This window comes from Mustela nivalis (assembly GCF_964662115.1).
Source record: "Mustela nivalis genome assembly, contig: HAP1_SCAFFOLD_1736, whole genome shotgun sequence".
Taxonomy (NCBI): domain Eukaryota; kingdom Metazoa; phylum Chordata; class Mammalia; order Carnivora; family Mustelidae; genus Mustela; species Mustela nivalis.
Window position 1 is genome coordinate 1 of NW_028134928.1, and position 103,003 is coordinate 103,003.

At 37.5% G+C, this 103,003-nt stretch overlaps 1 protein-coding gene across 1 annotated transcript; it reads left to right on the forward strand.

Moving 5' to 3' along the window:
- Nucleotides 1-24,717: 24,717 nt before the first annotated feature.
- LOC309858017 (A disintegrin and metalloproteinase with thrombospondin motifs 20-like) lies at nt 24,718-98,594 on the forward strand (the record flags this gene model as incomplete). Its single annotated transcript, XM_082750695.1, has 11 exons — nt 24,718-25,141; nt 25,692-26,050; nt 38,268-38,430; nt 58,805-59,064; nt 72,582-72,665; nt 73,186-73,310; nt 74,657-74,697; nt 92,929-93,034; nt 94,876-95,022; nt 96,901-97,042; nt 98,490-98,594. Coding segments are annotated over exons 1-11 (1,623 nt in total), but the record flags the coding sequence as incomplete, so codon positions are not given.
- Between the last annotated feature and the right edge of the window lie 4,409 nt (nt 98,595-103,003).

The following is a 103,003-nucleotide window of genomic DNA, read 5'->3' on the forward strand; positions in this document are numbered from 1 at the left end:
ATGCTCAGCCCACATTCAAATGGAGGGGATTACACAAGAACATAAACACCAGGAGGCTGGGATCCTTGGGGGTATTTTGTAGTTGCCCTGTGGAGGGTAATAAACCTCTGCTCGCAACTGGTTCACGTGTTAAGACAGATGACACCACACATGCACCAAGATGGCTTACAAATATTTATTACTCACATAGTAGGTCTTTCTAAAGAAAGTAGGGCAGGCCCAAAGCCAGTCTGGAATGTCTTGGAAGAAGAGAGAAGAAGACAGTGTCTTTGGTTTTTCTTGTGACGGAGAGTGGAACCTTAGTGAGGATTCCCACAGGAATGGATTTGGGATGGTTTGAACTTTTCCATGAGAACTAATGATAGAGCCAAGGCTTCTTACATCCTTGCCCTGTTATGGAGCAAAAGGGAAGGGAGGAGGTCAGGGCATGAGAGCTGTCAGGAATCAAATATTGAATGAAGTTGGAATCATTCTCCTTATCACAGGGGGCTGTTTTAGAGGCTGTCAATGAAATCCTTTGTGATATAGTTGCTTATTCACTTGTTGTCTTTTATAAAATAAAGAGTTATTTTATCTTTATGTTTTCATTACCTAGAGCAGTGCCTGACATATCATGGTCACAAGAAATGTTGGTTGAATGGGTAACTGGATGAGTGAATAGACTCTGATCATTGTTTATCCCCTGGATTTAGTGTTCTTTCAAGATTCAGAGCAAATATTATCTCCTCTCCAATGCCTTTCTTGATCCATTTCCCCTCCTCTCTGATAGAACTCACCACTCTCTTCTTTGTGTTCAGTTGCACTGGGTACAGAGTTCTGTCTTAGAACTGACAAAAATAGCACTTATTTCTTTACAGATTGTATTCTTTACTAGTCTGCTCACTGAAGCTCAGAACTTGCCTCATGATAAATGTTTGTATTTTCAGTATCTAGTATGGTATCACACACACATATTTAGTTAATGTCTCGCAGAGGATTCAATCAATTCTGTTATGGAAAAAGGAGTAGAGAAAGCTAAATATAGGAGGGATGTTTAATCTGGATCTTGAAGAATAAATAAAAGTTTGACAGGAGAGGATACAGGGGTGAGGAGGCTTTGAAGACAGAATATTCTAGACACAATAAGGAGCACCACAAAAACATCATGGTGCATTCAAATAATAATAAGATTCAGCTGGTTGGAGATGAGGCTTAAAAAGTCAGGTTCATATTCACCTTGTAAAACTTTGTAGGCTGGTAATTGAAGATTTAAAAAAAAAACTTGGGTGCTGTTATTAATGGAAGTAAATCTATTCTAGAGAAACAGTTCTGATGGCAGAATAGAATAGAGTTGAATAGGGAATGGATTGGAATCAAGCGGGGATGGGAAAGTGGTGGTTTGGGACCATAGGAATTCTATCTGGAAGAAACCAGAATATAGAGAGTAGGTAAGCATTAGCATTCTGAACACTGCTGAGAGGGGTCCAGAGCTCTGAGATTTGGGAAGCACGGAAACCTGAGAAAAGTCCACCGAGGGGGTGATGAGGATATGTAGACAATAGAGATAAAGACAGCAGATGAATAGACCAAAGAAAGAATTATCCATTATCTTAATAATTAATCAGTTGCTATCACTGATAAGGACTGTAGCCCACTTGGCATTTGGGAGACATATATTTTAATTTAAGATTAATGAAAGAAAAGAAAAAAAAAAGAAGAGAAAATCCATCATGTCTAAAGCAACACAATAGGTACAGAAAATAGCTTTTCCTATCTTTTTGGGACTAACTTTGTACAAGTATTTTATTTCCCCAATGCTACTTTTTATTTATTTTATTTTTTTTTTTTTTTAAAGATTTTATTTATTTATTTGACAGAGAGAAATCACAAGTAGGCAGAGAGGCAGGCAGAGAGAGAGAGGAGGAAGCAGGCTCCCTGCTGAGCAGAGAGCCCGATGCGGGACTCGATCCCAGGACCCTGAGATCATGACCTGAGCCGAAAGCAGCGGCTTAACCACTGAGCCACCCAGGCGCCCCCCCAATGCTACTTTTTAAAAAAATTCTGAAAGAATAGAAATTTTTCATGTGGCCTCTCTAAACTATTTTCTAATATGGAATTTCACAACTGAAGTTTTGCATTCAAAGAAGAACATTGGGGTTGGTACAGGCTAGACTATCTCCATGGGAAATTCTGGGGAAGGAAAAAAGACATGTTTCAAGGTCTTTGGTGTGCCTAGCTTAAGTTGGAATCTGAAGGCATTCTGGTTAGAATCCATACTCCTACATAGTAATGGTCACCCTTGGCTAGTGAGGCAGAAAACAGGCCATGGAACAGAGAGGGGCCCACTAGCTCTATTTTAAAATTTCGGTAGCCCTTCTAGAATTTTGCATGGAATTTGTTTTCCAAGGATTTTTAGAATTTTAGAGGCGACCAAACATTTTAGGGGGACTGCTCCCATAATACCAGTTGTGATTTTACTATAGGATGATTAATAAAAATGCAAAGTAACAAAATGGTTTTCTGAATTCCGTAAGCTCTTTACATGAGCTTGTATTTTACTCACAGCGATAGTACCTGCACACATTTGAAGACATTATATTACATGTGTTTGTGTGATAGTAGTATAGTATATACTGTAGTATATAGATAGTAGTGTATATTCCATTATACATTTGGTTTATCTGGCACCAAAGGGGTTTTTGACTCATAGGCTAGAAACTGATTTGGCTCAGCTTCCTTATTTTACAAATGAGGGGACAAGGGATTTGGAACAGGTCATTTACATGAATTGCTCAAGGTCACACAGATTCTAAGGATAAAGTAGAGCCCAGATCTGGCCTGTAGAACAATTAATACAACCCCCAAATAGCCAAAAGCATTAGACCTGCTAACCCATGATCAAATGATAATCCTCGTGCTAAACGAGGTGGTATATCAGTGCTATGCTCCAGAAGGTACTCCCAGACTTGAAATTTTCTGGCATCTTGGCATATCCTAGGAGGCCTTCTATTGCTACTGACAATTAATCATTATTTGATAGTCATTATTTGAAGCAAACAATAGAGTTTCCAGTCCGTGTGTGCTAGATTCTCTTTGCTAGCCCGCACGCCTACGCACTCAGTACTGTGGTTCAGTTTCTTTCCTATTAATTTTCTTTCTCTGAAAAGAAGATGCAAGTTGGAAAGATGCAAGGAGAATAAAAGCCAGAAAAGTGTGGCATGCAGGAAGAGGAACTAAGGGAGGGTCAGAAGGGTAGACGTTTGCGAGGCTGAACCTATGCGCGGATGACTCTATTTCACCAATCCAGACCAAAGAGTGTATTTGAAGTGGCATAATAATTAGACTCAAACGTTTACCCTCAGCGTGCCCTTCAAAGAAAAAGTTTGGGTTGAACCTTGGGGCAATTCATTTCAATGAATTTTAGACTTCTATAGAATACAGCTGCAGATGAGAAATCTCAAGAGAACTAGTTTTTTCCCCCTTTGAGAGCTAATACCACATATTTTCTGATTAATCACAGTGTGCATGAGAGCAACCTCCTTAAAATTTCCTATCAGTTTTAGTTATTCTTTGTGATTAGATGAGAACTTTCAAAAACTTCAGGATAAAATGATAATTAGGCCTTTTTCCTTGAACTTATATATTTTTTGATATTTTAAGATATACTGCCTGTAGACAGAAATTTTAACTTATCATACATAGATTCTAAATTTGGCATGCTGTTTGTCTCAAACAATGAAAACAAGGAAAAAGACAATCACACTGCAGAATTAAAATATAGACAGCTGTTGCCTTTTTCAAAATACATCAAGTATTTTTCTTTCCTTGATTTGTGGGTGAGTTTTACAGTTAATGTGAGTTTGATTCAGGTGAAATAAAAGTTTGGATACTATTCTTTGAGAACAAAGTTAACATATAATCTTATACATAACAGACTTTCTGTATTCTCAATCGAAAAGACCTTAAATATTTTCAAGGGAGATGGATTTAAACAAACAGCCATTTGCTGACACTTAAGATAAGCACTTTAGAAGTACATGAGAGAGTGTAATGTTATGTTCTGGCATGAAGCCAGAATGTTTTATTTTCTTACCAACATTTTATTTTCCTGAACTCTAAAAGAAGTGACAGGTTATTTTGTCTGTAATGGTGGTTATTTTCAACTTCAAAAACCTTTCTGTGATCTTAAAACCTTATAATTTGTTCACAGTTACAAGTTAATACAGGCACTGAGCAGCATCTGTATGTAATTTTAGCTGAGAGATATAGTGGGAACTTTTAGTCCTTCCAAACTTATTTTATTAGACATGCATTGTCTAGAACAAGTCTGCTGCATGCGTGGTACCTACCAAGTTAACTGAACTCCAATCTGTTGTTGGAAATGTGGACATTTATGCATCTTTTGGGGTCTGAGTGGTATCCCATGTCAGTCTTGTTCTCTGTTCCACGGAGAACCAGCAAGGAAGAGAGGAAGGAAGGAAATACTTGTACAAAACTTGGTGTGCCAGGTTCCGTAGTAGTGCTTTCTCATGTTATATCGCTTGAGTCTGAAGAACATCCCCCCTCTGCTTTGACATTACACCTCTTAGTTATTCCTTTGCTGGGTGTTGCCATGATAGTTCCTTTCCTAGGCAGTGACTGGCCCGCTGCAGCTTTTCTCCTCCTCCTCTCTCTTTCAGGAATTTCCCCACAGCATGATTGTGGCTTTCTAGAGATGTGGGACTTCATACAAACGAGTTTGAGGAGAAGAAAAATAAGCATGTGGGCAGGGCTTCTCCTCAGAACTCTTCAAATCACGGAGACTAGGACAGCCTTCACGTCAGAAATAAATCCTATTTATGCGTACTGTTAAAGTGAGGGGTAGAAAATTAGAAACAAACAAAGGAAGAGTGTCTCTGAAAGAGCATTTAATTTGTTTTTTTTTGTTGTTGTTGTTGATGTCGCAATTATTTAAAAAAATATATGGACTTATGAGGTATCAAACTTTGAAATGAAGTTAAAGTTGGAAAGTCTATCATTTCTGTGATCTTAGCCTAACTGTGGGCAATGTCAATTTAAAGATTTTAAGTTGAAGAAAAATGATGGGAATTTTATACATTTTCCAAAACTATCTGCCTTACTATATCCAGTCTTTATATTTGCAATTATACCTAACTGTGTGTGTGTGTGTGTGTGTGTGTGTGTGTGTGTGTGTGTGTAGGGGGGGATAAAAGCAAGTCTTACCTGGTACATTATTACACAGATGGATTAGCTACAACTTAAATGGAATGTCTTCTTTGTAGAAACCTTAAGGTGTGTCTGTCGCTGAAAAATAAAACCAGGGACTTGCTTAGTTATTTTCCATGTAAGGTTCTTGCCGACTGGCAATGGGGACAGAGACTGGGGTGCTTTGTGGTGGCAGCAGAGGGTTAGAAGTGAAAAATATATAACAGTGCCTCTGTTATCTGTTTCCAATTCTTGCAGCACAGTACTGGAATCCAGAAAATTTGCCGCCTTGAATAATTCAACTTTCAAATCTGTTGGTGTTTCATGACAATTTTGATTCACTTTTCTTTAACATTTGAGACTTAGCTCAGTTTTCAACCACAGTTTCTCCCTCTCTGCCTTATGTTCTTTGATTTTAAGAATCCGTGTGGTGATCGCCTTTAGAAATACTAAACAAGACCATCTAGTCAGAAACAGGATACACAGAGAAAGATATATGAGAAAAATAAAAAACAACTTCTAAAATAAGGAGAAGTCAGCCTGCATGTTACAAAGCTTTATGATTTTATAATGACTCTCTCACCCCATTCTAATGGGCTAAGGGAGCTTTGAGCTCACTTCTTGCCCAGAATCTCCTTTGTAGATAACAAGCTTGGCATGCTTTAAATATTTATGGAGGACTCCAGAGTGTTACAGAAAACAATGCAGCTCCTAGCACAGAGACTATGAAGCAAGAGTCTTCATTAGTGTCACACACGGTGACAGAGTTGAAACAAACAATCTCAAATAGGCAAGCCTGGTGAGGCTGAATCAGCTCCTTGTTGATCGACATTCACAGGTGTCTTCCCAGTATGTATTCTATTATGTGTGTTTGTGTTTTCTCTTGATTTGTGAAAATAATTTTTCTCTAAACAGCATGAAAATGCTAATAAAATTTAAACTGAAAAATGTAATTACTACTTTCCTCATGAAACTTTTGTGCTTTTTTCTCTCTGCTTCTCTCTGTCTTTCTCGTGCGTGAACACACACACACGTAACCCTAAACTGGTCTTTGCTGGCTTCCATTCTCTCCTTCAAACTGACTTTTCCCATGTGACCGTGAATGTGGCTGGTAACTTCAGCTCTTGGGCTGAAAACATGATAGTTTCATGACTCCAGGGAAAGACAGGCTTCCTCTCTTCTGCTTCTGTATGTAACACTTCTGTGGAATAATGCTGATTAACCAGGTTTGAGTCTTGTGCCAATCCTTTGCACAATCCCTGTTGCTAAAACAATGGGACTCTTTGAATGCTGAGCCTGGTTCATGTGCCTGTGACTGGCAGCCTTGCTGATGTCAAAAAGTTTAAGCAGGGGAGGACCAGTTTTGCAAAAGAAGAGGTTACATTTGCTGAAAGAAAGGAAAAGAGGCATGTTTAGCCGAGGAAGATATAGATGTCTATTATACAAAAGAAGATGGAAAAAACAATTAGGAATATAGTGAGAATTGCCAGACATGCAGTTTTGCAAGGACTGGTAATGAGAGACTCTACAGATGCCAGAGTGTTAATTATTTATTCAACAGGCATTTATTAAGTGTCTCTAACCCTCGACATGCAGTTTCTCCTGGGCTGGGATGTAGGAGTGATAAGGAGCCAAAAGGAAAATCCAAACCCCTTTCCCTGATGAAGTGACTTACATATGCTTCTTGTGGCTTTTTAGAGTGTTTTCCGGCAGCCCCAAGAGGTTGTTTCTATAGTTCCTAATTAATTCTGTGATTCATTCAAGGTCACTGCTCAGGCTGACACTTCATCACATCACAGGCACGTCTGTCTTGTTGATTTCACTTCCTCTGTGCCTGTGCACACACTGATTCCACATGCGTCCTTGTTGGGCCTCTCACCTCTCTTCTCAACTACAGGTGGACCCCAGGCAGTCATTTTCTTTTCTTTTCTTTTTTAAAGAGGGAGAGAGAGTGATGTGGGGGTTGGGGTAGAGGGAGAGGAAGAGAGAGAATCTTAAGCTGGCTCCATGCTGAGCCTGACACAGGGCTCGATCTCATAACCCCGAGATCATGACCTGAGCCAAAAATCAAGACTTGGACACTGAACCCGCTGAGCCACCCAGGCGTCCCCCCCAAACAGTTTTTTCCTGCTGGGTCTTCTTCCTCCATCAGACAACTTTCTCAAGGAGGGGTTAGGTAGATGACTCTCCTAGGCTAAAATCTGACTTACTTCAATGACATTTGCTTGGCCCATCAGAACTCTATGCAACCAACTTCTGCAAAATTCTGGAAATGCAAGCTGGCCGCTTCCACAACTGCCCTCTTTTCTCTACTCACTTAGCAGACAAAGGCAACTGTAGCCACGCACCACCTCCACGCTGCTCCAGGCGAGAGTCAGATTCATAGATTCTAAGCTCCGATCTCCAGGAATTCATTTAATGCCCTCAGGGGCTTTCATACTTCACTCTTGTATTAGCCTAGGATGAGCCAAGGAATTTATGCAGTTGAGGAAGCATCTAGTCGGGGAATGAGATGCCAATGGACTTTCCTATGAATATGGTACCCCACAATTCTATCTAAAGATTTCTCCTTGCCTTCTATCACTAGGGAATCGTCCTACAAATTGCCCTAGAAGGAATGTCTCTCTAATAAATCTCTAGCTTTATCTTCCATAGATTGTTCAAGAGGTGACAGTTTCTGGAACAGTTGGAAAACCTATCAGTAAGTCCTGTGATGATGGGACACCTGGGTGGCTCAGTTGGTTAAGCAGCTGCCTTCGGCTCAGGTCATGATCCCAGCGTCCGGGGTTCGAGTCCCACATTGGGCTCCTTGCTTGGCGGGGAGCCTGCCTCTCCCTCTGCCTCTGCCTGCCACTCTGCCTGTGCTCTCTCTCTCTCTCTCTCTCTCCCTCTCTCTCGCTGACAAATAAATAAATAAAATCTTAAAAAAAAAAATTCCCGTGATGATGTATCCTTTAGATCATAGACATGGCACTTTTTATCCATTAACCTCGGATCTGGGGCCTCAGCTGAAATTAAAACAACAACAACAACAACTAGAAAAGTCCTATTCAACATTCTTTTATATTTGTAAATGCAAATATAAAGGAGAAGGTTCTCAGCAGGAGTGTGGGCTGTGGATCTAGGAAGCCAAGATCCAAATACGGAGTCTGCCGCTTCCTAACTGCGTGAGAGGACCTCTCTGTACTTCATGTTTCCCAGCTGGAAAAGGCGGATGCTAATTGTACCCATATTCTGTGGTGTGATTCTGTGAGTGTTAGATGAATTAATAAATTTGAAGGGCTTAGATTAATGCTTTATCATAGTCATATTTAGCTACTGTCATTTTTATCTATTTTGAGGATTCTCTCAAAAGCTTGTTATAGTGGCCTTTGCTTCTTGCTCCTTTCATATCACAGTGAGGGCGAATAGTGAGGGGTATTAAGACAAAATTTTTCTCAAATATTTTAATTGAAAATATATTCTCTATGTAATCAATGAATTAAAATAGATTCAGTTTAGTCAGAAGCATTAAGAAGGACAGTGGGTCCAGTCACTTAACTGGATGAATTTTGTTCATTAAGTCAGTGGATTGCAGTTAAGTTTCAAATACTAGGAATTCATGTATCAGGACTTAAGAGTTTTCAAGAATAGATAAGAGATTGTTGGGCCAGGGATGAAGACACCTATGTTCAGTTTATGGTTTGACCATTAAGAAAGTTCATGAATACTCCCTTTATTCCCTGGGCCTCTGTATCCATATTGGGCAACCGAAGGCGTTGCGCTGGATGGGAGGACGGCTCGGGAAAGAGCATGGACTCTGGTGACAGAGAAATGGAGTTATATCAGCTCTGCCACTGATGTGATCTGCTATCTCCAGCTAGTTATTCCCTCTCTCCAAGAATCCTTCCCCCTTATGCAAACAGAGTACACAAATAGTACTTGCCTCCAAGGGTGGTTATGAGGATTAGAAAATTCATCTAAGCGCTGGTCCCTGAACGTGGCACATAGTAAGCACCCCAGAATATTACTGTTGATGTTAAATAACTACTCTCATTTCTTGTTTTATGACGAAGTTCATGGACCCTCAATGAAGACTGTTAAATTTGTACTTGGGCTCACTGCACTTCCTGAACTCAGCCCTCTGTTTGGCTACTAAGTCCTTCTGCTGCTTACCGGATATGTTAATGAACTACAACGATCTTTTCATAGGTGTAATTGGGTCTCTTTTAAATTCATATTCCTGGGGTGCCTGGGTGGCTCAGTGGGTTAAGCCTTTGTTTTCGGCTCAGGTCATGATCCCAGGTCCTCGGATCCAGCCCCACATCCGGCTCTCTGTTCCACGGGGAGCCTACTTCCTCCTCCCCCTCTGCCTGCCTCTCTGCCTACTTGTGATCTCTCTCTCTTTGTCAAATTAAAAATAAATAGATAAATAAAATCTTTTAAAAAATTCATATCCCTGTGAGAACATAACAAATTGAAAGTACATGTATGCCTTTCCACATGCAATTTGCCTGTAAGTAGTCTATGCTCTTCTTACTTTATACTTAGACTTTGTACTGCTTTCTTCTGGTTCTGAAGACAGGTGGGCGATGCCTTATTTTCATAGCGGATGAAGAAATCCATGTGTTTAGCACTGATTTCAATACATATTTATCAAAATGTATTAAGTTTGTGACATGGATGGCCCTGTTAGGTCCTTGGAACATAATGTAAAAAGATATGATTACTGCTTTCAGGAGGCTGACAATGATATTACCTAGAAATATGAGAAATCTTGGGTCCCCTTGGAAGTTTCAATATTCATGAATTTAAAATTATCTTAAAGCCTGGCAAAAGCTATGTGGTTTCCATTAAGTGGCATGATCTCAGGAATCCTTAGAAGCACCGTTTTATTTTTCTCAATATCTTTTTTTAATGAGGTGGTGGGGTACTGTTGAGGAAAATGGCCTAAACAGCAGTCTAGTACCACTTCAAACTTCTCCAACCTTAGGAGACTTCTCCATACTTCCGGGCCACCCTGTAACATTTCCCTCTCTATCTCCATCCGTGGCCTTAGCAGGACCAAGACCCTTCAAACCTTCTCAACTCACCCCAAACTTCTTACCCCTGTCCTGCCCTTCCTTTTTCGAAGGTAACTTAGTTACTTACATCACAGGGAAACTTGAAGTCTAAGCGTAGAATTCCCTCAATTGCCTGCCTCCACACTGATGTATTTATCGAATTCTAACCCACCCTCTTACCAGCTGGTTATGTCTTCCTTCCCTAGGCCAAACCATCCACCACTTCCCAGAATCCCATCTTGGGTCCCCTTTCTCCTCTCAGTCCTAACTACCTGCTCTCTACCGGCTTCATCCCTCCAGGTTTTAAATAGTCTCCTGACACTCTTAAATTTAAAAAGTTTAGAAAACGCAAGCCCTTCTTCAACCACATAGTTCTCAGAGACCATTCTCTCTTCATAATGCAGTGACTTGAAAGCATGTCTGAGGTCCCTGTCTGTGCCTCCTCAGCCTCTATTCCACTTTCATCTACTCCAGTTTCATACCAATGGCCCTAGCAAGGTCATCAATGATTTCCTTTTCATGAATGCCGATAACATATTTATCATTCCTCATTCTATTTGGCCCTCTCTCTTAGTTGACTACTCCCGTTCTTCTGGAAATGCTTGGGCTCATAAATCTCAATTTTCTGTCCTGATTCTTTAAAACACTTTCTTAAAATGAACCACCCTAAAACTTGTTTCCAATCCCAGTTGTAATAAACTAATCCCCGGAAGAGAGGATTTAAATAAGTTCACATGTGGGGCTTTGTAATAATAATTGAGACTCATGCCTACCAGTTCTCACTGATTGGTCATAGATGTGGTTTCCATGATGATTTCACACATAGCTCAGGGTCCCCACCCTGCTCCTCCTACCTTCATTGTAGCTTACATTAAATGAGACAAAGAGCTAATAAGAATTATTAATAAATATTTCAATGTTATAAATGCTGATACAGATCCTGGAATACCATTGTCAAAAATAGATAATTAGGGCGCCTGGGTAGCTTGGTCAGTTGTGTCCAATTCTTGATTTCAGCTCGGGTCATGATCTCAGAGTCATGAGATTGAGCTCTGCATCAGGCTTGGCACTAGGCATGGAGGCTGCTCACGATTCTCTCTCCCTCCCTCTCTGCCCCTCCCCCACTTTCACTCGGGCACGCACTCTCTCTCTGTTTCTGAAAAAAGAAAAAAGAACAAAGAAAATTAGCCTACCATTTCTTATTTTCTATTTCTTCAAGGAAATGAATATCCAGGTATTTTCAAAGTTCCAAGTCCATAGGGTGCAGCTTGGTGCGCTTGCTAGAATTTTTGTTTCCTTCAAGAAGAATGGACAAAGATGATGTTAAGGGATGATAACTTATTATTTGCATTTCAGCAATGTTTCTAATTTGGGTTCCACAATCTTTGCATATTCTTAGCATCATCTCATAGGGAAAAGAAACTTAGGGTAGGATTTATGTGTATTTCTCTAAAACCATGTGGGTGAAGAAAGATTCCTGAGAGTTTGCTTAATTAGCTACGTCAGACTGAAAATCATTTCATCTTCTAATCATATACGTTGAATAATTTTAGTCAAGCAGATTATGTGATTATAGAGATATAGATAATAGATTATGTTCATAGTTTCAAAAAAGTGTATAATATTAATTCAACAAAACTACATTTTGTTTTTACTATGTTATGTGAAAGGGGCCTGTGTTTTTCCTGAAAACAGATTGAAAATTTCTTACAGAATATTAGCAAAACATTTTAAGATCCTCAATAGAGGCCTTGAGGTATTTTAAGTTTTGAATATATTCACTACTCAGTTGAAATTAAGTATGCAAATTGGGCAATGAGTTAAAAAATATGTGGTAATACAGTGATAATGTGACTTACTGACATTGCTCATAATTGGGCTCTGAAATGTACACGTTTCCAACCATTTTTCCTGTACTTTTAAATAGAATTAGGAAAAAGCAAACAATTGGAAAACTCTATAGAATTATACTTTTTTCATAAGGTGTTTTTCTTACTTTAGCTTTCTGTAAAATTACATCCCTTGACATGAAATGTATTATTGGTCTCAGTTTGCTTGTGTGCATATACGAAGTCATGAAGACATTGTGTTTCTGTTAAGAGTTCATTTCAGTTTTCATCACCTTAATACTTTAAAAATTCTTTCTATCGGGGCACCTGGGTGGCTCAGTGGGTTAAGCCTCTGCCTTCAGTTCAGGTGATGCTCTCAGGGTCCTGGGATGGAGCCCCGCATTGGGCTCTCTCCTCAGCAGGGATCCTGCTTCCTTCTCTCTCTGTCTGCTGTTCTGCCTATTTGTGATCTCTCTCTCTCTGTCAAATAAATAAATAAAATCTTTAAAAAAATTCTTTCTATATTTATATGCGGTATGAAAGGATGGATCTGAATAAATTTTGTTTCTATAGAACATCTCAAAATAAACTGTGCAATGCATATTTTTCTCTCTACCCTGTTTATGGAACTTGGTTGACTACATGTAATTCCTCTGAGCTTCACTGGTCTCCTTTGGATGCCGGAATATTTGTTTCAGCTTTTGACTCCCAATATTATCTTGTTTCATTAAGAAATAAAAAATTTCTTCAAGTTTCTGTATTATATCCCAAAGTGCAACATCTATTTTTACCGCCTTCCCACTGTAATGAAGAGTCAGTATTTACGTTGACCTTCTTCCGCCTCACCGTTTCTTCTATTTTCAGGTGCATCTTGGCTATTTTATACTTTATCTTAAATTATAAAATTACAGACAAATAAAATGTTAGGCTTGTAAATGGTTACAGAAGCTATCCAGTACAGTCTTTGCAGTCACTAGGTAAGAAAACACTTTGAGACCTCAAGACTAAAGTATTTGACATACTTGTTCTTTGATGTGACAGTGTCCTTGAGAATCACTCTAAGCAGTCTGTAGTTCTAGAAAATACATAACTATATTTTTTTGAGAAATGAGGTAATATATATTGAAATGAAAAAGCCTGGATGAATTTTTTTGCTTGGTGTCATATTCTCCTGAGTGCAGACATTTACTTGGCTCTTTGCAGACACCACGAGTCTTATATTTAAACCACTCAGTCATCATCATGTTAGTCTGATGGCTTTCCAGGCACCTTCCCAGCTAAAACATTGCTGTATTATTAGCTCCTCCCATTGCTTCCAGAGGTTTGTAATTCAAACTGGACCTTGGAGAGAGCACTCTCTTCTTTAGCCCTGGGAGTGATGCCATCCTTTCCTTCATTGGAATGCTAAAGGCTCCTTGCCTTATTTTCACCTCATATTGGTGATATTCCATTTTTATTTGGCAGTCAATCATGTCAAAGGAGTCAGCTTCAAGACTAGCTCCTGTGTTTTCTGATCTATCATTTATTTTCTCCTGGCAAAAAACTATACTGGTTAAATGCCACAGTGTCTATTTTCAATTTAACACCTTCTTAAAAGAAAGTTATTTTTGTTTTTCCTAAGTATAGCATAACTTTGCTTTAACATAGAATTTAAAAAAATGGTAATAATTCTTTTGACCTTTTTTATCCCTAATAGATTCTAGAATTTTATCTTGTTAACAAAATGAAATGTAAAATATATTCCTTATTAAGTACTTGCCTAGAAGGAAACATTTTATTAATATGGATTTTAGACCATAAACGCTACGCTCTAGTTCCATCCATGTTGTCGCAAATGGCAAGATTTCATTTCTTTTGATGGCTGCATAGTATTCCATTGTGTATATATACCACATCTTCTTGATCCATTCATCTGTTGATGGGCATCTAGGTTCTTTCCATAGTTTGGCTATTGTGGACATTGCTGCTATAAACATTCGGGTGCACGTGCCCCTTTGGATCACTACGTTTGTATCTTTAGGGTAAATACCCAGTAGTGCAATTGCTGGGTCATAGGGCAGTTCTATTTTCAACATTTTGAGGAACCTCCATGCTGTTTTCCAGAGTGGCTGCACCAGCTTGCATTCCCACCAACAGTGTAGGAGGGTTCCCCTTTCTCCGCATCCTCGCCAGCATCTGTCATTTCCTGACTTGTTGATTTTAGCCATTCTGACTGGTGTGAGGTGATATCTCATTGTGGTTTTGATTTGTATTTCCCTGATGCCGAGTGATATGGAGCACTTTTTCATGTGTCTGTTGGCCATCTGGATGTCTTCTTTGCAGAAATGTCTGTTCATGTCCTCTGCCCATTTCTTGATTGGATTATTTGTTCTTTGGATGTTGAGTTTGCTAAGTTCTTTATAGATTCTGGACACTAGTCCTTTATCTGATATGTCGTTTGCAAATATCTTCTCCCAGTCTGTCAGTTGTCTTTTGATTTGTTAACTGTTTCCTTTGCTGTGCAAAAGCTTTTGATCTTGATAAAATCCCAATAGTTCATTTTTCCAAGATGATTCTTATTTAGAAACTAATCCTTTGATATATATGTATGACTTCCAAATAATTTTTTCTTGTTTTTATTTAAAATTTTTAAAAATTATGTTCAGTTAGCCACCATATAGTACATCACTAGTTGCTGATGTAGTGTTCAGTGATTCATTAGTTGCGTCTAGCACCCAGTGCTCATCATCACATGTGCCCTCCTTAATACCCATCACCCAGTGACCCCATCTCCCAACCCCTTCCCCTCTGAAACCCTGCAAATAATTTCTTCCACATTTTTTATTCTTCTAATAAATAACAAATAATAATAATAATAATGTCTTTTGATGAACAGAATTTCCTAATCTTACTACAATCCAGTTTATCATTTTTGGTTGACTTATATTCTTCTAAAGAAAGTTTTGCCTACTCCAAGGCCATAGATATGTTATCCTGTTTTCTTTAAAAACACAATTACTTTATCTTTTACATTTTGATTTTCAATCCATCTAGAACTGATTTTTAGGTATGTTGTAAGGTAGGAAATCACATTTTAATTATTCTTACTTATGGCATATGTGCTCATTGTAGAGAAACATGGAGAACAGACATTAGCTGTGATCTACTATCCAAGGATGCCATCACTGTTACTGTGATGCATCGTTTCACACACAGCTTTTGTTATTATTTATTAATTTCATTACTTTTTGGTACTATCATAAAACTTACTTTCAGCTATATATTCCTTTCATGTTTGTATTCCTTTCAGCTATATAAACTGAAAATAAGATGTCTAGTTCTTTTCATTGTAAATTTACTCTCACCACCCATGACGAAAAACAAAACAAATCACAAAAGTTTGTCCTTAGGATAATGTGAATATCTTTTTTTGTTTTCAGTTTCACATATTACAGATTCACTTCTCAAATGGACTTTGAATCTTCCTCCTCCTGTGACAAATTTTCCCATCAAGATAAGTTAAACATATTATCTTTAGTGTAATTTTAAGGCCTATAGGTTGTTTTCTAATTCTTTCATTTCTGTTAGTATCTTCATTAATTCCTTTATTCCACTATCTTTTACCAATATTTGAATTATTTGCTGAATTAATTTTTCATTCCTTTTAAAAAGTGATCTAAAATTTCTATCTCTATCCCATACGTTCAGATATATAGCTTTTTAGTATTGCTGACTTTCTAAACCAATTCTTCAACATGTTTCCACTTTTCTACTTGACCCAAGACTTTTAAAACTTTCTCTATAACAAACTTTGATTTTTCTGCTTTTTTTATTTTTTAGTTTTATTAAACTGTGATCAGAGAATGTTGTCTGACTACTTTTATTTTTTGGAATTTATGAATGTTACACATTTATACAAAAGGTATATTTTCAAGACAGAACTATTTTATTAGTTAAATTATATAGGTCTTCTGTTTTCTCACTTACATTCTTGCCCTTTTACTCTGTTGTGAACTGATAGATGTGAATTAAAAACTCTTACTATTAAAGAAGAAGTGGTATATATACACAATGGAATACTATGCAGCCATCAAAAGAAATGAAATCTTGCCATTTGCGACAACATGGATGGAACTAGAGCATATCATGCTTAGCGAAATAAGTCAAGCAGAGAAAGACAATTATCATATGATCTCCCTGATCTGAGGAAGTGGTGATGCAACATGGGTGCTTAAGTGGGTAGGAGAAGAATCAATGAAACAAGATGCAATTGGGAGGGAGACAAAACATAAGTGACTCTTAATCTCACAAAAGAAACTGAGGGTTGCTGGGGGGAGGGGGGTTAGGAGAAGGGGGGGTGGGGTTATGGACATTGGGGAGGGTATGTGCTTTGGTGAGTGCTGATTCACAGACCTGTACCCCTGGGGATAAAAATACATGTTTATAAAAAATAAAAAATTAAAAAAAAAAACAACTCTTACTACTGAACTGTTCTTTCCTGTCTTCTTAGAATACTCAGTTTGTGCTACATGAGGCACTTGCTGTGATATATAGTTATATATTTATAACTGCCATTTATTTCTTTTTCTTTTTCATTTTACTCTAAATATTTGCATTCCATTCTGTTATTCAACATTTATATCAGTCTTAGTTCTAAGTTAAAAGTCTTCAAAGCTCATTTTCCATTATTTTGCCATAATTCACCCATTCTTTGGCTGGCTGCATTTTGGTTACCAGAAAAATATTCTTTGAGTTCTTGCGTATTTAAAACAGTTTGTTTATAATATGTACTTAAAGGACAGCTTGGCTGGATACACTCCTTGTCTCAAATTTTCTTTCTTTGACTATACCTATCAAGAATTTCCTTTCTTTATCATTTGATGTAAAGTGTTGCAGTGGAGAAATGTAAATATAACCTACTTATTTTATGCCGATAAATAACATGTATTTTGCTTCACTGGGAAAAAAGTGGAAACAAAAGCTTCATTTTAAAGCACAATAGCTTTACTAGGAAATGTCTTGATGTTCACCATTCTCAGTCAATTCCTTGTACTCATTGTGTCTTTATAATACACAGATTTGAGTCTTTAATTTCAACAAAGTCACTCTTGAATTATGACTTTAAAACATGTTCTGTTTATTTGTTTGATTCTTTTTTCTTCACAGGCTATTCCAAATATGTGTATGTGGCTCTGTCATGCATATTGTTTCTACTTCTTTTTCTCCCCAATCCACCAAACGTTCTTTCCTCCCTCCCTTCCTTCCTTCCTTCCTTCCTTCCCTCTTTCCTCTCTTTATTTCCATTTCAATGTGGTCACTTTTCCCATTTTTTCCATATTCCCTACCCCTACACACGCACTGTCCATTCTCTCTAATGCTGTTTTCAATTTGGTTAAGATGCTTTTCCTCCTCTATTTCTTTTTCGGATTCTGCTAATCATACTTCATTTCTTCATTTGTCTTCCTGTATCTTCCCTGGGTTCCTATACTTCTGATTTAGGTCTGACTTCAGAAGTAATCTTTTCACTTTTTTAAAATAATTTATAACAAAATGGTCACACTTCTTATATGCTCCATTGCAAGATTTTTCTGGTGTGTTTTCTTCACCTGTAGATAAGTTTGATGCTCTTTCCCAATTTCTTTCTTATAATATACTGCATTTATTGTGTATAATCCTTTACAGAAAAAAACAACAACCCACCTCATCCTTGAATTCACTTTATTTTCCTGGACCTGCTATTTGTTGGTCTGAGATGTACAGAGTAGCCTTCTAGCTACTCTCTTTCTCTGCTGTCACAGAGACAGGATGCTTCCTATAGCTCTGGCTCCTCTTTGCTATTATTTGCGTAGCCTTCTTCCTCTGCTTCTCTGGACCAAACATGGCCCAGGAGGACTTCTGCTAATGGACCTGCTCATGTACACAACCTTTGATGTTCCACACAAGGACTACAGTTTTTACAAAACAGGGAAACCACTCACCTTCAAAAAGTTGGTTTTTTTCTTTTCCTGTGTTACTTGACATGTGTCCCTGCTGAGCTCTCTTGCTCCTTTCTGAATATTTTCTTTACTTCCTTTATGTGGCTTCTACCTTCCTTGATTATCATGATCAGTATATGATCTGGGAATTCTCTTTTCTTAAAAGAAATTTCCAGGAGGAAGTGGTAAACCATCTTGATGTGTGCAGCAATATTCACCTTTTAAGTTGATTTTCTCACTATACTCAAATAATATGAAATAGTTCAGCCTTAAAATTAGTGCACATACATGTGAAAAAAATTCCACAAGAATAGGGAAAGAATAACCCAATGGAGTTAGAAGTAACTCTGCCTCTGGCTCTTACAGGGATGGGATTCATGCCCATTTCCACTAACCAGACTGGAAAAGCTCTCTAATAATGAGCATTGGGTAAGGTACATAGAGCAGCCTTGCTTTGGTAGTGGGGAATAATTATGCTTAGACTGACATTGCTTCATTCTTGCTTAATAAATTTTTTAAAAAGAATTTATTTATTTATTTGACAGAGAGAGATCACAAGTAGGCAGAGAGGCAGGCAGAGAGAGAGAGAGGAGGAAGCAGGCTCACTGCTGAGCAGACAGCCCGATGTGGGACTCGATCCCAGGACTCTGGGATCATGACCTGAGCCGAAGGCAGTGGCTTAACCCAATGAGCCACCCAGGTGCCCCTTGCTTAATAAATTTTAAAAGAAAGAACAGGAAAGATCTATTTCTAAGAAATCTAACTGCATCTCAGCCCAAAACTCAAGAGGATTTGTAGGAACACAAATCTATCCAGCATCCACAAAGGTAAAATTCATCCAATCTAAAATTATTAGGCTTTAAAGCAGTAAAGTATGACCAATACTGAGGGGGAAAAAAATCAGTTAATCAAAACTGACCGAGAACTGAACTATATTTTATTTTATTTTATTTTTTTAAAGGTTTTATTTATTTATTTCACAGAGATCACAAGTAGGCAGAGAGACAGGCAAAGAGAGAGAGATAGAGAGAGAGAGAGGAAGAGGAAGCAGGCTCCCTGCAGAGCAGAGCCTGATGTGGGCAGGACCCTGGGATCATGACCTGAACTGAAGGTAGCAGCTTTAACCCACTGAACCACCCATGTGCCTCTGACCTATATTTAAAATAGACATCAAAAGAATGATTATAACTACATTCCATATGTTCAAAAATTAATTAGAAGCATGTAAGATAAAAAAATTCCCAAACTAAAGTTTTAGAGATAAAAATGACAGTGTGTGACATGAAAGATAATGCGAATACAATTAATTACAAATTATATATTGCAGTAGAAAAGAATAGTGAATTTGACGATGTCAGTAAAAATTATCCATTTGAGACACAGAAAGGAAGAAGAGAATTTAAAGCAATAACAGAGCTTCAGAGAGTTATGGGACAACTGTGTGCTGTCTCATGTATGCATAACTGGAGCCTTGAAGAAGAGAGGGAACAAAATCTTACATTTGAAAAATAAAAAAATACATAATTTTTATAAAAAATAATGTATTATATATTCACTAGCATATTTAAATAAAATCTGAAAAAAAGAAAAAATAATGACCCCAAATTTTCAAATTTGATGAGAATAATAAACTCATAGTCTCCCAAAACTCCATGGACTCCAAGCATAAGAAATATTTTAAAAAAACACACATTAAGATATACCATAAATAAATTAAATGAAACTAGTGTAGAAAATCTTAAAAGCAGTTATGACAAAAGATATCTTATATACAGAAGATGAAGACTGATTTCTTGTTATAAAAATGCAAAAGATAGTAGATCAACAGCTTTCAAAATGTAAAAGGAAAATAACCCTTTCAACCTAGAATTCTATACCCAGAAAAAATAGTTCAAAAATAAACTTAAAACAGGGAGGTGGGGGGGATGAGTAACTGAGTAATGGACATTAAGGAGGGCATGTGATATAATGAGCACTTGGTATTATGTAAAACTGATGAATCACTAAACTCTACCTCTGAAACTAATAACATACTATGCTAATTAATTGAATTTAAATTAGAAAAATACAAAAAAATTAAAAAGAAAAGAAGCATGGTTAAGAAAGAAAGAAAGAAAGGCAGACAGACAGACAGAAAAAACTCATCTCCAGTAGAACCTGCACTACAAGAAGTGTTAAAGAAAGCATTTCAGGCAGAACAAAAATGATACCAGATGGAAATAGCTGTTTAAACAAAAATAACATCAATGCAAAGTAGGATTTGTAATATATGTGGAAGTTGAATGTATGATGACAACAGCAGCACCAAAGTTGGGAGGGATGGAATTGAATTTGCATACTAGAAGGTAGTCAGAGATGAGTTAAAGATGTATGTTATAAATCCTAGATTAACCACCAAATAAGGAAAGAGTTATAGCTAACACAGATTAAGTGAGATGATAGAACACATTTAGTTAAACCAAAAGAAGGCAGATAAAAGAATAGAACAATTAGAAAATAAATAGCAGGATGACAGACTTAAATATAAATATGTTAATTATAATATTAAATTTAATGGTATAAATATCCTAATTAAAAGCAAATGGTAAGATTGTCTGGTACTTTGCCTATTCTTTTAGGTTATATACATTTTAGTATTAGTACTTATTTATATAATGAATAATAACTTTTTTTCTATTCTAAGAGGACAAATTTAGTGCTGGGGATACTGCTTCAAACAGCTTGTTTGTGGTCTCTCCTCACATGACTTTTACAATCTGGTGCTGAACGCAGGCTACATAAAAAATTAGAACAGAGTATAATAATTGCTTGGGCAGAGGAGCTTGATTCTTCTCTGCATACCTGGAAATAACAATGCTTTAAAAATTGACATAACGAGGGCCCCTGGATCGCTCAGTGGGTTAAGCCTCTGCCTTTGACTCGGGTTGTGGTCTCAGAGGCCTGGGATCGAGCCTGGATTCGGGCTCTCTGCTCAACAGGGAGCCTGCTTACCACCCCCCTCTCCACCCGCCCCGCCTGCCTCTCTTCCTACTTGTGATCTCTCTCTCTGTCAAATAAATAAAATCTTTTAAAAAATTGACATAATGACCATAGCTTGTACTGTTTTAATTATAATGATGGATAACTTCCCATACCTGCTACAATACATAGCATTTCTACTTAGCAACTGGCCATTTGTAATTAAGAATGGAGCAGCATCTGTGGGATTTCCTGCTAAACCCACTACTGTGCATTTATCATTTTCCAATTCTATCCCCCTATTAGGTCAGTGGCTCTCAAGTGAGGTCAATTTTGCTCCCAGGGGACATTTGACAATGTATGGAAATGTTTGGGGTTGTCACAACAGAGGTGGGGGACTATTGGCACTCAGTGAGTAGACACCAGGGATGCTGCTAAATATTCTATATTGAATAGGGCAACTCCCCTCCCCCTAAAACAAAGACCCACCTAGCTCCAAAACTGCTTCTGTTGAAAAAAACCTAAACTTGTACGACCAGTTCATCCCAGTTTGCCCAGGACTTCCCAAGTTTTAGCACAGAAAGTCTTGCTTCTCAGGAAACTCCCAGTCTCAGGTACACAGTGAAGACTGATTACCTACTTCCAACCTACCAGTATTAGAAAAGCACTTTCTATTCAATTAGCTGTTCCTTTTGGTATGAACATCAGTTCCATATTATAATGTAATAAAAATCATAATCAGCATGAACATGCCAAGTGTGTAACCTGTATTATCTCTTTTAATCACCATAACAGTTGCATGAGATTACTATTTTTACGTCTATTTTACAATTGGTTTATAGAGTTTAGGTAAATTGTTGAACTTTACACAGATGGTTGTGGTAGAATTAGTTATAAAAACAAGATCTATCTTGCTTATAGTAAGAATTTTTCTGCTTTGCAAGATTGAAAATATTTTCTCTACACTGTGCCAACCTCACAGCATAGCTTATATTCATAATGATGATTGTCACAATTACAAATCAAACAAAATTACATTTAATGTAACTATGGCTTTCATTTTCTGAGTTGCTGGTTACAATTGCAATACATCAGAATTGAGCTGGTATGAAAAGTATAATTTTCTTATAAAAACTATGGAATCTGAAACTACGGGGATTTGAGTCTAACCTGATATGTGACCTGGGTAAATTACTTAATTTCTGAGTTCTGTGGAGGGAATGTGTAAATTAAACAAGGCAATATTTCTAAAGTCCTTTGTATAGTACCTACATGTCAAAGAAATTCCGTAAGTGGTAGCTATAATTATCAATGTGAGGAAATTGTGTGATTGAAAAGACATAGATTAGTTGACTCATGGCATTTTCATTGGCAGAGAAGGGGGAAGGAAGAGAGACAATATGAATATCATAACAGTTAAGCCTAATATACTGAAAAGGCATTGAAACCAGAAAGGATTTGTGGAAACCCAGCTCAAATACTTAGATACTATATGAAAATGTAACATTTATCTTACACAAAATGAGAGAAATAATACTCTAGACTGGGCATAGTAAAGATTATAATACCAGGGCACCTGGGTGGCTCAGTGGGTTAAAGCCTCTACCTTCAGCTTAGGTCATGATCCCAGGGTCCTGGGATTGAGCCCCATATCGGGCTCTCTGCTCAACAGGGAGCCTGCTCCCCGCCCTCTCTCTGCCTACTTGTGCTCTCTCTCTCTCTCTCTCTGTGTCAAATAAATAAATGAAATTTTAAAAAAAGATTATAATACCATAGAATATGCACCTCATACAGCTTCCCATTTCTTTCTTTCTTTTTTTTTTTTTAAGATTTTATTTATTTATTTGACAGAGAGAAATCACAAGTAGACAGAGAGGCAGGCAGAGAGAGAGAGGGAAGCGGACTCCCTGCTGAGCAGAGAGCCCGACGCGGGACTCAATCCCAGGACCCTGAGATCATGACCCGAGCCGAAGGCAGCGGCTTAACCCACTGAGCCACCCAGGCGCCCCCATTTCTTTAATAAAAGGTGAAACAGTCCTATTTTTAAAACAGAATTTCCAAAAAACTAGAACAAGCTGAAAATCAAATATTCCACTGCAAAAACTACTTTGAGTGACAAATAGTAATGGAAATGAAGTATTTATTTTGCCTTCCTTGTGTAGATAGCCAGTTACACAGGTGCAGTTCTATTTTCTGTTATTTTTATGAAGGAAAGCATGGCTCCTGGTGTAACTTAGAGCTGCAATGTAATTAAAATGACTCTAAATTACAATGTACTCAAGTTAACCACTAAATAGACAGGTGTGGGTAAAGTCTGTTTTCATTTTGTTTAGAGGAACAGTATGGTTAACTAAGGGGGGAAATTAGATACCTATGATTCTGTGATGGGAGAAAGGACACTTGTGAGGAAGGGGTACAAAGAAAGAGGAGTGATTGGGGAAGAATTACCATCACTGAGCTGGGTAATTTCTAAAAGTAAAATTAAACTCTCCTTCCTCGAACAAGATTTGTTCACATCCATGGTGAACAACAATTGAACGAAATGCACGATACAAAAGTAAGGAGGCATGCCTTGAGAGGTCAGTTCAAAGCGAACAGAATTTTTATTGTTTAGAATTCAGAGGAGGAAGGGCAGTCAGGAACTAAATTGAGAGTCTATTCCTTTGTGCTTATGATGATTTACCTGTATATTCCTTTACTTTTTCTTTCACAGTTTTTCTCCCCCTTGGTTGGATTTCAAGACAATCTGATTTCTTCCTCGTCCTTTGTTTTCATACAATATGGAACCTGCAAGTCAAACAGGTGAATTTGAGAAATGAGAAAGTAGTTCTGGAATGACAACTGCTTTCTGCTGCTAATGAGGTTTATAGAATTTAACAGACACCAGGTGACATAATGGGACCCAGCGCTACAATCATTGTTGAGGATGACGTAGAGAATTGTGGATACATGGAGTCATTTGGATATCATAAAGAGACAATTGATACTGCAAAACTGCAGCAGAAAGTCTCATAAAATGACATGCAGATACAAGTTTTGTGGTGCTTGACGTTTCTATAATTTGGGGGTCCCTTTATATGAAAATAAGTACAAAGATGAATATTGGAAGGGAAAAAAATCACAAGTACGGGAACCGTGGAGACTGAGATCCTTTTCACCTCGAATTTCCTTAGACAACTGCCAGAAATTCAGCCCTAGAAGTGCTTGCTTGACTACAACCTCACATTCCCTTCCGCACCTACAATGCTCCTAAACTCCCAGCAACTCCTAGAACGCTCAGGGACCCTCGCCAATGAGACCTGGTCATTCAGCTTCATTGGAGTCATCCCCTGCCTACAGAAACTTCCCGCTGTAGCTTATTTTATCTTGCTTGATTGAGAAGTCTAAAATTACCGTGAAATATAAATAACAGAAACTTTCTAGCTGATGCTTTTCATTTCATTGTAAGAACTAACAACCTCACACACCTATCACCTGTCTGGACCTCGACCTCGCACAGCTTGTAGCAGTCTCGGGTTTTCCAGGTCCCGGAATGATGTCCCGCTGGCCCTCGGATTAGACACAGCACGCGGCTCTGCCAGCGCTGGAGCCCGCGGGGACCGCACTCCTCGGAGTTGGGGGCGGGCTGCACGCGGGAGGGCGAGCCCGGGCCGCGCCTCCTGCTGATTGGCCGGGTCCGGCCCCTAGAGGCGGGCTCTCCCCCGCGTTCGCCCGGCCTGGGGTGGCTATATTGGCACCGTTCCTGCTAGGTTGTGTTGCTTCCTCGCGTTGATCCGGACTTGGGGAGAAGGCGTCTGAGGACAGTGCGGGCGCAGGGAGCGGAGCGAGGCTGCCGAGAGCGAGCCGGGAGCTGTGGGGCTGCAGTGCGATGAAGCAGCGGCTCAGGGAGCGGAGGCTGGCGGTGTGGCGAGAGAGTCCGGCCCGGGGCCGGGACTGCTGCTCCGGAGGCTGCTGAGGCGCCGCGGCGGCCGGCGCAGAGCACGGCGGGCGAGAGGGAGGAGAGGCTGCGGAGCGCGGGGAAGCCGGGCTGGGCGGCCGGCGGCTCGGGTTGGCCTCCCCGGTTGGGATCCCCCGGGTGGAACCATGCGGGTGGCCAAGTGGCTGACGGGGCTGCTCTACCAGCTCTCGCTCTTCATCACCAGGTCTTGGGAAATTCACTTCCACCCCAGGCAAGGTAGGGTCACTGCGGGACGCCTCCAGCAGCGAGGTGGGGGCGAGGGGCCCGGGTGGGACAGGCGGGCGGAGTGGGGTGGGTGACTCAGCCCGGTTGTGAGGATCCTGGTCCTGCAGGGGCTCGCGGGACTCCGGGCTCAGCCAGCCCCATGCACCCCGAGAGGTTGCGGCCGCGCCGGGTTTCGAGGAATCGCGCGCGCGGAGTCGGGTCTCGCTCCCCGGACCACGCGGTGGGGGCGCGTGGGGGCAGAGAGGCGCGTGCGCCAGGACCGCACCGGTTGGCGGCTGGGAAGCAAAGAGGTTTGGGAGAAGGAGGTGGCTTGTTCTGGGCCGTGCGTGTCAGGGTCTTTGCTTGGGAAGGTTGGAGTAAGTCCGGGATGTGGGAAAGCCGAGCACGTGTGTGTGTATGTGTGTGCGCGCGCTCTCGCCAGCTTGTGTGCATTCGTCTCGCCTCCGGGTATATTGGGACCTGGGGCGTTTGGTTGAAGTTGGGGGTCGTGGAGTTGGAAACGCGTAGGGGGAGCTCAGTGGCCATGTTTCTCTGGTTGTAGAAGCCCTGGTAAGGACGCTGGTCTCCTACGAAGTGGTGACCCCCGCGCGGGTCAACGAGTTTGGCGAAGTGTTCCCTCAGAGCCACCACTTCAGCCGGAGGAAGCGCAGCTCGGAGGCTCTGGAGCCCGCGCCTTTCAGGACCCACTACCGGATCAGCGCCTACGGGCAGCTCTTCCAGCTGAACCTGAGCGCGGACGCGGCTTTCCTGGCGGCTGGCTACACCGAGGTGCACCTGGGAGCCCCGGCGCGCGGGGCGGAGCGCGGCGTGGTGCCTCCAGATCTCCGTCACTGCTTCTACCGAGGCCAGGTCAATGCTCGGGAGGATCACACAGCGGTCTTCAGCCTTTGTGGAGGACTGGTAAGTGCCCTCGGGCCCCTCGGCATTTTTCCTGGGATCCAGTTACAGGTTGTGTTAACGGAGTTGGCCAGTTGGGTTTTTCCAAGGTGATGGTTGGTGACCCCAGAGATGGGGCTGGGGTGGGGTTATCAGAGGGATTAATACCTCCATCAACCCAAGCTGGAGGCCACTCTTTCTTGCAATGGCGAGAGGGGTTTGGAGGATCCGTAGTCTACCTGCTGCAAAACTGACCCCTCTGTGCAAAGGCAGGGAGACTCCTGAAAATGTCAGATCTTGAGCGAGTGAATCAGGGAGTGGTCCTATGGGGCCTGTGCCACACGTGAAGTGCCTTTTTCAACAGGAGGTCAGTTGACTTCACTGACACACCAACTCCTGACCACTTAAGCAGACTCCCCTGAATTAAATCTGTTCCTTGAATTTAGAGTAAATGAATATACGTAAAACGAAAATCTCAAAAGGAAAAAGCTGGCTTTCTTGATAGTATGGGGATGGCCACAGAGACTGAATCGGCTCCTGTTCAAAAGGCACTATATCTGACAGTATCTGCGAGGACCTGGTGCCAGCAAGTGAGAAATGTTCATTGGAGTGACAGGAGTAAAAAATGGAGATTTTGTGTAGGGGTGGGGGTGGACCTTACTGTGGAGAGAGGAAATGAAATAAAATAGTGGGTTCTTTGTGTTTTGTTCATCTCCCTTGAAGGCAGAGGTTCTAATCTTTTTCCCCCTCCTTAACCATAAACTTCTTCAGTCTGGTGACACTTAAGACATATTTTAAATGTGTAAAATGTTAATTTGCTTCCTGTTAAGGACTAACAGTAATCAAAATGTTACAAATACTACAACTTAAGGTTTGATTACTTCATTAATGCACTAAGTGATCTGTTGGGGAGGAGTCTATTTACTGTGGTAGTGATAATGAGTATAAACTCTCCAGATAGCTATGTCAACTCTGATACAAAGGTATCTTACTTACTTACTTACTTACACAATGTCTGTGGTTTTTTACCTACAGTAATGATTAAAGGAAATCTTAAGTATCAGAAGTTAGTGAAAATAGGTCTAACACTTTGCCATCCAAGATTATGAAACCCGCAGTTTTAATAGTTAAATTAGATACTTCGTTAACTCCTGATTAAGGACCTGTTCAAGAAGAAACAACTAGGAGTTTGGTTACTGGGTTCTAACATTCAAATGAAATGCTTCCTCTAAGTTAACTGATGTAGGAACTGATGTAGGAGGTCTTCTTGGGTGTGAGTTTTGGGTCGTTACTAAATACATTTGGAAGGTCTTGCTTTTTTTTTTTTTTTTTTTTTCATGCTACTTTGAGCTATAGTTACATGGAATGCCTTGAACAATTTCCTTCCTCTCTGCTGTGTTATATGTAGAAAGTGTGCAACACCAGAATGGCAGAAACACTAGTATTTACACAGTCACTTATATCAAAGGAAAGAAAAATATTATTTTCTAGAACCTTTCAGAATGGTTAGCTCGTCTGGAAAAATCTAGATTTACTATCACAATTTGTCATGGTTAATGTTTTCTTGATTTAGTATTTCATGGCATGGAAAAACACTCCAGATGGAAAGCATTATTAGTGATATTTCTACTCATGTTGATGCATACTGCTGGTGTAGGTCAAATTATTCAGTGTCTCCTTTTTGAAATCAAGAAACAGTTGGAAATGGTTTTTAGGTCTTGACTGGAGTTTATCCTCACCTGTTACTGTGACAATTTGGATATAATTGTCTAAGGTATGCATTATTAATCTGACTCATGTATGTATTTTGCTTTTGAAAGATTTGTTGCCCTTATCAGACTGAACATCTTGAAAATTTATTTTATACCTATGTGTTTTAATTTCTTTGTAAGGCTGCATTGAGGACATCCATCATCGTAGAGATAGAAAATTTCCAGTAATACAACAATTACCAAGATCTAAGTATCTTTTAGTAGTGCGATCATGGCCAACCAGCAGTCTAAATTACTAATGAGATTAGTGACGTTTCTTTGACTTTCTCACTTTTGATATTTCCACCAGAACTGATATTAGCTATATGTTTATAACTGTGTATCTTCTAGCTACTGAATCAATCATTAACTTCCTTTAGAATAATGGTGTCCTCAAATAGCTGAACCTCTGGTAGGTTCTGCAGTCCATTTGTCATTATATGCAATTCTTCTCAGTCTCAGATTAGTCTTTAGATTTGGATAAAATTGTTGTATCAACAATCTGGACCAGCTGGATTGTTTGTAGATCAACTTTGATATAATGCCTGTGAAGTTACTATTGCTAATCTTCTAGCCCTGCTCTTTCTTGCTTCGGGACTAATGTTTGACTTTGTGTATGTGACCGTGATCTAGCTTTGACCTCTGCCAGTCCATTTAACATTAGGATTGACGTTTACTGAAGGACTGTTAGAGCCAAACTTAAAATTTAGAGTAGTTCTTTTTTCCTAGTTTTTTTTTTTTCCTGCTCTGTTTGTTTTTAATTATAAATGCATATAATTGTACTTACTTTTCCTGAATATATTGAAATGAGGATGTGATTCCTCTTTTTCTCCTGTTAATATTTATTGTCCCTTACATTGCTAGATTCAAGCATACATTGGCTACTGATGAAAACTGATCCCCAGCAAGCCGTGGTATTTGTCTTGAGGTCATTGTTTGGGAGGAAGGTAGAGTGATGATCCCTCAGTTGCTCTATCTGAATTCTAGGCCTAAGAACTTGTGGCCCCCTTTGCTCAGTTGAGGCTCCTGGGCATCTGTCCTGGGCTCTCACCGGTGCTGCCTCTCCCTGCGAGGTCTGGCTACACCACTTATGTGATCTGGCTGCTGCTGTGTTGTGCAGCCATTATCAGTTACTTTGCTTCTGCTGCCATACCTTCACCATGCAAGGTGGTATAGTGATGCTCTTGGTAACCTTCTAGAACCCTCTAAGGATCTGAAACCCTCTGTAGTATTTGAAAGTCAAGGGGGACTTAGTTCTTCCCTTGACCACATTCTGCCACACCTCTAACTTTGTGGGGGTCCCTTGCAAAGGGTCCCTTCCCTGAAACCCACTTAGCATGCTGAAGCACTTCTCTTGGCAGTTCCCTTAAACTAGCATGTCTTCTGCCTCTAGGATCTTCATCCTCAGTGGAGAAGTTGGCTCATGGACATCTTGGCATCTGTTTCTTATGTCTCCTGTGCCCCTTTTCTTCTGGAAATGCACGAAGTTCCCCTTCCACATCTTGTTTAGTTGATCAGTTCCTCTTCCATCTTCCACTTCAGGTAGCATCTGCCCTCTCTCTGCTGGCTACTGAGGAATGTCTATGTTAGAGGAAGGGAATGAAAACCAAAACGTTTTTGAAATATCTCTATGCACCCATTTTTAAAAAATTGACACTCAACATCAATTGGATTTAGTGGAATGCTAGTGTTTCTTTAACCCTAAGTATGCAAACTTTAATTTCTCTATAGTTATTTTTTTCCCATTCTTAAAAGTCTTGGTATTTACATATTTCACTAAATCACTGAACTTTGATTAGTAGCTTTCAGTGTTTTGGGCCCAGAACCAGAAGGGGCTAAGGGTCTGCCAGAAGTCTTGTTTCATATGTGTATAACTTTTGCTTTTCTGTTTAATTTCTCATAAGTATAACACAATTCAAACATGTCTAAACAGATTTATTCATTTTTAAAATCTACAGTAGATGTGAAATTGGAACTGAATCCTAAAGTTACTTGTAAGTCCTAACTTTTTTAGTCCATTGCTTCAACTCTCACAGAATGTATAGTTCTCAGGCCTTAATACCTCTATATCCAACTTTAAGCTTTGTTTTCATGGTCCTTTTCTCTATCTTCTCATAATGTTAGCACTGTTGCCAATGTAGAGGTCAGTATTTTTCTGAGCTGAATTTTGGGTGTATACTTGTCAGGATGGCATGTATAAATTAGAGGCTTTTCCCAACAGTGTCCACTAACCCTCTTCTCCTATTACCCAGTGGGTTCTCTTCTTCCAAAGGCCCTCAGGGACTAACCCCACTGCCTAGACTGTTAACTTCACTATTTCTTGGTGGGATTTGAAGCAATGCAGTCTTTTTGGTTGAACGAAACCGTTTCCAGATGTCATAAAACCAGACATTGCATCTGGCTAATACAGTGTTCTCATGCAGTCACGTGGAATGGTGCTGTGTCCTTTTTTGAAGTTTCTCATAACCATTCTGCAGCATGTCAGGCACTGATGCTCTGATTACTGAATTGGTTTAGTGACTTCTTGTTCAGTTGCCCTACGGTTATTTCCTATCTGCATCTTTACTGGTTTTTGTCTGCTGTAGGAAAATTTTCTAAACTTCCTATTTGCCCACAACTAGCACAGCCCTAGGTCATTACATAGGCCATTCTGATTCATAACTTTTTGTGGGAAAAAGTCATAAGGACCTCTTAGTTATTCATCTACTCGGCCAAGTACTCCAATACAAGGAAGAATTTCTTATGTTTCTTAAAATTCTGGTGTTAGTCTAGGTCCTCCAAGAAGCAGATGACAAGAGGGGGTTGTGTGTGCAAGCATTTTATTTAGGAGGAGTGTCCATGCCAGAGAAAATAGAGTGGTGAAATTTGAAACAGGGAGGACGAGAATGTTGGGTAGAGGCATCCAAGGCTGCTGGGGAGTCTAAGCAAGGTTCAGTAACGCTCACCCCAAGCCAAATTGGGCTGGGAGAAGAGTCTCCTGCCTAAGGATGAGGATACCCTTAGTATTGTCACACTCCACTACTAAGTGGGAGTAGCACTTGAGAGTAAGCTGGTTGGGCGGCAAACCATGATGGATTTCAAACCCTGATAGTTGGGGTCCTTGGCCAGTTATGCTTAGCATTCTCAAGACCACCACATACTGACACCAGGCCCACAGACATTTGAAGTTTATTGGATGCTATTAAGAGGAATATGGAAAGTGCTGTGTGAACTTTGAGGAAGGAGTAAGGGCATTGAGACCTGTGCTGGAAGTAGGACTCTCAACTGCACCTTTAAGGATGACTCCATGTGGATATGGGAAGTTGGGGATTCCTTAGGGCCCTGTGTAGCTGGAAAAGGGAGGGGGTTGGGAGGGGAGGATAAGGCAGACCTTACATTAAGGCCTGGACTCACTGTGAAAGAGCAAGGCTTGAGCTGGGATGGTGGGTTGGTTTCCTGTGCTGGGAGGGGCCTCCCTTAATGCAGTACTGTGAAAGGAGTAGGTGACTGAGAGTCACCAGAAGGACCACTCTTTTAGTGTACCATGGGAAGGGAAGAAGAAGCCTTTGAAGTAAAGTGGTTGCAGCAGTGAAGGGGGAGAGTGGGTGCCTATGGAAGCTATGCTGCTGTGGACCAGAGGTTCTCACCTGGTGACAGTATTGTCCCTTGGGATTCTTGGTGGTATTTGGAGACCATTTTGGCAATCATAACTGGGGGTGGGTGTGGTGGATGTTCTTAGCATATACTGGCTAGAGGAGACGGATGTTGCTAAACTTTCCCCAGTGCATAGAACAGCCAGGCCTACACAGATAACTCAACACATCAGGAGTTAACAGCCTCGTAGAAGCCCTGTAGAAGGCCCATTAGAATTTTGGACCCTAAAAGCAGATCAAAACGATTTTTGACTTACTTAAATGATTGTGTGATCCTGTGACCATTAACCAAGAAAGATAATGACAGAACAGGTGACAAGTAAGAGCTAATTCTAGAAACATGTGTTTGGTTCCAGAATAGGCTTATATATTATAATATTTTGGATTTATATTTACTTTGTCTAGAATGTCCTTTCTCTTAAACTCTTCATCATTCAGGGCACCTGGGTGGCTCCGTCGGTTAAGTGGGGAGCCTGCTTCCCTCTCCCTCGGCCTGCCTCTCTGCCTACTTGTGCTCTTTCTCTCTCTGTCAAATAAATAAATAAAATCTTAAAACAAACAAACAAAACAACAACAAAAAAAACCCTCTTCATCTTTTACATGAATTTTAAGCCTTTCCTTTTTCCCTGATCTTCTCTAAACTGAGCTGACCAGGCCTGCCTTTTGTTCCACTCCTGGATGATTCCTTATACATCATATATTGAATTGTGGCTGCTCATACTTCTATCTTATTTATAGATTTTAAGTGTGGGGATAATTGTAACACCCCGTACAGAACCTAGAAATGCTTGATACATGGATGAATGAGCTAAAGCAGCTTTTAATGTGCTAAGTAATTAGACTAGTTCTTTACATCAGTCATGCAATGCAAGAAAATTATTTTCACAATTTCAGTTGAAATACTGAAAAGTTGTGCATAGGTTAAGTCTTAGATATCCAAGCAGTGTCATTCATATGGGGTTATATTGCACCTTGTTATCTGAAGCTTTATTGTTTGGCTCCTACTTCCTGTTTTTTATAAAATATAATCAAGCTGGTCAATTCATACTACTCTTGAGGGGAAGAAGGATTATGTTCCAACAAATACTTAGAAAGCATTTATTATATCCTAGTCACTGTTAGATACTGGTGGTACAGTAATGTCATTATAAGGGCATTTGAATATTCACGAGCTACATGAATGCTTTATTACCACAGGAATAGCATGAAATTATGCTGGCTCTTGATTACCTTAGTCCAAAAGTGACACACTACTTCCATTTACATTATACTGAGGCCTGGTTCTACCCAGATGCAAAAGGCTGGAAAATGAGGCGCAAGTAATGGAGCAGGAAGAAGAGAGAATAGATAGTGTTGTTCACCACCAGTCTATACGACAGGCTGCCCTTTAATTCATGAATGTCCATTTGTTCTTTTCCCACACACCATAGTCATCTTCTCTCCGAGGAGACAACCTCGCAGAGGCACTGTCTTTGTCCCCAACCCTATATACAACGTGATTGCAACCCTAACCTTAAACTTCCTATGAAAAGAGGCATCTCTTAGTAACTGATTTATAGCAACCTTGGACCTTTTCTGCAGAGGGGCTGTGGAGACCTACTGCTATGGCAAGAGCGTTCCTTGATTCCCTTCCTTGATTCCTCTTTCTGGGAAGTCCAGTAACCAAGGCCTCTGGTTCTGCTCTGTGGGAGGGTCTAGCCCATCTTTCTCCATGGCTTCATCTAAGCTTCTGGGAGGATGCTCTCTGGCAGTGGGGATGGGGACAGTTTTCAGGAATGTTGAGGTAACCGAGGGTCTATGGATTATGTTACAACTAAAGCAGTCAAGGCTTCTTTAGCCTATGGTTTCTTTGACGACTTAATACCTCAAAAACTTTGTTGACTTCTGATGGCAGATCAAGTTTTCTTAATTGCTTCAAGTCAGTTTTCTGCAGGAGTTGCCAAAGTCTCAAAGGCATTTATGTTAAATCTGAGTGCTAAGAATCTCCTACTGCAAAGCAAAATAGTGGATTCTCACCTCACCGATAAGCTCAGTAGAAGTCCGGCTGTACTAAAGTAGAACAAAACTACAGTGTATGCTGAACTTTAGGAAAAAACACAATGGGCGACATGAAAATGAAGAATATTTGCCTAAATAATCAAAGAGTGCATATGTTAATTATAAATTGTAAGAAACTAAAAACCATGCTGTAAATATGACATGGTCTGGCAGGTGTATGTCCTAGGCACATGTCCTTCTAGATGCTACATATTTTCAAGTAACCTTGACTTAGAGTATTCAACAATAGATCATGAAAATATTTCCATTATGCACCTACAAAACCGTTCTGAATGATTTCTTTCAAGTTCTTACTTGTTCTAATGATCTTAGGTTTTATGTCTCCAGGTATTTCAGTAAGGAATCGAGAGAGGGGTCGCCTGGTTGGCTCAGTGGGTTAAAGCCTCTGCCTTTGGCTCCGGTCATGATCCCAGGGTCCTGGGATCGAGCCCCACATTGGGTTCTCTGCTCAGCAGGGAGCCTGCCCCCCCCCCTGCTTCCTGCCTCTCTGCCTTCTTGTGATCTCTGTCTGTCAAATAAATAAATAAAATCTTAAAGAAAGAAAGAAATCCGGAGAGACTGTCCTGAGAACCACTCCCTAGGTCCCCAAGAATGTTGACCATTCTCTCCACTTTGAGTGAGTTCTTATAGCTTCAAAAACACCTCTCTGCCTTCACGAAAGAGAAATATTACAGAATTTATTCCTTGTTATTGATGTTGCTGGGACACTAGTTGCATCAGACTCCCTTGGCTACCTATGGCTTAGGTGGATGACTTCACAGTCCTTTTCCTGATCCTGATGAGCAAAGATTGGTGAGAGTGGTCTCTTTGGGGAGCGGGGAGTGGTGGTGGGGAAGTACAGGCAGTGCGTTTTCTCTTTATTACCTCCTCTCATTTTCCTCCTGGAGATCCGGAGTTGTCCTATGGATAGGGGAATAAGGAATGCTGCTAGAGGAAAAGACCCCTCTTCTTGAAAACCTTAGAATTTTCTACTTCAGGCTTGTGGAAACAACTAGATATTCTTCATACTGTTGATCATTCAGTGCGTGCTTATGTGTAATACGCTATTTCCTAGGCTTGATCAGTGGTGTTATAATAAACTATCTGGGAGAAAAACCTTCTGCATCAAATGGAAAATCCCAAAGAAAAATGACTCTGCATTCCTCTTCATGATCTTTCATTACATAATAATCACAGTCTACCTAAGGGGAAAAGGGTGGTTGTCACCTCTGTGTTTTGGGGGGAGAATCTTTCATCCCATTTCAAAATCATTGACATTTTAGCATATTGCTTTTCTCAAGAAATTGGGTGGATTTATTTCTATTTTGTTGTACAAGTCATGGAATTGAGAATCCAATGTGAAGTGACTGGCCCAAGTTTCTGTAAGTGCAAATACAGTACTCCTGATCAGGTTCCTATTATAAATAAGATTAAACTGATTCTCAGTATATGACTAATGAAGAATTACCACCATGAAGACTGAAATACTTAATTACTGGTGATCCACCCCTGAAATTAAAATCCAATTTTATTAAAAAAAAATCCAATTTTATTAATTGCTGAGAGCAATTTTTAGTAAAATTCTCAGTAGAGGCTCTAATTGCTTCACTCAGACATTATTTTTTAATGTTGTAGTTGCCAATGTTCATGTGATAACTGGAAATGATTTGGGAAAAGCATCCAAACAGTTTATATATTTTACTTATTTTTTCTCTAATGAAATCTGAGTACATTATTGGTTGTGGTTACAGTACATGTGTTTGCCATGTATTTGGAAAAGAGTATATATAAATGCCACAATATGAAGTCACATTTTGGAAAAACAATTACATATATAAAAATACTCAAAACATAAAAATTTTGACTTAAGAGAATAAATTGGAACCAGTTGTATGTATAATCACTTACTGCCTTTCAGTACAGCTCGGCAAATAGATCATTGCTCCAATAACTAGGAAACCCTTTCCCAAGTGAAAACTATTTTTGCTGCTTTTAATAGTCGTCAAAAGAAAGTGTTTGGAATTTGATTGGCATTTCTCATGAATCAAATTGCAGTGGCCCTCTGCAGATAGGTTTCTAAAAATATGGCATCATCTAAATATAATTCTGTGAACCACCTGTTTTAAGTCCTCAAATTTCTTACCAGGTTCTTTTCCAAGCTAAAAAAAAAGAAAAATGCATCCTTAAGAGCCTTTAGGCAAAGCTATAATACTTTTACTTGAACAGAAAGTCCTCTGCAATGGGGTAGATTATAGAAAAAAATGATGGAAGTAACATAAGTTCTTCATTGATAAATACAGAGGAGTCACTTTGAAGACAAATTATTCTTAAATTAAGTATTCTAAAACATAAGGTTCTTGTTGAAGAAAAGTCTTTCAGTTATAAAGGCCATATTCTTAGTAGGCTACAGTGTTCTAGCACAATGTAAAAGGAGGTTCTGATAGACTCCAGATAGAGCTATTCTCATTGTCCCTGTGGGAATTCAAGTTTGACCCCTGTGTAGTCTTATTGGAGTGTTATGATAAAAACCCCTCATTATTAGATCTTTTTTTTTTCTTTTATCCAAAAAGCATATAAAAATTTCCAAGATCTTCAGCATAGTGTGGGAAAAGTAGTTTTGTATTCAAAGTAGTTTTGTAGATGCATTTAGATAGGTAATAAGTCACCTCATGTCTATCTTTTACCAAGATCCTATCACATTTCCCTTCTTCAGCATGCGTTTTAAAAAATGTGGAAAGCAATTTTTCCATGGGTTCGTTTACTCAGGTTTCAAAAATAGTCTCTTTGTTATTGGTAAGCATAATTGAAATTATTTTTTCTGGGAAACCACAAGGAGGTATAATTTCATTATATATTGAAAATAAGTGATTTTTAGTTATAGTTGGAAAATGGGAACTGGTAGAATTAGATATGCTAGAGCAAATTTCTTACCAGGTTCCTTTCCAAGCTAAAAAAAAGAAAAATGCATCCTTAAGAGCCTTTAGGCAAAGCTATAATACTTTCACTGGAAGAGTATCCAAGAAATAATTGGAGGTCTTTTGTACACTACATGGAATGTTTATTCTTTGTAACCACAGGATAGTCTACTGCATGGCTGTACCATAGTTTATGGAAATACACATGATCAGTGGTCTTGGAATTGGGTCTGTCTGCAGTTTTAACATTTCTGGAGTCATTTTGGTAAATCCTATTTTTACCAGAAAATTATCTCTCATAAATTCTCCCTCACTGTCTCTGTCTTTCTGCTTTCCTCAGACATTGGCATCTTGTCATCTGTCACTTCCAACAGATGTCATTTCTGTCACTATAAATCAGGTTCTGTTACTTCTCTTCAAATTTCCAGCCTTTATCTTAGAACTGCTAGTATTTTTTTTTTTTTTTTTGGCCACCATCTAGAACACACAATATTACTAAATTAAACTTCCTACCTTTATAGTCTTTTTAAAAATAGTTGATCCTTAGTCTTATTCATTAATTTAACATTTTACACCAACATCTGGTATGTGGCAGGCATGAGAGGCATTCAAAGAAGAGTATAGGCAAAAGCTCTGCTCTCATGGAGCTTATATTTTAGTGGAGAGCATCAGACAAATATGAGGTAGTGATAAGTGCTTTGAAGAAAAATGAAACTGGGTAAAAGGGATAGATCTAGGAGGTGGGGTGACATTTTATATAGGGTGATGAATGTCAAGCAGAAACCTGAAGTAAGTGCTAGAAGAGCCAATGGGGAGAAGTGCTTGAAGCAGAAGTTTAAGTGCAGAAGTCCTGAGGTAGGCATTTCCTTGTCCTATCTGAGAAATATCTGAGGCACCAGAAGCTCTAGAATGAGCTAAGGTGGAAGTGGGAGAAGTCACAGTTGTTGGTCACCTGTGTGTTTGGAAGGACAGTGGAGGAAGGGACGGGCACCTCAGGACATTACAGACTATTGTAAGGACTTTGGCTTTTACTGAATGACTTAGTCTTGTTTGTTTTTTGAGTGACATGATCTAGACTTGAGAAATTACTGTGACTCCTCCATAGAGACTAGACTAAAGGGTTGTTGGTTCACACAGGAAACAGAATGTGAGGTTAGATCATGGATGTGGTAGTAAAACTTGGCAGAAATGGTTGGATTTCAGTTTTCTTGAAGGTTCAGCCACCAGGATTTGCAGATGAACTGAATGTGGGATGTTAGTGTGGGCACAAGAGCCCATTCTTGATTTCTCTAAGATCTTTTGGCCTGAACCATTGGAATAATACTGTTGCCATTTACTGACATAGGGACCATTGAAGAATAGGGTGGTTTGGACTGAAAATCAAGAGTTTGGCTTTGGATGTATTCAGGTTGAGAATTCTACTAGTTTTGTAAATGGAGATGTTCAAACACAAGTTAGATAGTGGATTCTGGAATTCAGAAGGTAGGTCTTTGTGAAAACTCCTCACTGGCTCCTCATTGCTTCCAAATTCTAAATTGATCACCTTTAATATTTCTTATCTGACCCTAGACAATCTTAAGTTTTGTTTCTCACTCGCCGCCTTATATAGACCAAGCCAAACAGACTTTCTTATTACTAGAAGGTGCTAGATTTTTTGCCATTTCAATGTCGTTACTTATGCCATTATTTATACCTGGAATGCCAGTCCTCTCTATTAGAACACTGTCTAGGCTTCATGACTCCATACCCAAGAGCGTGAAAGGAATCATGGAAAGGAAATGGTCTAGTCAGTGGATGACATTTAGTGAACAGACTTCTGGAGGTCCTGCTTCTGTGTGCTCACTTTAACCTGTGGCACTGCATGCTTTCCCTTGGTGACCAAGTTAATTATTTTCTTTGTTTTCAGATGGGAACTTTTAAAGCACATGATGGTGAATATTTCTTAGAACCTATAATGAAGGCAGATGGGAGTGAACATGAAGATGATCATAACAAGCCACATCTCATATACAGACAGGAATTAAAGAGCAATTATTTTCTGCAATCTCACAAGCCTTGTGAAGTTTCAGGTAAACTATGAAGTAAAAGTTTCTGGTAAAATTATACTATTTTAGTATTTCCATAAGTTACAATTTGACACACCTTCCTTAAATATTTAAGTATGATATTTTAAACACATTTTCTTGACCCATAAGGGCCCATTAGAAGTGTTTGTAGGCAATTTTGTAAACTAAATTCAGATCCAAAAACGTATGTGGTATGAGATTTGTAGCAAATAATCCTAAACTTTTTACTTCAGTCGGTTAGTCACACTAGTGTGCTTTTTCTTAGCAGAATTTTAGATAATTGAACAAGCTAAGTCACAATAACCTGTTGTTCAATTTTGTACCCTTTCAGCTTTAAATGTAAAGAAACCCTTTTATAGTTGTCTCACTCTTGCTTAGCCTTGTGTTTGAGGTTTACGTTGGTGTGTACAGAAGTTCATTCTTCATTGCTCTGCAGCATTGAGTACATTACAGTTCATCTACCATTTTCCTATTGATCAACTTTTGGGTTATTTGCAGTTTGTCATTATTATAAACAATGCTGCTGTGAATTTTCTTGTCCCCATCCACTGTGTTTGAGGTTCTCCTAAGTATACACATAGATAGTAGAGAATTCCACGTTGTTTTGTAAAATGGCCTTTATGAGTTTATTACTTCTACCAACATGATGTATATTTTTTTTTTCCTACAAAATTCAAACTAAAGATTTATAATGGATTCGAAGGTAGGAATCCTAGGTATCTATAGAGTATAAATCTGTTGCTGGTAAAATATTTGTGCATTGAAGTCCCAGTAAGAGTTGTGTCCATGTACGTACATGAATCTTCATATCCTTGTCATTCTCTGAAGAATGGAGAAAGGCACCTGCAGTTATCATCAAAGTACAAAATCTAGACAAAGGAGTGGGATTAGAAAGGATTTATTTGAGATTGTAGGTGTCCATAAACTATAGTTCCCAACACTGCAATGCCATCTGTTTTGGGATATAATGATATGTAGGCCTTTGAAGGTTTTCTCTGGGAATGCACTTCTTAACCTTTGCTATTATAAGAGTGCCATTTTGGAGTGGTTCTCACTGTGTCTAAGGCCGTGTTTTAAATCTATTGACATAATAGATGCCTTTCTTATGCTTTTAATATGAGCATAAGGGTTTCATTTTTATGGCTTCAAAGAAAACACAAATGGGTACAGCTTCACAATAGAATTCTACAGAAGGCAGCTTATGCTTGTTCTGATCTACCATTCGGGAGCAGCTTGTTTAATGAATTGTTTAGCTTCTTAAGAAGAAAACCACCAAGTAGACACTCTGAATGCATAAATGTTTCACATAATGATATGCAGGGTTTTGCATTCACACTCGGTGTTCATTATCAGAAGGAGAATGGTACAAGAAAAGCCAGAGTCTTTTTGTTTAAAAAAAATTTTATACTAAAGATTTATTATAAAAAACACACAAAAAATAAAAAGCGATAGAATTTTGTTTTTTAATCACAATCTACTTTTCCACAACATTTAATTACTGAAACATTGAAGGCAGTATCCATTCTTTTCAATTCTTAAAGTGCCTTCAATTTTAAGTATAATTAACATACATATCTTTAATCACAAAGCAATCAATTAATGGCCTAAATAATTAGCTGCTAATCATCATTTTGTTAGTAAAAATGGAGAGTTGTGAATGTAATTAGTAAAATGTTATCAAAGGCTTTTTCTTCCCTGATTCACACACTATTCAGAAATACTTGCAGGATCTTATATTCTATAGGTGAACATTCATGAGAACCTCTCCAGATGGGTTGGCTTAAAGATTTAGCATATGGACCAAAAGGTTAAGTGGAAAAGGAAAAATCATTTTTTCCATACGTCTGTTGATCGTCTTAATTCATTATGACCCTAAAATGTTGCCATTCATAGCAGCTTCAGCCTTGATGAATTAGGTTGTTTTCAACATCAGATTTTACCATGTGCCCCGAGGTCGTACAAATTATATTTGGTGACCAAACCTGGCTGCTGTGGATACCAGGCTCCCAGGTGGACCTCAGACATGGTAAAATTGAGTAGAAATCGCAAAGCACAGAACCCACAAAATGAGCAAACAACCTCCACAGCCCCGCAACACTACCACCATCTACCCTAACAAAACTAAAACCTTAAAATGGGGAACCTCTGAAAATGTTCACAGGAATGAAGAAATCTTCTGGATATGAAGTATAGTTTTAATGCTTATCCTTCAAAATAGAGCAGACCGGGTCTGTGTTTCTCAGACCCAGTAAGCCCTGCTCCCTTTCTTCCACTGCAACTCTGTCCCTCTTGTCTCCATGTCATGGGGTTAGGAACCTAAAACACGTGTTCTATTAAACGGGACTTGACATGAGTGAAAATGTAAGGTCATTCAATGGGTTTTAGATGATGCTGGCCAGCTTTAAAGTTTCTGTGCTTTTCCTAGTTTTTTCTACATTTATTCTTTCTTGGTCTTTGAGTCCCTAACATGTGCAAAGGATTGTACTGGGTAAGACTTGAGTGATTCACTTCATTCAGGTTCTCAAAGCCCAGTGGGTGTAAAAGAGCACAAGAACAGAAATCACAAAACAACCAAGGCTGCCCTGTGTTAGAAGCAATATTGTATGCAGCTCAAGAGGCTGAGAACAACTGCTCTGGGTTTTTACCAAAGAGGTGATATTTAAAAACCACTTAATCTCCATCCTGAAGGCTTTCTCAGCATTTTCTAAGCAAAATAAAAAGGGTGATCCTAGAGGGGGACTTGCATTAAAAAGGTACCCAGGGTTTGTTTTGATCAAGGATGGTAAAGGGACAGACATGGAGATCACTGCCTTGGAAAGCATTTGCTTATAATTTGCCAGCAATGGGGACCTGCCCCATGACAAGCCATGGGGGGAAGCATCTGGGTTGGTCAGGAGGCAGAAAGGAGTGTGGGGAAAGGAGTAGGCAAAAGGCTTTTTGACTGCAGGGGTGGGAAGTTGGTAGGGGGCCAAGGCCTCTATTGGGCAGAACCAAAACCTACTGGGGTTTGTAGTTGGATGATTTTTAATGGTTTTAGTGTGCCTGTGAAGACGAGTGTGTTGGCAGACATAAGCACTGCGCTGTCTGGTCCTGCAGTTGAAGGTCAAATCAGGAATTATTTAACTCATAAACGTTAGAACGGGCCTGTAGAGAAGAGGCGGATGGCACGGCCATGCTCAGAGTCCTGACGGCTGTGAAGAGCATGGGAAGTAGGGGAGATAGGGCTCGCAGGCACACAGATGCGGAACTGAAGGGACTGTTGGATTTTGTAGGCTATCCTGCAGGCATGGAGGAGACAGTTTTAAAGCAGAGACTTCCTATGATCTTTTAAGGTATCGCTCAGTGGGCAGCTTTTTTTTTTTTTTTTAAGATAATTTTGGATTTGAAGGAGAAGAGACTGAAGGCCAAGGGACTGAGTCACAGCAGCTGAATTGTCAGCAGAGGATTTGAATGCCAAGTATAGTGCACTAAAAAGGGTAAATTGAAGATAATTTCCTTAAAGCTTTTTCCTCAGCTTTGAGATGGTATAGCTTATTCTGTGTGCAATCCATGTGGATAACATTCCTGTGAACATATGAGAATTCTAATAAATTTCATGTACATGCTGATTAAATCTTTAAATGGGAAATAATCCGTATCCTTTGGGGGGAATATGGATGTCTTTGGGGGCCTCAATTGACTTGGGAAACGGGGAGTCCGGGAAAGCGTTCTACTGGCTTTGAGACCCTACCTTTTGGGTCTTAACCTAGGGTAGGTAGAAAATGGTTAATTTAATGTTTCAGTAAAGGTCAGGTGTCTAGGTTTCTAACTTCAGTAGCTCACAGCTGTAGGGACCAGGCAGTTACAGGACATGAGTAAAGTGAGGTGTCAATAGGATCCTGAGGGAGACTCCAGGACACAGAGTCATGCTTCTGACAAAAGATGCACAGGAAATGTGGGACCAGTATTACCAGATCTTTTGTATTTTTATAATTTGAAAATCTAAGATTTTTGTGTGGGGGGTGGGGATGGGGAAGAAACACAAGAGCTATGTTTGGCTGCTTAGCCACCTGTTTATAAAATCTCTGGCCAAGGTCTCTGACCATGGCCAATATTTTGAGCTAATAAACTTGTTAATGGTGTTTTTAAGAGTCAACTTAAAATGGTGTTGTTAATGGTGTTTTATTTAAGAGTCAGCTCAAGCTTCTAAATCCATAAATAACTACAGAGAACTCACTCTTCTGCTCACCCTTTACTAAAACTACTCTCAAAGATGACTTATGGCCTACTTGGCAAAAGCAATAATCTCACCATTAATGCATTTTTAGGGACTATTTCTCACTATTGATTGACTTTTTTAGATTTGAGAGAGTACTGAGTGGGGGGAGGGGCAGAGGGAGAGACTCAAGCAGGTTTCCCCCTGAGCATGGAGCCTGATGTGGGTCTCAGTCTTACAACCCTGAAATCATGATGTGAGCTTAAATCTAGAGTCAGACACTCAACTGACTAAGCCACCCAGGCTTAGTCAACCTATTGATTGACTCTTCATGTATTTGTCCTATACCTTTGGCTTCTTTGACCCAATATGCTTCTACCTTGGCTTCTTTCTTCCCATGTCTCTTCTTGCTGGTTACTACTCTCCCATCTTCTAAGTTAAGTAATTTTTAGAAGTGCTTTTTGTTGCAACCATCTTAGACCTTTTTTAATAGTCTTCATTATTTTTTTTTCTACTTCCCTAATTAAAGGATACACCCTTTAAATATTAACTCTAGCTTGTTAAGATTAAATCTCGGGCCTACAGTTGTCCATTCCTCCTTTTTTGTTGGGTGTCTCAGTGGCACTTGGATTCAGTACATCTAAATCTTGAAGCCTCCACTCTCTTCCACCTCCCTTTCCATCTGTACCCATCCCCACCAAAGAAGACTTTTTTTGGGTGGTGGAGAGGTCCAAATTTATTTAAATTGAAACACCTGCTATAATGGAAACCTAGCAAGTGTTACTTTTTAAAAAATTTTTTTTAAAGATTGATTTTTTTTGACACAGAGAGAGATCACAAGTAGGCAGAGAGGCAGGCAGAGAGAGAGAGAGAGGAAGCAGGTTCCCTTCTGAGCAGAGAGTTCGATTCGGGGCCGATCCCAGGACCCTGGGACCATGACCTGAGCCAAAAGCAGAGGCTGTAACCCACTGAGCCACCCAGGCACCCTGCAAGTGTTACTTTTAAAGTCCTATTATCTAGAGAAGTAGTATATTGGGATAACAGATTATCTGCCTCAGCCATTCACATCTCCCTTTTGCTTTGTTAACTTTTGTACACCTTAGGATATTTTCTTAAGTAGTTATTTTTTAGTCTTATTAGTAATGTTCTTAAGTTTTATCCCCAAAGAAAAATCCTGGATTGTGAAATTTGACCCATTAAAGTTTTGATAATTGTTAATCTTCTGCAATACAGCTGCCTAATACAGATTATGAAAAATGCTTTTCATGGTCCTCTAATTGGAGACTAAGATCTGCCAGTGTCTTGAATATAATTGTGTCAAAGTACTTTAAATCAGTTAAAATTTTATTTCCTTCCATGGTTTGTAAAATAAGAGCTTCTCATTTGTTGCTGGTTTTAGTTCTTTTTTTTTTATTAAAAAATTTGGTTTTAATTAATGTATAATGTATTATTTGTTTCAGGAGTCCAGGTCTGTGAATCGTCAGGCTTACACACTTCACAGCACTCACCGTAGCACATACCCTCCCCAGCGTCCATCACGTAGCCACCCCGTCCCTCCCATCCTCCTCTCCTCCTCTCCTCCGGCAACCCTCAGTTTCCTGAGGTTAAGAGTTTCTTTCATTTGTTTTCGTTTTGTTTTTACTCCTATAACCTATTCTGGTTCATCTGATTATCAGATCTGCTGAGGCGGGACTGAGACTATTAACCCTTTGAAATATACTGTGCATTTGTTTGTCTGTTCTACCTCCATGAAGAACTTTTCCATCTTGGCTCTAGATTAGTGTACTTCCTGTTTTTGAAATTCCTAGGTAAGGTTTCCAGCCAACTTGGTAAAGTGCAACTTGGTAGGTAAAGTTCCTGTGAGTTTTCCCTTGACAGCAATGTCAGCCTCCCCTGCTTGAACTAGATCCATTACCACTTACCCTCCTGGCAGTGTTTGCCAGTGATCTACCAGTGATCTACCACCTTCTATGTCCTTTGGCTTGTTTCATATCTTGCCAGTTAGTCTTCAGCCAATTTTCCTTAATCTTTTCCTTCCATACCATTTCAAATTTATAAAAACAAAACAAACAAAAAACCTGCTTTAGTCTAAATAGTTGATTTAAATACTTAGGATGTTCTTCATTTATACAAATAAAAATGTGATTAAAAAATGTGATTGGAGTCATTCATTTTTAGGTCTTTCACTAATAGTACATTCTTAGACTCTTGCTTTATTGAAAATTGCTATTAAATTGTTTTATAATTAGCATCTTAATTACTTTCTTGTGGTTATGTATCTGCTTATAATTTTGTAAGATTAAGAATGCAGTCTCTGGAATCTCGAGCTATGGAATGTCTCACAATTTAGGGGCTCTATTGTTCTGCGTGTAATTAACACTGTCTTGCATTGTTCTTAAATTTGTTATATACCTCTGCTGTCCCACCTTTTTAAAGATTTTGTTTGTTCTCAAAGTAAAAGGTGGCATTTTATTCCACTTTTTTACGTTCTTCACAGAACTAATACATTATATATGTAATAACTGCAGCACAAAAAGGTGAGGAATTACTAGTACCCAAATAACCTTTCTGCTCAGTCAGGTGTGTAAGACGAGGTTCATTCAGAAGATGATGTGGGGCCTCATACGAAGATGTAATTCAGATGGGGAAGTCAGAGAAGGCTTACTGGAAAAATACCTTCTTATCTGAGGCCCAAAAGTGAGCAGGAGTTGGTCAAGAGAAAGAGGGTAAAAAGTATTCCAATTGGAAGGAACAGCATGTGCAAATGTCTGGAGAGGAGACAGTGCTTGAACCACTTTGGGAGCTAAAAGTAGTGAAGTGTGGGATATCAGGAGATGGCAAGATGACATCCTGCTGTGAAGGGAAGGAGGAACAAGCTAATGAAGGTATCGGTAAGCCTTGTTAAGGGATTTGGGCTTTAAACTCAGCTATCCAGTGAGTACTGGGAGTCCTTTGACCCCAGTATTTAAAACTAAGGTCCTGGTATAGGGTCTGGTTACTTTACTTGACCTGACTTGGCTTGGACCGTTTGCTGTTACTGGTAGCAGAGCTGTAATCAGCCAGACCCACCCTGCTTGTGGGGTCAGGATGATGCAACTGGAATCACAGGCTGAGTAAGGGGAAGGGGCAGGATTAGGTACCCACATTGAAACTGGGGACTGTTCGAGGAATAGATGCTGGGTAGAGGAAACAAGAATGTGCACCAACAGGTGAATAGTTGTGATTATTGTTAGGAAAATTGAGCTACGTTGAGCACTACCAAAGGAGATAACTGAGACATGGGAAGTCAGAATGAAGGATATTCTTGATATTAGTAGATCAACAGCTACACTTCATTTGTGCTGAGAAGTGCAATGGAGGGAGGACCAAGGTACTAGTCACTAACATACAGGCTATGTGAAAGGACCAGTAATAGTGTGAAACTGGTTAGAGTTTTACGTTAACTCCCTTTTCTATTGCTGTATCCAGTAATTGTGTGTCTATTTTAGCAAATTGGGATAATTCCCTGGGCTTTTTGGGACACACATTCCTCAGCATTTTATTTGAGGGATGGGGACAGCACCAACCGGAAGGCCAAGGGTAATATTCAGGTTATGGTTTTCAAAATCTGATCTTGCAACAGCAGCTAGAAATTTCTGAATTCTCATTAGTATATCCTCTACTCGTCCTGGAGCCCCCAGTTCATAGCATTGAGCTGGGAAGAAAATCGATGGTGTAGGGTCAACAGTCTGTCCTGTTTCCCACCTCCTGGTGGGCTGGGAGCAGAAGGAAGGCAAGAGGAGTGCCGTGGTAAGACCTGTGCAGGTCTTGCCTGCTCCACATGTATACGTGAAGAAAAAAGCGAAGGGGAGATTCTTTTCTTGTTCTGCATTAATAACTCTGGAGGCTGAGACCTCAACCTTGCCCCAACATGGATTTGTTTATTCATTTGTTCCTTCATTTGTAAAATATTTATTGAGTATCTCCTTCACGGAAGCTACAAAGGTGCTGGGGCCTGTTTAACATGTCCCACAACCAGTCTGTACAAGTATGGGAGGGAGAGAGGTGGTAGGGGATGAAGTCACAGAGGTAGTAGGAGGCTAGACTGAGTACTTAATGGGTGGATCCACGTTGTGGGGCCTGAAGACTAAACAGATTGGGGGGTGCTTTATGAAAAATTAGGAATGCAAGATCTCTAGGATTCTTTTCAAGGCCTTGGAAAGGGATTTTCTAAAGCAAGAGACCAGAAGTTTGACCTGTTTTTGGTTCATGGTGAATCCACCCCAACACATAGGACATTATAAATCATAACAAGGATTTTGTTCTAATACTGGAAAGATTTTGAACAGGAGAGGGATTGGATCAGCCTACATTTTAAAGGGATCACGCAGACTGGTAAATGGAAACAAGACCAGGAGAACAAGGGAAAGGCAGGGAGGGTTAGGATACTGCAGTTGTTATGCTGAGCAATGATGAGGTCTTGGATGTAGAGTGTAGCCATAAAGTTAGAAGTAGCCTCATGCAGTGTACATTTTTTTTTTTTTTTGTACATTTTGATGGTCAAGCTGACAACTGGGGTTGGGGGTGAGTGTTGAAAGTAAGAGTGGTCAGATTAAGTAGTGTTTTGGCTTTTTCTTTCTTTCTTTCTTTTTTTTTAAATTTTGCCTGAACAAATGGAAGGATAGAGTTTTCATTTACTGAGAATGGGAAGACTGTGGGAACTACAGGTTTAGGAACGAATATCACGAGTTTTTGTTTGTTTGTTTGGTTGGTTGGTTTTTGGATATTTTGGGTTTGAGCGATCAATTAGATGTCCAGAAGGAGACAAGGATAAGGTAAATTAGAAGGTTGGTAAGGGGGTCTGGACTTGAAAAAACAGGAATTAAGAGTGTCCTATATTCTAAGGCTAGATGAAAGCACCTAGGGAATAGACTAGAATACAGAGGAGAGAGTCCAAGAACTGAACTGCGGGGCAAGCCGGTGTTCAGCACTTGGGGAGGGGAGTATTAAACTAGGAAAATTTAAGAGGCCAGGATGATAGTACGAGGACAGGAATGTGTGCCCCCAAATCATGTGAAGACTTCTCAAAAAGGTAGGACAGGGGGACGCCTGGGTGGCTCAGTTGGTTAAGCAGCTGCCTTCGGCTCAGGTCATGATCCCAGCATCCTGGGATCGAGTCCCACATCAGGCTCTTTGCTCCGCATGGAGCCTGCTTCTCCCTCTGACTCTGCCTTCCACTCTGTCTGCCTGTGCTCGCTCTCGCTCGCTCTCTGACAAATAAATAAATAAAATCTTAAAAAAAAAAAAAAAGGTAGGACAGATTAATTGGCAAAATGGTAGGAATTTAAAGTATATGAAGATTTCAAACTGATTATTGAATTTTGCAAAGTAGAGATGATTGGTGACCTCAAATGTGCTAATTGAAATGGATTCAAGAATCTTGGCATGAATTAAACTTAAGTATTGTAAAGAGACTTAGATGAATTATTTTTAGGCTGCCTTTGGTGGGAACTACTCCTGTTGTGAAAACCTTCATTAAAAAACTCCTATGATAAACTTCGAGATATAGCATTAAATAAAAAGACCTATCTGAAAATAAGTTTAATTTATTACTTTTGTCAAAATCTTAAAATAGTGGACTTAAAAAAAATTTGAAAATCAATAGTAAAAAAACTTGTTAAAGTTAACAGATACTTTATAGGAACTTTAAAAATGTATCAAAATTTTCAGAAAAGTATCCCTATATGCTGACATATCTTGGACTTCTGTTGGTCTATTCATTGTGCTACAACGATAGTATATTTAAAACAAACTCTTAAGTTCTCAAATTTGGTAGAAGCAGCACTTAATGTGGTCAAGACTGTCTTGGTTATTTACCTTTTGTATTTGCATATAAATTTTAGAATCAGGTTGTTGGTTTCTGCAAAAGGAAAAAGAATTTTGGATTTTATTGATCAAGAGATCAGTTTGGTGAAGGGATATCTTTACAGTGTGTCTTCTAACCCATCCACATGGTATATCCTCTATTTCCCATGTAATAGTTTATACATCTTTATAGTGGTGTTGTGTGTCTTTTTTAAAAAAGTTATTTATTTATTTATTTGATAGACAGATCACAAGTAGGCAGAGAGGCACACAGAGCGAGAGAGAGAGAGGAGGAAGCAGGCTCCCCACTGAGCAGAGAGCCTGATGCGGGGCTTGATCCCAGGACCCTGGGCTCGTGACCTGAGCCGAAGGCAGAGGCTTTAACCCAGTGAGCCACCCAGGCACCTCTGTTGTGTCTCTTTTTGTCAGTGAGTATTGGGGGAGATTTTTAATTTTAAAAATTTATTTTTTTCTACATAAAAATGCAGGCAATTTTTGTTTTTAATATTCAGCAGCCTCGATCATATATTCTAATAGCTTATCTGTTGATAATTTGGGTTTGTACATGAACAATCATGTAGACAGCTATTTCTTTCCAGTCTTTCAACCTTTTATTTTATTGTACTGGCTAGAATTTCTTGAACAAAGTTGACTAGATACGCAGTTTGTTTTTACCATACTGGATTTGGTAATTTCTTTAGAATTTTTGTATGTGTGTTCATGAGTCATTTTGGTTTGTAATTTTTCGCTTGCGCTGAAAGCAAGAAGATGAACTATTGAAGGGAATGATTAAAATGATGGACCATGGTATGTGAGCTATATAAGGATGTCATCATTTTTGTTTTGTTCACTTAATATTACAGATGTACTGACTAAAGTGAAAATAACTCAATAGACTTGTGGAGAGCAATAAATGTAAATTTTTCTATCTATAGTTTTAGATTACTAATCAACCATATAGCTTGTTTTACAGTTTTCCTTTGGTCTACCAAAACACAATTTAATTGCAAATGCTTAGTGAAGTACATTTTAATCTTTGGCTCTCTACTGCTTACCCATGTGATAATTCCTCATGAAAAGAAAGTAAAACTTTAATTATTTGCAATTAGAATCTGATTCAGTATTGCTGCCCTATTTAAAGACCTGGAGACATGAGATTGGACTGTTCTCACAATGAGTACAAATGCAGGGGAAACTGCACCAGCATGGTCCATGCTCTTGGCCGGTCCCCGCCTGTGTTCTGCTCTTTGTGAAGATCATTACTGCTGGAGTAAGATTTGGCCCCATTGCCAGGTCAGGCGACAGATACACTGGTTCATGTGGAGAATATCCAGACCTTTGGACCTACCCCAAGAAGGCTGCTTTCTTGGGCTTTTCTTTCTTGGAAGAGAGCCAGAAAACTGACAGGATAAAACTCTCTCATGGTGACCTGTTAGTCTGCAGTCTACAACTTTTTTTGCATATATATAAATGTACCTAGATGTTAGATTAACATCCTGATGTTAAGATTGACAAAAAAAAAACCTTCTTTTTAAAATGCAGTGATCGATTAAATTCTGAGATGTACCATGAAATAAATACCTATTTGAAAATCAAAATTCAGTTTATCAGTGACTTCAAAGTTTGATGTCCCCTGAACCAATGAAAATTAATAGACTTAGTAAAAGCTGACAAAAGCAATATGAATAAAAGTTAATTCTGTAATACAGATATTAAGTATTATTATGATTTCAGAGTTTTACTTTTTAATACTTTTCAGTGTCTGGCTCTAATTAGACCTAAGTTTTTTAATGTTAAAATTACTTTGAAAAATACCATTAGTTTTTTTTTTTTTTAAACCCTTAAGCAAATATCAAAGATTAAAAGACAATTTCACATGAGAATTCTATTTTTAGTCAAAAGCTATTTCAGGAAGGACAGATCTAGGAAGAATAAATTAAAATGGCCAGAGTAGCATTTGACAAGAATGAGTTAAAGTATAAAGTTAGATTACCTTTTAGATTTTTATGAGTTATAACTTTATTATAAAAAAATTCAAGACAAACTAGTAGGAAATACTCAAATATTTTGAACAAGTTAGTACTAGTGTAGAAAAATAGTATTATACCAACACTTGAATTGTGGTAGAGCAAATAGAGGTTATAATATTTGCAAATGCCCACTTTAACTGCATTTTGGGAGGTATTAGAATAGTACTTAAAATGACCTCAGTGAATTTTTGTAATGATTCCACAGGCACAAGGCCGACTGTCCAATAATGTGGGAAATCTTGTAGTTCCAGAGTAACTGCTCTAAAGTTTGGACAAAAGTTAATAGGGTATGTGTTAAATCATGGTAAGTGGTGGAGTGGTTAGGTGGCTCAGTCAGTTAAGTGTCCGACTCTTGATTTCAGCTCAGGTCATGACCTCAGGGTCATGAGGTTGAGCCCCACATTGGGCTCCATGTTGGGTGTGGAGCCTACTTGGGATTCTTTCTCCCTCTTCCTCTTTACCCTCTCTCTCAGAAAAAACAAAACAAAACATGGTAAGTGGATATGCGTGAAGGTTCATCTGAGTAGGAAGATAAGATTAATAAGGTAGAATTCTGTACTCTTGTCAGTCTTATTAGTGTTGTGCTATATTCTAACTTCAGCCACACTTGCAAAAAAAACACACTAGAGATCAGTATTCAACATGAGTTCTGAATAAGTGATTTTTCTTTAAGGAATGAAACGTTTTATTTTATTTGCATCTTCAGATGCTAGGGTATAAATTTAACTTCTATGATTTTCAAATATCCCTTCAAGAAGCCATAGGGTAGGAGTTTGGAATATCATATTGGCACGTGCATAGTTGTCCCTCTGTATTTTTACACTTGTGTCATTTGGCTTATTTATCTTAGTCCCACTTGGCTTAGAATTTCTGATAAAGGACAGGATTTGAAGTTGTAGAAAAAGCACTCATAAAAGGCAAAGGGTTACACAGTTTTTCTATACCCTTTGAGTGTAGAGATTGGGATGCCAAAAACTCGAAAGAGACCACCAGTGCATGTTCCTTTCCAAGAAAAATAATCCTAAAGGTTTGGAATTTATGAATGAATGTGTGCCTGTTTTCAGCTCCTGATTCAGCTTGTTAGGGAAACCTGTCTTCTACATCTTTGGAGTGAACTCATGGGGTAGCTTCTTGAGACTGTAGGTGAAGAAAAGGTATTTGCTCTAATGCTTGACCTGTGTGCTCTTTGTCCTGTCAGCCAACATAGCTGGAGGAACTAGAATTTCTTGGTGGGTGTGGGATTAATAGGGAGTAATTTGGGGGTTTCCAGTGTTCTTTTTTTCTTTCAGAGCCTCTAGAGTGAAAGGACAGTTTTGGATCTGTCCCAGGTCTATGCACGGTAGAGCTAAATGACTATTTTCAAATTTTGACTCAGCTCTAATTCTGTAATTCAAGAAGGACTAGACCCCATATTTTCATGAATATGACTAGCTAGTTCCTCTTTTAGTCCTGTAGGAGACAGCATTTTCCATTATGACCCTGGTTACTAAATTCTTAGCATTCTACACATATGACCTTTTGAAGAGACATGTGATCTAGAACTCTAATGTAATAATTGATATTGAGGAAATCTGAATTCATTTCTTTGTTATGCCACCTGATTGGTAGCTACTGAAATTGTGTGTAACCTGTGTCACATGTCTGTTTTAAAAATGTGCACTGTAATTGAAACTGATTCAGGGATGCAGTGAGGGCTAGTGATGTAATGATTCTTTTATGTTTCAAGTTTCGGCCAGTCATGGGCAAGTCCATAATCTGCACATTTGTTACTAGGAGGTGGGGTTCTAATTAACTGGGGAACCTCTTTGAAATAAAGTTTTATAAAATACTTTATAAGTTATGTGCTATAATTCTATAAGGGTAGTGGTGATTTCTAAAATTGACAAATCGTAGAGACTAGATTTTCATGAGTCTTTGTATTGAAAACTAATGTTTTAAAAAATGTTTCAGAATTATATTTTATTACCTGTTACCTGGACAGTTGACTTTAACCTTCCTGCGTTCCCCTTTCTTCACATACAAAACGAGGATACTAATAGTACCTACCTTACAGAATTAATAATAAAGGGGATAACTTACGTGAAGTGTACACTTCACATAATACTTCTTATTAGTGCTTATTGGGTTTATTACTGTTCATAGTTGGATTAATAACAAAACTCCATAGCATGGCACAATAGGACATATAATCCAGAAAAGTTTAAACCCTGAGGAAATAAGTTAGATTTCACAATATCTGCTATGATCACTATTTAGAGCACACAGAATTATTTGAGCTGGGAACCCTCTTGGCCTTTGAAGAAGTGGTTTAAATGCAGATAATCCAGAATAAGCTTCATTGGATTTTTATGCTCATTTTCAAAACAGTTACATGCTATTGGAGAAGTAGAACATTTGTTCATGTGGTCAAATACAGAGCATTAGTATCAGTTCTAAGCTCTGTAGAGACCAGAGTGAATATTTCACTTGCTCTCCGGCAAATCAAAAGCAATCTCTCCAGCTTTGAATTGCTGCTGTTGTACATCACAATTAGAGTTAATCATACCCTTGAATTTCCCATCTCACAAACCTTTTGCCTCTCAGTGTGTTCCTTCCCTTTCTCCCCCAATTTTTTATCCATCCTTTTTCCCAATTTTTTTTTTTTTGAGCACTTACACAAGGCATAACCTATTGCCCTATAGTGTTCTTAGTGTTTAAAGAGTTTATATAGCTTGCCAGTAGTGCTAAACAGTATTGTTTAGTGGCCGGCTGTGAGGAGGGGCTTGGACTTAAGGTAATGTGGATCAGTGGTAATTTGAGATAAATAAGATGCTCCTGAAAATGAATTTTTTGGATGTGAATGAAGGATAAAAGGGGTGGGACAGGGATTGAAGCTGGTGGGGCCATTTTTAAAGACTTTATTTTTGCATTTGTGATTCTAATATTTTAAGGTGTGAAGGACCTGGAAGAGTTTAGAGACATGGACCCTGTTGACAGTAGGAACAAAACAAGGAAAATTTTGAAGGAGAAATGGCAAAGCTTGGTGAGCAGATACAAAGGGTGCAACGACAGGAAGAACTCAATGGAAGGGCTTGGTTTGGCAAGAGTTGTACATATGAGGAAGTTGTTACTCATATTAATAGAGCAAACCTAGGAATAGGAAAAGAAAATGAATTATTTTATAGAATTTGAATACAAAGTGCCAGTAAGGTGTTTATGTAGAATTACGGGTTTCTAGTTACATTTCTAGTTTATATTTAACAGTAAATTTTTTAGTAGTTTATGTTAGGTATTATTTTTTAACAATTTCCCTGTATTCTGCAATACACTATACTGTAAAAAAAAAGTGTTATATTTACAGATATAGTTAAATATTTTATGTTCTAGTGGGCAAATAATCCATTGCATGATGTTCCTGATTTGATGCGTATGATTTGCTTTAAATTATTTTTGGGTCCTAATACACTTGCTATTAATAAAGGATGCACATCATTTTAGCATTTGACTTGGAACAGAAATAAAAATAAGCATTTCATAAAGATGATGTAATTGGCAAAGGAGTTTTAAATAATACCCATTTGGATATTTGGAAAGGTCATGTTATCATTTGTTTCACTGCTTGATTATGAATATCAAAATGTAATGAGACGAAGTGTTTTAGCCTGTAAAACTTGTAGATGCTGTTTTTTTTTTTTTTTTGAATGGTAAATATATCTTTTTTTTTTCTTTTCAGTGTAACAGTATTCATTGTTTTTGTACCACACCCAGTGCTCCATGCAATATGTGCCCTCCCTAATACCCACCACCTGGTTTCCCCAACCTCCTACTCCCCGCCCCTTCAAACCCCTCAGGTTGTTTTTCAGAGTCCATAGTCTCTCATGGTTCACCTCCCCTTCCAATTTCCCTCAACTCCCTTCTCCTCTCCATCGCCCTCCTCCATGTTATTTGTTATGCTCCACAAATAAGTGAAACCATATGATAATTGATTCTCTCTGCTTGACTGATTTCACCAGCATAATCTCTTCCAGTCCCGTCCATGTTGCTACAAAAGTTGGGTATTCATCCTTTCTGATGGAGGCATAATACTCCATAAAGTATATGGACCACATCTTCCTTATCCATTCATCCATTGAAGGGCATCTTGGTTCTTTACACAGTTTGGCGACTATGGCCATCGCTGCTATGAACATTGGGGTACATATGGCCCTTCTTTTCACTACATCTGTATCTTTGGGGTAAATACCCAGTAGTGCAATTGCAGGGTTATAGGGAAGCTCTATTTTTAATTTCTTAAGGAATCTCCACACTGTTCTCTAAAGTGGCTGCACCAACTTGCATTCCCACCAACAGTGGAAGAGGGTTCCCCTTTCTCCACATCCTCTCCAACACATGTTGTTTCCTGTCTTGCTAATTTTGGCCATTCTAACTGGTGTAAGATGGGATCTCATTGTGGTTTTAATTTGAATCTCCCTGATGGCTAGTGATGATGAACATTTTTTTCATGTGTCTGATAGCCATTTGTATGTCTTCATTGGAGAAGTGTCTGTTCATATCTTCTGCCCATTTTTGGATGTGATTATCTGTTTTGTGTGTGTTGAGTTTGAGGAGTTCTTTATAGATCCTGGATATCAACATTTTGTCTGTACTGTCATTTGCAATATCTTCTCCCATTTCATGGGTTGCCTCTTTGTTTTGTTGACTATTTCCTTTGCTGTGCAGAAGCTTTTGATCTTGATGAAGTCCCAAAAGTTCATTTTCGCTTTTGTTTCCTTCATGTAGATGCTGTTTTTAAAACATGGTTAAAAGTTCCAATAAAACAAGTTTATTGTAATAGTTTAATGGACACAGAGATGTGAAAGAATAAATAATTCTATCCACCTTCTATGTTGAGGTGTTAGAAATTTGAGGTGTATAGTTAACATACCTTTTTGTCTCATTATGTAAATTTGTATGGCTAAATACTTGAATCCTTGGAAGTTTCTACAAAAATAAGATTATACTGTACATATCATTGACACTTAAATTTTTTACTTAAAAACACATGGACATGTGTTCTATATTAGACATGCAGAACTAATTCATTTTTTAACAGCTTAATAATGTCTCATTCAGTTATTCGTGTGTTGAGGTTAGTTTAAGAAGTCTTAAATTGAGTCTCTTGGGATTTTAGTTATAAAAGCCATTTATATACTAAATAAACAGTGAAAACTTTCTTCCTAATATTCATATTGTGTATTTCATTTTATTGTCTTACTGCTTTAGGTAGTATTACCAAAACAATAGTACATGATAGTAGTGAGAGATGTTTTATTTTAATAGTTATTAGTTTGGTACATTACTATTTAAGAATTTAATTTAAAAATTGGGGCACCTGGGTTGCTCAGTCAATTGGGCATGTGCCTTTGGCTCAGGTCAGGATCCCAGGGTCCTGGGATTGAGTCCTGCATTGGGCTCCCTGCTCAGTAGGGTGTCTGCTTCTTCCTCACCTGTTGCTCCCCCTGCTTTGTGCGCATGCAGTCTTTATATTTTTTTAATTAAATTCTTTTTTTTAAATCTGTGAATCAACATTAAATGCAGGACTTGGACAGCAGCCTGTATGCAGTCACATAATTCCACTCCTACCCACCCTTCCATTTTGACCTGCCTCCGCTCATCTGAGGCACCCAGCATTTTAAATCCCATGTAGGTCATCAACTTGCTTTCTGTATATCCATATGTATTTATAAAAGTGTATATTGAGTTTATAAAGCACCAAGAAGTAGGTTCTATTTAATTTTTCTCACTTTTTAGTGACAAGATGCATTCATACTGTTGTGTGTTGATGGAGTATGAAATTATATTTCTTCTGAATTCATTTGTTTTGGCAAAGTGTTATATAGAACATTCCTATTTCATTTCTTCTCTTTTTAAATTTTTAAAAATATTTTATTTATTTATTTGACAGACAGAGATTACAAATAGGCATAGAGCAGGCAGAGAGAGAGGGGGAAGCAGGCTCCCTGTTGAGCAGAGAGCCCCTTGGGGGGCTCAATCCCAGGACCCTGAGATCATGACCTGAGCTGAAGGCAGAGGCTTAACCCACTGAGCCACCCAGGCTCCCCCCATTCCATTTCTGATAGAAATTAGACTTTTGACATCTCTAATGCTGTATTTGCTAAATTCTGATTTTTTTCCCTTTAACCTTCATTGTCAAACAGTATCTTTTAGTGATACTAAAAGTGGTACTCCACTGACTCTGTAGCCAAATTCCCAGCATTTGAATCCCAGTGGTGCTAGTTAACATATGACTGGATTTTATTGACCTAATATCTGCGAAACTTTTGTTTTTGATAGGCAAATCTAAACTGTTCCCTGCTATTATGATGAATGCGCTATTATGATAAATGGTCTATTTAGTTTTGTTTCTTTTGTTTTTATTTGCAGTTCCATTGGTGATCAATTGTGGTTGTGGGTTTTTTAATCTCTATGTTGCAGATTCCTCATCTGTAATATGGAGTTAACAATACCTATCTCTTATGGTGCTGTTTAAATGAATTAATATAAGTAAATTTACCAGAAGAGCACTTGACTGACAGTAAGCAGAAGGTGTTAGGTGTTGTGTTTCATATTGACATTCTGATTCTTTTTCCATATTTCTTTACTTACAATGGTTTTTTCCCTTTAAAATTGGAAATTCTGGGTATCTGTTTCTCTTTGGTAATACACTTATATTTAAGTAGTTATATATATACTTATGTCTGGTATTTAAAAGTAAACAATTTTATCTCTATGGCACTGAGTTATATGACCTATCCCAATTCCCTCCTGCCCTAGGAAAATTTTTTCCAAGTTGAATATGCCAATTTTCAGTGTCATCAGCAGGATAGGGATGTGTAGGTACCCCACATTTTATTACCATGCCATGTCATTGCCAGTATTTTTCATTTTAGCCTTTTTGTTGGGGGGGGCATATAATGTTTCATTGTGTTTTAATTTGTATTTTAATGAGTATAATATATATTATAATATATATAATTTATAATATATAAATTATGTCTGAGCTCTTTTCCAAGATCTATTAAGTGGTCATGGATATTTTAGTGGTGGAGTCACCCCAGGAGAAAGATTTTAGGACAAAATTTTAAGGCCATACACTCAGTTTGCCAAATTCAGAATTTCCCACTGAGGTGAATTTTAAAACCTAAGTACACAGTAATATTAAAAGGTAGGAGGGTTTGGGAATCTGTGGAAACAATGCTCTTGTTTCTTACAAGCATAAGGTTGCTGCTTACTTAAAAGAAAATTATTTTTGTAATAGTTTTATATTTGTCTAATCTTTATAGTACAACTAAGTCTGAGTAGTTTCCAGGGCCTTTGATTTTTTTCTTAACTGATTCTTTGGTGTACTCTTCCGTTGAAAACACTTCCACAAAACAGTTGTCTGAAAAAAAAGAGAAAAAGGAGAGAAAAAAATGGAGCAGGACATAGGATGAGCACCTATGCGCTTATAATTTTTTTCTAATAGCACAAATAATTAGTTTCTATAAATGCATAGGACTTAAATATCGCCTCTGTAATAATCTCTAATGTTGAATAATTTGAATGCTGTATTTAAACATAAGCATGTTTTTGGATATTTTATATAATCAAGTATTATAAAATTTATATCTACATTTAACTTTCTGGATTCAAAAAGCCACCATTGTTCTATGGTTTGATTTTTCTGTCTATGGTGATATTCACTTAAGTCTAACAAAAGCTTCTCCATATTGTCTTCAAAATGTGATTACTTTGTAATGGGTTGAAATATCATTGCTTGAGGGCCTAATTTACCTACTTAAAAAAAATGGGAACTCCTTGTTTTTTTTTTAATGAACACAGTGGTTAATAAATGAACTCGAACCGCCATAGCTGTTTAAAAAAAAAAAAAAAAAAAAGGACTTAGGGCACCTGGATGGTTCAGTGGGTTAAGCCTCTGCCTTCAGCTCAGATCATGATGTTGGAGTCCTGAGGTCGAGCCCCGCATGGGGCTCTCTGCTTAGCAGGGAGCTTGCTTCCCCCTCTCTCTCTGCCTGCCTTTCTGCTGACTTGTGATCTCTGTCAAATAAATAAATAAAACTTTAAAAAAAAAAAAGACTTAGAGTTTGGTTTTTCTTAAGGCAATCTATGAAAATGAACATTTTATTACTAGGCATAGTAATCCTCATAATACTGCTGCATAACACTGTTTAACTTCTTTTTATCTTTGTGTCTCACATTGGAAGCAGATGTGTATGTATTAAATTTTTGTGCAATATTTTTAGTCCCATCTAATTTAATGGCTCTGCATTATATTCTCTTTTCCCCCTAGAAAGTCAAATAAAGCAGACCACTTTACCCCCTCACCGCAACAGCAATATGACCGAAGATCTTAATGTAAAGAAGGAAATGGCTCTAGGGTACCCTTCAAAAAATAAATCCTTGGAAGATGAAAGAAGCCCATTACATTCCAGGAAAAAACGTTTCTTATCCTATCCAAGATATGTAGAAGTCATGGTTACAGCCGATGCCAAAATGGTTCATCATCATGGACAGAATCTGCAGCACTATGTACTAACTCTAATGTCAATTGTAAGTAAACCTGTCATTTAAACTTTCTAAGATATTTAATGTTTTCTTCACATTAATTGAAAATCTCTGAAAACACTTACTGAAAATACTTGAATTATTCTTCATCACATGAATACTTTCTATCCCTTGGTAAAGGGAAGATCTTGGTAGCACTGATCTTTTGCCCCTTGAATCTGATTTTTAAACCCTCTTATTTCTGCATGGAAGGAAGGGGATGCTATTTTGCTCCTGTTACACTTACCAAATCAGAAATTGGGGCAAATGATAATTTATTTTTTAAATTTTTAATTCTAGCATAGTTAATATAATGCTATATTAGTTTCAGGTAAATAAGTATAGCGATTCAACCATTTTATACATTGATCAGTGTTCATCGTGATAAATGTACTCTTTGATCCCCATCACCTGCTTCCTCCACCTCCCCCTCTGGTAACTGTCAGTTTTCTACTGTTAAGGGTCTGTTTCTTGGTTTTTCTTTTTTTTTTTTTTTTCCTTTGCTTGCTTGTTTTGTTAAATTCAACATGTGAGTGAGATCATATGATACTTTCTCTGACTTATTTTGCTTAGCATTATACTCTCTAGCTCCATCCATGATGTTGCAAATGGCAAGTTTTCATTTTTTATGGCTGAATAATATTCCATTTGTATATGTATATATACTGCCTCTTCTTTATCCATTTGTTTATCTGTGGATTCTTGGGCTGCTTCTATAATCTGGCTATTGTAAATAATGCTTCAGTAAGCAGGGGTGCAAGTATCCCTTTAAATTACTTTTATTTTCTATTTTTGGATAAATGCCCAGTAGTGTGATTACTGCATTGTAGGGTAGTTCTATTAACTTTTTGAGGAGCCTCCACACTATTTTTTACATTGGCTACACCAGTGTGCCTTCCCATGAACAGTGCAAGAGGGTTCCTTTTTCTCCACATCCTCACCAACGCTTGTTTCTTGTGTTTTTGAGTTTAGCCATTCCGACAGGTATGAGGTGATATCGCCTTGTTTTGATTTGCATTTCCCTGATGATGAGTGATGTTGAGCATCTTTTCATGTGTTGGCCATCTGGATGTCTTTTGAGAAATACTTTTCATATATTCTGCCAATTTTTAAATTGGATTATTTGTTTTTAGGGTATTGAGTTGTATCAGTTCTTTATGCTGGATATGCCATTTGCAGATTATCTTCTCCCATTCCATCGGTTGCTTTTTAATTTTGTTGTTTCCTTTGCTATGCAGAAGCTTTGTAAGTTTTTTGGGAAGCTTTGTATTTTGTGTGTGTGTGTGTGTGTGTGTGTGTGTGTGTGTGTGTGTGTGTATAGTATATTTTTGCTTTTATTTTCCTTGCTTTAGGAGACAGCTCTAAAAAAAAAAAAAAAACAACAACCAACCAACCAAACAAACAAACAAACAAAAAAAACCTGCTGCTATGGCTGATGCCAGAGAAATGCTGTCTGTTTTCTCTTCTAGGGTTTCTATGGTTTCAGGTCTCACGTTGAGGTCTTTAATCCATTATTTATATTTGTGCGTGGTGTGAGAAAGTGATCCAGTTTCATTCTTTTGCATGTAGTCATCCAGTTTTCCCAACACCATTTTTTGTAGAGACTTTTTTTTTTCCCCATTGGGAAAAATGGGAGAAATTCCCATTGGACATTCTTTCCTGCTTTGTTGAAGATTAATTGACCATATAGTTGTGGATGTATTTCTGGGTTTTCTGTTTAGTTGATCGACATGTCTATTTTTTATGCTTTAATTACTACAAGTTTGTAATATAACCTGAAGTCTGATATTATGATGTCTTTAACTTTGCTTTTCTTTTTAAGATGCTTTGGTTATTCTTTTGTGGTTCCATACAATTTTAGGATGCTTGTTCTAGCTCTATGAAAAGTGCCATTGGCATTTTGATAGGGATTGCATTAAATGTGTAGATTGCTTTGAGTAGTATTGACATTTTAACAATGTTCTTCCAACCCATGAGCATGGAATGCCTTGCATTTCTTTGGGTATTCTTGAAACATTTTCATCAATGTTTTATAGTTTTTAGAGTATAAGCTTTTCACCTCTTTGGTAAGCTTCCTAGGTATTTTGCTTTTAGAACACTTGTAAATGGGATTCTTTTATTTCTCTTTCTGCTGCTTCATTACTGGTATATACAAATGGAACACGTTTCTGTACATTGATTTTTGTATCCTGTGACTTTACTGAGTTCATTTTTCAGTTCTAGTAGTATTTTGGAGTCTTTAGAGTTTTCTGTGTATAGTATCACCACATCTGCAAGTGGTGAAAGTTTTACTTCTTAACAATTTGGATGCCTCTTATTTTGTTCGTTGTCTAATCTCTGTGGCTAGGATATTCAGTACTACGTTGAATAAAGGTAATGAAAGTGATACCCTTGTCATGTTCCTGATCTTAGAGGAAAAGTTCGTTTTTCCCATTAAGTATGATTTTGGCTTTGGGTTTTCTTTTTTCTTTTTAAGATTTTATTTATTTGAGAGAGAGCACACAAGCATGGGGAGGGGCAGAGGGAGAGAGATAAGTAGACTTCCCACTGAGTGGGGAGTCCAACATCAGGCTTGATCCCAGGACCCTGAGATCATGACCTGAGCCGAAGTGAGATGCTTAACCAACTGAACCACCCAGGTGTCCCAGCTGTGGGTTTTTATATAAGGCCTTTATTTATGTTGAGGTATGTTTTCTCCAAACCTACTTTATTAAGGTTTTTTGTGGGGGTTTTTTGGTTATCATGAATGGATGTTTTACTTTGTCAAATGCTTTTTATGGATGTATTCAAGTGATCATATAGTTTTTATCCTTATTAATATGGTGTATCACATTGATTGATGTGCAAATATTGAACCACCCTTGTATCCAGGGAGTAAATCCTCTTTGATTGTGGTGAATGATTTTTGTTGTTGTTGTTGGATTCCGCTTACTAGTATTTTGTTGAGGATTTTTGCGTCTATGTTCATCAGAGACACTGGTCTGTAGTTCTCTTTTTGTGTGGTATCTTTATCTGGTTTTGATATCAGGATGAAAACCTCATAGAGTGAATTTGTAAGTTTTCCTTCCTCTTTGATTTTTGGAATAGTTTGAGGAGAATAGGTATAAACTCTAAATATTTGGAATTCACCCATGAAGACTTCTAATCCTGGACTTTTGCTTATTGGGAGGTTTTGGGTTTTTTTTTTTTTTTTTTTTTTTAAGATTTTTAAATTTATTTGACAGAGATCACAAGTAGGCAGAGAGGCAGGCAGAGAGAGAGTGGGGAGCAGGTTCTCCACTGAGCAGAGAGCCCGATCCCAGGACCCTGGGATCATGACCTGAGCTGAAGACAGAGGCTTTAACCCACTGAGCCACCCAGGCACCCATGGGAGTTTTTTGATTACTGATTCAGTTTCATTGCTGGGAATCATTCTGTTCAAAGTTTCTATTCCTGCTTCGGTTTTGGTAGGTTATGTGTTTTTAGGAATTCATTTAAGTTATCCAATTTGTTGGTATATAATTTTTTATAATCTCTTACAACTGTTAGTATTTCTGTGGTGTTGGTATTTCATTCATTTGTGAGATTTGGGACTTTGAGTCCTCTTTGTGATGAGTCTGGCTAGAGGATTATCAATTTTGTGGATCCTTCAAAGAACTAACTCCTGGCTTTATTGATCTTTTCTGCTTTTTTAAAAAAAATTCTATATTTATGCTCTAATCTTTATTATTTCCTTCTTTCTGTTGGTTTTGGGTTTTGTTTCTTTTTCTGGCTCCTTTAGGTTAGATTGTTCATTTGACATTTTTCTTGCCTCTTGTGGTAGGCATATATTGCTATAAACTTCCTTCTTAGAACCATTTTTGCTGTATAACAAAGACTTTGGACCATTGTTTTCATTTTCATTGGGAGAAATTTTATATATATATATAGATTTTATTTATTTATTTATTTGACAGACAAAGATCACAAGTAGGCAGAGAGGCAAGCGAGGCGGGGGTTGGGGGGGGAGCAGGCTCCCTGCTGAACAGAGAGCCCGTTGTGGGGCTTGATCCTGGGATCATGACCTGAACTGAAGGCAGAGGCTTTAATCCACTGAGCCACCCAGGTGCCCCTGGGAGAAAGGATACTTCAAATTATAAATGTATTTATGGGGATAAAAAGATAGGATATTACTGAGAGAGAGCTGCTTTAGCAAATTTGGAATGTAAGATCACAGTAGCTGTGAGTTACTGATCTGACATTAACATCTCTTTTGAGCAGGGGTGGTGGCAGTATCCATGGAACAGAATTCTAGACCTAGTGAAGGATCTATACAAATATATCCTATACAAGCACCTACTTAAACTGTTGTCTGGGACATTTCTGGATTTAGGCCTGTTTTGGAGTAATTACTAAAAGCACCCACCTTTCATGCTCAGGAGTCTCCTGATTTAGTTAATGAATTATATAGTGACTTATTTATACAGATTTAGGGTATTGGAATACACACAATGGCTGGAAGTACCTGTAATCACATGTAGGGAATTCAGGCCCACTTGATTGAACAGCTTGGCCAGCATACATCTATTGGCCATTGTAAAGTTTTCTTAGCTAGAAATGCCCACTTAAGTACATTTTGACTTGAAGACACTGAGACCCTATTGTTTTCCTTATATATAATATTTCACCTTAAATTCTTATGATTATATGTGCTAAGAATAAATAGCCTATGTTGTCTAAGTACAGTATTTGGTACAAAGTGGGCATTTATAGTTAAAGATAGAATGAATAAGTGATTAATACTTTTTTCAGAATGCATGTCATTGTAAAGTAGACCAAAAAAACAGATGATTCAAAATGATTTCTGAAATTGTACAAAATGGACACTTGTTGACTTGAAATTTTTAAAATGAAAACAGCTATACATAGAAATTTATCCTGATAACATGCTTATACCTCTGAATCTGAAGTAGTTAGATGTGTAATTTTCTAGATGTATAATTATCTACATGTGTGTGTGGCATGCTCATTATGAGGAGATTCTAATGACAGCACAGACACAGAGGATGTTCGTTGATAATGCAGGAAATTGAATCAATTATATGGAGCAGTAGAGGGTAAACTTTGTAATTTTAAATGGTTAAAGGAGATATTCATTAAGAAAATTGTGGGGAGGAGGGTAGAGATACTGAGGGGGAAAATACTAGATTTTGTAAATGCAACAGATTGTGAAGACTGCTTAATGATGGGCAACTTTGATACCTGTGCTGTGCAAATATGAACTAGAAGGAGGAAAGGAAAATAGGAAGAATGTTTATCGGAAAAAATTTGGAATAGCTACATGCAGTTTTGGTGATAATGGCATTCTCAGAAGAGTTTTGTTACCTGTATTTCACATAAAAATCAATATAATTACTGTTTGGAAGATACTGTGACACAACTTGGAGATTACTGAAGTTGCCCATGGGATTTTAAAGCCACAGTTCATCAAGGGCAAAACAGACCTTTTGACTTCACAGAAAGTAAATCAGCTTCTCAGATTGCTTGAAACAGTAGCCCAATGTGTGCGCTTTCTAGGTTCTTAGTTCCACTAGGAGAGCCAATTTCAGTTGAAGATGAGATGTTAAGTCATCTAGTCAACTGGTTGTGTTGAGCTCTCATTCATAAGGAGACAGACTGCAGCAGGGTCAGGAAAAAGGGAGGCGTTCCCAATGTAGATGGATAGGAGGAAAAATTTATCCTCTTTTGAGGTGGTTTGGGTTTTGTATATGCTTTCTTTCCTCTTCAGAGGTCAAATTTCAGATGATTTATAAATTACTGAGTTTAATGCTTTCTCCATTCTTTTTCATTAAAAGAATGTGTGGAATTTAAGAAACAAAAATAAGGATACGGATAAAGAGCCAAACCAAGGAACACTCCTGACTGTAGAGAACAAACTGCTGATTACTAGAGAGGAAGTGGGTGGAAGGATGGGTGAACCGGGTGATGGGTGTTAAGGAGGGCACTTGTGATGAGCATTCCCTGTTGTATGGAAGTGTTGAATCACTGCAATGTACACCTGAAACTAATATTACTATGATTATACCGTATGTGTAACTAATTTTACACTGTATGATAACTACTGGAATTTAAATAAAAAGTTAAAGACTGTTCATAGGAAAAACCATGATCACAACGATATTTGCAGATATAAACCACGTGAAAGGAAATTGTGACCTAGAGTGACAAACTCTCCTTGTGTCCCCTGGGACTTTCCTAGTTTTAGTGTTAAGACTCCTGTCCCTGGAAACCCCATAGTACTAGGCAAACCGGGACTGTTAGCCACACCTTGTAGAGATGGTCAAATCTAGTTCAACTTGTTTTATCTCCACTCATGAGTTCCATTTCCAAAATTGCTCTGAAGAGGTAAGAGGAATGCTGTCTCCATGTAAGTATCCGCAGGTGTTTCAGGTTGAGGAAGGAGTCCTTGAGATCCTGCAGATTCTGTCCTGTTTTTAAAGAAAGTCTTAACTGCATTTATTCAAACAAAAACACAGGATATTGGTAATGTTCTTGGTGATAGTAATTTAGGAAAAAGACAGGAAAATGTGATTTAGACTTGAAGTATAATTGTGAACCACTTAAAGAAAAGTTCAAAGTCACCAAAAAGTTTGTGTGTGTTGGCTCCAGATAAGATAGGGAGAATAGCTGAATGCTTCGACACAGAGCCAAATGGATTATATACACCATTTACAGAACTATCTACTCTTAACGTCCTGCACAAAGTACACATTTGTACTGTCTTAAACTGTTTCTTTACTCAACAGTTTAACAAAATGTGTACAGTGATACAGAAATGTTGTGTGATTTAATTCACTAGAGTTGCTATACAAATAGCATAATGATCTTCAAAATGATTTCAGCATGAAAACTGGAAAGAATTGTGTATAGCGTATCTAATGAAATGAGTTTATGTTAAATGCTCAAAGATGTTGAGGTATTTAATACAAAATTATTATCTAAAGATAATACAAAAGTATTTATCTTTAGAGAATTTGGGTGACAGTATTTGACTAAAATGGCATTTACATACAGTTAAACTACCAACATATTTGTCAACTAGAGGAGTTACCTTCTTCAACAGACTCTCTTTGATATTCAGTGACTTATTTAATAGACCTTGAAGATATTTACTAGTTCAGAGGTTCACAAAGGCTTGACTTTGTAATATTCACCTTCTTAGAGATTTAATCATGTATATTTAAGGAGCACCATATGATCATCAGGAATTAGCCCTGTTTATTAAAATATAGTTGCTCTTAGAGGCATCTATCAACAAAAACCCTCACTTGCATCATACTGACTTAATATCCTTGCTTTCATTGATGTAATTCAGGGTAGACAATTTTCAACCATACTAAAATAAAAATTTAATAATGTACTTTTTATATTTCAGGTATGACCATTAATGTTTGCTTTTCCTTTCTTCAACTCTGTTCTAATTATTTAATTTTAATTTTTTTAAATTGAAGTATAGTTGACCTATTATGTTTCAGTTTAATTCTCTGCACATACATACTTTGCATGTAGTGGAATGTAATAAAGTAATTTTCTAACTTTGAGCGAAAAGATGTGACAAGAGTAGAGATCCTTATAAACAAAATCTCTTCACTTTGTTAAAATCAGTTTTATATAGGTGATTTTGAAGGTGAAAGTGGTCAAAAGCTACAAACTTCAGTTACAAGTTCTAGGGGTGTAACACACAGCATGGTGAATGGTTGACATGGTGATTATTTTACATTTGAAAGTTGTTTAGAGTAGATCTGAAAAGCTCTCATCACAAGAAAAAAAATTATAACTATATGGTAGATGTTAACTTTTTGTGGTGATCATTTCACAATACATACATTTATCAAGTCATTGTTGAATATCTAAAAGTAATATGTCTGTTATCTCAAAAATTGCTAAAATGATAAAAATGAAGATAGCCTGTAAGCATATCATATGTACATTTGCTGAAGCTCTATATACAGATTACTTCAAAATAGTTGGTCAGTTAATGGTGACAGTAACTTCATGATTTGCATGAAGTGTATTTTGCCTAGAATTTGCTTGAAACATTTAAACAATAGAATTTATACCATTTCTTCTCTACGTTATTTTAAAAACAGATTTATTTATTTATTTGACAGACAGAGATACAAGTAGGCAGAGAGGCAGGCAGAGAGGGAAGGGGACGGGCGGTGGGGGGGGGAAAGCAGACTCCTTGCTGAGCAGAGAGCCCCTTGTGGGACTCGATCCCAGGACCCTGGAATCATGACCTGAGCTGGAGACAGAGGCTTTAACCCACTGAGCCACCCAGGTGCCCCTCTTCTCTACCTGTTTTGATAAATGTCTGTGAATTACTGTTTTGTGAGATCTATCTAAAAGAAACATAAACCTGATATTCTAGGGGAACAAATGCTTAAAGAATAGAAGACTCAATACATTTTAATTATATCAATAAAATTTCTAAAATGCAGCCCTCTAACATGTGGTGATTATAGTTACATATATCAGTATTGCATGGCTCTGTAGAACAAGAGGTTACCTTAGATATCTGGTCTAACGTTTTCTAAGGTGTAGTCTGTGGAATGGAGTACTAGAACTGTGATATGCTCCATAGCAAGAAGGGGGAAAAATGTTCAAGCATGTGTGTGAAATAATACTTCTCAAGATGCTGAAGATACCTACTTAACTTTTTTACTAAACGTTTCTCAAACTGTGGAATGATTTTGTTCCTTAAAACAAATGCTCTCCACACTCCTCCCCAAATAGCATGTGGTAAATACTAATTAAATGCACTAGGGCATTGTGACCAAGGGTGTTCTGTGTCTCAACATGGTTGCAGGTATTGAGACAAAAAGTAGATAGGCCAAATTCCTGAATTGAGAAGCTTCCTTGTAACTAGCAATAGAGCTAGAACTAAAACCAAGGTCTCCTGACAACCTAAGATTTCTTTGAGGCCATGGTCAAGTGACTATAGTAGAGCAATGTCATGAAACACATCAGGGCTCTGAAAGCAATTTTTGTACCAAGAGTTAATTAAAAGGACTTAGGGTAGAATGCTGAAATTCCCTGAGATCGATTCAATGGTTAGAGCTAAAGCCAATAAACTTATGAATGTATTCATGGAGAAATAGCAAACATGGTATCCTACCATTGTGGCAATCTAATATGGGGTGGTGGTTTGGGGATGAGAGAAACACGTTGTACATGCCGATTAGAAAATCCTCTGAATAATGAAACAGGCCCCTTGGTCATTCATCTGCCTGTTTCATAATTCCGTTTAATTGAATTGTTACATCATTGCATCTTAATAAATATCCAAATATAGTAAAAGAGATATATATATTGAATATGAGCACATAGATGATAGCACATACAAGAAGAAATTCATACCATTAAATAGGATAACCTTAATTACTTCAGGATACCATTTTAGTATAAAAGCAAAATATTAATCTGAGGGTTTTGGGGGGAAAGGTGTGTGTGAAGAATTAAGTTGAGCCCTTTGTATTTTCCATGTCTGGAAGAATGAGGGTTTTTTTTTTAAGTTTTTATTTAAATTCCAGTTAATGTACAATGTGATATTAGTTTCAGGTGTTACAATATAGTGATTTAATACTTCCATATAGCACCTGGTGCTCATTATAGCAAGTGTGCTCGTTAATTCCCCCACCTACCTCCCCTCTGGATGTAGCATCAGTTTATTCTCTATGGTGAAAAGTCTGTTTCTTGGTGCCTCCACTTTGTTCCTTAAATTTCACATTTGAGTGAAATCATATAGTATTTATATCTCATTGTTCTATTTCACTTAGCATAATACTCTGTAGCTTCATCCATGTCATTATAAATGACAAAATTTCATTCTTTTGTATAGTTGAGTAATATTCCGTTATAGATATATTTACTGCATATTCCTTATAGATCTGTTACTTTTCAGGTGCAGTATCTGTTTCCTTCTGAAACTCAATATTTTTAAGACTATATATTTTGTAGCTGATACTAAAATATCTGGATAGTCAATTTTGGTCAACATCTTTGGGGCAATGAGTAGAGAAATTAGCTGTGTAGATACTTCATAATACTTAAGCTTTTTTCTATGTGGAGTAACTGGGAATACATGGCTCCCTGTGACATAAAAGTCTTTACAACCATTTGTGCATACCTTTGAGATGTATTATTTACTTTGTAATTTGACTTAGAAAAGCATCCACTTTTAAATTCACTGCATCAGAGGATAACTGTAGTTACGAGTATGTGTATACTTTGTTTTCTATGGGAGAAAAGTATTTTTTTTAAGTAACATGGAAAATATCAGCTCAACAACTTTCCACAGCTCTCATTTTCAAGTGAGCAATACTGCAGTGTTAACAGACTTGAATGCTTGAAATTGCCAACCATTCGATTGTCCCTGTCTTAACTTACTCTCAACCCCTCTCCCAAGACCAACACTTTTGCCAAAAAATGCTATTGCCAGAGCTGAAGGCAACACGGTTGGTAGACCAACCTGTAAATATTTGTGGCTGTGCAGCTAAAACCACGGAAAAGGTGCTAGAATGTGTGTTGAAATCCATGCTGACCCTACAGTGTCAGCATTTCTGGAGATGCTTTTGGCTCTGGTTCTGGTTGTACTCCATGTAGCAAAAGAAGCAGCAGCAGCAGCCGTGTATGTCACTCATTATATTGAAACCACTTGGGCTGATGGAATGAGGTCTCCACTACTAGTACTTCCAGCAAATTTTAAGCTCCAGAAGGTCAGGGCCCATGTCTTCCTTATCTCTCAGTTAGTTGCTAGCCAACAAAGCAGGACGTAGATGCTGAATATTTATGCAAAAGATGAGACAAGTAGGATCTCCTCAAGCAATGGCTTATCTTGGTTTGGGTAGTGTCCAGAAGATGGTAGTCCAGGTTTCAGAAACTTGAAATTGAGGTATTGTTGACAAAGTATATAGCAGTGATTTGAGTGATTCGACAGCTCTGTGTTATGCTATGCTCTCTACCAGTTTAGCTACTTTTTGTCACCATCCAATGCTATTACAACGCCATAGACTGTATTCCCTATGCAGTACCTTTCATCCCCATGACTTCTGTAACTGGAAACTTGTACCTTCTACTCTCTTTCACCCATTTTGCCCATCCCCCATCCCCTCTCCTCCAGCAAGCACCAGTTTGCTCTTTGTATTTGAGTCTGTTAATGCTTTGTTTCGCTTTTTAGATTCCATGTATAGTGAAATCATATTTGTCTCTTTTTTTTGGTCTGACTTATTTCACTTAGTGTTGTCTCTCTAGGTTTCCTCTGTGTTGTCACAAATGGCAAGATCTCATTCTTATGGCTGAGTGATACTTTGTTACAAAGACACTGTGTCTTAACTGTTCATGTATCAGTGGACACTTAGATTGCTTCCACATCTTGGCTAGTGTAAATAATGCTGTGTAATAAATATATGGGTGCATATAACTTTTTGAATTAGGGCTATCTTTGGCTAAATACCCAGGTCTGGAATTACTGGATCATATGATATTCCTATTTTTATTGTTTGAGGAGCCTTCCTACTATTTTCCATAGTGGGTGCAACCTCTTTACATTCCTATCCATGGTGCACAGGGGTTCCTTTTTCTCCACTTCCTCACCAACACTTATTTCTTGTTTTGTTTTTTTGTTTGTTTGTTTTTGTTTTTTTTTGTTATTGTTTTGTTTTTTATATTAACCATTCCTGATAGGTGTAAAGTATTATCTTGTGGTTTTGGTTTGCATTTCACTGGCCAGTGATGTTGAGCAACTTTTCATATGTCTGTTGGCAAAGTGTGTGTCATCTTTGGAAAGAGGTCTATTCAGGGCCTCTGCTCTATTTTAATTGGATTGTTTTTAAGATATATCTATATAAAACTTCATTTATTTTAAGTTCTTTATATATTTTTGATACTAATCCCCATTGGATATATCATTTACGAATGTCTTATTTTGTATGTTGCCTTTTATTTATTTATTTTTAAGATTTTATTTATTTATTTGACAGAGATCACAAGTAGAGAGAGAGAGAGAGACAGAGGAGGAAGCAGGCTCCCTGCCGAGCAGAGAGACCGATGCGGGACTTGATCCCAGGACTCTGGTATCATGACCTGAGCCAAAGGCAGAGGCGTAGCCCACTGAGCCACCCAGGCGCCCTGTAGCTTGCCTTTTCTTATCCTTGGTTGTGCAAAAACTTTTTATTTTGGTGTAGTCCTTGTAGTTTAGCTTTGCTTTTTTCCCCTTGCCTGAGGAGACCTATCAAGAAAAATGTTACTAAGGCCAGGTCCTGAGGGGATTATGTTTCTGAAGGAGTGCAAGACAGAGGCATTGAATGTGGAAGAAACCACTACTGCAGTGAAAACCTTTAGGATGGCTACAAGTAGAAGAGATGAATGTAGTGAATTAGCACCTTAACCAGGAATCACAAACTGAGCCTATGTAGAGGGGCTCATAGAATTGCATTTTTCAGTCTTGAATAATTATAGACCAGGTTATGACCTGTGACCTGACCTCTTTTAGGGTTTCTTATGTGATTTTGGATGAATCTGTTTCCATGGAATCCAGTAGTACTAATCATTAAAATTATAAGCACACTCAGAATTGGAAATATGCAGCCATTGTGGAAAATAGTAGGTAAAACTACCAGAAAAATAGGTAAAACTTACATATTTTTATGGAGAATAATGGTTATGTAAATTATGGACTGTGACACAGATTGAAGTGAAGTTCCTGCTGAATCATCTAAAATATTTTCCAAGCCGTTAGTGTTTAGGTTACATGAGGACTTTGTTAAAATGCAAACTGATTGATTCACTAGTACAGGGCGGGGTCTGTAATTCTGCAGGTCTTTTTTTTTTTATTAGATTCTTAAATTTTAAATTTTTATTTTTATTATGTTCAGTTAGCCAACATATAATAAATTATTAGTTTTTGATGTAGTTGCAACTCTGCATTTCAGTCAGCTCTAGGGAATACATACACTGCTGATCCACAGGCTGATCTCAGTAGGTTTAAAGATACTGGTTCTCAAAGTCAGGTTCACGTTGGAATCATTAAAAAATACTGGGGAAATTTAAAAGATAATTGATGCCGAGGTCTCAACCCCAGAGATTCTGTTTAATTTATAAGAGATTTAGCCTAGGTGTCTGGGTTTGTGGAAAGGTCCATAGGAGATTCTGATGCACAGCTAAATCAGAATAAATGTTCTAGGACTGGTTTCAGTCAATATTTGAGAAGAAGCAACTCATTTAGGCACCTAATCCTACACTTTTAATTAAAGTGTATATAATTAACAGTTTAAAAAGTGATATAATTAGAAGTTACTACATCAAAATTTACATTTACAACATCTAAAGGACTGTCTTAGAAAATCCTAGAACATATGTAAAAAGACTTTAACACTAAGATAGAACATATTCTCTTATAACACATTATATTAATAATTAAGTTCAATTCTATTAAGAACTAGAAATGAACTCCAATGCTGCTCAACATTCTACAATGCAGATAATCCTACATTTTTTCCTTGCAGGTTGCAGCAATCTACAAGGACTCAAGTATTGGAAATCTTATCAACATAGTAATTGTAAAATTAGTTGTAATTCATAATGAACAGGTAAGAACCAGGCCTGAAGTTAGTAATTTTAATTGTAGTTAGCTCCTAGTAACATACATAGATCACAAAATTGTTATTAGAAATGAGATACTTCTGAAATTTACATTTAAAAACTTGATTTGAAAAGGAGTGAGATTAACTTTTTATATTGTGATGGAAATAAAAAGAAAGGCAATAATAAAAACATTAAAAACCTAAGGTTTAAAAACAATGAGGTTATTCTCTTTTATAATCCTGTCATTGAAGAAATTAAAATACAGTTTTTTAGAAGTTTTTTGATCTTCAGTATTGGATGGTTACATTGAAAACATCTCACTAGACCTCCTTTCAATTATGTTTTAAGTATTGCTAACATGTTTTTGAATAAATATGAGGGAGATATGCCACTTCACTTGCTTCTGAAAATACTGTTTGATAAATTGCAAGGAAGCTGCCAAGCCTGGAGAAAAAGAAAGGCTGTGGATATTTTAATGTAATATTGAATTGCTCTTTTTTTTTTTTTTTTTTTTTTTTTGTATAGGAAGGACCAGTGATCAGTTACAATGCAGCTACCACATTGCGTAACTTCTGTTTGTGGCAACAAAGTCAGAATGTTCTTGATGATGCTCACCCTTCTCACCATGACACTGCTGTTCTTATCACTAGGTACAATTTTAGAAATAACCCTTCCTACTGCAGTTGTTTACCCTTTCTCTTCTGCATGATCACTACTTCTTGTTAATAATACACTGTGGTGTTCTATGAGAACTTGTACTGGAAAAGATACTATTGTATGAAAACATTTTTCTTTTAGACCAGAATGCTAGTTGATTCCTTAGGAAATTAGCAATGTTAGGTTGCTGAGTAATGGATCGACCCAAACAAAATAATTTCCTTATTTAGTGACAGAATTATGAAAAATAAGTGCAAAGGAACATAATTATGGAACTGAATATAAGTTATGTTCATTCCCCACTTGATATTTTAATCACTTGGAAAGAAGAGCTTTGAATGTAATTGGTTGTCCACTTTTGACTTCTTGTACTTTAAAAAAAATCTGTGTTTTGATGTTCAATCCACGTCTTAATTACTAAACTGCATTTACAAGGGTCTTTCTCAACCTGCTTAAGGAAAACAACTCCTGCTATTATAAAATGATTGTCCATTTTACAAGCACCACTATATATTATTAATTCATCCCTTCGCTTCAGCAACACTGATGGCTACCAGGATATTTAGATCTTAGGATTGGTTGATTGACAAAAGGAAATAATTCTTCCACTTAGGGGTCAGACTCTGAATTCTCTGCTTTCTAGAACTCTGAAGTGAAACACTTAGTCCATGTAAAATAGCTGTAAAATTTCAGAACTGAAGCAGAATTGATGTAATTTTATACACCACATTATATCATCAGTCCATGGTTCTTCTCTGGATTGCAAGTAGAGGCCAAGCAACAAAGGCTGAAGATAATGAATTAAAGATGGGAAGTAGACAAAGGAGACTGGAAGAGGGATACCATAAAGAAAGACAAGAGAACTGTCAAATTGAATGCTTAGGGACTAAGTAATGCAGAAGAAAAAAAGAAACAAGTAATTTAGTAGTATATGAGAATATTATCTGTGGTGGAGAATAAGAACTGAAGCTTATAATGATGTTGAAACATCTAGAAAAGCATAAACTACATTACACATACAGGATAAGTAAAGGCAGAGGTGAAAAAGAGTTGAAGCTTTAACCACATTCAACAATGTTTGTAAACACTTAGAAAGTTTATTGTTAAACGTGGTTAAAGCTTCAACTCTTTTCAGCAGTCACCTTTATAAAACGCTTATTGCTTATTGGTATATACAAATGGTGTGTTATCCTAGGTTTAAAATTATTGAGAGCTTAATAAGGCCTGGATTCAGAAATGAGTTTGTGGTAATAATCACATCACAGATCAAGCTTCTTTATCTTTGTTTTGACTTGTAAAAATATTTTTCTGAAAATGCTTCAAAATTTTTTGTTTTAAGGGAAGACATTTGTGGAGCTAGAGAGAAATGTGACACATTGGGTAAGTTACTTTGCAAATTAAATATAACTTATAGAGGTGCCTGGGTGGCACAGTTGCTTAAACATCTGACTCTTGGTTTTGGCTCAGGTTGTGATCTCAGGGTCCTGAGATAGAGCCTTCCAGCCAGCTCTGGGCTCAGCACAGATGGAGTCTGCTTAAAACTTTCTCTGCCCCTCCCCGCAGCTTGTGTGTTCTTTCTCTCTCAAAGAAATCTTTAACATATAATTTACTGAATTGTTTAAAATGTTTATTTTCCTTTTACATTATAATTATTTTGATTGTCTTGATTAATGATTGTCATTATTAGCTTTTGCTTCAATACATTTTAAAGAATAAGAGCTGTACCAATTACTAGATACACATAAACTATATGCAGATTTAAGGCAAAATGATAAAATGAATAGCCATAAATCTGCTACCACAGTTAAGAACCAAAACTTAATATAGTCATATGACCTTTGCTAAGTCCTTATTCTCTCCCTTTGCATGTCTCCAAGAGGTAGCCAATAACATGAATTTTATATGTTCCAGTTCCTTTCATCCATATTGAAAAATAGTTCTATATATCTATGTGTTCATAAAAGAAACTGATGTTGCTTCTTTTTGAGCGTTGTAGTTATAGTTCATGGAATTTCAATCCTATATATATTCATCTTCGGTTTACATATCTATATGCTATTAGTGGATAGTTAGGCCAATTCTAGGTTTTCATAATGAACTTCTCTTTAAAATCTAGGGTACAGGGGCGCCTGGGTGGCTCAGTGGTTAAAGCCGCTGCCTTCGGCTCAGGTCATGATCCCAGGGTCCTGGGATCGAGTCCTGCATCGGGCTCTCTGCTCTTCGGGGAGCCTGCTTCCCCCTCTCTCTCTGCCTGCTTCTCTGCCTACTTGTGATCTCCATCTGTCAAAAAAAAAAAAAAAAAAAGGAAAAGAAAAAAAAATCTAAGGTATATTCCTGCAATTGAAATTGTTATGTCATTAAAGGACGAATACCCAACTTTTGTAGCAACATGGACGGGACTGGAAGAGATTATGCTGAGTGAAATAAGTCAAGCAGAGAGTCAATTATCATATGGTTTCACTTATTTGTGGAGCATAACAAATAGCATGGAGGACGTGGGGAGATAGAGAGGAGAAGGGAGTTGGGGGAAATTGGAAGGGGAGGTGAACCATGAGAGACTATGGACTCTGAAAAACAATCTGAGGGTTTTGAAGGGGCGGGGGGGGGGAAAGTCAGGGTACCAGGTGGTGGGTATTATGGAGGGCACGGATTGCATGGAGCACTTGGTGTGGTGAAAAAATAATACTGTTATGCTGAAAATAAATAAAAAATAAATTAAAAAAAATTTGCTGATGCTCAACTTTGGTATATCTTAAAGTGCTTGTACCAGTTTACATCTTTATCAATAATGTATAAATATTCTTTTTGATTTTGTCCTTCTCAACACAAGGTATCTTCAGATTTATCATTTTTGCCAATCTAAATGTAATGTGTTTCATTACAGTAGTAATTTTCAGTTCCATGATTATTAATGGGTTTGAACATCTTTTCATATCTGCTGGCTGTTTATATTTCCTTTATTCTGAAGAATGAAAGAGATAGGACTTATTTTTCCACTATGGTATTTGTCATTTTCTTATTGCTTTTAATTTTTTTAATTTTTTTTTTTTTTGTCCAAGTTTTCATTTAAATTACAGTTAACACACAGTGTAATATTAGTTGCAGGTATAGAATTTAGTGATACAATAATTTCGTACATCATCCAGTGCTCATCACAGCAAGTGAGCAAGTGCCCTCCTTAATCCTTATCAGCTGTTTAACCCAGCCCAGCCCACCGTCCACCTCCTCTCTGCTAACCATCAGTTTGCTTTCTATAGTTAAAAATCTGTTTCTTGGTTTTCCTTCCCCCTGCCCCATGATTATTTGTTTTGTTTCTTAAATTCCACATGTGAGTGAGATAATATGGTATTTGTCTTGCTCTGATTTATTTTGTCTAACACAATACCCTCTACCTCCATCCATGTCATTGCAAATGGCAAGATTTCATTGTTTTTTATTCCATTACCTGTATACACACACACACACACACACACACACACCACAACTTTTTTATCCACTCATTATTCGAAGGACATTTGGGCTCTTTCCATAATTTGGCTATTGTAGATAATGCTCCTATAGACCGGGGTACATGTATCCCTTTGAATTTGTATTTTCATATCCTTTGGGTAAATACTTAGTAGGGCAATTGTTGGATCCTAGGGTAGTTCTATTTTTAACTTTTTGAGGAACTTCCATATTGTTCTTTAGAGTGGCTATACCAGATTGCATTCCCACCAGCAGTGCAAACATGTTTCCCTTTATTTGTGTTCTTGCCAATACCTGTTGTTTCCTGTGTTGTTTAATTTTAGCCATTCTGACAGGTGTGAGGTGATATCTCATTGTAGTTCTGATTAGAATAATCTTAAATAAATCTAACCTTACACCTAAAGGAGCTAGAAAAGCAATGAACCATAGAGTTAATAGAAGAAAGTAAATACTTAGAATAAATGATACAGAAACAACAAAAAAAAATAGAACAGATCAGTGAAATCAGGAGCTGTTTCTTTGAAAAAATTAGTAAAATTGATAAACTCCTAGCGAGACTTATCAAAAAGGACACAAATAAATCACAAATGGGAGAGGAGAAATAACACCACTACAGAAATACAGTAAGAAGATATTATGAAAAGCCATATACCAATAAGTTGGACTATCTTACTGCTTTTTAGATATTATTTATAACTTCATGATACTAAACCCATTTTGGTTTCTATGTATTGCAAATACCTCTCAATAATTTGTTGCTTAGTTTCATTCTTTGTGAAATTGTATAAAAGAACTGAATTTATAATTATAGGCTAGCAATTTCATATTTTAAGAATACCTTCTGTAACTCAAAGTCTAAACATATCCTGTTTTCTTAAACATTTAAAAACTTGTCCTTTCACCTTTAAATTTCTAAACCATTTTGGATAAAAGAAATCTATTTTGATAACCAGTTTCCTCGGACCACACATTGAAAGTTCACCTCCTTAACTTAGAATCTGCAGTGTCATAAAAAATTTATATTTGTAAGAGAGTCTGCAAATCATTCCTCCATTCCATTAGACAATTACTTTCCTAGTTAGCCCATATACTAAGTCTACACTACCAGTTGATCTTGAACAACACACTTACAGCTGCATAAGTCAAATTATACATAGATTATATATAGATTAATACATAGATTTTCCCTCCTTAGTACAGTATTATAAATTATTTATGATTTTTAACATTTTCTTTAGCTTTATTGTAAGAATACTATATATAATATATACATACAATGTGTTAGTAACTCTTTCGTCATTCTGGTCAGCAGTAGGCCATTATTAGTTAAAGTTTTAGGAGGCAAAAGTTATATGCAGATTTTCTACTGCACAGAGTTGGTGTCCCTAATTCCCATGTTCAAGAGTCAATTGTATTTTAATATTTATAGCCCTATAATAAATCCTACTAATTGGTAGAGTATATAACTTCTTATTTTTCTCAAGAGTATTTTGGCTATTCTTAGACCTTTGTTCTTTTAGATCAGCATTTCAATTCCTTATAAAATAATTCTCTGTCCACTTATGTAGGTCTTTTTCAATGTCTTTCAGTAACACATGTTTTCTTTTAGGCCAGTCATACACAAATTTTGTTACTTTTTTATTGTAAATGGCATAGAATATTGATAGAAATGCAATAGACTGTTTTATTTATTGATTTTAATTCCAGGCACCTGATTCATCACTCAAAACTTCATAATTTATCTATTTTTTCAATGTGGGCAATTATTATCATTTGAATTATGGCAGTTGTCCTTCCTTTCAATCCTTTTTTTCTTACAGCAAGTCAAAAACCTCTGTAAAATATTGAAGAGATGATAGTAGTCTTTCCCCTTGGATTTTAAAGGGAATACTTATAAAGTTACACCATTAAGAATGTCTGTCATGACACTTTATATGGAAAACCCAAAAGACTTCACCCCCAAACTACTAGAACTCATACAGCAATTCAGTAATGTGCCAGGATACAAAGTCAGTGTACAGAAATCAGTTGCTTTCTTATACAGTAACAATGAAAACACAGAAAAGAAAATTAGAGAATCGATTCCATTTACTATAGCACCAAGAACCATAAGATACCAGAGAATAAACCTAACCAAAGAGGTAAAGGATCTGTACTTGAGGAAGTATAGAACACTCATGGAAGAAATTGAAGAAGACACAAAAAGATGGAAGACCATTCCATGCTCATGGATCAGAAGAATAAACATTGTTAAAATGTCTATAATACCTAGAGCAATCTATACTTTTAATGCCATTCGAATCAAAATTCCACCGGTATTTTTAAAGAGCTGGAGCAAATAATCCTAAAATTTGTATGGAATCAGAAAAGACCCTGAATTGCTAAGAAAATGTTGAAAAAGAAAACAACTGGTGGCATCACATTGCCTGATTTCCAGCTTTACTACAAAGCTGTGATCACCAAGACAGGATGGTATTGGCATAAAAACAGACACAAAGACCAGTGGAACAGAGTAGAGAGCCCGGATTCGGACCCTCAACTCTGTGGTCAAATAATCTTCGACCAAGCAGGAAAAAATATACAGTGGAAAAAAGACAGTCTCTTCAATAAATGGTGCTGGGAAAATTGGACAGCTATATGTAGAAGAATGAAACTCCACCATTCTCTTACACCATACACAAAGATAAAGTCGAAATGCATAAAAGACCTCAGTGTGAGACAGGAATCCGTCAGAACCCTAGAGGAGAATATAGGCAGTCACCTCTTCCATATCAGCCACAGCAACTTCTTTTAAGATAAGTCTCCAAAGGCAAAGGAAACAAAAGCAAAAATGAATTTTTGGGACTTCATCAAGATCAAAAGCTTCTGCACAGCAAAATAATCAGTAAACAAAGAGGCAACCCACGGAATGGGAGAAGATATTTGCAAATGACAGTACAGACAAAAGGCTGATATCAGGATCTATAAAGAACTTCTCAAACTCAACACACAAAAAACATAATCATGTCAAAAAATGGGCAGAAGACATGAACAAACAGTTCTCCAATGAAGACATACAAATGGCTATCAGACACATGAAAAAATGTTCATCATCACTAGCCATCAGGGAGATTCAAATCAAAACCACATTGAGGTACCACCTTTCACCAGTTAGAATGGCCAAAATAAACAAGACAGGAAACAATGTGTGTTGGAGAGGATGTGGAGAAAGGGGAACCCTCTTCCACTGTTGGTGGGAATGCAAGTTGGTGCAGCCACTTTGGAGAACAGTGTGGAGATTCCTTAAGAAATATAAATTGACCCTGCAATTTCACTACTGGATATTTACCCCAAAGATACAGATGTAGTGAAAAGAAGGGCCATCTGTACACCAATGTTCATAGCAGCATTGGCCATGGTCGCCAAACTGTGGAAAGAACCAAGATGCCCTTCAATGGATGAATGGATAAGGAAGATGTGATCCATATACACTATGGAGTATTATGCCTCCATCAGAAAGGATGAATACCCAAATTTTGTAGCAACGTGGACGGGACTGGAAGAGATTATGCTGAGTGAAATAAGTCAAGCAGAGAGAGTCAATTATCATATGTTTTCACTTATTTGTGGAGCATAAGAAATAACATGGAGGACATGGGGAGATGGAGAGGAGAAGGGAGTTAAGGGAAATTGGAGGGGGAGATGAACCATGAGAGACTATGGACTCTGAAAAACAATCAGGGTTTCGAAGGGGTGGGGGGTGAAAAGTTGGGTGGGCCTGGTAGTGGGTATTATGGAGGGCATGTATTTCATGGAGCACTGGGTGTGGTGCATAAACAGTGAATTCTGGTACACTGAAAAGAAATTTAAAAAATAAAAAAATATGCAAAAAAAGGTAAATATGCTATTCTACATCTTAATCCTTGTGTAGAATTTTGGTAAACTATTTTTTTCACCACATGTTCTTTTCATAGTGAAAGCCTATTATTTTTCTTTTTTGTATGTCTAAGCAGAATTTTAAAAGAATATTAAATACAATACTTATGACAAGAAAAAAAAATATCTGCCATAGGTTCTTGGCAGAAGATTTAATACTAGTTTTTTGAGCCCTAAAAAAATGCTTCTTGTTTTTAATTGAGGTATAAATGTCATACATTATTAGTTTTAGTTGTACACTATAGAGATTCAATATTTGTTATGAAATGCTCACTATATAGTTACTATACATCATCATAGTTATTACAGTTTTATTGAGTTTATTCCATATGCTGTACTTCACATTTCTGTAACTTATTTTATAAATGGAAGCTTGTACCTTTTAATGCCTTTCACCTATTTCACCCATCCCCTACCCCCAACCTTCATGGGCAACTACCAGGTTGTTCTCTGTATTTATCAGATTGGTTGGCTGATTTGTTTTATAGGTTCCACATATAGGTAAAACCAAATGGTATTTGTATTTCTCTGATTTAGTTAACATAAATATACTCTAGATTCATCTGTGTTGTCACAAATGGCAAGATTTCATTCTTCATGGTCAAGTAATGTTCCATTGTATACCATATATGGTTCCATATGTATACATACCATATCTTTATCCATTCATCTATCAATGGTCTTAGCAATCAGATTGTTTCCACATCTTGGTTATTGTGAACATAGGAATGCATATATCTTTTCAAATTAGTGTTTTTGTTTTCATGAAAATACCCCAAAGTGGAATTGGTGGATCACATGATATTTCTATTTTTAGTTTTTTGAGGGAACCCTTCCATACTGTATTCCATAGTATCTGCACCAATTTACATGATCACCGACAGTGTATGAGTGTTCCCCTTTCTCTACATCTTTGCCAATACTTATTTCTTGTCTTTTTGATATTAGCCATTTTTGACTAGTGTGAGGTAATATCTCATTGTGGTTTTGATTTGCATTGCCCTAATGATTAGTGATGCTGAGCATCTTTTCAGGTGTCTGGACATTTGTATGTTGTCTTTGGAAAAATGTCTATTCAGGTCCTCTGCCCATTCGTAATTGGACTGTTGTTTTGTTTTAGGAGTTTATTTATTTATTTATTTAGGGAGTTAAAAAAAATATTTTGGATATTAACCCCTTATTGATTCCATGTACTATTTGCAAATATCTTCTTCCATTCAGTAGGTTGCCTTTTCAATTTATTCATGGTGCTTTCACTATGCAAAAGCTTTGTAGTTTTGATGTAGCCCCAGTTGTTTTTGCTTTTCTTGTCCTTGCCTAAGGAGACAGATCCAAAAAAAAAAAAAAATGGACTGATTGATATTCCAGAATTTACTGCTTTTAAGAGTTTTATAGCTTCAGGTCTTAAACTTAGTTCTTTGTTCCATTTTGAGATTGTATATATGGTGTGCGAAAGTGGTGCGGTTTCATTCTTTTGCATGTAGCTGACCAGTTTTCCCAACAGCATTTATAGAAGAGACTGTCTTTCCCTGTTATGTATTCTTGCCTTATTTTGTTAAAGATGTGCCATAAAAGTGTGGGTTTACTTCAGAGTTCTACTGTTCCATTGATCTATGTGTCTGTTTTTGTGCCAGTACCATACTGTTTTGAATACTGTAATTTTGGAGTAGAGTTTGAAATCTGTGAGTGTGATACCTTCAGCTTGCCCTTTTTTTTTCCCCCCCCTCAAGACTGCTTTGGCTATTTGGGGTCTTTTGTGGTTTCATACAAATCTTAGGATTATTCTAGTTCTATGAAAAATATTGATGTTTTGATAGGCATTGCATCAAATCTATAGATTGTTTTTGGTAGTATGGATATCTTAACAATATTAATTTTGTCGAATCATGAGCATAGTATATGTTTCCATTTGTGTCATCTTCAATTTGTTTCATTGGTGCTTTATAGTTTTCAAACACAGGTTTACTTGTTAAATTTCACCTCTTGGTTAAATGTATTTCTAGGTATTTTATTTTTCTTACAATTATAGATGGGATCATTTTCTCAACTTCTCTGCTACTCTGTTAGTGTATAGAAACACAGTAGATTTCTAGATGTTAATTTTGTATCCACAACATTATCAAATTCAGTTAGTCTAATACTTTTTGGTGGAGTCCTTAGGGTTTTCTGTGTATAACACCATGCCATCTTCAAATAGTGGCACTTTTATTTTTTTCCTTACAGTTTGGATGCCTTTTATTTCTTGAAATGACTGAGTGCCGTGGCTAGGAATTCTAGTACTGTGTTGAATAAAAGTGGACATCCTTGTCTTCTTCCTGATCTTACAGGAAAACCTTTCAGTTTTTCACCATTAAATGTAACATTGGCTGTGGATTTGTCATATGTGGCATATTTGAACATAATGCAGTACATTCCCTGTATATCCATTTATTGAGTTTCTGTCATCAGTGCATATTGAGTTTTGCCAAATGATTTTCTGCATGTATCGAGTTAGTTTTTATCCTTTGTTTTATTAAGATCAGATTGTTTTGTTGATACTGATCCATCTTTACATCTCTGGGAAAAAAATCCCACTTGTGGTAAATGATCCTTTTTAATATATTGTTAAATTTGGTTTGCTAATATTTTGTGGAGGATTTTTCTATCTATATTCATCAGGGATATTGGCCTGTCATTTATTTTTGTAGTGTCTTTGGTTTTGATATTAGGGTAATTTTGGTCTCATAGAATGTACTTGGAAGTGTTCCTCCTTCTTCAATTTGTTCAGAATAGTTTGATAAAAGATAGGTGTTAACTTTAAATTATTTGATAAATTTCATCTGTGAAGCCATCTGGTCCTGTCTTCTGTTTGGGAGTTTTTTGATTACTTATTTTAATCATGGTAATTGGTCTATTCAAATTTTCTATTTCTTCCTGATTCAGTCTTGGTGGGTTTGTTTCTAGGGATTTATACCTTTCATGTAGGTTATGGAGCTTATGGCCTATAATCTTTTTGTGGTAGTTTCTACAAGTCATTTGTGTATCTGTGGTATTGGTTGTAGCCTCTCTTGAATTTCTGATTTGGTCCTCTTTCTTTCTAAGTCTGGCTAAAGGTTTATGAAATTTGTCTTTTCAAAGAACCAGTTCTTGGTTTCATTAACCTTTCCTATTTTTCTGTCTCTATTTCATTTATTTTTAGTCTGATTTTTATTTTATACCTTATAACTTTGGGCTTTGTTCTTTTCTAGTTTTTTAGGTATAAGATTGGATAGTTTGACTTTTTTTCTTTTTTCATAAGGTGATAGGTCTGAATTGCTATGAACTTCTGTTTTAGAACTGCTTTTGCTATGTCCCAAAGAATTTCGACCATTGTGTTTTCATTTTTCTCCATGTATTTTTTTACTTTGATTTTTATTTCTTTGGCCTGTTGATTGTTTTGTTTGGTTAGTAGTGTGTTGATTAGCCTCCATTTTTATGTGTTTGTGTTTTTAAAAGATTTTATTTATTTATTCATGAAAGACTGTGAGAGAAGCAGAGGCAGAGGGAGAAGCAGGTTCCTAGGACTCAAGCTCAGGACCCTGGGATCAGGACCTGAGCTGAAAGCAGGTACTTAACTGACTGAGCTGCCCATGTGCCCCCATTTTTATGTTTTCTCCCAGATTTTTTTCTTGTAATTTAGTTCAGTACTTCATACCATTATGCTGAGAAAAGATGCTTGATTATGATTTCAGGCTCCCTAAATTCGTTAAGACTTGTTTTGTGCCTTAGCATATGACATATCCTGTAGAATGTACCATGTGCACTTGAAAAGAATGTATATTCTGGTTTTGTATGTAATGTTCTGTGTATATCTGTTAGGTCCATCTGGTCTAATGTGCCATTGAAAGCTGCTTTTTTACTGGTTTTTTGTCTGATCAATCCATTGATGTAAGTAGTGTGTTGAAGTCTACTATTAACAAATTACTATCAGTTTCTCCCTCTAGATCTGTTAATATTTGCATTATGTATTAGATGTTCCCATGTTGGGTGCCCAGATATTTACAAATATTATATCCTTTTGTTAGAACAACCTCTTTATCATTATATAATATTCTTTTTTGTCTTTTATTAGTCTTTGCTCTACTTAAATTCAGTTAACCAATTTATAGTACGTCATTAGTTTCAGATGTAGTACTCAATAATTTATCAGTTGCATATACACATTCAGTGCTCACACCTCATGTGCCCTCTCCTAATGTCTATCTCCAATTACCCTGTTCCCTACCCAACTCCCCTCCAGCAACCCTCAGTTTGTTTCCTATACTTAAGAATCTCTCATGGTTTATCTTTCTCTCTGATGGCTTCCCATTCAGTTAGACCTTGTCTTAAAGCCTATTTTGTCTCATAAGTATTGCTACCCTAGGCCCCTCACCCCCACAACTTTCAGTTACATGGAATATGTTTTTACATCTCCTCACTTTCAGTCTGTATTTGTTGTTAGGTCAGAAGTGTATTTTGTAGGCAACAAATAAATAGTCTTATTTGTTAACCAGTCACCTAATGTCTTTGGAGCACTTAATCTATTTACATTTAAGGTAATTCTTGATAGGTATGTACTTATTGCCATTTTGTTAACTTCTTTTAGTCGTGTAGTAGTACTTCTCTGTTCCTTTCTTGCTCTCTTCACCTGTGATTTGATGACTTTCAGTGTTATGCTTGGATTCCTTTCTCTATTTTGTGTGTCTGTCTAGTATACGTTTTTGGTTTATGGTTACTATGAGTTTTCTATATAACACCCTACATATATTTTAAGTTTTACCTATATTTTAAGTATTTTAAGTTGGTTTCTTAAATTCAAGGACATTCTAAACTCACTGCATTTTACTCCCACACACTCCATGTTTTATGTATTTGAGGTCATATTTTTTTAATCTTTCATTTTGTATATCCCTTAACTATAGATCAAGTTGATTTTACAACTTTTGTATTTTAACCTTCAGAGCAGCTTTATAAGTGATTGCACTACTACTTTGTAAGGTCAGTTTAGTGGTGATGGAATTTTTTTTGTTCTGGGTAACTCTTTATCTCTCCTTCAATTCTAAATGATAACCTTCCTTGGTATAGGTTATTCTTGGTTGTAGATTTTTTCTTCTCATTCAGCGCTTTGACTATATCATGCTATTCCCTTCTGGACTGCAAAGTTTTTGCTGAAAAGTCAGCTGTTAATTTAATGGATGTCCCCTTGTATGTTAAGTAGTTTTTCTTTTGTTCTTCATAAGATTCTTTAACTTTACACATTTTAATTAGTATGTGTTTGTGTGTAGACTTCTTTGGGTTCATCTTGTTTGAGGCTACATGCTTCATGGACCTGGATGTGTTTCCTTCCTCAGGTAGGGAAGTTTTCTGCTATTTCTTTCAAATAAGTTTTCTGCCCCTTTCTCTTTCTGAGACCCCAAAATGCAAGCACTCATACACTTGATGTTTTCTTAGAGGCCCCTTAACCTATCCTCAGTTTTTAAGTTCTGTTTTCTTTTGCTGTTCAGCTTGGATGGTTTTCACTACCCTGTCTTCCAGATTGCTGATTTGTTCTTCATCCTCTAATATGTTGAATCCCTTTACTGTATTTTTCATTTTAGTTACTCTTCAGTTTTGACTGGTTCCTTTTTATATTTTTATCTCTTTGTTGAAGTTCTGAGTTCATCTACTTTGAAGTCTGGTACCCCATTACTTTGAACTCTTTATCTGGTAGATTGCTTATCTCCATTTCATTTTGTTCTTTTCCTGAGGTTTTGTCTTGTTCTCTTGCTTGGATAATATTCTGTCTCTTCATTTTGTCTGACTTTCTGTGTTTGTGTGTTAGGTAGATCAGCTGCATCTGCTGGTGTTAAAGGTATTGTCCCTTTGTAGAAGGCATCCTGTGCATCCCAAAAGTATAGTCCCCCTGGTTAATAGAACTAGGTACTCTGGTGGTGTCCTTTGTGTAAAGTGCATGCACCCTACTGTCTAGTCTACAACTGCTGGGGGTCACCAGTGGAAGAGGCTGGCCTATAGCTTGATGGCTTGGGACTATAGGCACACAGTGGATGGGTTGGCCCCTGGTATGGTTGTCTTATAGGAACCTGTTGCTGTTCCTACTGATAAGTTCTTACTGGTTGTGCATAAATCTTTGAAAGACCTTCAACTTGCCATAAAAGGGGAGATCATTCTCACCCAAGAACTGGAGGAAATATACAACTCTTTCCTTAGTACGCGAGTACCTACGCTGTGGCAGAAACATGGCTACATGTCCTGTAAGGCACTGAGTTCCTGGGTTAATGATCTCATCGAGCGAGTGAATTTCTTCAATACTTGGGCCAAAATGGCTTACACCGCGATACATCATCGGTATATGAAATTCATCACAACCTGGCAGCATTCCACACCATCATCTGCCCAAGCCCCCAGATACCCTGACAAGGAACACCGTGATTTCTTTGAAGGATTTCCTGCACAATACTGGCTCCCAGCTTTCTTTTTTCCACAAGCCTTTCTTACTGCTGTGCTTCAAGACTATGGACGGTCCCAAGGAGTCTCTCTAGACACCCTCACCGTTACCCACCACGTGGCCTCGGATGCCACTGACATCAAAGACGAGGAGTTCTCCATAATCATCCAAAAGAAACTCAACATCGTCAGGAGAGCCTTTAAGGGAACAGACAGCACACACGTTGGAGTGCACATTTTTGGTTTATTCATTGAGGGAGCAAGGTGGAATCATGAACAGAAAGTTCTAGAAGACTTGCTGCCTCGTGAGCTGTGCTGCAGTTTTCCTGAAATCTACTTCTTGCCAACAAAGATATCTACCGACCAAGCACATACTTCTGAGCAGACGGATGCCGAGCTCTACACATTCGAATGCCTTGTCTACCAGACACATGAGCGGTCAAGGACTCTGACGACCACTGGCTTACTGTCGACCTCTCTAATCTCAGTGTATCTACCCACAAGGAGACCTAGTCACTGGGTCACAATGCAGGTTGCGCTGCTGTGTGAGAGGAATGAGAAATAAATGCAGCTATCAAACCAAAAAAAAAAAAAAAAGAAGAAGAAGAAGAAGAAGTAAGAACTTAGTAAGAAGTAAGAACCAGTAAGAACTTATTGTGTGAGTCAGTATGGTTAGACCCCAGTGCAGTTAGTTGTTCCAACTGTTGTAGGTGTGCTGTTGGAAAGGGCTGGCACCCTACATTGGCATGGGGGTCTCTTTGGAAGATCACTGGACCTTTAAGGCTGCCCACTGGGTGTGGTGGGATGGAAGTCACTTTGGGAGAGTACTTGTCAGGGTGAGTGGATTAGGTACACAGTGAAATGTGGGGGAGGGTGTGTGTATGTGGTATGGATGTTGCCAGCAAGATAGATGGAGAGTATCAGAGCTGGTACCTCCCAGGTTCAGGCTAGCTAGACTGAAGGAGGGCTATGAAATGTTGCCCACCAAAGCTTTTGTTCCTGGAGAAAGTTCCTACAGATTCCTGCCCATTTGGCACATGCTCTAAAGTTGGTAGACAAAATTTCCTTCATGTATGGCTCAGGTGCTTTTCAAACTGCTGCTTCTGTGTTGGGTCTAAGAGTGAGTAATTGAGTTTGCGTGGGGTCCTTTCAGAGCAGAGTCTCCATTTTCTATCACCCTTTAGCTCTCCTGGAGTTAAGTCCTGCTGATTTTCAAAGCAGACAAGGAGGCTCATCTTCCTGGTGCACATCTTCAAGGTGGAGGGAGTGGCTGATGCAGTGCTTAAAACCCTCACTCTTCAAGGAGGAGTCCTATACCTGTGTGTGATATGCCTCCTGCTAATGGGTTGCCTTCCTAGGAATTTCATTCCCAGTAAGCCTGTATTGGTACCCCTCCTACTCTTCTTAATATGGCTTTTTCTTAATATCTTTGGCTTTGGAATTGCTGTTCCAATAGTCTTCGTTTGTTAGGGAGATCCTCTGCATGTAGCTGCAGCCTTGATGTGTCTGTGGGAGGAAATGAGCTCAGGATCTTCCTACTCCACCTAGCCCAGGCATGAGTGTTCCCTTTTCTTCACATTCTCGCCAACTCCTATCATTTCTTGTATTTTTGATACCAGCCATTTTGATTGAGGTGTGAGGTGATACTACATTATGGTTTTCAATTGCATTTCCCTGATGATTAGTGATGGTGAGCATATTTTTCATGTATCTATTGGTCATCTTTATGTCTTCTTTGTAAAAGTGTCTATTCAGGTCATCTGCCCATTTTTTTATTGTATTGTTTTTTGAGTTAACTACTTTATATATTTTTGCAATTAATTCCTGTTGGATATATCATTTGCAAATATCTTATTCAGGAGGTTGCCTTTTCATTTTACTAATGGTGAGTCCCTTGCTGAGCAAAAGCTTTATTTTGGTGTAGCCCCAATAGTTTACTTTTGCTTTTGTTTCCCTTGCCTCAGGAGACATGTCCATAAAGATGTTGCTAAAGCCAATATTTAAGAGATTATTGCCTGTGTTTTCACTTAGGAGTTTTATGGTTTTCAAATCTCATATTTAGGTCTTTAATCCTTTTTGAATTTTTGTGTATAGTGTAAGGACATGGTCCAGTTTCATTCTTTTACATGTAGCTTTCTGGTTTTCTTAGCACCATTTACTGAAGATACTATCTTTTCCCCATTTCATATTCTTGCCTCCTTATGCATTGCCCATAAGAGTGTGGGTTTATTTCTGGGCTCTGTCCTGTTCTATTGATTTACATGTCTTTTGTGTGTGTGTGTGTGTGTGTGTGTGTGTGTGTGTGTGCGTGCGCATGCACACCAATGCCATAGTTTTTTGATTACTGTGGTTTTGTATTATAGTTTGAAATCTGGGATTATGAAACCTCCAGCTTTGTTCTTCCTTCCCTGAAAGCATATCCCCCACTCTGGGAAGGGAGAGCGAGGGAGGAGCAAAGGGAGAGAGAGAATCTTAAGCAGGCTCCATGCCCAGAGCAGAGTCCAACATGGGACTTGATCTCATAACCCTGAGATCATGACCTGAGCCAAAATCAGTCAGGCGCTTAACTGACTGAACCATCTAGGGGCCCCGTATCTCTGTTCTTTTTGATGAGAGTGATTTTAACAGGTGTGGAGTGTGGCATTGATGTACATTTCCCTGATGATTAGTGATATAAAGCATTTTTTCCCTATATTTGTTGGCTGTTTGTATGTCTTCTTTTGAGATTTGTATCTTTAATAGTATTGATGTACCTATTAATATATAATGCTAATGAATAATTTAACGTTTTGAAGTTAGTCAGACGCTTAACAGAGTGAGACACCCAGGTACCCCTGTAATCATTCATTAGGGTAATGATAATAATAGCTGATCTACCTGAGTGCTTACTGTGTATCTTACACTATGGCAAGGTTTTATGTGATTTAACTCATTTAATCTTCACAACAAACCTATGAAGTAAGAGCAACTTTAAGTTTCATAGGTGAGAATAAATAATTTATCCAAGGCTACACAACTTACATTACCACAAGTATTAATATTTTATTTTCCCTTTGAAATCTGTGGTGAAATTATTGGGTATCTTGCTATGCATTACCTCTTGTAGATATCATTGCACAATCTGTGAACCCTTTTTGCAAAATATGTTGAAAAATGGTTTTCATTCTTTAAAATGGCTAGATTGGGTGACTCTCTGAAGTTTCTTGAACTTCCAAACATAGGGAACCTGTATCAGATTTGGGCCCATACTGCTATATTCTTCTCTGACCGACCACTTGTATAGAACCCAATATCAGCTTTAGTGAATTTAGGCACAAACCATCAGTTAGTTGCCTGGTGCCCTAAAGTTATATATTCACTCGATTTGTTGTTCTTGCCTGTTTTGGGGCGTTTTTGAGTTGGGCCTCTAATCATATATAATACATATTTCCATGGATCTGTTATGTGATTAAAACATTTAGCTTAGAATATATTCATCTGTAAGCATGAAACATAAAGTTTGTGTGATAATAGTCAATATTTTTTTTTAAATATCTATGTGATCCTGAAAATAAATATTTGGGAATTGAGCCATTTAACAGATTAAAAATATTAAAGAAGGCATAGGAATAGCAAGATATTTAAGAAAAATGTGTTTAGTTTAAGTTCTACTAACAGAGAAATATAAAATTGACCAAAATTGACTAAAAAAATTGTACATATAAGTAGGAATTCATACTTTAGGAAAATAATAATTCTTTCATACTTGGGACAGCATACTGTTTAATAATCTTATTTTTTTCCTTGCTCAATTTTGGCCTTGACTCTAACTAAGAAAATGTTTTTTGGGGGGACCTTTGCCCAAGCCATCCCTTTGACTGTGGGTTCAGAAAGAGAGCAGATTTTTTTTTGTTTGTTTATTTATTAGAATAAAAAAATGTTGGTGATTGAACTTGTTAGTCTGAACTTTTCCAGCATTTTTAGATTCCTCAGTTCAACATTTTTTTAAAGCGCAACATTGTTAGAAAATTTACCTTAATGCTAGGAAATTGTCCAGGCTTTTAAGTTCTACAAATGAAAGCATACAGGGGAGTATAGAGCTAAAGCACAGTAGTTAATACAGGTCTGCTCTATATTAAGAAATTTCTAAATGCCAAGAACTTTCTAGTAAGCAACTGGCTATATATGAAAAATTCTGCTTTTTATGAAAGGAATTGTCCTAGGAGAACAGATAATTTATAAGAAAATACTGAAGGATAATACTAATAAAAACTATGCTATCAAGGTAAATGAATGCCAGCTGAGTTGACGAACAGTGGATTGTTGTAAAGAACATTTATTTTCAAAGTCTTATTCTGGATTGTTTTTAAGGACTCTATCAGCTGTAATTTTTATCTTTGCTGTCTGGTCAGTTCATATTCTATCTTTCAGCAGCACAATGACATTACATGACATTCTTTATATTAAAAAGTGAATAAATCTTAATAGGATACATTTTCTAAAATATTGACAAAATTATTGGGTGTCTTTATCATATGATCTCCCTGATAGGAGGAAGTGGAGATGAAACGTGGGGGGTCGGTTTGGGGGGTAGGAAAAGAATAAATGAAACAAGATGGATCAGGAGGGAGACAAACCATAAGAGACTCTTAATGTCACAAAACAAACCGAGGGTGGCGGTGGGGAGAGGGGTGGGGTTATGGACCTTGGTGAGGGTATATGCTATGATGAGTGCTGTGAAGTGTGTAAACCTGGCGATTCACAGACCTATACCCCCGCGGCTAATAATACATTATATGTTTATAAAAAAATAAAAATTATTAAAAAATTAAATTCTAGTTTTAAAAAATTATTGGGTGCCTTTAAATGTCAGTCATTTTATTTAACATATATTAGATGCCAGGTGCTATTCTATGCACTTAGCATATAATCACTCAATTATAGGTGCGTAATTGTATACTGCCTCAAACTTTATTAAAGCAAATTCATTAATTTATACTTTTCTTCTATATTCTGTTACCAATTTAAACATTTATTTCCTTTTCTAGTATCCACACTAATGTTGCCTAAAATTTCATTCTTCCTATAACAAATACTTTTCTTCTCTTCCTTTTTTTAAACAATTATTCACCCCATATTTAGGGTTGTTTTCTTCAGTAAAAGAATCCAAGAATTGGTAAAAAGTTTTCAACTGCAGAAAAATCATTCTGTTCTTTTTTCTTCCACCTTAGAAGATATTTGTGATACTAACAGCCAACTCTGCCTCCCTTTCTAAGGAGTAACACCAGTAGTAAATGCTTTAAAATTTAGTTCTTTATAGATATGGTCCATATATACAATGGACTATTACTCAGCCATCAGAAAGGATGAACACCCACCACTTGCACTGACATGGATGGAACTGGAGGGGATTATGCTAAGTGAAATAAGTCAAGCAGAGAAAGATAATTATCATATGGTTTCACTCATATGTGGAACATAAGGAATAAAATGGAGGACCAAAGGGAAACAAAGGGAAAACTGAAGGGGAAGAAATCAGAGAGCGAGACAAACCATGAGAGACTCTGGACTCTGTCAAACAAATTGAGGGTTAAGAAGGGTGGTGGGTAGGGGGAGGGGGTAAGGAGGTGATGGGCATTAAGGAGGGCCCGTGTGATGAGCACTGGGTGTCATACACAACTAATGAATCCTTGAACATGACATCAGAAACTAATATGCTGGCTAACGCAACATAAAAGAAATCTTAAAAATTTAGTCCTTTATGATTTGATGTTTCCCATTTTGAAATAAAAACATGAAATTTTTCAGGTTTAGCAGAATTAGGTACCCTGTGTGATCCTTTACGGAGCTGTTCTATTAGTGAAGAAAATGGACTCAGTGCTGCCTTTACCATAGCCCATGAGCTTGGGCATGTGTAAGTACCTTCTGCTGCCTCAGTAATGTGCTTTCTCTTAATCGTTGCCCAGAATGCCAAAATTCCATCTTCAATTGAGTAATTAGCAGCTTTATGTCTTTAAAAATATTGTTAGTGTAATTCTCATCCCTGAAATGCTAACTCTGGCTCTTTTGTGATCTGTTAGGTCAGACAGGCTGCACAGATGAACAGACTAAGCAAAGAACTAGAACTTGGGAATTCTTTTATTTCATTTACTGTATTGGATTACATGAAAAGCTCTTCTGGCCTCTGTCCCTTGTTATCCCATACATGACCAGGTACTGTCCTCTTCCATCTTATGGGAGGGCCCGCAGGGCCTTCTGGTTCTGGGGAACTCCCAGTAATATTTGTAATACCAGCTCACCTCTTGCTCTTACAGCTCAGAGCCCCAGCAGAGAATGTGGCATGTGGGAATTTCTGAATCATTAAAAGATTTTTTTAAAGTTATTTATCCAGCTTCATAGTTGTTGTTTGGATTGTTTTTTTTAAATTTTTTTTTATTTTTGGGTTTTTTTGTTTTTTGTAAAAATGAGGGGTTCTATCTGTTCCTGCATTATTAAAAATTCTACTGGGGTTCTATGCTCTAAGAATGGAGGGCATGATTCCCTGTGATAGCCTCAGAGCTCCCATGGAAAGTTAGAAACCCCTACAAACTCATCCTCTGACAGGGATTCCATATGTGTACCCCCCAGCACCCCTGGGATTTCTTGTTTATATGCTAATAAGGAATTGAAGCTAGAGTTCCTCTGTTAGTTGGACTATATTTTCTTTCCTGGTCATGCCCTACTTCATTAAGAGCATTCAGCAGGCATAACTTCAAGTGGAAATCATTTTTATGAAACTAGTGCATCTTCAGTTCCCTTTGAGCACGGTTATGTGTCATGATTGTCAGCAAGGGGCACACTCAAATTGTTGACATGGGAATAGAATAGAATCAGGAGCTTACCTGAGGGCTCTAGATACCTAGTACAACATCTGGAAAGCACTGGTTTCCAAGGCTACTAAATAATGGAAAACTGTTCTTGCAAAGACTGCCATCTTAGCCATCTATTTTCTTCCTGAAAAACTGTTTAGGTGTCTTTAGAATATGGGTAAGTAGTTTAATTAAAAGACTGATCTTTAAGTACACATCTCAGCAGACAAAGAGCTGAGCTAGGTGGTTTCGGCATTCCTTCTAAATACAAGTTCATACTTAGGTCCTCAAAAGAATGCATAGGCTGTGCTGCTCTCCAGCTGATTATTTAATAGCATGGCTCTTAGGAAGATTTGGTTGCCCTTTAGGAACGTTTTTGTTATTCCAGTTCAATCAATAATCACTTACTGAGTATAGACCAGAAACAGTCCTGAGGCTGTTTCATGTAAAACAGATGGATACTATAGAATGATAAGGAAGTAGGGATTAAAGAAGTTTTGATACTGTAGTAAATTGTCTGTGATCCACAAACTAGTGTGGTATCAATTTTATGTAATCTACCTACACACATCTCTTAGGATACGCATGCTGAAACCTGCAAGTGTTTATGTGAACGCTGTATCTGTATCATGATGAGGTGAGCCAGACTCCACATATTTTGGTTGTTTGGACTCACATACCAAATCAGCAGACTGTGCTACTGATCAACGTTATAATCGACTGTTTCTCAGATCATGTGCTTCTAAACATGAAGATAATCTCTGTTTTATAATGCTTTATGGGAGGGATCAAGAGTATACATTTTGATGTGATTGGATTTATCTGTATTTTACTTTATAGGAATAAGAGATCTATTACTAATATATTCATATTTTCATATTCTTTAAGTGTTTTTTTTTATTTTTAGATTTAACGTTCCACATGATGATAGTTTTAAATGTAAGGAAACTGGAATTAAACATCAATATCATGTAATGGCTCCAACTTTAAATTACCACACAAGTCCTTGGACCTGGTCAAAATGTAGTCAGAAATATATCACTGAATTCCTAGAGTAAGTCTGAAATTATATTATTGTAGTTAAACAATGGGACATTTATTAGACTATAGAATTTGAATTTATATGTTCTTTTAAAGTGGTTCCATTTCTGTTTAGTTTTTCTGTTTAAATTTAAGTGTACTTGGTACAAATGCATTTTTAAGAACAAGGAAAGAGTTCTATATACGTGTTTACATGTTTCACTTGTAAAGTATTTTAGGAGTGGGGCAGGTCAGAGCTAGCTGTCTTTTTTCTTTTCTCTTCCTTCCTTCCTTCTTTCCTTCCTTCCTTTCTTTCTCTTTTTCTTTTTCTCTCCCCCCCCCCCCCCCAGTTTAGGCACTCTGTTAGGATCACTCCTTTCTGAGGGGCGCCCTATTGAGATTCACAGCTTCCTTGTGTATGTTTGCATTTTTTCAGAAGATACTGGATAATATATCAAGAGGAGTTTGAGTAGCTCATGATTGAGGTGTCTTTAAAGGACAGATAATAGCTGAAGTCAAACTATGCACATTCCAAAAAGCTCTGTACAGCCGGTGAGATGTGGAGTCTATATGTTTATATAGTCTTTTGGAGGATTTTCTTAGGTCTGAAGAAGGAAGGTAGATCCAGATTTTTCTTGCCTCATCTCTCCATCTCGTACCAGGTTTCTTTACTTCCCACTTTTACTTAAAGGGGATTTCTGTCCTTATTACTGAAAGTTGCCAAAAGGCAAGGCCAAGCTCTTTCTGAGGATTTTTTTTTTTTTTTGGTATTAATGTAATACTTATTTCTTTTGCATCTTATAATCTCCAATCTAGACAGTTTATAGTTACCTCTCCTTATGAGAACTGTGGGAATGAATGAAACCATGGTTTGGAATATAGATTCATAAATACATCCCCAAATGATCAGTGATTACTTATCCTTGTATGGGGCATTGATATAAAAGCATAATACACAGTTGTTGATCTACACATGACTGCATATAGTTTTGTTCAGTGGCTAACTGTGATACTGATTAACAGTATCAGTGGATGTGCTTATATTTGAAAGGGGTTAATAGGACTCTTTCCAATGGTAATTTTAAAAAATACATGTTAGGGTTCTTTTAAGTTTATATGTTAATTTTTGGTCAAAACTTAATATCTGTGTAGCCAGTAAAAATTTCTAAATTTTAAAATTATGACAGTGCTACAAATTGTTCTTACTTTTTTGGAACAGGTTTTTCTCTTTTTAAACCAATTGGAATGGTTGAACATTTTCAGTTTCCGTACACTAGCTACTGCATTACAAACTAGGAGTAATACACATTTCCTCTGCTATTTACCACTTTTCTATGTCCTTTATACAAATACTCTAATAGAAACGTGCAAGGTGAATAGTATCACTGTTAATATAGATAAGGAGACTCAGGCTCAGAGAAGTTAAGTTTAATATACATCCTGGGAAGCAGAAGAACCAAAATGTAAACTCTACCTCTACCTCTTTAAAGTGGAGACAACGTAACTCTTGCTGAAATTCCTTTGTTTAGTTGTTTAGAACTCATAGTGTACTTTCTCAAATGAAAACCGTTTTTTTAGCATCTTGACAATTTGAGCATTAAATAGAAGGCATTACTATTGGGCAACAAAATAGATCAAAAGTGTAGAGTGATTCATAAATTACATTATGATGAATTTGTCATTGTTCTTTTAAAGAATTGTATCATCAAAACAGTTGTGGGGCTCAAATGAGAACAAACACCTTAAAAGTCCTTTGTGAATTGCGAGGTTTTTCTTCCTGACTTTGATAAGAACTGGTTTCTAAATTATGAAAAAAACAGGGATACTCCTTTTGAAAGTGTAGGACACTGTAAATGTGATAAAGAACCTTACATCCACATATATTCACAATACTTTTCGGTCCTTGGTACAGTACTGGTCATGGGGAATGCCTTCTTGACAAACCAAATGGAAGAATATATGATCTGTCTTCACAACTTCCTGGATTAATATATGATGTAAACAAGCAATGTGAACTTATGTTTGGTCCTGGATCACAAGTATGTCCCTACTTGGTAAGAAAAATTGTCCCTTTTTTTTTTTTTTTTTTTTTTTGAAAACTCTGAAGTTCCAGATAGAATATATTTCAAAAATGTGCATTTATTCTCTTGAACAGAAGGTGAGCTAAATGTATCTTGGGAGTTTGTAAGTCTTAGAGAAATTTGCTCTTTGCCAGAAAGGGGTTAAAAAAGGGGAAACTAAAATTTATCTAGTCTTATTATATGCCATGTACTGTGTTAGGTACTTAAAAATTATCTTTATTAACCCTCACAAAATCCTGGGTGAAGTATTCTCATTTAAAAAATAGACACCAAGAGTTTATTGAAAATTAAAGGCATTTAAATATTTATATTCAAATATACTCAAATAACTATTTTGGGGGTGGGGAGAGAAAATTTAAGTGTCTTGATAATGAGTTATATTAAAGGCCCCAGAAACCTAATAGAGTATGCTACATTTTAATTTACATAGATTTGAATCTGTAGAAATGAAAGTTAGGGCCTGTTATTACTAAGCTCTTATTACTTTATAACTTTGAGGATTTTTCATAAGTTAGAGACACTCCTAGGTCATGAGATCATTGGACCAGGAGTGCAGCCTCATTCGCTCATTGAAATATGTATCCCCAGGGTTTAATTCAGGATCTGCCACAAACTAGGTGTCACAAACTAAATGCTCACTGAATGAATGAATGAATGAATGTAACAAAAAAGTGAGTGCAGAGATAGGCAAAGCACATTCCACATAGTAATAGTGTTTTTAAAATCTTAAACTTACAATAAAAAATGTTACTAGGCTCTTAAATATCCAGTATGGAGGAGGGAAGATTTAACTTAATTTTTTTGTTAAAGATACATTTCTTTTTTTACCTGACTTACACACTAAATAAACTTTGAATTTAAATTCAGAAAGAAGAAGAGAATTATCTTGGGTATAGCTCCTGTGAACCTCTGTGGATTTTGCTTCTTGTGAAAACTTGAGAACCCTTTGTTCAAAAGTTGAAAGTATGCATTATATTCACAAAGTAGGAAACCAGTGTACATTATACAGTATTTCTATGCACATTATTCATACATTCTATCATCGTATCAAAAGAGGCTTTTGGAAACTCCTTGTGAATAACATTTAACAACAAAAAGTCCTTTAGAAAAATGTCTTGCAAAGAGAAAAAATGTCTCCCATAACTGTGAATATTTCCACTCCAGTTTCTCTCTCCCATTGTTCAATGTATAATGAAAATCTAAAAAGTCTTAAAAATGAAACATTGCCATTTTATGTGTTTATGTTCTAGTCGTCAGTTTACCTCTAAAGTTGTTTTTTTTTTTTTTTTGCCAATTATTTCTAGCTCTGACAGGAAACCATGAATTCTGTAAGGTGAATGTATAAACCAGTGCATTGCACTAAATCAGTTCCATGGTCGTAGTGTTCTTTTACTCTTGTCTGCTTTCTGTTGCTGTGCAGAAGCAATGCAGACGTCTCTGGTGCACGAGTGCAGAAGGAGTTCACAAGGGCTGTCGCACTCAGCACATGCCACTGGCAGATGGGACAAACTGTGGTCCTGGGATGGTAGGTTTTCCCCAAGGGTGAGTCTTGTATTAGGAGATTACCCAAGGATAAGAATTGCTCTGCATTTCAACGCTCTTCACTTTTCATCAGCTTTTGCTCTGCTAGTGAATCAATGTTGCTGTGTTGGTTTGATGTAGTACACAGCCAAGGAATTAAATTTTTGATTTTACCTTTATTTCCACCCATGATCTAGCAGGTGAATGTTTAAGATATATAGGTAACTATGTGGATAGTTATCTAAGTATATTATAGACTTGTTAACAAGAAGGATAGACATAAAGGTCCTAACATTTCAGCAATTTCCCCAAATTGAAGGATATTACCATTGTATACATTTTTGCCCATAAAATTCAATTAAGTATAATTAATAATTTTAAGTGGCTTCTTCAGATATTTATTGGTTGTCAGTGTCTTAAAATGTACCCCTAAAATTGCCTGAACATCCTACATTTTCACCATTCTAGCATCAGCATGAATTAATCTAAATCTGCTTAGTGATCGGGTTTGCCACAATAAACGTGTAAGGATGAAGTCAGCTTGTACTTGGTGCTTCAGGATGAAGGCAAGTTCCCTTGGCCTTGGTAGCCAGTGTTGTCTGCACTGAATATATTTCTGTTCGCACCTTCTCAGCTGGCCGAGCCCCTGGCTTGGGAATGGGGTGGCTAGTGCTGCCTCCTTCCTTAGCTTCACAGGTAGAAACTTGAGTTGGGTTCCCTAGCTGACCTTGTGCTTCACCAGCTGTTAATTGAAACATTTGTACCAGCTACTACCCTTGTCTCTCATGCATTCCATCGAAGTGCGTGTGTTTTCCGTGAATATAGCTTACATGACAAATTAATTGAATAGTGAAGTTGTGTTTGGAACTTCAGCAATTTTTGCTGTAGCTGAAGTACTCTGAAATGGTTGAGCACCCAATTATGTTAGGGTCCGAATTCTAGCAGACTTCTGTTCATTGTTGGAAGCTACAACTGAATTTTAGAGTTTGATCTTTAATATGTGTATCATTTTATACATCTCACAGTCAATGTATGAAAGTTCCAGTTGCTCTGCATTTCTTGACAATTTTTGATATTGTTGATCTTTTAACATAGTAATAGCCTTTAGGTGCAAAATGGAATGTCGTTGTGGTTTTAGTTTGCATTATCCTGATTATCGTCAATCTTGAGCATCTTTTCATTGGCTCACTAGCCATTTGAATAATTCCCCAGTGAGGTGGTTTGAAGAGCTTGGATTTGTTGGAATTCAAGGTAAATGTGTTGAGATACTGGGACCTTCTTTAAAGCTTGTGTAGGTTAAAAGCAGAAATGGCATTTGGGGTAAAAACATGTGGGGATCAAGATAGATATAAATTCATTTTTTTTTAATTGAAAATAGTGAGCTCCTGAATTTTGAAGACTTAGCACTCCCAGAAAAGAACGTAAAATATTTCATTAGCTTTTTGTATTAGTTGCATGTTGAAATAATAGATGTACTGAGTTAAATAAAACATATTACAATTGAAAATAGTGAGCTCCTATGCATTAGCCATTTTCAGTATTCAGTGGGTCTTTTATTCAAGAGAAATTTTAAATAAATTCCTATTTCTTTTTTTGCCTTAACACTCTCTTTTAGTCCCTTTATTTTGTGACTGTGTTACATAGAGTATCTTTTAAATACTTGAAAGTGGAGGTAAATCCATTTGCATGAAAATGCAATGAAATTTACCTGACACTGACTTAATTTAGTACATGGTAAACAATATAACATTATATCCTTTTCATTTGTGGATTTATCAGAAATAGTGCTCAGGGATTATTTGAAATGTTTCTGCAGGTGCCCCCAGAGTTTACATAGTACATTTACATAGTACATTCTATTCTGAGATTTTTCTTTTCACTTTTAATATGACTTTCTCATTTTGAATGATTTGTTCGAATGGAAGAAACAAAGAATTTTTTCTGCTAATAAACTCGGTTTTAGGATTCATTCATTCAACAAACATTTATCAAGGGCCCACTATATGTCAGACACTATTCTAAGTGATGAGTATATATCAGTAAACAAAAGAGAAAAAAATCCTGCCTTCATGGAGCTTACATTTTAGGGGGAGACTACAGTATTACAAACAATATAATACTACTGATAAGTGCTGTGAACAAGAAAAATAGAGCCAGAAAAGGACTGGAAGTTTTGTGGTAGGAGAGGGCAGATTACAATTTAAAACATCGTGGTCAAAGTAGGTCTTACTGGAAGTTGCCTAATGAGCTGTCTTAAAGAAAATGAGGAGTAGCTAAGGAGGCTATTATGAAGTGAGCTCCAGGCAAAGCACCAGGTAGGCTCCTAAATCCTGGGTATTGGTGTAGTGTTCAAGGAAGAGCAAGGAAAGACGTTGTGGCTGGAGTGAAAAGAGATGTGTAGGAAGTAAGTGAAGGAGTATCATGTAGGGCGTTGTGAGCCATTGTGAGAACTCTGCATTTATTCGAAGTGAAATAACGAAGGATTTGAGAAGATGAGTCACCTAATGAGTTAATTTTTGAAATAAAAGTTCTGATAACTGTTGAGACTAAACTATAGGGGGTGAGTTGGAAGCAGATCTACTTAGAGAGGTATGGCAGTGATAGAGACGAGAGAAGATGATGGCTTACACTGGAGTTGGGATCACTGGGGTGATGACTGAAAGTCAGTCGGTTTGTTTTTGAATGAACTAGATCACTTACTAACATATTAAATATGAACCATTAGAGGTAGGATGACTGTTTTTAGCTTAATCAAATCAACTCAGCAGAATTTTGAGGGGTCAGCAGTTTGGGTTTTGGTGTGAATGTCCGCAATGTTTGTTAGACAATGTTTGTTAGACATATGAAGATGCATAAGCAGCTTATGTATGAGTCAAGATCTGAGCCCAGGATGTTCTAGCATTAAGTGGAGCCCTAGAAACCAAGGGGTGGGGGGAAGAATGATACTGCTAAATCGAGGAAGAAGATTGAGAACTGTACGCAAGAGCAGATAGACGGCGGGTGGGACCATGAGAGCACAGGCATTGAGCCTTAGACAATAGGTGCAGACAGCTCTTTCAAGGAGAAACAACAGTAGCTAGTGAGAAAAGGGAGATCTAAGAGTTTCGTTTTTAAAGAACAGAGATGGGGCACTTAGGTGGCTCAGTCAGTTGAGCATCCTACCCTTGATTTCAAATCAGGTCATGGTCTCATGGTCCTGGGATAGAACCTGCACTACTTCTGTGCTTACTGGAGAGTCTGCTTGAGGATTTCTCTCCCTCTGCCCCTCCCTGTGTTTGTGCACATGCTCTCTCTCTAAATAAATGTTTAGAAAATAAAGAGGGGAAATAAGTATGTTTGTATATTGAGAATGATCTAGTAGAGCACTTCTCAAATTATCTCTAGTAAAGGACCAGTCTTTTTTTCAAATTTCTAATAATTCAAACTGATACCTTTATAAAATGTCAACAATGACTAGAAAAGCAAAAAGAAAAAAAAACATTCAAAATGTAAGCCAAATTTTTCTATGGAAAACAGTGTGACAGATCTTTAAATTAAAAATAGAATTATCTGATGCAGCAGTATACCACATTTGGCTGTATATCCCAAAGAACAGAAAACAGAGTCTTGAAGAGATCTCTGCACCCTCCTGTTCATATCTGCATTATTCACAATAGCCAGGAGGTGGGAGACACCCAAGTGGCCATCCGTGGATGGATGAATAAACAAAAAGTGATCTACACATAGAATGGAATATTATTCAGCCTTAAAAAGAAGGGAATTCTGACACATACTACAGCATGGATGAACTTTGAGGACATTATGCTGTATGCTAAGGGAAATAAGCCCCAAAAAGACAAATGATGCATGATTTTATTTTTTTAAAGATTTTATATATTTATTTGACAGAGAGAGACACAGCAAAAAAGGGAACATAAGCAGAGTGTGTGGCAGAGGGAGAAGCAGGCTCCCCGCTGAGCAGAGAGTCCCATGCCTGGCTTGTTCCCAGGACACTGGGATCATGACCTGAGCCAAAGGCAGACGCTTAACAACTGAGCCACCCAGGCGCCCCATATAATGCATGATTTTAATAAGATATTTAGAGTAGTCCAGTACTTACAAACAGAAAGTAGAATGGTGGTTGCCAGGGGCTGGGGGCCAAGGGAGGGGAGAGCGGGGAGTTAATTGTTTCAGGGGTATAGAGTTTCAGTTGGAGAAGATGAAAAGTTACGTGGATAGATAGTGGTGATGGTTGGACAACAATGTGTGAATGCATTTTAATGCCACTGAACTGTACACTTAAAAACGGTTAAGATGGTACATTTTATGTTGTGTATTTTGCCACCATGAGAACAAATATAAGCCAACTTTTTTTTAATTTTTTATTTTTTATAAACATATATTTTTATCCCCAGGGGTACAGGTTTGTGAACT